Genomic DNA, 139,280 nt, shown 5'->3' on the forward strand with positions numbered 1-139,280 from the left:
TGCAGAGACAAGGGCTGGTTCTGCACTGACAATGAAATATACACACAGCTGGGCAGTGTAATACAGAGACACGTGCACTGCCTTGTGCTTCACCTGCATGCACTTCTCCAGTCTCATTTCAATACTGGAAGCCTTTGGTAACAGAAGAGGCAAGATCCTGAAGTTCTCTTCATTGAGAAGACCACAGCCCCTCAGCCATCTCTACATGGCACATACATGTGCCTCACATCCTGAAGCTTGAGTCAGGAGTAAATACCAAGTTCTTCCTCACAAGTCTCTTACGACCTGTGCTGCAAAACGTAACACTTAGTTGTAGTGACAGCAGCAAGCATGAGGTTTCCCTCGTGCCTCCTGAGGTGTCAGCGCCAGAAGGGCTCTTAGAGGTGGAGCAGCCACATCCCAATTGTCTCACTCGAGTGCTTCCATTTGAGTGGGGAGGTGGCAGTAGGGAAGAGAGACAGACATTTAGCACAGGCAGCTGGGCTCATGCCCCAGAAGCCTGACCTTCCTAGCATAACTCACTGCTTCCAGGTACTTTACCTTCGTGCCGGACTGGACCTTGATGAAGCCTTATTCATATTTCTTCTTTCCGCTGCTTTATTAATATCTGTAAAGAATAATCAACCCATCTGTTCAATGCTATGGAACAAAAAAAAGATCATCAGCACAATTCAAATGAAAGCAACTTAAGCTTAACAACATCCAGATGGTGCAAGAAAATTCATTCAGCAGAGAGACATCGTCACTTTGAGAGTTTTCTTTTATTAAGTTTAGATAGTACAATGCAATGAGATTTTCATGGATTTCTCTGATTTCAAAATAGGGCGGACAGCTCAGGTGAACTTCTAACGCTTTATGTTCAGGTCTACATCCAGACTCTTCATTCCATAAGAGGACCTCTTTCTTCTGCAGTCTATGAGCGAACAGATTACAACTCATGGACTCTAGGAGAAAAAGCAGAGTCTGAAGACCTCTGAGAAAGGAAGCTAGTGCCCAACAGTCTTAAGCTCACAGCCAGAGCTGCTCAACAGAGCATGCTGCTACCCCTGTAGGTAGTAATGCAAGGGCTCTCAAATGCCACATGCAACTGCCTTCTGAGGGACTGCTGCAGCATTACATTGCACGGCGTCCTGCAGGAGGAAGCAGGATGCAAGGAGCCTGAAGCACGAGCTCCTCAAGAAGTCAACACAGTGCACTCAGAGCACCACTGTTACTGAGATGCAGAGAGAAGCAACAGATCAGAAACTTGAAAACTGGTTGGCTTCTGAGCATCTCCACGAAAAATGCCATGAAGTGAAATACAAAAGAGAGCTGAAGAAACAGCGTTCTGTCCTTAAACCAAACTGAACCAGTGGGAGCCAATACCACCACACTGAAGAAACAGCCCTCTGCAACAGCTGAGTGAAGATGGAATAATACACTAGAGGGGGGCAGGGACAAACAGAAATGATTCCAAGTGTATCTTCAGAGAACTTTTGAAAGAAAAAAGCAAACCTAGATCCTCACAATGACAACTTTAAATTAGGTTTGTATTGTGGTTTTAAACTTCGTTGCCTTGCGAGAACTTTAAAACTAGCGACACATGCCAGACAGCGCCTCATAGACAGACTGAGTTTTAATGCTGGCTGCAACTTCCCAAACTATCCTTCAGTACTTCCAAGAGGGATCACTTCATTGTTATTTATTCTGGTTGGTCCCATCAGAAGGACAGAGGTACAAACGCCATCGGAACGCCGGGCACTCACAGCAGGACAGCACTCACAGGGCTGGAAGCACAACAGGCTGCCACCACAACCTGAACAGTCACATACCCCCACACAGCTCTACGCACTGGAGATACGGAAACGCTTTCAAGCACTTACGGATCTTTCAGCATAATCCAACAAGAGAAACTCTCAAAGCCTTTCACTTGGTGCTATCAGCCACCGGATCTAACAGTTACACTGCATACATAAAGACACTATCTCCCTTGTATTTATTTTTCACTTCACATTTGACTTAAGGGAAAAGTATCCTTGTATTTAAGTAAGACACTACCTGCATTTTCAGTTTAGGGTTTTTATTTTTCCTGTTTAAAAATCATCAAACCCTACTGTGATTTTTCCCACCCGATACCAGAAATAATTCTTTAATTTGGAAGATATTTAGATCTGGATAAAATATTTTCACAGGAGACAAAAACAGCTCTGACAGGGATCCTTCCCTTACACAGTGATTTCATAACATTTTATTTCATGCCAACAGTGTTTACAGATTAAGAACTTGATCTCTGACAAAACTTCTAAGAGGAAAAAAAGGGAAAATGTTGCATCTTGCAGGAGCTGGAGGTGACAGAGCTGCTGCAATCCTACAGCACAGCCCTGTGAACAAACACAGGTGCCAAGGTTCTTCAACTGCACTCCTACCTCAAGTCAAGCTGCGCATTGACCTAGAGTTCATCGTTTGGCAAAGCAACCAATTCTGACCAAAGAATCTCCACAGCACAGAAACCACCAAAGATCCAATAAATCAGTCCAATTATCATTTATTTTGCAGTTAGAAAAAAAACTCTTTATTTCCATTTATGGACTCATCGTATCTACATCTATTAGACCGCAACTTGCTTATCTCCAGGTCTGCCTGGAACACAGATCACATCACCCTGAGCCTCTCTCTAGGGCACGTTCTTCACAGTCTTTAACCTTCAGACTCTTCTGAGGCTTCTCCAATCTAGCATTTTCCCTCTGAACAAGGCGGACCAGAACACAGCCTTCCAGCAGCAAAATCCCCCACGTACCAACCCCCCTCCCCCCCCCCCAAATCCCAGACCTCTGTGGTAGAGGGAAGGATGACAAAGGCACTCTTGCTGGGTGCAGATCTTCACATTTGCCTTTATTAAAAGCTCAGTTCTGCCTACATTCAGCTTCGGAAGAAATCCACATCATTTCACCATCAGTGACTCAAGCTCCATTATTTTATTCCCTCTTTTAAACCATGAAAATGTGTTTTCTTTCCAAGACACTTACAAAAACACAGCATGGCCAGGAACCAACTCTTCCAAAACACTACTCAAAACACTGAGCAATTTCATCCGTGCTGCACCAAAATTCATTTCAACTCCATTTAATGCTACGTTGCTTTTAATTGCGCTAGCTTCTTAATCAAACCAAACATCTTACAAAAGTACTTTACATCAACACTGCTACTTTAACCCAGCAAACTCACACTACAGGAATATGAGTTTGACAGACTTGGATTGGGGCCATTCTCTCACTTGGCACTGAGTAAGAAGGGATCACACCCCACTTACTGCTGGCAGGCTGGCTATCCTCAGCACTCCATCAGGCCCCAGAACTTCCCCAAATAGCCAAAGCTTGGAGGAAAACATCAAGAGCTTCAAGAGGTCACTGAATCTCAGATGTCAGATTTCATCTTTTTGGAGGACCAGTTTTAGTAGCTGCCATTTTTAATCTTTTTTTCTTTTAAGCTTGCTACTGAAGCGGAAACTGTATGAAAAACACCTGACTTCAAAAAGAGCACCAAGAAACAGTAAGTGCAGACATGGTGGTCTTTCCTAAGACTATCTCCAAATAATTACGTATCAGCATTTGAAACTGTTGCAGCTGTTCCTGTAACAACTTTTGGACTGCACAGCACCAGCCCTGATGCCTCCCTGTAGCCTTCTCCCCTCCCTGTAGCCTTCTCCCCTCCCTGTCCATTGGCCACCACCTCCACCTTAAGGCTTAGTGCTGGTTACTTCCTCTGCTTCCTATTTACTGCTTTAATTCCTCCCTGCATCAGTTTTTCTTTAAGTTATCATGGAAATGACGTTTCTCTTGCATTTAACAGATCAGGCTCAGGCTTCCAACCACTCATTTCTGTTTCAGTTTGTTCCCAGCAGATTCAGAAGGGTTACTTTCATCTTTCTGAAAAGGCCTTTTAAAAGCGCCTTGTATTTAATAGGGCTACTCAGATTATTCCCCACATGCAAGAAAATCCAAGTTAAGTGTGTTTATCTAACAGGCCACTGAATTCTGTGACCAGTTCCTCCGAATCCATCAAGATGCAGCCCAGAAATGGTTTACAAACCAATTTTAGCACTAAGCAGGTGAAGTTTCAACCAACACTTCCCAGGGCTTACATGTTGATCAATGATGGATCCCTTCAAATGCTAACAACAAATTCAGAGCAGGACCCGGCTACAGACGAACCACACAGCACTTAACAGCAAATAACTCAGAAAGAAAATACATACCTGGTAAAAGTGACTTTAGACTAATGCCAGGCAAGTTTCACATAATGATCTTTCCAGAGAGCTTTTGAAGTAAAGCCCCCTCTCTACCACAACGCATGCTAAGGTAGGAGAGCAGGGATCAATTTTCCTTACCTAATCTATACCCTTTATAAAGGCGGCCCTTCTCACCGTCCAGAGCGGCCTGGACATCTTCTAGACGGTCATACTGCACGAACCCATAGCCATGGTACATGCTGAGGGCTGGAAAAGTTAACAGCAGGGCAAGACCAGTTACAAGAACAGGACAGCAAGGATCCCACACCCAGGCCTCACATCACCCCAGCAGTTGGAACAAGCAAAGGGGCTGTGCCTAGAAAAGTCTAGGCAGGTTTTATGGGAAATCCAAATCTACCCGGATCAAAACACAGAGCTTAAGGACTCTGAAATTTATTTCTTAAACAGTTCCACAAAAACTGATCAACTTCCTTCTGACAAGGCAGTGACCAAAAAGAGCAGCCCACAAAGTGACCAAGACTTGATTAAGAGACTACGCAGTCACTTGAAAGAGCGGATTTGCTTGCTATAACATCACACCGCAGCCCCCAAAGATAAAGCATGCTTGTATAAACGCACTGGGTTTCAGCTGTACTCAAAGAATTACTTTTTCAGAAAGTGCAGGCAGATAAAGTTATCATTAAAAGGTCACTTTTGAGGGAAAGCATTAGTCACTCCTCTCATCAGCAGCAAGCAGCATTTGACAAGCACGACAGTTATATTGCTGACTGAATTCCCAGCCACGGAGAGCCATAAGATAAAATACTAACCCCTGATTTTGCCATATTTTGAAAATATCTCTTCCATTTCTTCACGAGTCATGTGGTCTGTGGGCAAATTGCCGACAAAAAGTCTTCTCTCTAAATCCTGAGGGTTGGTGCTGTTAGTGAAGTCGCTCTGTTTGATGCTATTGCTCTTGCGTCCTCGGGCCATTTTGCTTTCGTTCCAAATCCAACTCTTCGCAAAAAAGAGAAATGGCCACGCATATCATTTCAATCCATGACATTAAAATTAAACTGGAACAAGATTAAACTTAACAGCTTTGCAGACTAGAAGCCAACCGGGTCTGTTTTGACGCAAGCTTTGCTCCAGAGAAACCTTAACACAACTGACACAGAAGGCGGGCAAAGAACGTGCACTGCAGCATTTGGGGTGAGCTTTCTGTAATACCGAGAGGTAGGAAGCCTAATCTATTTCATGGATGTGTTTTAGTGATTTATCTCCAAGCTAAAATAGAATTCAAACTCATTTCTCACTGAAGGAAACGCAGCTTTCTGATACACCCGTTGTCTTATCTTTTTTCTCCTGTTCACTGGTAAGAAGTGCTGAGGTTTAAGCGGTATGTTAATAAGCAGAAAGGAAACGCTCATCTCAACATTGCACAACAGGATCCAATTATTTCTCGATGGGCTTTAAATGAGATGTCACAGAGTACTATTAAATGTGCTTAAGTGACCACACTTGGATCTCATTCCCATAGGGGAAAAGCAGTTTCTCATTCATTCTGCTTCTGAGCAGCCCCCCCACCACACCACCTCCCACTGAAGGCGGGTCCACAGCTGGGAACATCACCACCCCTACAGCCAGCTGGAGCATTCAGCAACACCCACTGCACCGACAGCTCCAGCACACCGCTGGGAAGGAAACAAACCCACCCACAACGGCCAGACCGAACCCAGTCACCCAAACAAAGGAACCACCCCCCCCAGGATTCACCATTAAAAGATGAACCTGCAAGGTATGAAAACTATTCGAAGAGTGAAGTGCAATCCCTTCATTGCAGAAACACTTGATAGGAAGGAACTCGAGTTAAAACCATAAAATACTGTGAAGCTGAGTAAATCAATAGAGACTTCTGGTATCTGCCATGAGATGCCTCCAACCAACACAGCCCCTAACGACAACCTGCATTCACTGCAATCGAAAAGCATTACCTACATCAACGTGCCAAACACCTGAGAGCATAAGATGGTTTCACAAGAGTCTTTCTACCACGCTTCAGTTGGCGTGAGAAATGAGCATGTTCAGGATGTGAGGCATACCGTTCTGATGATGATTTTTTGTTTTTATTTTAAAAGACCATTCAATTTCCATTTGTATCACTTGTCCTTCCCATAACCCTGCAGAACAGGAAGGCGGAGATCATCACCCACTGCAACGCTTTGTTTCAATACGAACTGAACTTCTAGAACAGGAAGGGAGCAGAAACACCTCCAAAACCAATAGGAAACGTCGGTGCTTACACACCTTATTCACTTCAGTCCTCCTCTAAGTTTGCTTCCCTGCTACACACACAGCTTTACGCACTCCATAAGAGCAGCAGCTCCCACCCCATCTCTCTTTACACAGCCATTAGATCTGGATCCTACAGTCACAGCTGGGGGGGCAGAAACCTAATGCTCCCCAAGGTCGGGAGGGAAGCACAGCGCAGGGAGCAGCCCGGCTGTGCCGGTCAGGACAGGATGGGGGGACACAGGTGGGCACTGCCCAGGATGGGCTCAAGGCCCCGACAGCACAGTAGGGCCGCACAGACACCCACAGCGCCCCACCTGCGGCGGGCACGTTTATTTCGTGCATAGGAACTCTCAAGCAACACTCCCGTCCTTTTCCTCGAGGTGGGGATGGCAGGAACCCCCCCCCTCAATGTCCGGCCGCTCCCTTCCCAAGCAAAGCGCCCCGCGGACCCACGCCGAGGTAACGCACAGCAGTCGGGGCCAACCGCCGCAGGGCCCGCTCGGAGACAGCAGCACTGCACGGGGCCCTGCGGCTCGCTCACTCCATACGGACCAGACCCAAACAACGAAACCCCCACCGGCGGGGAACGGGCGGCGCCCGGAACCCGAACCGCACCGCGAGGGCTGCGAACCGCCCGGCCCGGCCCTTCCCAGGCGGCCGCGGGGCCGCTCCGGAGCCTCCGGTGCCGCCCGCCGCCTTCCCGCGACCCCGGGAAGGCCGGAGCTCCGCGCTCCGTTACGCTTCCTTACGCTCCGGTAACGCTTCCTTACGCTCCGGTAACGCTTCCTTACGCTCCGGTAACGCTTCCTTACGCTCCGGTAACGCTTCCTTACGCTCCGGTAACGCTTCCTTACGCTCCGGTAACGCTTCCTTGCGGCCCGCCGCGCACTTACCGCCGGGCCCGCTCCGCCTCAGGCCGCCGCCCGCCAGGACAAAGGCGCCAACCGCCGCTGCCGCACGGCGCCGCCGCAAAGCGCGGAGGTGAGAGCCGCCGGAAGGGCGCGGACTCGCGCTTTACGGCGCGGCGCGACGCGATGACGTAACGCGCGCCGCCATGGCTGCCCACGAGCGAGGCCGAGCTCCCAGCGTGCCCCGCCGCAAAGCACTGTGGGGTTTGTAGTCCGGCGGGGCGCGGCCGCGGGGTGGCGCTGTCCAGGTCCCCGCCGCGCTCCGTGTGACGGGCCGTACCGGGAGCTGGGCCGGGAGCGGCAGTGCGGAGTGAAAGCGGTGCCGCAGGGCCGGGGGGGCACACGCTGCTCGTCCCAATGTGCCGCAGCGCCCAGATGTGTTCGGGGTTTCCCAGGCCGGGCCCAGAAATCCCCATCTCTGCCTTTGGCTCCGGCCATCACAGCTCCCGTGGGGCTCCGTGTGCACCGGGTGCATCAGAGCACCGGCAGCACGGCGGGCTGTGCGTGCTGCGGGACGGAGCCGGGAGCACCGGGAGCAGCACCGGGAGCAGCGGCGTTGCTGGGTGCTGCCCTCGAGGCCGGGCTGTGTCTGCAGCGCTGGGATGGCGCCCTGTGAAGCCCCGCAGCTCACACCGCACGGCTGCGAACGGGGACGTGTCCATGACGGGATGGGAACTTCCACGGGGATCGCTGCGGGCTGCGGGGCGCTGGGCAGCATCGTGGCCCCGCTGTGCTTTTGCCTCTTCCCGTATCGAGCTGATGTGATTCTGGGAACTCTGAGCAGCTGCCGGAGCGCGCAGGGAACACCGAAGGGCTGTGCGGACTTTCTAAAAGTGAAGTGAAACCTCCCGCTTCTGCCCGAGGAAGGAGCTGCTGGGGACGGATCAAAGTCCTCCTCTGCTTCCCAGGGCAGATTCCTGCCTGCGGCCGCACCTCCTTCACCCAGGAAGAAGCCGGCGGGCGGCAGCTGCTCGCTGACATCCACCCGTAGCTCGGCCGGGCCGGGCCCGTCGTGCGGAGGAGCTGCGGGAAGAGCCCCGGCCCCGCACGGCTGTCGGCTCCGCTCTGAGGCTCGGGAAAGTCCCGGGGCGGCGGGGGCTGCCGGTGGGGACTTTGCCGCGGGACTGTAAGCCCGGTGACTGCAGGATGGGCGGCCCCTGCGGCCCCTTCCTGGGCGGAAACGGGTCGAGGCGTTAATATCGGCTGCCCGGCTCCGCACGGCTCGGTTCGACTCGGGACGGGACGGGCGGCTCGGCTCGCCTCGGCTCGGATGGGCGCGGCTCGGGCCATGGGGCGGCTCGGGCTGCTGGGGCTGCTCTGCGCGCTGCTGCTGAGCGTAAGTGCGGCGTCCCGCGGGGCTGGGGAGCGGGGCCGGGCCGGAGCTGCAGCGCTGCGCTCCGTGCCGCAGGCCCGCAACCGGGACGGGCTGCGGCGGCGCTTTCCGGGGGGGGGGAGCGCCCGGCGCTGTCGGGCCGCTGAGCTCCAGTCCCGTTGGGAGCGGCCCGGGGCCGCCGTCCAGCGCTGTGCCGGGAAGGGTTCGGGCAGCCCCTGGCCGGGTGCCCTGAGCCCGGTTCCTGCTCCCGGGCGCAGAGCTCCGTCGTTCCTCGTTCTCGTGGCTGAGATTCCCCCAGCGGGGGCTCAGCGTTCCCTGTGCTTCCCGCTCCATCTTGCCTCCCCTTGCCCCAGGATCCCCATCAATGGTGTTTGGGGCGCAGCTGTGAATTTGAGGTGCGGAGAGGGCGATGTGGTCCCTGTCAGCGGGAATCCCAGCCTGTGTCGAGGCAAGGCATGGGACAGCCATGGGGCGTGTTGTCCTTGCTGGAGGGGCTGTGGCGGCCTGTGGCTGAGCTCTGCTATGGGGTCTTGTGGGTTCGATGCAAGGCCGGGCCCTGGGGGAAGCAGGGGCAGGGTGGGGTGTCTGAGCTCACTTTTGGTTCCCCTTCCTGCCTGAAGTCACAGACACATGGTTGGGGGGGGTGTCAGTTCCCCTCTACAGTCAGGCATCCTAAGCTAGGCCTTGCGGTGCCCCTTCACACCAGGACTGCCCACAGGACCGCGTTGGGGCTGACCAAGAGAAGACCCAGCAGTCTGTGTGGGTTTGATGTTCCTGCCCAGGGAAGGGTCTGGTGGCACAGCTGGCACCGCTCCCCCTGCCCAGCACTGGCAGACGCCCAAAGTGAAGAGCAATCAGCACCCAGGAGGAAACCTGGGAAAGCACGGGGCCACCCTACAGGAGCCACTGCCATCCCACTTCAAAGAGAGAGCTGGCAGTGCCAGGCAGCGTAGGCAGATCCGCTGCGGTCTGTGGTTAGCCCAGGCATGGGAAGTGTGGTGCAAGGAAAACCTCACCTTGGGGCACGACTCGGAGGATGTGCAGCTGTGCAGGAGTGTGGCAGAGCAACATCTCTTCATGGGTCTCGTCTCTTCCAGTGTGGGCAGCCTGGTGATGCTGTGAATTGCTCTGACAAGCAGTACGAGCACAAGGGCAGATGCTGCAACCGATGCCAGCCAGGTACAGAAATGCCTTCTCCTCCCTGGGGCCCTGTACCATGGGCTGCATTTGGCAATTGAGCAGCATGCCACAGTGGCCTCAGCAGCTACAGCCCTCAGTGCTCCCACGTCCTGCTGGCAGATCCAGCTCCCTTATCCCCCCTCACCAGCCCGTCTTGCAGGGAAGAAGCTGACCTCTGAATGCAACGACACGGAAAACTCTGTCTGCACACCCTGTGAGAACGGTCACTACCAGCAGGGCTGGACTAAGGAGAGGCACTGCACACCCCATGACATCTGTGAGGACAGTAAGTGCTCCATGTCCCCAGCGTGTGGGGCTGCAGGGGCTGCACTCCACTCAGGCTCACTCTCACTTTGTCCCTACTCCCTTTGACAGATGCCGGCCTCGTCGTGAAGAGACATGGAAACGCGACGCACAACACCGTGTGCCAGTGCCGGGCTGGCATGCACTGCTCTGATGCCAGCTGCCAGACCTGTGTGGAGAATGAGCCCTGCAAGCAGGGCTTTGGCTTTGTGGCAGGTAAGGCCCAGCCACTCCTATCCCTGCCATGGGCCCCATGTGCTGGCGGCATCAACCTCAGGTGCTCTCAGAGATGGAGGCTTCCTCTGCATGGGGCTCTACCAGAGCTTTGTGAGGGCTGCATTGCTGCTGACCTTCCTGCAACCTTCACTCCATTCCAGCCATGGCCGAAGCCCAGATGACCTCACCGTGTGAGCCCTGTGCAGAAGGCACCTTCTCCAACGTATCTTCTAAAACCGAGCCATGCCACCTCTGGACAAGGTCAGTGTCAGCCATTCCCTGTGCCCCATCCCTGTTCCTCTCTGCACATTCCCTGCTGCCACCTCCCGTGGCACTGGGACGAGGCACTGGGACGGCCTTTGCAGGGCATAGCACCAGAGTGGTGCAGGGCAGGAGGGAGGGCAGCAGGGTGCAGTGAGGGTGGCTGAGCTGGTGGCAGCTGTTGTGGTGTTCCCTCGGTGTGTGCAGACTGCCAGACCCCGGGGGGGATTTCCAGGCCCAGCTCACTCCCGTCTGTAAAAAGCGGCTGAGAAGTTACTCATGTTCCCTGGTAGAAATGTGAGCATCACCACTGGACTGCATTAGTCTCGCCTCAGCTGCCAGCCATTGGATTTCACTTTGCTCCTATCTATGGCCAGAAATTACCTCCCCACTGAGCCACTTGTGGCATGTTATCGAGCCATCTCTGAGCTGTTCTGCAGCAGCTGAAGTGCCCCAGCCCCAGTATCCCCCTCCTGTGCCCCAACCCAAGGCACATTCCCACCTCTGGCAGTTCCAATAGCTTCGGACAGGGCCCTGGCATCTCTGTCCCCATCCCACCCCAGGAGCCCCGTTGCTGTGCCCTGACCATGCACACCCAGGGCCCAGGTGCTGCAGACTGCATGCAATTGGCTCCCAGCCCCACGGCTGTGGGATTCCCACCATGATGACACAGTCTCATTCTTTGCCTGCAGCTGCGAGGAAAAGGGGCTCGTGGTGAAGGTGAAAGGGACGAACACTTCAGATGTGATCTGTGGTAAGTGCTCCATCCCCTGCATGGTGTGGAGTTGGTATGGGCTGGAGTTCTGTGCAGCCCATTGAGTCCCCATCCCCTGGCAGAGTCGAGCCGGCGCTCATCGCTGTCAGTGCTGATCCCCATCACAGCTGCTGTTGTCACCTGCCTGGTGGGCATCTGCATCTACTGCCTGGTGCACACAGGTGAGGAGCCAAGTGGGGAAAGGCAGCAGCAGTTCTACCAAAAACAGGGAGGCCCCTCAGGGGGTGTCACTTTGGCACCCAGCCCTTCCAGCTCCGAGCTCAGAGCTTGTTGCAGGGCTGGGGGCCAGGCAGGGCAGGACCTCCCCCAACGGCGGCCTTCTCTCCTTTCCCTGCAGACCTGAGGCGCCGTGGGCCGAAACAGGTGAGTTGGTTCCAGCCATGGGTTGGGGTCCCTGCTGGCATGGTAGGGATGTGTGGGTTGCACAACGGGGACTATCCTAGGGCTGCTCAATGGGGACGGGGCCACCAGGAACCCACACAGGGAACCCACATGGGGTGAGGCTCCTGTGCTGCAGTGGGAGCGAGTGCAGGAGGATGCCGTGGAGGGAAGTGGCTGCGGGCAGGGGCTGTGACTGCTGCTCCTGGCCCCAAGCCTGCTCCTGGCCCTGACCTCCTGCCCCCACGCAGACTGAGGCCGAGGTGCCCAGAGAGCTGGAGATGCAGCAGCCCGAGGAGGTGGACTTCCCAGTGCAGGAGACTCTGCTGGGAGGGCAGCCCGTGACACAGGAGGACGGCAAGGAGAGCCGCATCGCAGAGCAGGAGCAGCTGTGAGAGTGTGGGAGCTGCCCTCAACGGGAGCAGCGGGCAGGGACAGCGCTGACCCCCCTGCAGTCGGGGTGGGAGGTGAGCACAGAGCCCGGCCCACAGCACGGCGATGCCACGAGGCACGGCCGCCCGCACGTGGTCAGTGCAGCCTGGCCGGGGCTGGGCACCCAGCGGAGTGCTGAGCTGGAGCCGGGCAGAGCCACAGGTGGGCAGAGTCCGTGGCTGGACCGATGTAGCTCCCAGCGGGGTGCCGTGCAGGGGCCGACCCGAAGCGTAGCTCTGCCCGGGGCACCCTCGGTGGCCCAACACGCAGCCGCCGCGGCGGGACCCCGCGGTTCGGTGTCAGGCCGTGACGGTGCCGGCCCGGCGCGGACGGGATACGTGGGAGACAACAAACAAACCCACTCAGAGACCCACGCGTGTCCGCAGCGCGGCTCCGCGCGAGGCGGTGCGCGGCCGTTCCGGCGCCAGGAGGGGGCGCTGCGGTGCCGCCGGCGGTGCGAAGCGGGCGGAGCGCTCCCGCACAGCCCCGCGCGGGCGGCGGAGGGGTCGCGGCCCGATCCAGGCGCTCAGCCGAGACCCCAGGCCCGGTATCCCGAAGGCTCTACCAGGGGCGGCCCGGCTCAGCACCGCTCCCCTCGGCCGCCCCCGGCCCTGCCCGGCCCCGCGTTGTCGCCCCCGCAGCCCCACGTACCGCACCGAGCTGCGGTGCTGCCGGCTGCTGACATTTCCGCGGTTATTGCTCCGCTCCGAGCTGTACCATCGCCGTTACAATGGGAACAATTACACTCAATTATTCTCCTCCACACCGTTGACAAAAAAGATGGCATTTAAACTTTAATTATTCTCTGGGTGTGCGTGAGCAGCATGGCCTGCTGCCCGGGCAGCCCCAACCCGCTGCTCCATCTGCACCAAACGGTGACCCCGGGGTCGTGCTCCCACCGGGGAGGGATGGAAGGAACCCGGCACCCACCCTGAGCCCAGCGGGGGCTGCAGGGAGCAGTCTGAGCCCACCGCCCACCATCCGCACACGTGCAACGTGGCATCAGGAAGGCAGTAAATCCCAGAGCCTGGAGCAGCTGCAACTCGGAGCAGCTTTTTCCATAAAGGCAGAGGCACGTTATTTAAGGCTGCTCTTAAAACCTAATGTTAGGTTTAATAAGGGAGATAAAAGCATGCCAGCAGCTGTCCTGCACAGGGCTGCGCGCTGCCTGCAGTGCTGGTGGATGGGCCCTACATCCTGTTGGCACAGCCCCACCAATACCCACTATGGGGATGCAGTGACCCCACTCCTGGTGGCACTGCCAGCAGGGGGCTGGCACCGTGTGGGCACAGAGCCCTCGGATCCAAATAGAGCTTTTGGCCCCAAACAGCCTCCCCAGCTGCGTGTCCCCCCTCCCCATACTGACCTCTCCCCACCTGGCCCCGTATGCAGGGTGTGTGCCATCTCATTAGCTTGTCCGTCCCCCAAAGTGAGAAGGGAGAGAGCGTGAGACCTAATTGAATGTAACTAATTATTCACTCCGCAAACGCTGTTTAAATGGGATTGTGAGGGACAAAATTACTCATTCTGAAAAGGGGAGAGAAAGAGAGAAAGACAGAGAGAAAACAAATAGAGGCGGGTGCTGGAGCTGCAGCTCCCTCTCTCCCCAGAATACCAATTACCGGATGAAGTGATTGTATAAATCTTTACCGAGTGAACGAACTGTAGTAGTCACTTACTTCTGTCCTCTTATTACACGGAAGCAATGAAAAATTGTCCCTCTCTGCAGTCCAGTTAAGGGCTCCCAAGTGCTGTGTGATGCTCTCTGCATGGCAGTGCAGCTTCAGCCCCGGCGTGCATCGGGGTGATGACCTTACAGACGTGGAGCCAAGCATTTGGCACTGGGCTGGGCTCACTGCTCATGGCCCACATGGATGCAGCATCAGGATGCACAGGGCTGGGGGATCCCAAGCCCTGCATGGCACACATCAGCCTGATTCCACATGGGGTGCTGTGGGTGGGCTGTGGTCACACCAGTGCTGTGCCACCAGCAGCCCCAGCCCCCCCCCAGCCCTCCATCTCCATGCCCACATGGCTGAGGCACATGTTGAAGATGCGCCGGAGGAGTTATGATGTTGGGCCTCTGTGGGGCAAAGCAGCCCCATGGCCAGACAGCGGAGGGGCGGGGGGCTGAGGGAACCCACAGGCTGTCTTGCCTTGTGCTGGATGGGATCTGGCTGCTGCCAACAGCAAGCTCCCATGCACTGCGTGGGTGTGAGGGAGTGATAACATCATCATCATCGTAACAAATGCAGCTGTGCAGCTCCATTCTGTGCTTATTGGCTTTCTTCTGTTTATCTATAAATAATTGCGGGGACACAATAGACTTTTAAGACTGCCAAAGAGTTCGTCTCCCTCCAGGAACCATATTGCCACGGTGCTGCCACCTTATCTGCTCGTAGAAAGATGAGGGTGGGAAAAATATTTACTGTCGGGGATATTTGTCATCTGCAAATTACCTCTGCCTACAGCCTGCAGCAGGAGCAGGGCTGACAGCTCCCAGCTGCACTGCAGGAACACAAGCACTGTGTTCTCCATGCAGCCCCAGCCCCACCCGAGCCCCCCCATGGGGCCAGCACTGTGTACACAGGTGCACCCCTAGCAGTGCACCCTGCCTGCTGCCCCCAGCCCTGATCCTGCTGCATCCCACCCGTCTGCAGCGCAGCGTTTCCACGCAGCACTTATCACTGCGGTATCCAAGAACAGATCTAATTGATGTGACACCAATTATTCAAGTATCACTAAATGCAGAACTAATGCATCTCTGTGTACAAACCTCCTAGCCCCTGACCATGAAGTTATAACTCTGATGTGGAAGGAGCCAGCATGGGAGAGCCAGCTCTGGGCCAGTGCTGCCAGGATACTGTCAGCTGCAGCCCCTCTCACTGCAGGGGAGCAGAGCCTTGCTGGCTGGGCAGCGCCAAACCTGGGCAGCATCAGCCTGGTGGTGCATGGATGGCACGTGGAGCTGCGTGCACTGCAGGCAGCACAAGAGCTGTTTCTGGACTGCTCAGCAGCTAGCAAAGCTCTTGGCTTGGATGCGGACTGGTGCTGGGAAAGGCCATTTGTGGCATCTGAAACCTCACTGTGAAATTAAGCTATGCCTGGACACACACAGCTCGCCATAGCAGCAGTTTGCATTTTGTGAGTTGCTTTTTGCATTAAACTAAAGGGGTGGCTGATAGCCCCATCGGGGCAGGGCCCTGCATCCCTGTGTCACACCACAGCCCCCAGCATCCCTGGGGCAGCACCCCCAGCTCTCCTACCTGTACTGGGAGACACGGCACGGGGCAAAGCTCTGCCTCCTCAGGGCACATCTGGATGTGCTGCTCGGATGGCCAAGGGCTCGCCCCTCTTCTGCTTCGCTCAGTGTTTTCATTAAAGACCCGGGTGACGGAATAGAGAAAGCGCTTATTAAATTTGCAGATGACACGAAGCTGGGAGGGACTACAAGTATCTTGGAGGACAGGATTAGAATTCAAAATGATCTTGACAAATTGGAGAAATGGACTGGAAAGAATAGGATGAAATTCAACAGGGACGAGTGCGAGGTACTGCGCACTGACAGGAGTCGGCAGCAGAGCAACCAGCCTGGGGACAGCAGGGGGACTGCGGGGCACCCCGCCATCCTGAGGCCATGCCCAGGGACCCCCCGCTGCCTTCCCATCACTCCAGCAATTAAAGCTCCCGCCAGCGCCCTCCGCCTGTGCAAACACCCGAGACTCATTTAAATAAATTAAGAAGACATAATAAATCAAAGGGAAACGAGGGGCTGTGCCTGGGGGCAGGGGAGTCACTCGAGTTTAATTACATTGGCAAAGCCGCTGCAACCGGCGTCCCATGCACAGCTCTGCACAGGGGGGAGGGCAGGCAGGTGCACACCCAGCACCCAGCACCCAGCACTCAGCACCCGGCCCAGCACAGCACCCTGCAGCCACCTGGAGATGGACGGCGCATCCCTCGCCGCTCAGCCGCTCTCATTGGTGTCTTCGGAAAGAGCTCCGCGTAGAGGCAGCAAATTTATGAGACTGGCTCTGAATCCCCCCGTCACATCAGAGGCCAATTCGTCTTCCCAGGGCTGAGGATGAAATTAAATTATTGTAAAATAAATCTGTAAAAATGATGAAAAGAGCATCGCCCGGCAGCTGGGGCGGGACGTGGGAACACACGCACGGCCGTGACGGATGGGGCTCACCGGGTGATAAAGTGCCCGGGATCCGGCAGCTCAGGGATTTCTGCTGTAATCTCACTAAAGAGATGTTGTTTACAGGAAAAAAGGGTATTTTGGGGGAGGAAATTGCATTTCAAGGTTAAAGGGAAAAAAAATGGAGCGAGTCTCCCAAGGAACCCACTTATGTGCAAGACGGCGGCAGCGACAGACGAGCACGTGGGTGCCAGGCAGTGGGGCTGGGGCATGGAACGCACCTTGCACACACACGTGCAAAGGGCCAAGGGCGGGCAAGCTGGGATTTGCCGCTTCCCAGTTTCAGGTTCATCCTACAAGAAAGATGCCGGACAGATTATTTTTTGCTGGTACGACTGGAAAAAAGAAGAATGATTTCATATTACTCTGCATTGGCTGGCCACTTAACAATAGGCCATTAGCACAGCTCAGCATGGGGAAGGGATTTATTTAGGACACACGGTCGCAAAGACAACCCGGCACCAGGTGCTTAATAGTGTTTTGGAGGTATCAGAGTGTTGCAGCGCTCAGAAAATGCAGCTGTAGGGAGTTCAGAGACTTTATTCTTCACTCCTGCGAAATCCCACAATACCAGCAGAGATTTCTCAGCTCTGCCCTAAGCACAAAAGCACCGTGGAGAAAGCAGCAGCTTTTTGGGAATGAAGTGCCAACCTGCTCCTAGCCACAGCGTGTCCCATCCGCTCAGCACTGCCCTATTGCTCACAGCCCCCACAGGCCCCAGTTGTCCCGATGCCACCCACACCCCCTCCATGGCTCCTTGAGGCAGCCAGCTCCTGGTGCTCCCCATCCCACTGGGGACAGGATGAAGGATGGGAGCAGAGACAGGGGAACGCGCTGCGGGGCAGTGGGATGTGGAGCTGTGGGGCAGAGTGCAGAAGGATGGGGGCAGCAGGAAGTGAGGAGATGGGATGGAGTCTGCAGTGTTGGGGGCAGCAGGATGGGAAGCAATGGGATGGGATCTGCAGGATGGGAGGCAGCAAGACAGGGCACAGTGCAGAGAAGAGGAATGGGATGGGGGCAGTGGGACAGGGCACACAGGGCAGGGAGCAGCGGGACGGGGGGCAGTGGGATGGGGGCAGCAGATTTTCCAGGCTGGGAGCAGTGCTGGCGGCCGTCCTGTGCAGCTGCGAGGCTGCAGTGTGCCGAGGTGGAAGTAAAGAGTTACTGAACGAGCAGACATTCAATAATTCATGGTCACTGAACTGCAACAGGAACAACGACAAATAATAATACAGGAAAATGGGGAAAAAACGTGAAATCGTTAGGCCAGTGGTTCAAGCATGAAGAGAGCGTGTCTGGGCTGCGGGGCGCAGTCACGCCACGTGGGGATGGAGGGGTCAGCACCAGCAGCCCCATGGCACCCCATGGGCCTGGCGCCCTGTGGAGCTGTGCCTGCTGCCCCATCAACTCTGCCTGCAGTGCTGTGCAGCCCCCAGCGCCCTCTGAGCCCAGTCAGCACGCAGGGAACTTGTTCACGTCTCCAGGAGGCACGGAAGGCAGTGCTGCTCTCCCTAATTTTAATTAGCAGTACTTACCACGGGAGTTGGCAAACATGGTTTAATTAGAACAGTTGGGCTCCCTCCATGTGCTGCACCTTCCCCAGGGTCAAGGGCAGAGCAGAGCAAGAGATACAGGAGCTGGGGAGGCTGGTGCTGAGCTCTGCCCCAAAGCTGTGGTCCTGCACAGGGCAGGGATGTCCCCAAGGCCTGCACAGAGCCTCTCCCCCTGGGCCGGGGATGGGGCATACACTCAGATATAGTGGCTCAGCCCGTGGCCAGCAGGCACTGAACAAGGAAATTTAATCTGCAGCTACAAGAAAGGCCGTAGAGTTTCTAGATGCATGAGCCTGCTTCTTCTGTCAAGAAGAAAAATAGGAGAGGGGCACAGGGAATTAGACGAAAGCCATGAAGCGGAGTGGGAGGGTGGAAGGGAGTCAGGAGAGCAGCAGTGTGGGCACTGCAGGTGGGGCAGGACAACCCCTCCTGGGATCCAGACCCTTCTGCTGCTAACCCTGACCCTCGCCCTCACCCTGAGCCTCACCCGACACCTGAGCTGCACACCCACGTGCTGCAGAGATGGAGCTGCTCACGCCGAGCCGGGTTCAGTGGTTTGGTGACAGGTTTACAAATCACCAGCGCCGTGTGAAGAGGGAGCTTGGCTGCCTCGGCATTCATCCCCGCGCTAATTACTGCCTCCCTGAGGAACCCGATCCATCTTGCTGTAATTGACAAAAGGCAATTAAAAAGCAGTTGTGAATAAAGGGGGACATCTCTGGAGGGACAGGCAGGGGAGATTTAGGTGCACCGCTCCCCGGCGCCTGGCCGTGCTCCAGCACCGTGAATGGGATCGAGCTGCATCATCCCGCGCCGTTCCCAGCGCCCCGCAGGAGCCCAACCCGGACACGGCCCCGCACCCCCGGGAACCCCCAGCCCCGCTCCCCGCCGGGATCCGCAGGGATGCGGGGAGAGGAGGGCAGAGCCGCGCCGGGAGCAGCGCAGCGCGAGGCCTTGCGGGAGACAAAGGGCAATCAGCAGCGAGTGGCGCGGAGCTGGGCGTGAAGAGCCGCTGATTGAGGAAGAGCCGCGTCAGTGCCTCTTGTGCGAGCATCTCCTGATTGCGCGGAGCAGCAGGTGCGGAGCTGCCGGCTCACCTGCCGAGCTCGGGGAGAGGAGCGGGGCTGCGCACGGGGATGTGCGGGCAATGCCTGCTGCGCGGCTCGGCCCGGCTCGTTCTCAACGCACGTGGGATCCCCCCGGCCGCGTCCCCGGGCAGTGCTGTGGGTCTCCGTTTTGGGGTCGCTGCGGTGTGTGGCTCGGGCTGGGCCGTCCCGCTCTCCTGCGGCGGCAGATGGCACAATGTGCTGATGCCGGGATGTTCTCCGCCATCTGTTGGGTCTAATTGACTTCCTGCAGAAGTTCTTTAAAAAAAAAAAAAAAAATTAAAAAATTAAAAAAAAAATTAAACCAGTCGCAAGAACAAAATTGTTAATTAAAAGGCCTTTTGATTAGCTAGACAAATATTTACCAATTATGACTGACCCCGACCACTGCGTTGGGTTTTTTTTGTCCACAAACTCCACCGTCAGCACTTATCTCCACAATTAGGATCGTGCTGATGATCCCCTGCGTAACCCTTCCCCTGCGGTGCCCCTGAGGCCCTGGGAGCTCTGAGCAGAGCTCTGAGCAGTGCACGGCTCCCACCAGCCCTCAGAGCCACCCCAGCACATCCCTGCTTCCCCAGTGAGCAAACCAGCACTATGCAGCCTGCAGCCCCAGCAAGGTGCAGCTTTCAGCCCACAGGCTGCATTCCGGGGAGAGCATGTGAGCAGGGGCTGAAGCATCCTGGAGCAGTGCTTGGCATTGGGGTCAGCCCGCCCTGAGCCCCCACCCACCCCATGCTCCTGGTGAGGGGGTACTCACCGCACTGCTCCCATCCCTCTATAGCAGCAGTACCCATCTGTACACACAGCCCTTCCATACCTGCAGGCCCCAGGGGCAGCCCTGCCCCATTCATATCCTTGTGGGACCTCAGCCCCATCCCCACAGTGGAGCTTTGAGATCTGACTTAAAGCAGAACCCGGGGAGGGACGCGGGGTGCAGCACCAGGCAGGCACTCCCAGAGCGGGTTGTCGATTTTAATGTGGTAAGAAATTGATGGATGATTCTGAGCGAGCGAATGTTCAGTGTAAATTACCCATGTTAGGCTCCAATCCGTGGCTAATTCATTAGACACACATTTCTACACAAAAATAAAAAGCCTTCTGCATGCATTGTTCACCAAAGGCACAGAAAGAAAAGACGTGGGGAGGCGAGGCCGGTTCCTGACCCACTCCTGTGCTTCTTTCCCAGCATCCCTGCTCCTGTGGGCAGCGCTCAGGCCACGTGCAGCCATGGGGCCCTGCTCCTGTCAGGTGTTATGGTTTTATAATTTGGTTGGTGTTGGTATTCCACATCAAAACATCATGTAGGATAATGGGAGTTAAGGGGACAAGTTTTTTTTTCTGTGGGCTGCCTTAAATGGGCATGTGGGGAGCGGCACCGGAGGGGAGGTCGGGAAGGGGACGGGCTCTCTCTCTCTCTCTCTCTCTCTCTCTCTCTCTCTCTCTCCCCGGCGCCCGGCGAGGAGACAGCGTGGTCGGAGTTTCCCGCCTCCCACAGCCCGTCGGTGAGATTAGGATTTGGTTTTCTCATTGTTGAAACTCTCTCGTTGTTGTTTAGTGTTACTGGGTTTATTAAACTCCCGTTCGTTCTCAGATCATCCTTTCTTCGTTTTTTTTCCTCCCAGACCCATTCGCGGTCTCCCTTCCCGTCCCCTCTCCCGGAGCGCACGTGGCCGGGCCGCGCCGCGCCGTGCCGCGCCGCACCGCGCTGTTAGGGAAGAGAGGTACTTTTGTTCCTGCTCCCCTGGGTTTGTTCCCTTGTCACGAGGGAGCTCTAGAGAGAACCCCGTGACATTTTTGGTGGAGAATGCGGGCAGCGTTCTGGGCAATGTTTTGGGCAGTAGTGAAGTTGCTTATTTCAGCAGCCCTGTATGTAGGACTGCAGGTCCTTATGTTCCTGTGGTCCCGGCTTCAGAGCATAGTGATGTGGGGGTTAGTTGTACAATCATTCTACCTATGGAAGCCAGTGATAGGGATACCTGACTGGCTCCCTTTCAGCCTAACAAACATCACAGACACTGTGCTCGGACTGGCTTATGAATGCTCTGAGTTCCTTAAGTATGACTGGGGTGTCAAATGGGATATGGTGTTGTTAGTCTCTCTGATTATAACAAATATAGTATCTTCCTATAAAACACAGAGAGACTGGCAAACAGTAGTGAGAGACTTAGGAAAAAGGCTAGAAGCATCGGGACCCCCGGTGTCAGGTAATCTTACCCCTGAACACCAGAGGGACCTTGAGAAAGGGTGTAGCTCAGGGGGATCTCAGAACGAACGGATTATGATGGAGATAGAGAGTCTCAAAAATGAGATCCAAACCCTAAAGGAAAACCTCCAAGTCAATCCCAGCAAACCACAGGAAGCACCAGCATCAGTGTCAGTCGCCCCAGTGGAAGGCCAGAGATGGGAACGTGGATCTTCACGTCTGGAACGGAAGGAGGAAGTAGAGGAAGATCCCGGCGAGGGGCCCTCCCCAAAACCACCAAAGAAGGCAACTCAGAAGACTAACAGACATGGAGAGGATAGTGATGATGAGGGGGAAGTCACCATTTCCTCTACTCGTAAACCTATGAAAATTACTGAAATCCAAGGCATGAGAAAGGAGTTCACCCGAGTCCCAGGTGAAAGCGTCGTCACTTGGCTGCTTCGATGTTGGGACAGTGGGGCCGGCAGTGTGTCCCTAAGCTGCAACGAGGCTCGTCAATTAGGAAACATCTCTCGAAACCCATCTGTTGATAGAGGGATCAGCAGATGTCTGGATGGAGTCGCCACTCTCTGGGACAGAATACTATCAGCTGTAAAGACAACTTTTCTTCTCAGAAGTGACTTGGAGCCTGTACTGAAAAAATGGAATACGGCTGAGGAAGGCATTCAGTGCTTGAGAGAAATGGCTGTGGCAGAGATGCTGTATGATCCCATGTTTGTCCCTGAGGACCCACATGATGGCCATGACCCGGAGAAGGTGAGCACTACTCCTGAAATATGGAAGAAGCTCATACGGTCAGCACCGGACAGATATGCCAGTGTACTCTTAGCAGCCGCTAACCGGTATGAAGAAATGGATAGAAGACCTCAAATCTTTGAGCTTATCCTTGCACTCCAAAATACGGAGAGCACACTAGCGCCAACCCGTGCCTCCATTGCAGCCATCTGCCAAGTGGGGAACAGACTGGACCAAGTAGAGAGAATACTAGACGGCTTGCTGAAGAACTGGTCCGCGGCAAGGAATAATAGTGAACCTGTGGCAGTCTCAGCCATCAGACGCAAACGCCCACCTGCTCGAGTGAATGACCGCAGTGAGCCTATGTCACGTGGTGCCCTGTGGAATTACCTGCGTGAGCATGGAGAGGACATGAGGAAGTGGCACGACGAACCCACTTATGCACTACGAGCACGAGTGAAAGAATTACAAAAGAGGTCAGCCAATACTGAAATTGCCTCTGCTGCTGCAGGTAACCAATAGAGGGGCCCTGCCCTCAGCCAGGGGGGGGAGAGGGATAATAGAGTGTATTGGACTGTGTGGATTCGGTGGCCTGGCACATCCGAACCACAGAGATATAAGGCACTGGTGGATACCGGTGCACAGTGCACTCTGATACCCTCAGGCTACAAAGGGACAGAACTGATACATATACATGGAGTGACTGGGGGTTCGCAGGAACTATCTGTGTTGGAGGCCGAGATAAGCCTCACCGGTAAAGACTGGCAGAAGCATCGTATAGTGACTGGCCAGGGGGCTCCCTGCATACTTGGAATAGATTACCTAAAAAGGGGACATTTCAAGGACCCCAAGGGATACCGATGGGCTTTTGGAATAGCTGCTATAGAAACAGACAACATTAAGCAGCTGTCTGATTTGCCTGGCCTATCAGGGGACCCGTCTGCTGTGGGCTTATTACAGGTGGAAGAACAAAGGGTACCAATTGCCATGAGAACGGTACACAGACGACAGTACCGTACTAATAGGGATTCCTTGCTCCCCATCCATAGACTAATTCAACAACTAGAAAGTCAGGGAGTAATTTGTAAAACCCATTCACCCTTCAACAGCCCCATATGGCCAGTGCGTAAAGCCAGTGGAGAATGGAGGTTGACAGTGGACTATCGTGGCCTTAATGAGGTCACACCCCCATTGAGCGCTGCTGTGCCAGACATGTTGGAACTCCAGTATGAACTGGAATCGAAAGAGGCAAAATGGTATGCCACCATTGATATTGCCAATGCGTTCTTTTCTGTCCCTTTGGCCACAGAGTGCAGGCCACAGTTTGCCTTTACTTGGAGGGGTGTTCAGTACACCTGGAACCGTTTGCCCCAGGGGTGGAAACACAGCCCGACCATTTGCCATGGGCTGATCCAAGCCACGTTGGAACAGGGCGGTGCTCCAGAGCACTTGCAGTATATTGATGATATCGTTGTGTGGGGTGATACAGCAATGGAGGTTTTTAAAAAAGGAGAGCGGATAATCCAAATCCTCCTGTCTGCTGGTTTCGCTATTAAGAGAGACAAAGTGAAAGGACCTGCCCAAGAAATTCAGTTTCTAGGGGTGAAATGGCAAGATGGGCGTCGTCACATCCCAACAGATGTGATTGACAAAATTACTGCTATGTCTGCACCCACTGACAAAAAAGAGACACAGTCCTTTCTGGGTGTGGTGGGCTTTTGGAGGATGCACATCCCAAATTATAGCCTCATTGTGAGCCCCCTCTATCAGGTGACCCGAAAGAAGAATAACTTCGCGTGGGGTCCTGAACAGCAGCAGGCCTTTGAGCAAATTAAGCAAGAGATAGCCCGTGCTGTGGCCCTAGGGCCAGTACGAATGGGACAGGATGTGAAGAACATCCTTTACACTGCTGCTGGGGAGAAAGGTCCCACTTGGAGTTTGTGGCAGAGAACCTCAGATGAGACCCGAGGCCGACCCCTGGGATTTTGGAGTAGAGCATATAGGGGGTCGGAAGAGAGCTACACTCCAACTGAGAAGGAGATCTTAGCCGCATATGAAGGGGTCCGGGCTGCCTCTGAGGTAATTGGCACCGAAACACAGCTTCTCCTGGCACCTCGACTGCCGGTGCTGAATTGGATGTTTAAAGGGCAGGTTCCCTCCACCCACCATGCCACAGATGCCACATGGAGTAAGTGGGTTGCATTAATCACACAGCGGGCCCGGATGGGAAACCTCAGCCGTCCAGGAATCCTAGAGGTGATCATGGACTGGCCTGAAGGTAAAAAGTTTGGAACACCACCGGCAGAAGAGGTGTCACGCGCCAAAGAAGCCCCACCATACAACGAACTTCCGGAAGATGAAAAGAAGTTTGCCCTTTTCACTGATGGATCGTGCCGCCTTGTTGGGAAACATCACAGATGGAAGGCTGCTGTGTGGAGCCCCACACGACAAGTTGCAGAGGCCACGGAAGGAAGAGGAGAATCGAGCCAATTTGCAGAGGTAAAGGCTGTCCAGCTGGCCCTAGACATTGCTGAGCGGGAGAGATGGCCAGTGCTTTACCTCTATACTGACTCATGGATGGTGGCCAATGCATTATGGGGGTGGCTGCAGCAATGGGAAGAAAACAACTGGCAGCGGAAGGGTAAACCTGTTTGGGCCGCTGAACTATGGAAGGACATCTCTGCCCGAACAAAGAATATGGCCCTAAAGGTGCGTCATGTAGACGCCCATGTGCCCAAGAGTCGAGCGACAGAGGAGCAACAAAATAACCACCAAGTAGATCGAGCTGCCAGAATTGAGGTGGCCCAGATAGACCTGGACTGGCAGAATAAGGGAGAGTTATTCCTAGCTCGGTGGGCCCATGAAACCTCAGGCCATCAAGGCAGAGATGCAACACATAAGTGGGCTAGAGACCGAGGGGTGGACATAACTATGGACGCTATTGCGCACATTATCCATGACTGTGACACCTGTGCCATGATCAAACAGGCCAAGAGGATGAGACCTCTCTGGGGGGAAGGGCGATGGGAAAAGTATAAATATGGGGAGGCATGGCAGATTGATTACATCACCCTGCCAAAGACTCGTAATGGTAAGCATTATGTACTCACCATGGTGGAGGTAACCACTGGGTGGCTCGAGACATATGCGGTACCCCATGCCACTGCCAGAAACACCATACTAGGTCTGGAAACACAAATCCTGTGGCGACATGGCACCCCAGAGAGGATCGAATCAGACAACGGGTCTCACTTCAAAAATTCACTGGTGAGCACTTGGGCCAAAGAACATGGCATAGAGTGGATCTATCACATCCCCTACCATGCACCGGCTGCTGGTAAGATCGAGCGCCACAACGGTTTGCTGAAAACCACGCTGAAAGCGATGGGTGGTGGAACATTTAAGAACTGGGAGAAACATCTAGCAGAAGCCACCTGGCTGGTGAACACCCGAGGATCAGCCAACCGAGACGGCCCTACGCAGTCCAACTCCCTGCATACCGTGGAGGGAGACAAGGTCCCTGTGGTGCATGTAAAGAGTATACTGGGAAAAGCGGTTTGGGTTCTCCCAGCCTCTGGAAAGGGGAGACCCCTCCGCGGAACTGTTTTTGCACAGGGACCTGGGTGCACTTGGTGGGTGATGCAGAAGGATGGGGATGTTCAGTGTGTGCCACAGGAAAATCTGATGCTGGGGGAGTGCAGCCTGTGATTCCATGTGTGTATATATATCTATGTATGTACATATGTAATGCATGTTAACTACTGTTCTGTTTATATGTTGATTAAGCATGATGTAGTGATGTGGAATAAGGGGTGGAATGTTATGGTTTTATAATTTGGTTGGTGTTGGTATTCCACATCAAAACATCATGTAGGATAATGGGAGTTAAGGGGACAAGTTTTTTTTCTGTGGGCTGCCTTAAATGGGCATGTGGGGAGCGGCACCGGAGGGGAGGTCGGGAAGGGGACGGGCTCTCTCTCTCTCTCTCTCTCTCTCTCTCTCTCTCTCTCCCCGGCGCCCGGCGAGGAGACAGCGTGGTCGGAGTTTCCCGCCTCCCACAGCCCGTCGGTGAGATTAGGATTTGGTTTTCTCATTGTTGAAACTCTCTCGTTGTTGTTTAGTGTTACTGGGTTTATTAAACTCCCGTTCGTTCTCAGATCATCCTTTCTTCGTTTTTTTTCCTCCCAGACCCATTCGCGGTCTCCCTTCCCGTCCCCTCTCCCGGAGCGCACGTGGCCGGGCCGCGCCGCGCCGTGCCGCGCCGCACCGCGCTGTTAGGGAAGAGAGGTACTTTTGTTCCTGCTCCCCTGGGTTTGTTCCCTTGTCACGAGGGAGCTCTAGAGAGAACCCCGTGACATCAGGGTGCAGGTAAAGGAGCCCTTTGCAACTGGGATGCTTCAACAGCACATCCCCACCATCCCACAACCCAGAGCTGTTTGGAGCTGTACAAACAGAGTGGGAAAGCAAACTGCGATTGAAGTAACGATGGTGCTGAGCGGAGATGATTCCGCACCGAAGGGCGACGTGGATCTTTAAAAAGCGAATGAAGATGGAGAAGAACAGAGCGACTGCTCTTTAAAAATACAGAGATCAGCCAGCGAGGATTCACTTTTTCAATAAAAAGATGGGGAATCTCGGGGGAGGAGTGAATCCACGTCCCCAGCGCCGGAGCTGCACAGCTCCTCACACACAGCACCAGCGCTGCCTGCCTTATTGCCATGGCTACTGCACTCCGCTTCCATGGAAAACTAAATATTGAACAAAGAATGGTGCGTGGGGGATCCCACACCACCCCGCAGGCAGCCCACGGCCCCGCAGCAATGGGACCCACAGACAGGTGACAGCAGGGCTCAGAGTGTCCACTTTGGAGAGATGGGGTGGGGGAGATCCATCTTGGGGCGGCTGGGACCCTGATGCTCTCCCATCCTCGCTGTGCATTTTGATTCGCCCCTCTAAATGTTCCAATACTGTAAAAGATCCATCAGAAACCTTCCACTCCAGAGGGATATATATTATCTAAATTTGATAAGACAACTTAATTTCTCTCCGTGTCTGTTACTGGCGATAAAACTGGGAGACTTTTATGACCCGGAGTCCTCTGTAAGATTGTCAGGAACTTATTATACAAGGTATAACTGGATTTCTCTCCACAGATGGCTCGCAGCCATGAGCTGTAACGCAATTCTGCAGCACATTTGGTGGAATAAATGCAAAGAGCTTGTTACAGTGAGTTAGATAAGGGAGACGGGAACACGGCTCTTGCAGGCTAATTCGGAATCTGATCTGCCTTTTCCCTTGCTGTGAAGGACAACTTGGGAAAGTGCATTTCACGCCAAGGAAGGAGCCAAGCACTTCCCAGGACCAGCAGCCAGTGCAGCACAGGAGAGGGAGAGCCACCACTGTGGTGTTGGTGTGCAGCTACAACTCACGGCACAGAGATTCCATGGCACAGCGCTTCTGTGCCACAGGGATTCCATGGCGAAGAAATTCCATGGCAAAGCAATTCCATGGCACAGCTGTTCTATGGCATAATGGTTCCATGGCACAGAGGTTCCATGGCACAGAGGTTTTATGGCACCAGGGTTTTATGCAACAGTGGTTCTATGGAGCAGCATTTCCATGGCACAGTGGGGCTGGGCACAGTGGTACATTGGTTCCTCACACAGCAGTTCCACTGCTCAGCCATTCTACGGCCCAGCAATTCCATGACACAGCAGTTCCTGACACAGCAGTTCCCTGGCAGTGCAGCCCCATATGGTGCAGGAGGACATCAGGTTCCTCCCTGAATCCCTGCGGCGTTCCTCATCCTTCACCATTATCACACGGCCCATTCAGGCTCTGACCAGATAAAGACAGGTGATTTTTTATTTACTGATTTTTTTATCCCAGCATCCCGTGGGCAGGTTGCCACGCGGCGCACTCATTTATCTCCATTTGCTCCCTCCCACCTCCCTTCCCTAATTCCTCAGCAGAGCTTTGGAGGTGAGAGCCTTATCTGTGCCATTCTCCTGCACGCAGAGAGCAGCCTCAGCATCTCCTTGTAGGGCCCACAGTGGGGCTATTGGCTGCAAGAGCAGTGGCCACAAGTGGCCACAAGGGCTGGGAATGGCGTTGGTCCTCATGCAGCTCCATGCAGCTCATTGCTCCCGTGGGGATGGGAGCCTTGCTCCGACCCGAGCTGGCAGCACAATGTGGCCACATTAATTCTGGGTGAAATGCGTCGTTACGTGCATCAGGTTTTGTGATGGAACATGTTTAAAATTCAATAGAAAGAAAGATTAAAAAATAAGTTTCTTATCTGAAGGAGCCATAGAGCCAGTGAGGAAATTATGAATGTCTCGTTGTCCAAGGTTAAAGAGTGAGAGCTGAGGCATGAAAAGGCAGGAGATAAGATGAAATGTTTTCTGTTCAAATGAATGGGCTCCACTCTGCTTCGTAATAAATGATCAGTGTCAATATGACAAATTAATTCTGCATTGAGCTCCATTCAGCAAGGAGGGGCCGGTGGGAGTGGCTGAGCCCCATTTGCAGCCTCCAGCGGCCGCTCAACACAATGGGGCCAAGTGGAGATGTGCAATGTGATGTATGGGAACAGCCCCCCCCTCACCCAGCCCCAGAGCACCTGCCTTCAGTGGCTGCACAGCAGGAGCCCACTGGCACCCCTGTGCCCCATTGCTCCTCCATCCCTGTGCACTGCAGGGAGAGTGTGGGGGACCCAAGGACGAGGATGACACATACAGGGCTGGCAGCTGCGCTCCTGCAGCAGAGCTGTGCCAGCACGAGGAGCTGCTGGCAGAGCTGCCAGGTGACCCTGCGGAGGAGATCGGACCTTTTAAAGGAGACAGTGACAAATGATGCTCCTCTCCGGCTCGCTGAGACACAGCAGGAAGGGGCAGTGAGTGGCTGCCAGGAGCTGCAGCTGAAGGTCACCGGGAGCCCGGCAATGTGAGGGGACCCCAGGAGGTGGCATGGCCCCCAGCAGCCACTAAGCCCAAGGCTGTCCCTGCAGCGCCAAGGACACAGCCATGCACTGGAAGCCACAAGGAGCCGATCCCACTGCAGTGCCATGCTGCACCCAGATGCATTTTGAGGCCGAGCTGCTGCACTGCTGGTGCCCCCCCAGGCTGCATGCCCACTCATGGCAGAGCTAACAGTGTTCCTTGTCTTGTTCTGAGAATGCTCAGCTCACACCAGAGCCAGAATGGAAGCAGCATCTCAGCAGCCGAGATTAAACAAGAAAATGAGTGTAGAAACAATGTTTGTTAAAGGGAAATTGCTAACATAATCCTCAAAGGATTTTTCCTTTTGACTTAAAAAAAAAAAAGTAAAAAAAAATCTAATATCTTCATTTCCATACCTTTTTAAAGCTAATTTGTGGAAAATTAAAATGGTGAGCCCACAAAGGCTGTGGTTTAATTGAATCTTGCATCAGCCCTTGGTGAGCAGTCTCTCTTGGATTCCTTGATTAGTTCCCTCCATTAAATCATTTTTGCATCGTTTAGCTGAGATACTGTCTTCTGGCGGGTCTGGGACTCGGGGACCTGGAGAACTCTGTCTCCATCTGAGCAGATGTAGAGCGACGTGCCGTGCTCTGGAGAGCTGCTGTGGTTGGGTTGGCGTGGCGCTGGGACTCACCCGGGTGCCCGCCAGCCACAGGAGCAGATCCATGCAGAGCAGTGGCGCTGCACAGCTGGGGGAAGGCATGGGATGCTGCAGGGACACAGCCTCATTGGGGGCCCTGCTCCTCACCCCACACACAGCAGCCAGACAGCAGCACATGGAGCCGTGCAGATCTCCGCTCTGCTCCTCCGGCTGAGCATCCTTCTGTGAGCACCAATAAATCACACCCAGTGGGGATGGATCGTAACTTAGTGGGAGAACATTTACAGCATCCCTGTCCTGCAGCACTCCAACCCTGCGGGGACAGCAGCACTAAATCTCTCTGAAGGCAGCACAGGTCCAGCAGCACCGTGTGCTCCTCCCAGCCCCAGCACTGCCCGCAGCCCCCTGCCTGCCCCGGTGGCTCTGACAGGCTATCATGTCCTGTAGATTAAAACAGATTTATATAAAGTCCTTTTCACCCCATTAGATTACTCTGGATTAACCTTGATCTCAGTAATAGATGCTATAAATGTAAGTCCCGCTCAGGGGGATTTTATCCATATGTTCTTGGAAGGCAGAAAGTAGATAAATTCTTAGAGAAGGTCTTACGGAGTGATTAGGAAGATTTAACCTCTTCGCTTCCAGCCAGAGCCTCGTACCCCATCCAGCATCCCCTCCTGCAGCACAGCCCCCGGCACGGCCTCAGGGTGCCCAGCTCTGCTGTAAGGCCGTGGGTTTGCACCACAGCAGCTCCTTCTGAGCGCTTCAGGACTGGGAGTGCCCAGGAGGAGGATTACCATCAGCACCTCGCACTGCCTGCAAGCCCTGCAGAGCCAGGAGGCTGCCGCTGCCCTTGATTTATAGCTCTGGCTTTCACGAGATTGTCATGCTTTTTCCAAAAGGCTGTTGGGCAGAGTGAATTGCAGCTCCTTCAGTGTTTGAAGGCTGAGAAAGGGTTGATGCAATGAGTGATGAAGGCAGGGTGAGGAAATTCAAACGGCTGCATTTGAGGGAGAAGGTTTTCCCTCTGCGCTGCCCCAGTGCTTCGCTGCGTGGCACTGGGCACACCAAAGCTGTGCTCAAGAGGGCTGTGCCCAGAAAGGGTGGCAGCAGCCAATATTGATCCTCCACCCCCTTCTGCTGCTGTTAAATTGCTCTGAGTGGGGGCTGGAACTGGCTGGGAGCAGTCTGCCTGCCCCAGCACATCGCTGCAGTACTTGCAGGAGGCAGCGTGTGCCATCGGGTCCTCCTCAGCTCGAGGGCAAAGCGGCTGTGACTGCTCCCACGCAGCACTCAGCAGGGTCGGGGCTGCTGCCAGCAGCTCTGAAAGGAGAATCTCTCTGACAACCTGCTCCTTGCTGGTCCCGAGCAGCCCCACCGACTGCGCAGCACCGCAGTAGTGCCGACTGCCGCATGATGCAGCTGCCACCATGAATTTGCAGAGCAGCTGTCTGCGCCCTGGCGGGTGGATGGCACAGCTTCAAAGGCTCTGCATGCAGGTTGCTCTGTGCTGCACCAGCCCCGTGCCCCAGCTCTGGAGCCCTCCTTGGGACAGGGCTGCCACAGCAGCATTGCTGGGCTTGGGTGTGCCAAACTGCTGAGTGGTGCTGCAAGATTCCCCTGTGTCCTAAAGGCACGCTCAGTTGGATGGTGACCATGAAATGGGGCAGCATAGGGGCTGCAAGGGGGCTGTACCCAGGGGAAGGCCAGGCCCCGCACCAGCCTCGTGCCTGCACAGCTGAGGAGCACAGAGAGCCCCATCCCTGCATCCCGGGCTGCGCTGTCCCCAGCCACCCCCTCGGGCACCAGGACTCGTCCTGCCATGCTCCCTTCCCGGGGGAGAGGGAGGTCTCACTGAGATGCACAGAAATTCTGCCTGCTGCCATCAGCTGTCACCTCCGATTCTGCTGAATATTTAAAAACTGCTTGAATCCGAAGTGACAAATCCATCATTGACCATCTGCCACTCTGCACGGTCACCCTGCAGCGGTCCCTGACATTTCCAGTTCTGCCCTGACACGAGCCAGTAACTTGGAGATGAAAGGCATCAGCTTCAGCAGGCTGACAGGGTACTGCCTGCTGCCAGCCTCTGGCCTGCTTAGCAGCTCAGGCAGAAGGGGCAGCCCGGGTGGGAGAAGCCCTCCCTGCCTGGCACAGGTGGGTGATGAACTGTTGTCTCCTGCCAACCCCCACTCCAAGCTGCCGATGCGGCCCAGCGTGTAGAGCTCCTGTCCTGCTCCCCAAGAAACTGCTGCAGAGCTGAGAACCTCAACCCCACTGTTCTGCTGCAGAGGCTCCCTCCCTCTCACTGGGTGAATGCTGTCCTATTGCCCCCTGGCAGAGCAGCACTGCAGCCTGCACGCCCACGGCTCTCCCTGAGATGGTGAGAGGAAAGAGGCTGTTTGACCCAGAGTCACTCCAAGAAAAGGAACTGGAGTTAATTGCCACTCATCCCTTTAGCACAAAACACTTGTTCTGCTCTGCTTAGCCGCAGCAGCTCCCACAAATCCCACGTGCAGAGCCTCCTCACTCCCTGGCTCCACTGGGGTGGGGTGGGTTGCCCCCAAAGAGCTGCTGCCCAAGCTGGGTGCCAGAGCATTAAGCAGGCACCGCACCACCAGCCAGTGGGACTCCTCACCACCTCTGTGGGTCCTCAGCACCCAATGTGATGGTGCAGTGGGGAAGACCCAGCAGGGGGTGCTTAGGGCTGGGTCTCTCCACCCCGAGTCTGACTCTGGCCTGGGCAGCAACAGGGCTGCAGAAGGGCTCCCGCTTGCAACTCACTCCATACTTATAGCTGGCACAGAGCTGCAATTTACAATCAACCTGCTGTTTGAGCTAATTGTGCTGTAATTGCTGAGCTGTGTTCCCTCCTGTTTCACCGGAGAGCAGCGATTCTCACGCGCCTCGGCAAGCAGACATCCTGCCGTTGGCCCCAGCGCTCAGCCTGCCTGCTCCCAGCCCAGCTGTGCTCTGGGCAGAGGCAGCTCCCTCTCCTCTCCCTCTGCCAGCAAACACCGTCTCCAGTGCTTGGAAGCTGCCAGAGCCCCCGCTGGAAGCAGCTGCTGGAGGGTGACCAGGCACCGCTGTGCTGTGGGATGTGCGGGCGCCAGGGCACTGCTCCAAGAGATGCCCCTGCCTCCCTGGGAAGGCAGCTTGCCAAGGTTTGGTTTGGATAAGATAAATGGTGTGCAAACAGAGGAGCACAGCAGATCTTGTGGGGATGGGCAGGATAGGGCTCGGGATGCCCAATGCCCCACGGCAAGGTGATGCTGAGTGCTGGTGGAGAAATGCCAGGTTATCAATTGTAATTAAAGGACACTGTCGCTGTAGGGGCTGGGCTGGCTCCCGGCAGCTCCCTGTCACCCCCCAGTGCTGACTCCACAAAACCTGGACATCCTCTGTGCTATTTTAAATTCCCATCTTTAATAACATAGAGACGTCGGAACCCATAGGACAGCACCAAGGGGACACGGGACGAGGCGCACAAAGGGAAGCAGCCCCTGGAGGCAGGGGCGGCTGCTCGGGCGCTGCGCTGGGCTGAAGGGGAGGGGGAAGGGGCGGAAGGGATCCCGGAGCCGGCAGCGCTCAGTCCCGTAGGGGCGGGGGGTCGGCAGCCATAGGACGGCGGGGGTGCAATCAGCGCTAATCAGGGAGCGGAGTAATTGCCGGGCTTCCTGCGGGGGCTGCGGCGGGACGACCCGACGGGATGCTGTGCCCAGCTGGCACCATGGCCGTGCTCTGCCATTTACCAGGAGTCTATTTGCAATGTAGCCCTTCTCACAGCACCCACGGTGCCCATACTGTGCCTGGGGCACTGCTGTGTGCATGGAGCTCAGCAGGACACCCCCAGCCCGTCCTCCTTCCATCACACATCTCCTCCTGATGGGCTAGGGCCTATGTAAATTCCCACCGTAATTACACCGAGAGCCATCAAACTATCTAATTTAATTTCTTTGTGAAAATAAATAGCTAAAGTGGCCCTAGGTACGCGCATAAATACTTCAGCTTTATGTTGGGCCCGTTATTACTTCTCCCAGCTTGTGTAGTTGTAATGCACACTTAATAAGTACATATTTATTGCACGTCTCATCCTGGTGGAGTTGTGAGGAGTTTTTGCTGAGTAAGCAGGAAAACAGCTTAGTCCGTAATAAAAAAAAAGGGAGGGAGTTAAAAGAAAATATGCCGGGTAATTAATGATGGGGCTTTGAACAGCCATAATTTTTTATTAAGCAACTATGCAAATATGGCGTAAGCGCCGGTGTTGGTGTTTGAGGCCTTTTGGAGCATTTATGGCTGCTGTGCAGCGAGGCGATCCCTCTTTTTCTTTATGCTTGCGTGCACAGAGACACAAAGGTGAGCAAACAGCAGCATTTCGGAGTGTTTGTCTTTCTGCCTCTGCACACAGAGGAGCATCCCCCGATCCCTCCCTGTGTCCTGAGCCATAAGGAGGGCTGAGGCACCTGTGGCTGGGGAGAGCAGCAGCGCTGTGGCAAAGCATGCAGCCAAACAGCAAGCTGATCTCCTCATTAGCCCTCGTTAGCACGTGGCTGGAAGACAACATGAGTTTAAATTAAGAAGGCGTCGCGACGGTCCCAACTGTGTTACCGCTGTGTTCAGGAAGAGCCCGACAGCTGCTATTTAATATACCTTCATGATCTGTCAGGGCATCCGCATGCTGTGTGGAGCAGTGGCTGTGCTCAGCATGCACGTGGCACGTACCATGGAGCCGCACACCTCTTTACCACCGCTGTGTGGGCAGATGGAACCCATCCTGCACAGTTTGGGGACAGGGCCACAGCTCTACCACTGGGCATGGGTGTGCTGCTCCATCCCCAAACCGCCCTGTGCTGCTCTGCATGAAGGATGGGCTGGGTGGCAGGGGAGAGATGCTGGCACCGCAATTGTACTGCGCCTTCCTTCAGCGTGAGGCTTGATGATGACTCCCACTGACACGGGGCAGCTGGTGACTGTCATGAGAAGGAGGAAAAGAAACAATTTGCTTGTGGCGCAGCAGGAGCCAGCATGGGGATACGGGGGGAGCCCTGTTGCCAGGAACAGCACCTGCCCCCAGGCTGAGTAGCACACCCATGCCCACACTGCTGCCCTGCTTGCCGCTTACCCACCTGCTTGCAACCTGCAGGAGCAATGCCTGCCCTGTGCAGTGTGTGCAGGAGGGCTGAGGCCATCCATCCTGCAAACAGTACTGCATTATCCCACATTGCATCCTGCCTCCAACCACTCTGCTGTAGGTTGCACACCCCCACGGCCTGGGAGCATCCTGGGGTACACTGCAGTGATGTGAGTGTGCACTGTCCCCACGCACCTCCTGAATTCAAAGGTGGTAAATGAGGGATAGAAAGGTCATCTTCATGGCCCCCCTCCATGCAGGAGCAGAGCTGCAACACAGTGCTCAGCACAGACCTGCTGCCTCAATTATTTATAGGTACCATGGGTAGAACATGTTTTAATGACATTTGTGCTGGAGCTCAGCAGTGCGGATCTGCACTGAGCCAAAAGGAATATGTCAGAAGCTTTATGGATGGCAAAAGCAGCATGTCAATCACAGCAGCAGGCTCACCTCAGTCCTGCACCGTGCCTCCCTGCCCTGCCACCCCACAGTCCCGTGATGGATTGATGGGCAAACCCATGGACACATGGTCGTAAGTCACTGGGCTTTTTTATGGGTAAATCACAAGTAATAAGCTTTCCCACTAGAATTAGAATGACATCCTGGGAAATTATGTTTTGGTTTTACAGCAGATGACAGAAAGCAATGGCCTCCTCGGCGCCTGTTCTCCTTTTGGGCTGCCAGGGCTGGGCAAGATCACAGTACTAGGGCAGCCCTGGATGATGGGGAGCTCTGCCACCCTCCACTGATCTGCTGCCTCTCCAACCACCCCACATCAGAGCTCCTCCTGCCCCATATTCAGGCTGGAGCACAGCAGGGGATGGTTGTTAGGCTGTGTGCTGGGAGAGGATGGGGAGAAGAAGGGAAATGTGCCAGCATGCAGGAGACTGAGGGCACAGGGCAGTGCAACACTGACCCACAGCTGGGCCACATGGCTCCACGCATGGTCACCTTTGGTGTTGGCACCTCTGGAGACATCCTGGTGAGGACCCAGCACAGTGAGCTGCTGTGCTGCTCCATCTCTCCCAGGCAGCCGAGAGCAGGGCTTGGTCTGGGATTTGAAACTAATTGGCCCTCATCTCTCTTTGCATTTCTTCTTGCAGAATGTCATTTTCTTCAGAAAACGCTCTTTTGCAATTACTGTGAATTACACATGAAAAGCGAGCGACCACATATTGATTGGAGCCCAGGAAAAGCACCAGAGCCATTTAGACTAGATTAACTTTTTTTTCTGGAAAATGGTTTCACAGTTATTTAAGAGATTAATCAGTTCATTTGAGGTCGTTTACCATTGTTTCCGTGGCCAAGCACCTCCCAGCCCATGCCTGGCTCATTCCCTCTCCAATGTGGGCAGAGCTGAGCCCTTCCCAAGCAGAGGGCAGGGCCCCAAGGCAACTTTTCAAAGCATTTCTTTTCTTTAGGTAGAAAGCAGAGAAGTCAAATGGGTCCTGTGGTGGAATATTTTCCAAATGTCAACACAATCTGTGCTACATTATGGCTAAATGTGATAATCTTAATGCCTGGCTTCTTAATGTCAGTGGCACTGGATTCTGATGGATTGACAGACAGCCGGAATGACACGCAGTCATGGCTGATAAGGGCTCTCTCTGGGGAAATCACAGCTTTTTAAAGATGTTGGCAGCTACTCGTAAGTACCTTTTTTTATTTAAAAGGATTACAAGCATTGATTGCACTTCCTGTTTTCTTTTTATCACGTTTCTGCACCAAGTGAAGCTTGAGCAGCGAGCTGAGCCTTTCTGACAATTATTTTGGAATAATGAAGGCGTGTCATATTGGCTGTAATGAGCATTTTCAATGCCTAATTTGCATGCGGTGTGAAGGGATTTCAGCAGCTGCCCATTCCTGGCTGCAGGTGAGTGGCCTCTGACCGCATGGAGCTCCCGGGGCTGCAATGGCCATGGATGGCTTTGTTAGCAGTGCTTTCCTCAGCAGAGGAGGGATTAAAACCTCTCCCATTACCATGGTTAAATCAGTTGCTACAGGGATGCATCCTGCTCAGGTTGGCTGGTACCATTGGCAGACAAAGCTCAGGCTCACCTGAGCAGCCCCTGTATGGCAGCAGCTCAGGCAGATGGAAAACGCATCCACAGCAGCACAATGTGGCTACAGCCCTGTGCTGCAAACACTCGCTGTCCCTGGCAAGAAATGAGGGATGTCTAAGAACAAGTGCTTGGCATCCCACCACCACCACCTGGCAGAGGCAGCAGCAGAGAGGCACTGGCAGTGCGCTGAGTGGCACAAAACAGGAGCAAATGCTGGTGACTCAGCTCCTGCTGTTGCTTTGCCCCTTTTTCTGCCCACCTGCAACATGAAAGCTGTCCTGCAGCTGGGGCAGTGAGCCCTCTTTCTTTCTTCTTTGCTGTTTTGGTACAGTGGCTGCATCTCCTGATTGCAACAGATCTTGCCCAACTGTATGGGATCCCGCTCTGCACAGTCCAAAGTCTTTCCCTGAGAACTGGAAGGGTAGTCATTGAACCCACATTGCTATGGAGGAGGATCACCAGGCTCATCCTACACTTGGGCTTCTCTCCAACACCTGGCTGGGGGCTTGGGCAGCTTGGGACACTTTGCAGCTGTTGGGGTGAGCAGAGAGCCCAACAGGGTCTGCAGGGGCAATGTTCACATTGCAGAGCAGGTGCTTGCAGTGAGCATAGCTTTTTGTCCAGCTGCAGCCCCTCTGCTCTCTGCTGTGAGGAGAAACCCCAAACAAGGCACAGCTGCTGTCTGCACCAAGCAGGAAGTGCAGAGATCCCAAACTGAGATTATTCCAAGCAGTGAGAATCTGATACCTGCCCTAGAGGAAGCTGAGGGCTTGGTAAGCAGCAGGATGTGGGAAGCCGTGCTATTGACTGCGGCAGAAGTGGTTAAAGCAGCCACTTGCAGGTGATGGAGCGGCTGCTTGGAGGATTTTGGGGAAGGCTGATCATTTTCACAAGCAGCGAATTACCCAGGCAAGAGGGAGGCAGAGCCTTTGAGGCCTTGCTTGCTCTTGGGTACAAGAGATGTATTTTTCTCCCGGGGGTGTAGATATCACTACCTTTCTCATTCCCCCTAAATAATCCCAGCAGACAACATCCATCTTTTGCAAGTGGCTCCCAGAGGAGGCTCTAACACCTCGTCTGCTGGAGCAAAGGCGTTAAAAGTAACATTGCTCAGCACTGCCACAGCCAGTAGACATAGTGCTCAGTGCCACAGTGGTGTGCAAGCACAGGGGCACAAACTTTGCAGGACATGCTCAGAACAAAGCTGTGGCAAACACTGCTATCCCCAGGAGCAGAGCTACTGCTCTTTGGCAAAAGCAGCAGACACAGCAGCACAGCAGAGCTGCCACGGTCCTGCAGAGCAGCTGAGCAGAACTGACTTCCTCCAGGCAAAGAAGTGCCAAAACATGCAGGTGGTGGTGAGCACTGAGGTGCCCCATGAGAAGCCAGGGGCAGCCAGGCAACTGCTGAAGAAAGAGGAGTGCCTATAGAAAGAGGAGTGCCTATGGAAAGAGGAGTGCCTATGGAAAGAGGAGTGCCTATGGAAAGATTCCTTCAAAAGGGGCTGTGCTGAGAGGGCATTGCACGGAGCTCTCAAAACATCTTCATAGGTGCTTCTGCAATCAGCGCTCTCAATAATCCTCCTCTTGTAGTGAAGGGTCTGATTCTGGCTGGCAATGCGTTGCTTTGAGTTCTCTCAATTCCTCCACAATATCAGGACACAAATCCTCCTACGTGGCCCAGACCCAGCACACACCCAGTATTAGGCACTCATTACCCCTTTGTTAGGAGCACACCAACTGCAGGGTGCTCCCTCTGTCAGTGGGAGCTGCTGGGACAGCCCAGCCCCCTGAGCCCCAGGATGTCCCACAGTAACTGCACTGCTTGTCCTGGTGCCTGATGGTGGGCAGCAGGACTCAGGGACTCCATCTCTGCTTGTTGCAGGTGAACAGGAGAGCTCTGGGCTCAAAACCCAAGGCGCAAATGCACAGCAACTGTCAATAGCTCTCTGCGAACAGCCATTGGGGCCAATGTGTCCAAAGCTGTGAAGCACACAGCTGGGAGTGCAGCGCTGACACACTTGCTGTGTGTAGGCAATTAACGACAATGTTTGCAAAAAGGCCTCCTCAATTTTGGCAGCTACCAAAGCACTCACTGCAACTGTGAAAAGAGAAACAGATGTACATCAGGAGCAGGCAGTGCACCTTGCCTGTCCAAGCCCCCGTGCTCTCTTCTGGTACAGCATCTCACTGATGGCCACTATCAAAGGTCACCAGTGCCCCTTGCTTGCTATGAAGTGAATGCTCAGGGGAGCAGGATGGGAGCAGAGGGACCGGGATGGCAGTGGATATGGAAAACTTCAAGACCTTGGGTATCAACGGCCTCTTCCAGAGCAGGACTGCAAGATGCTACTTAAATGACTGTTGCTTTATGGAGAAGTTCACTTTCTCCCCATGTTATCTACTGACCTACACCACCAAGCTGCACATCCCCCTGCACCCAGAGCCTGGCAGCACTCTGGGCCAGGGCAGCTCACGTCGTTGGCCAATGACACGTTGCTCATTTCCTAGTCTCTTTCCATCAAGAAAACCACCAGCAATTGTTTTGTCTGCGGTCAGGATAGAGTGTCACTTATTTACATCACTTCAGTATTAAAACTGGGTTTGAAGGAGGTTTTTTTTTTTCTTCTCTTTTCTGCAGCTGACGACTGAAGGATGCAGCAATACACATGAATATGGATCACGGTGACGGAACCTGCTAGCAATCGATGCCCGGTGCTGGTGACGATGGGAAGAATGCGATCAGCACCCGCTTGCACAGCTCCAGGGCGTCGGGCTGCAGCGGCAGAACTGCACTAAGGGCTGGAGCTCTGCAAACACTCGGGAATGCTGTTGCCTAAGGAAGGATGACATTGAGGATGCTCTATCAGGGTTTCTTCTGTTGTCTGCCATGCAGTTTGCTTCGGGGATGGTGCTGAGTGGGTCCTGGGTAGGTCCTGGTGGGAGCAGGGCAGTGTTCTCCTGTCCAAAAGATGGAGAAAGCCAAGCGTGTTTTGGTTTTTCAACATTTTCTGTCAGAAAAACAGACCTTTCTCATGAAGATGCTTTTTATGATGAGCATTTCTTTGAAAAACAGGAAGAGGTGGAAAAGTAGAGCTCACCCTTGGCCCTCTGGGACCATGGTGGAAGCTCAGTACCAGGAAACAGAACCAGGCAAAGAAGGAAATAAGACTCAGGCTAGACGACAAGGAAATAATTTATTTCCAGGTCCATGAAAGACCTTGAAAAAAATAACAAGGGTGAGAAAATCAACCTCCTAATTTAGTTTGGGTAGAGAACTGTGGCAGCTCCTCCTGCAGTCACGAGAGGGCCGAGCGCAGGCGGTGCAGCGGAGCAGTGCTTTGCTGGGCCCTGCTCTCCCCGTGTATTTACATGGGGGATGGAAATGAAGACGCAAGCGTGCGTGCATGCGTGTGGGAGGACAGGCTGGTTGAGGATGGGGGAAAACCCAAGGGGAAGGTGGCTAAACACGTACCCTGTCAGACCCCATCTCCTACAGACAGAGCCCTACTATTGCACAACACTTTTGCTAAAGGAAAGGCTGGCTCTGGAGAGGCTTGGACACAGCTCTTTAGCCCAGAAGGAAAACACATACACATTCCTGAGGAAAAAGAGGGCTTTCTCCATTCTCCTGCTCCAGGATCAGGGCATCACATCCCATCAGCCCTGCTGCCTCTCCAGCATCGTCACAGTGAACCAGTGGCACGCCGAGTTGCGGGTGCCCGCAGCCTCCTTAGCAGGGACTGGAGGACCCTGAGCAGTGAGCAGCTCCCAGCCCTGCAGGAAGCTGAGCGCAGCAGCCACAGGAGGAGCAGTGAGGAGGGGGGCTGTGGGGAAGGGGCACCCCTGCACCTCTCCACTGCTGGGAGTTACGCTGAGGCCAGAGGACTGACACCAGCGTCCGGGAAGCAAAACAGCATAAAACAAACACGCACCTACATTTACGTTTAAACCCCCTCCAAGGATAGAAAACACTGTCCGTGGCTAAACTAAAAGGACAAACCCAATGACAAGCCCAGGATGCGTCAGACCTTGGGAGACCTTATCAGTTACCTATCTATTATATCATTGATTGTTTTCACCATGAACAGATAAGGAGCCACAGATTGCACTTTCCTCCAGCAACATCTGCAGCTGAGGAGCAATGGCACATCCCTCCTGCCTCCCCCCGATGCACCTGTCAGAACCAGAGGGTTCGTGCAAAGCAGCTGTACTGCAGGGGCCCACGTGAGTCACTCACAGGGCACCACTGGGACAGCACCGTGTCCCCGCAGCAGGACGTCCCCATCTGTCACCAAGACCTTGGGGCATACCGGCATGTTGCAGCCAGTGCCTACAGTGCAGGAAGGCAGGAAAGACCCATCCAGGCACCGCCGATCGGTCAACCACAGGAAAGGTGTAAGAGCTGAGAGGAGAAGCAATTGCAGCTCAGCAGAGAAGCGCGCTTTGGAGCGAGCTCCCGAGCAGCAGTCGCTCAGCGCAGGATGTGCCCGTGGAGCCACAGCGTGAGCATCCCCTGCGCACAGAGAGGACTCCAAAAAGTGAGCAAACGTAAGCGAAAAAAAGCAGAACAGAATTAAAAGCTTGTTTCCTTCTGCAAGGAAAGCTCTTAAAGGAATCAAAGCGCTCCAAATGCTCTGAGACTCAAGTGACAAAAACAATTTAAACAACAAAAGGCTCCCGGTTTGCTCTTCTCCTCCTGAATGGGGCTCACTGAACAGATCTATTTAAATGACAATTTGTGGGGGACAACCCCCCCTCCAAATGCTCTCGAATTAGATTTTTTTCCCTTTCTTAAATTAATGTGCAGTGCTTTAACGGAGATCAGCATTAAGGAGATTATGACGGTCACAGCGCTCCCGCGGGCACCCGGCGCGGTTGTTGTGGCACAGCTCTGACCGGGAGCACCGCCAAGGAGCGCCCACACCGACCCCCGGCCTCACGGCACCGCCGCAGCCCCCCGACCCATTGCCCCCGGCGGGTCCGGCGGTGCCGTTAGGACTCCTCGCTGTCCTCCTCACCGCGGCGCCCCCCGTAGAGCGCTGCCAGCTGCCGGAATCGCGGTCCCCAGCCCCCCAGGTAGGAGAAGTCCTGCTCCGAGCCGCTGGACCACGTGTTGATGGAGCTGAGCGAGGGCACCGGCGAGTCGGAACCCTCGAAGGCGTAGGTCTGGAACGAGTCATAGGGCGGCACGGAGAGATCCTCGTCCGCCTGCTCCACCTTCCTGCAGATGTAGTCTCTGAATACGGTGAAGTCCAGGTCCGGGCTCTGCACCCACTGCGGGAGGGCATGGCGCTCAGAGGCCGGGTTTCCCCCCTCTCCCGGCCCCCCGCCCCCGTCCCCGCCTTTGATCTCACTGAAGTCGTAGAGGCTGCGCAGGGCGGACATGTCGTAAGCCTCCGTGTCCTGCTCGCCCCCTCCTTCGTCGTTGTATTTGATGACATTGTCCCTCATGTCCTCGTCGTCCTCCGACGTCAGGTGGCTCTTGTGGTGTCGCTTCAGCGTGAGGATCAGAAGCACCAGCACTGGGGGAGGAAGCACAGAGGCGGTCAAAGCAGGCAACGTGCTGTGCAGCAGCACCACACTCACAATGCACCAGAGCACAAAAGCAGAACACCTCTGGCCCGGGGTGCACCAGCAGCACAGAACACAGAGCACAGCCTCAGCGGCTCCCACCAGTCAGAGAGCAACAGTTGTGCCACATCACCACCTGTGAGAGATGCTGGCTCAGTGCAGATCGGGAGATCCCTTTTCCATGCTGCACAGCCACGGAGATGAGAGGGACAGATGGATGAGCACACGGCTGGACAGACAAACTGATGGAGTCTGGGGAAGATGCATTGGAAAGGGGGGGTGCATGAATCACGGCGGCAGCCAAATGTTGTGAGGGCAATTGTGGAGCAGATGGCACGGAGCCTGAGCAGCGAGCCACAGATGTGTCCTGGATCATCATCCATTCAGCCCATCACCTTTTGAGCACCGATGTGCACTTTATTCTTTTGGGCAATTAGGCAGAAATTTGTTTGCATTGCATTGGAAAATGAAACCAGTGTAAAGTGCATCCAATGGGAAAGGGTTTTCTAAATGGAGATGTGACAGGAGATGGGAAACCATGCCATGCCAAGGAGAGGGGACTTCCCTGAGCCCTGGCAGCCCTTAGCAGCCAGCTGCAGGCCAGAGCCAGTGCTGAAGGGCTCTCAGCTCTCCAGCTGCCCTGTGCTGGCTGAGGGCACTGCAGCATTATCTCATCATCCCCATCACATTCCCACACACAGACAAGCCCACACTTCTCTGCTTCCCCATGCTTTACCCTGGTGCTCCAGCACAAGCAGTGCCAGAGCCAGTGCAGGATCCCATGTGCCCAGGGGCAGCACTCACCGATCAGGATGAGGATGCACACCAGCAGTGCGATGAGGGCACCAGGGCTCAGCGTTGCTGACATGGCATAGGCTGTGCTGTTGCAGGACTGGATGGCCCCGGTGCTGTCACAGCCACAGACACGGATGGTCAGGGTTCCTGTGCTGCTGAGGGCCGGGGGGCCGCTGTCCACCACCAAAATGGGCAGCAGGTACACATCCTGCTCCTGGCGATTGAAGCCCACTCTCTGTGTGTGCACCGCAGCTGTGTTGTCTGCAGGGAAGAAGTCAAACACAGCAAAGTCATTCCCATTGGAGAAACAGCAGGATCAGCACGAGCCGGTCTGCTCATAGGGCAAAGCCTCGGGGTGCAGAGAGGCACATGTTCTTGTCTGGACACCAACTTCAGCACTCACAGCTCAGCCAAGTGGGGGCTGTGCACCTCTTATTGCCCCCAAACCCAAGAGCCACAAGGGAAGAGCCCAGCCCAGCACAAACTGGGTCCTTTGTAACTTCTGCAGGAGCACGCCATGCTCCTTGGAGCTGGCAGCCTCATCTGTTCAAACCTGGCTCCTTCAGGGGCTCAGTAGCACCACTTGGTACCATAACACAGCCACTGCATAACACACCAGGGCTCCAGGGCCAGGGATGAGCCTGGGCAGCCATGCATCACCCAGAGCATGGAGGATAGGAGAAGGGCCTGGGATGAGCTCTGCTCCCTGCTCACATGTGCTGGTTGCAGCCGGCCAGCAGTAGAACCAGGTGGATGGCAAAGGACTGAATAGTGTCTGAACAATTGTGGCCACATGTCAGAAAGTGCTGCCGACTGCCTGCAGACTTTATCTAATAAAACGTAGATTGGCCTGTTTGCAGTAAGGTGCTGCTGTCTGCAGCCTCTCTCCTCATTGCTCCTGATTTATGTTGGACTGGCCCCTTTCTGTATCAATCAGCAATTCGATCGGAAAAGACATCTATTTTAATCGTGGCTCTCGGGCCGACTGCCACCACGGAAATTGCTGTATGGATCGGTACAGCCTGGGAGCACCGGGGCACAGAGGGACAGGAGCCACATGTAGGGCAATGGGGTAGGCAGGATGCAGGCAGCTCCCAGGGCACTGCACTGCAGCCAGGGAAGAGCAGAGCATGGAGCTCAGCTGCCATGGCTGCGTTGCCAGGGATGGCTGGGATTTGGGCATAAGGGAGACAGGAAAACATCATCTCTCTTCCAGTTCACATGAGAATGCAAGGTCTGCCCTGAAGAGCTCAGCTCACCTTCCTGCTGGGGAGAGGCATGGACCACACCAACAAACATTCAGAGCTGCACTGAATGGCACACAGCCAGGATTAAAACCAAACCTTGTCCCTCCATGCAGAGCTGTGCTGCGGTTTTCACTAGCAGAATTCTTCCTTTGGATGTAGCATCTTTCATCCACCAACCGAATTTTCCAGGTAACCTCATTCATCCCTGCTCACAAAGCATGCTTCAGAAAGGCAGCCACCCCAGAGCCCAGATCACAGGGTGTAGCAATAAGGCAATATTGCACTCAGATATTGCAGGGCTGCAGCACACAACGCTGGCTCATGCTTCCCAAACCAGACAGGATCCAATGCTGCAGTGTGGGCAGCCTGCACAGGGCAGGGGACTGCCTGCAGAGGAGTGTGCTCCTTCTATGCCTGCAGACTGCCTGTGGTCCCTGCCCACGGGCTGCAGCACGGCTGTGACTCCAGGCACAGCACAGACCAGTGCAGAAGTGAGTGGGAGGGAGGAGCAGAGCAGATTCCTATTCCCTACCAAGGCTAAGCTGGGAAAAATTGAATTGTTATGCTAATCGTTTGCACAAAGGTAACACGATCTCATTCGGTGCAGCTCCCTCAGCTTGCTGCAGCGTAGCAGGGAGATATAAATAACATTAATGGCGCTATCTCAGTGAGAGGCTAGGACTGGCTCCCAGCTGTCCATGCTGATCGCAAGCACTGGGCACCCAGAGATGGTAGAGATGCAGTTATGGCAGCTCAGACAAGGCATCACTCCTAGACCATGGCCAGATCTGGCCCAGCAGTCCTCTGTCCTGCCATGGGACCGAGCAGCCCCAGAGCGCATCTCCAAATCTCATAGCAGAGGACCAGGGAGTCCCCTTCAGTCTGCAGCCTGCTGTGACCATGGCCTGCCATGTAGCACTGCATGCTGTGTCCTTAGAAACGGTCTGTGGAAATGAAGGGGAAATAGACATGCAAGTTGCAGAGGCAGCTGCCACCCTCAGCTTGCTCTGACAGTGCTGCACCATCGAGCTCTGCATCACCCAGTGCAGGAAGGAGAAGTATTTTCATTGCTGAACCCACAACGTAAAAATAAAGCAGCAGTGCAGCCATCTCTGTGTGAGAAACCTCTGCTCAGGAAGGGGCTGTGCAACTCAAAATGGTGCATGGGAGAGACAAAAATCACAAGCACCGAACTATTTCAGTCATCACAAAGCAACATTTTTCTTCTCTAAAGGGGGAATGTGAGCATGTCCTACTGGAGGAAGGTGCTGCTCACCATGGGCAGACCCCTGTCAGGCCCCAGCAGTGCCTGAATCCAGCTACTATCCATGTGCTCCTCTCGAGCACCTCCTGCATCTCTGTTGCTTGCACAACCCTCCCAGCTGCTGACAGGAGAAAGGCAGAGCAGAGTCCAGGAACATGCAGAGATTTTACTCCATGCCACATCACATCACCTCATGCAATGGTCAGGAAGCAGCACCTCTGCCTGCTGGAGGAGCAGTCACAAAAGGCACAACGTGAGCAGAGCACAGGGACAAGTCAGTGCACAGAGAGAGGAGCACTTAGGAATGCTATATACACTGGCGGGGGCATAACATGACTAGGAATAATGAAATAATTATGTCTCTCAGAGTCCCTCTCCAAAGAGGCTCTTGGCAGCTTCAAAGACAGAGCTAATAAATCCTTCTCATAACTCAATCTTGATCAGCACCAGCACCAGCACAGCAGAAGACAGCGATCAGCTCTGGCCTGGGTGCTGCTACCTGCATTCTCTTCCACATCCTGGTGGGTGCCCAACTTTCCCTTCTCTGTTTCTGCTCTGCTGCCTCCATATCCCATTCTCAGGGATGCAGAGCCCCTGCCGGGACTCCCTCCAGCCCCAGAGGGTGCAGCCACTATGAGAAGGATCCCCTTTTCCCCTTTGCCTGTGTCTGCTCCCCAGTTCTCTGAATGCCAGGCCACAGCACCACTGCTGCTCCCTTGCCTTTGGCTCAGTCCTCGCAGAGGTTCAGTGCTCTTTTTCACCCCAAATCCGATCAGCATCTGAGCTGCTCATGTTGAGAGAGGCATCCCTGCAGGGCTGGAGGAAGCTTTGTCTATCCTGAGGCAATCCCCAAATCCTAACATTTTGCTTTTGATTGCAATGATTTTTAGATCTTCTATCAGCCATTACAAGCTCTTAATGAGACCTGCAGAGAGTTCTGACATCTGCTTGCCTAGCCCTTGAGCTCTGGAGTCAATAGCTCCATGTGTCGCTCCATATTATCTACCACCCTTCCAGGTTGCTGGGCTTAGATGCTCTCTACTGTCCCTTCCAACACAATTAGCATTTCTTGGAGAACATGATTTCAGGCTTTAATTGCCTTTGATCCTTTTGTAATCAATTTTCTAGAAAGGCCCAGCAAAAGGTGAGTTAGGAGTCACAAGATAGTGACTGCCTTTGGAAAGGCAGTTGTTGGACATGGGCAAGGTCAGCTTTCCCAGCACTATCTCCTCTTTTGGACACTAATTGCAAAGCATCTGCATTCCAGATTGGGTTCACAGTTATCGCAAACGACTTTTCATTCACATCTGATGAATTAGCAAGCGCTCAAGCACTCACTTGGATGGGTCAAGAGCAGAGAAAAAGAGATGCCAGTAGGAAACAGCACTGTTTCTAAAAGCCCAAACCCTGCATGTTGCTCCAGCGGTAATTCAGCTAATGCAGAACATCCTGCAGGGTCACCTTTCGCTCTTACATCCCTGACCTGGCACCAAGGCAGCTCTTGGCAGCACAGGCAGGACTGCGTGCTGCTGGGCACTGATGAGTGGGGCTGCAGGCAGTAACTACAGGCACTCTGCAAGATGGACTGCAACGAGAGTGTTCCCAAGAGGACGCCGGTCCCTGGGGACACCACCCTCCTGAGATGGCTTTCTGCTGCCTGGTGGGAGCCGAGGGAAGTAGGTGCAAAGCAAAAAAAAAAGAGAAGGATTTAAGCAAGAGCTTAGCGGATCCATCTGTGCTGACATCCATCAGTGTCACTCTTTGGCTGCAAAAGCAATATTTATAAATCACGTTTCAAAACTGGCTACAAATTTGTACAAAGAAACAGATGGGCTGGTGGTAGCAGTTTGTCACCACCGATATTTATATGGAGGAGGAGAGATAAGTGGAAGAGGGGTAAGGCAAGGGCGGGGGGCAACGAGGAGTGCAGCGGGGGAACCAGGGAGAGGAGGGGCACGACCAGAGCACGCTATGGATCAGAGGAGTCAGGGCAGAGGGAAACCAAAGGGAGACGACAGCAAAGCACACACAGCAGAAGTGAGGAATGCCTCCATCTGCACAGGCAGCCACCGCCTCCTGCTGTGGCAGAAAGCACCGCTTGGCAACTGGGAGGGTCTCCAAACACCCTGGGAATAACCCTGCAGCAACAGCATTTGTTTACCGAGAGCAGAAGGCGGGAGGTGACGCCAGCTTTTACTCATTTTATGCAGTGTTGCACCACACGCAGGTTTGTGGGATCATTTAGCACGGAGGATTACCCCGCGTGATGAGCGCGTCGTCCCACTCATGAGAGCAGCAGATCTGGGAGGGGGGCACATCCTGGGCCCTCCTGCAGCTCTGCCCTGCAGCACTGGCTTTGGGGTCCTTGCCCACGAGCCCCACTGCACAAGCAGGGCTAACCCCGATGCTGCTGGCAGTGGAGCAGCCCCTGCTGAGCCCCAGGTTGCCCCCAACAGTGATCCTTGCAGGACCTCAGCCTGGGTCCAGAATAGCCCAGCTCAGAACAGGCACTGCAGCCCCAGAGCTGACATTAGGGTGCGGGAAGGGATGGACCCAGTGTGGAACAGAGCTCCCATATGTTTTCCTAAGGTCAGGAAAGGAAGTTAATCACTGGGCGTGGGGCAAAAATCTTGTGCAAGATTAAAGCTTGCTTACATGCTAAGAAGCAAAAGTCTGGTGACCAGCTGCCCCATGAGTGCAGGGGGGGTCGTGGGTCAGAGATGGCTGTGCTTTTCAGGACACAGAGCGAGATCTGTTCTTCCACAATTATGTTGGAAGTTTTGCTGCAAATTCTGTTTGAACAACCCTAGTAATGCCACAGAAGGAGAAAGTCTTGCAGCACAATCTGCTGGTCCCGACCTGGGCTGGTCCCTGTGGCAAACATACACATCTGGCTGGAGAAGACCCCAATAGCTGCAAGGGGCTTAGCTGTCCTTACCTGAAATCAGCACCTAAACTCACCAAGAACACACACTAAAGACATGGAGCAGCCTGATAATTGCCTTCCAGGACTTCCACTATCCACACAAACACAGCCTGACTGCTGCCCCCTCCAGCATCCCTGGGGCTTCTCCCATGGCCACTGCCCACCTGCAGGCCACTGCTCATCCACCTGCACAGCAGTGTGGGGCTGACCCACGCTCCGGGGCATGCTTTGCAGAGAGATAAATGATAATGCTGCAAACAGGTGCATGTTCATCTGTAAGCCTACATCATCTCCTTGCCTGCAGGCAGGTCGGAGATCTCGCATCAAAGAAGGGACCACAAGCCCTGAAAACACAGTGGGCTGAGCAGACAGTGCTCTGCAGCAAAGCAGGAACCAAGTGGAGCCACTATAAGGAAATGCAAACACTCAGAGGGCCCATCTCAGAACCAGGAACTGTGGGGGTACCTGAGAGCTCCTGAGCTGCACCCAGCATAGCCCCAGCCCCTCACACCCACCAGCAGGGCTTACCCTTAACATCCAGCAGAGAAAAGTGGTGGTTGTTGGTGGCTTCGGGTGCCAGTGTGAAGTAGAAACGATGACCACCCTGAGGCTCATCACGGTCCACAACGCTGATAGTCTGGATCAGCTGTGGGGAGAGAGCAGAGGTGAGCACCAGAGCTACCCTGCAGCCCCAGTGGAGTCCTGTTTGAGGGTGTGAACCAGGGGAGCACCACAGGACCAAACCAGCCCCGGCCCTGGTGGCAGAGAGCTGGCAGAGCCGTGGGAGAAGGACCGGGGGCTGCTCACTACCTGGCCTGGCTTGGCATCCTCACACACCGCAGCCTCATAAGGGGTGGCAAGCTCGGGTGGGTTGTCATTCACGTCCAGGATGCGGATGCGCAGAGAGGCTCTCGACACCTGCGAATGATTATCTGAAACAAAGGAGAACCAAGCTGCAGTGGGAAGTGCCATCTGCTGCTGGCGGGGAGCAAGCCCTTCTCATCCCATCTGCCCGTGGCCATGGGTGGGCTGTGCAGCAGCTACCAGTGCCGAGGTCGTGCCCGGTGACCACCTCTGCGGGTTGGCTGCTCTTGCAGAGCAGCACTTGGCCTCACTGCCTGTGTTTCCCAGTAAATGAGCCCAATGGCTGGGCTGTGTGCCCAGGACTCCCAGCACAACGCTGTTAGCCCATTCTGCTCAGCTGGGAGCAAGGCCCCATGGTCAGGTCAGAGCCATCAGCACCGCAGCTGCTCTGAGCCACACAGTCTGGAGCCACACATGCAGCACATCATTGTGGAGGGCCTGCCATTTCCTGAAGCTCTTCACGTGATTCCAGAAAGGAGGAATCCCTCATTCTCCATCTCTTTTGTTCCACCCAGAGGTTACAGATCAGACAGACCCAACGCCTCTCCCCTCATGGGCAGGAGCTCTGCTGTCTGTTTGTCTACAAAATTAATGCTGTCCCCCATGTATCAATAGAGGAGGACCCAAGGGAGGGGAGATTTAACACTGCTCCATAATTAGCCAGGAACCTGAGCCCCCCTCCTGGAGCTGCCTTCACCTCACTCCTGCATTATCACTCCCTCTCACCCAGAGCAGCTGCTCTGGTGATTAGATGGTTGTTTTCGGGGGAGGGAGGCAGAAGTCGTGACTAAAAGCCTGGAACGTCGTGTTATTTTAAAAAGCATGTTGGTGCAGTGAAACAAACTGCCATCACTTCCAGGGGGAGAGGCAGCGGGAGGCAATGGGGCGGGAGGGAATGGGGACCCAGGGGCAGCACTCTGTATCTGCAGGGACTGCAAAGGAGCTGGGGGGAAATCAGTTCAGCTCCTGCAAGAAGAGGGGTGACAGCACCGCTTCACCACCCTCAGCTCACTGTAGGAAGATGAAGACCCTTATTTCAGTGCTATGGTGCAAGAAATCTGGCACTGCCCCACTGAGAGAAGGAGGAGAGGAGACAGAAAGAGAAGGGAGGAGGCAGAGCGCAGCAGGAGCAGCCCAGGTCATAGTATCATCATAGTATCATAGTATCATAGTATTGTGCAAGTTGGAAGGGACCTTAGAGATCATCGAGTCCAACTCCCGGGATTCGAACCCTCTGTGTAGCAGAGCGGCACTTCTACCCCCTGCTCCACAGGAGGGGATTCGAACCCGGGCCCCCTGGTGTTGCAAACGGGAATTCCACCGCTGCGTCCCCCTCTTTCCCTCCTGAGTCACATTTCCCCAGTGCAGGAGCTGATCACAACGCTGCCAAGTGCTCCCAGACCCCTTTCATGCAGCCACTTCCAAGAGCACAGAGCTCAGCAGCGCAACCCGCTCCTCTTTACTCCGGTGGAACCATGATCTATGTGAAGGCTCCTCAGACGCTTTCCTTATAAACCTCCCCTTCCTTTCAGCCAGCACCTGAATTTATGGGCATAACATACGAAAAATATTTGGATGCGTTCGATAAAAATATCTCCAAACCATCGTTGAAACACCCTTCCTGCAGCTCGCAGGGCGTTAAGTGGATTTACGACGGCCAGAAGCGTGATGAGGAGCGCACGGCAGTGATGGAAGGTGCACAGCACACTGCAGTCCTGCCAGCATCACCACTGCAGCCCCAAAGCGCAGCCGTGCAGCACCTCCACGTGCACAGAAACGCTCCCAGCTCTCACATGAACGCTCCCATTCACCAGCACCAGGCAGAGCACAACGGGGCACTGTGTGCCGCGCGGGGACTGAGTGCGACCGCAAAGGAAAAAAGTCATTTTCCATGGCAGTGTCTCTCCCAGCCCAGCTGACTGACATGCAAATTAGTTTAATTATTTCTTCTTCTAAAATAAATTATATTTTGCAGTGGCTGCAATATGTTGTGTCAGGCAAAATTACATTCAATATTTTTAAACTAATTGATGTCAGCCTTGAGAAAACCTGATTGACAGCAGCGAGGAAACCAGGCTGCTACCTAAACGGTTCCCTAAATTAAAATTAAACATGTCGGGTTCCTGCATTTCCTCCAGGAGTTGGAATGCTATTAATCTGAAAAGACTGAGGAAAGAGACATGGAAAACACGCGGAGCACAGGGGAGATGCTGGGAACGCAGCGGGCGGATGGCTGGCAGCTGCCTCTGCCAACCTGGGCCTGATGGTGTCGGAGATGCTGCATCACGAGCTGTGCTATGCAGCTCCATGCTGCAGCACCTCCCCAGCAGCTCTGCTCCCTGTGCATGCCATAAGCACCGGGAGCTGTGTGGCTAAAGCTGGCAGTGATGGGAAGAGGCTGTGGAGATGCTCGTCCATTCCCTCCCCAGCAGGGAAGGAGGACAGTGATGGTTAAACCATGCTGGGATCCAGCTGGTGCCTCTCCAGATCCTCATGCAAACTCATGATAAAGCACTTCACACTTTCACAACCAAACCTCTGTTGTGCAGCCCCAAACCCAGCTGTGCTGAAGCAGCCATATCATTTGTGCTCATCTTCTGCATGGCCACACCACAGAGAGTTGCTCTGCAGCATTCTTAGAGCCCAAAGCCCAGCTCCAGGAAAGCCCCCTGGGCCACAGGCCGTGGTTGTGGCTGCAGCACTCCTCAGGGTGTCTGCACTGGGCACAGCACACAAACCATCCCCTTCTGCATCAAGACCAAATTGGTACAATACCGAATTCAGAATTTTTACATCAGTGGAGAAACCAGGAGAGTCAGGGGTGGAATTTTAATCCTCACTATCTCAGCAAATTGGAAGGATAAAATGCAGACTGGGATGGACCGCTGCTTTCCAGCTGTGAAGCACAGGGCAGCTCTACAGCTGTCAGCAGAGCTGTGGACTGTGGAATGGAGCACAGATAGCAGAGACCCTGCAGGGGTTTGGCCAGGGCACAGCTCCTCAGACACAGGGCCAACACCAGCAGCTGGGGCTGACGACGCAGCTCCAGGGAAGCAAAGTGGAAACAACAGAGCAGCCAAGTAACATACAAATGGCTCTCACCTCTCCCGAGCCCTGCCCAGACTCAGCAGCATGAGAGTCATTAAATCGCATCCAAACACAATGCTCTGATTAAAGCCAGTCTCCAGCAGGAAGATTTATCATCTCAATTACCAGCAGTGGACACAGCAGTCAAGGCCTCATCATTTTACATGAGCAAAGAGGAAAACAGGAAGAGAATCACTAATATTAGCCCAAGGAAGGTAAACAGCTTGTGAGTGAGATGAAGATTTATCTCCAGGAGTGCTTGGCCTGGTCCCAGCCCAGATTTGCTGAACGGTTCCCATGTTTCCCGCTGGCTGCACTGCTGCAAGGCCAAATACTGTGCTCAGCAGCAGCCGGCACGGGCATGCCAGGAGCCTTCAGCTGCTTCTCTTATTGCTCCTCAGATGCAAACACAGTCTCTCAAGTTATCTACAGGTGGTGTATAGATCCTAGATGTGGTCTTTCTTGCAGAAGCACCCGCTGCTTGGTCTTGTGCAGAGCTAAGCAGCCAGCTTGACCACAGGAGCTTGTGCTGCCAGCTGGCACGTTCCCAGCAGCTGCTGCTTGTTAAACCCCTGCAGGGCAGCGCTGCCAGGGATGGGAAAGCAAGATTCAGGACACTGTGCCCCACCTGATCGCAAGGGCACAGCTTCCCACCAGCCCTAGGATGATCCAGAGCTGGGCACCTGGCTCTATAAGCCTCGCATCTTCACTAAAGCTGGCACTGTACCTCAGTTGTGAATGGACACCTGCTGCAGAGAATAGCCACGCACCCCTGGGAAGTGCCATGCCAACCTCAGGATGGGCATCCACGCCCCGCTGAGCACACACTGGGCAGCACTGCTGCAAAGCTGTGGGGCACACACCACCAGCACAGAGCCCCCAGCTGCCCCGGGGCAGTGCCATGATGCCCTGCTCATGAGTCCCCCCCCCCCGTCACTCCAAAGGCCTTACCTTTACAACTGCCCTTTCTGCCTGAGGATTCAGACATAAATTGCGCTTTAAATTCAATATCAGTCATTAATATTTCATGATTACAAAACGTTAAGGATAATGTCACGGGGAGGAATGTCTGGGCAGTTAAAATGGATGAGTCAGAGCCTGCTGATGGGAGAAGTCGAAGCGCTGGAGTCTCCCTGGCTTTGAAGCGATGCAGCCTGACAGTCGCTCCTGCCCGAGGGGAGCTGCAGCATTTACTGACTTGCTCTGAAATCTTAGATGCCGCGTATAAATATTTTCCTTCTGATTCTTGTCACCTCACGTTTCCTCTGGATGCTGAGCACCGTCAGCCCTCCTCCCCCAGCAGCGGGGCAGTGCCGTGCAGAGCTCACCCTCCCATGGGCACAGAGCATCCCATGGGGCTGCGGAGCCACTGAAGTCCCAACCCGGGGCAGTGGGGTCTGCGGGGTCACTGACCACCCTCACTGGGGCAGCCTTAAATGAGTGGATCATTGCCACTGCGGCAGTGACCATTCTGCAGCCAGAAGGAACTGCTGGGCCCTCAGCCAAAGCCCTGGTGCCGTTTCTTGAATCTGAATGGCATTTTCCTATTCAGAATGAGCGAAGAAAAGGGAACCAGGAACCCTGTGAGGTGTGTCAGGGTGAAGCCCAGGAAAGGCTCCATCCCACAAGAAGGTCCTGGCAAACGTCCACGGGAACTAGGAAGTGTTGTGCATCCAAAGCACAAAACCTGGCAATGCATTTCTGCTTCCCAGCCTTGGATGGAAGTCTGTCTCCATCTTAAGGCTCAGAAAAAGGAACACACGGAGAATCTGAGTGCTCCCTGGGGTCCACGGGGACCCAACACAGCCCCTGCACCAAAGCCCTGTGCAAACATTACAGGAGCAGCAGGACGCCCAGGGCAGTTCCACCATCTTCCTACCCACAGCACAGCATCTGCAGGGAATCAAAGCCTTCCCTTTGCTTCTATTATTTTCTTTTCATTCCTCAAGAGGAGTTTATTCAAAGCTCCTTTGAGCAGCAGGACCCAGGTTTGTTCTTTCCTTTCTTTACCAGAATAGAAAAGACAAACAGAACTTCTGCTGGAAACATCCAAGCTGGGCTCTGTTGCCTCAGCATCACGCAGAGGGAGGGAAGATCAACCAACAAAACCCTCACAGCTGCTCAGCTCCTCCTGCCTCTCCCAGCCGGGTGTGAGCAGATCCTGCACTTACTGAGAGTGCAGGCCCTGTGGTGGCACAGCCATAGGGAAGATGACCATAGGAGACGGCTGTCACACTCTGGTCCAGCCCAGACAGCTGCTCCTCCTCTCACCTGCTTCCATTGCCAGGACGGTGATGTTGTGCCACCCCGCCGTCTCCCGGTCCAGGACCTTTCCTGTCACAATGGCACCTGTGTTGGCATCGATGTCAAAGATCCTCTCCGTGTCTGTGCTGCGGTCAATGGCGTACCTGGGAGCAGGCAAGAGGGGAAAACATGAAGAACAGGACCTGCCAAAGAGAGCCTTGGTGCCCCGTTTGGAGGCAGGGCTGGAAGGGAAGCCCAACCCAACTGTGGCCATCAGGTGCAGCTGTAACACAAATAACCACCACTGCCGCTGCGATCGGAATTAGAAATCCAGAAGGCCTACAAATCACAACAATGCAGCATAATGCCATTGTGTACGGCATCTTTCATACGCGCTGCATCCCAGAGCGCTTTGCAGAATTAAATAATACAAGACAGCAAAGAGCACAAAGGATAAATTACCGAGAGGAGGGCTGGGAATAAATTAAAGCCTTCGGTCACATGTCCAACAACAGGAGGAAGATAAACGTAGGGACAAAGCAAGCTGGAGAGCTGACAGACAGGGCAGGACTCAGGGCAGCCCCAGGCACACTGCGTGGTGGCTGCTCCAAGTGCCTGTGGCTCACAGTGTGCAGCTCATGTGCCTGGCACTCCAGGCATGGCCATGGCCACGCTGTACAGAGCCATGGGCAGCCCCGTGCCTCCCATCCCCATATCTAGGAGGGAGCCAGATGAGGGGTAGGTCACATCCCAGGTCACTGATGGAGGCACCTACCTGATGGAGGCACCCAAACAGCACAACAATGGCTCCGTGCCTAAGAGCCCTCCCTGTTACACAGCGCCAGATTGCATTCCTCAACTCCCTCCTTCTCAGGCAGACGGGGGTGAGAATATACAACAGCACTTGCTTGTAGTTAAGGGAAAATTGCTATCTGAATCTCACTGGTGCACGTGCACAAACGACTGTGTTCCACACCTGCATGGCTGTCTTCCCCTGGAGGTAACAGTGATCTGTCATAAAAAGCCCAGGCATTTCCAAACCACATCCCAGGGACTTCCCAGCCCTCCTGCATTTCTTGCCCCATCTCCAGGCTGGAAATGGAGCATCTATGAACATGAAGCCAAGGGACAGTGACACCAGCACACACTGCAGCCTCTCATCCACTCCTCACTCACCCACTGTGAAGGGACAGGAAGGGTCTGGCAACTCCTGCAGATCCAACACTGTGCTAGAAGGAGGAACAGAAACTGGGATGGCAAAATCTGCTATCCTTCCAATAGCGTAATTGATATGTTTGTGTAATTGCTGCGATTGTTCTCCCACAGCTGCTGACCCCTAACTCGTCCTGTTCTGTGATCACATCTGGCAGCAGCTGCCTGCAAAGCCAGAGAGCAGGAGGGTGCAGGGAGCACCGTGGTGTCACTGGTAACCACTTCTTGTGCTTCTAATTGCTTCACTGCTGAGCTTGTCTTCTGTCATTTCAGAGCTGGCTGGGAAGGACTGACTGCCCACATCCTACAGCAGGACACAAACCAGACCAGGAACCTGATCCCTTTGTCATTGCTGCTGCACATCTTCTCAGTGCAATGCTGTCAGAAGGAGACAGAGCTCTGGGTGCTGCCTGCATTTATCACTGATGTGGGGCTGAGATCTGAAAGTGGCCAATCCAGGTGGACCTGCAGCGCTCCATTTGCTCCATAGACTTTCCTTTCTCAAGGAGTTATGGCCAACCCCATGGAGACCAGCGGGAAGGAATCCAGTTCTGCTCCGTTGATGTCATGTTGCACAGTAGGACCTTTATTAACCAAAGCCTGTGCTGCCCTCCTCGAGCCTCTCTCCTCCAGCAGTCCCACTTCCCCTTCATTGTCTCACTGATGTTCTGCCCAGGGAGGGACACCATCATTCCCATGTCCTCCCTGTGCTCGGATGGAGGATGTCACTGCGTTCCTGCTCAGCTGCTGCTGCTCCATATCTGGAACCGCAGTGCCCAGCTCTGATTGGGATGCAGACCTTGTAAACCATTTTCTTCTCCTCCTGCTGGCACTGCCTGTTGGTCTGGATGTTACAAGTGACTGTTTAATTTAGACAGCTTTCTCGGTGCTCATCTTTCTCATGAATGCATTTCTCGAGCAGTTTGTTTCACTTCTCCCCCTGAACGCAACGAGGAGCACATTTTATGCCATGTGTTTTGCTAATAGCGAGCTTTTCAACCACTGGGTGAAAAGCTTTTTGTTATGTTTGTTTTTCCTCCTCTCCCTTTTGTATTGAAGCGGGTTGTAGTTCTCGCTGTGCTGCTGGAGTCTGCGAAATGCCCATGTCCAACACGTGCCTCTGGATTTGGTGAATGCCAAACGAGAATATCTCTGAGAACCTTAAATCCCAAGCAACGTTTTCCCAGTGCTGATAAAGCCTGGGATGCATGCAATCAGAGCACAGGCTCACTGCAGAGAGAGAAACAAAAGGCTTCCATCCAAACAGCCTCACACACACACACAGCACATCGCTGTGTTACCTAATACAATGGTTTGGGTGAGAAACAGTGCTACGCTCAGGAAATACACAGCTAACTCCAAAAAGGCAAATGGGAACTGAATGCTTTCTGAAAAAGAGCGCTTCCAGCTTTTGTCAGGCAACAAATAAGGATGGAATAAAAGCAAGAGCACTGTTCTTTCACATGGTGCCGCCCCTGCTGGGTTCCTGAGCTCCCCAGAGGACACACAGCCCATGCTGAGCTCCAGATCCACCTGGCAGAACTGTGGCCCTTCTGTGAGGCCACACTGTATCCTCATGCAGCCGGGATGTGGCACAGCCCTCTGCGTCACCTGGGGATGGATGCAGAGAGTCAAGGGCACCTCCTGTCCCACTTGGCTTAAAATACTTCCCAAACCTCGTTACCAGCAGCCTGGTGTCAGCAGGGTTGGAATGCTGATGGTGCTGATTTTTGCTGGGCTGTCTCCGGCGGTCCTTTTTCTCTCCTACCTCAAGGAGATGCTGCACAGCAGAAGGTGTTGGCCCTCTCTGTACAGAGCAGAGCCGATGGAGCAGAGCCCAGGAGCCGCATTCCAGCTCCCACCTCCAGCAGACAAGGATCAGGAAGTTAAAGGGATCCACTGAACTGCACCAACTTGAAAAGCTTCGCACTGACTTCAAGGGGCTGAGGATCAAATGCTGGTCACGCTGTCAGGACCAGCTGCTCTCTCATGTAGGAGAGGTGAAGTACAAGTGCTGGCTCCTTGTGACTGCACTTTGAGCTGCACACTTGAGACACGAGGTGATGTGCTGCTGTCTCTCACTGATGGGCTGTTGGCCCGCCCTGGCAGGATGCTTGCCTTCATCTTCGGGTGCCGCTTTGAAGCTGCAAGCGTGGCAAAGCCTTTTATTAAGCCACACTGCAATTCTCTGCCTGGAGTCCTTGCTGGCTGTGCCCTGTCCAGCACGTGCCATTGCCCCACCTGGCACAGAGCTCACTGTATGGTAACGTTTGGGTTCTAACTCTCCTGCTGATCAGCTGGATCTGCTTCTACCTGCTCCAAGTCCTCAGCACCTTCTGCGCAGCAGTAGGAAGCCTCTCCTCTGCTTCCTTTTGTTCTGTCTGCAAATATTGCTACAAGCTCCATGGGGAAGGGCACAGAGAACAAGAGAAAATAAGGAGGAGAGTTCTGTCCCCAAGACACCTTCCTCACAGCTGCAGATCACAAAATCAAATCTCTGCTCTGTAGCACTGCTAGAAACGTGCCAGTGCAAAGCACAGGTACTTGTGTATGCACACACTGAGGTCTCTACCCACCATCCCAATGCTCTGCCCCAGTTTATTGCCGGCAGGGATGGGCTCTGTAGAGAACCCTCACTGCAGAACCGATGCTGCTCACTTGACGTGAGGCTGTGCACAAGGTGCCTGCAGCCCCGCTGTCACCTGGCACAAGAACACACATTTCAAGGAAATTCTCCACACGCTGAGGATGTTTTCAGAACACCAGCTTTTCATCCCGACTGCTCATGACTCAGGCCAGTTGGCAGAGCCAGAAGGCTGCTCTGTGCCTTAGGTAATAACAATTTAACAAGGTAACAATCTCTTTAGCCACAAATTAAATGGAAATGGGAAATGTCCTGTGCAGATAAGCTGCTGCCTGGATTATGTCCCCTGCCCAAATATAACTCCTCTGATCTTTGATCCCCATGCATGCACGCAGGCGCACACACAGCTGAGCTCTGGCTCCGCACTTCCCAAGCCTCGCCTCATTTATCATTCCCCATCACTGCCCGCTTGTCACTCCTGCTCACTCTCCTGGCCCGTGTCAGGCTCCACTGCGGCTGCCTGGCTGTCAGCACAAGGACATGCAGGCATCACCCAGCCACCTTCTCCAGCACTCCCCTGCCATTCACAAGCCTGTCACTTGCCCACGACACGTCTGTCACCTGTGAGATGGTGGCTCTAGCTTGCCGGTACCCATGTGCAGACTGCTGCTCACTGCCTGCTGCCAGCCCTGCAGCACACACGTGAAGCACTCATCACCTGCACCACCTCTCCACCCCCACTCTGTCACACATGGCGGCCAAGAAAACCCCACTCTGTGACCCCGTGCCCACCGTCAGAAGGGAAGGAAGGGGACACAAAGTTGGAGCAGTGCTTTACCGCACAGGGTGGTTCGCTGTGTCCGGATCGAGAGCGGTGACCACCCCCACAATAGAGCCAATGTGCGCATCCTCCTGGACCTCCATTGTGTTGGAGGGGGGCCAGAACTCAGGGGGCTCATCGACGTCCAGCACAGATACCCGCACGATGGTCTGGTCCCGAAAGGTGCCCAGGTCCACAAACCGTGGGTCCACAAACTTGTTCAGGGCTTCCACCACCACGGTGTGCACTTTTTTTGACTCGTAGTCCAGAGGCTGAGATAACAGGAGAGAATTAGCCACACTTGGCCCACAACCCCCCAACAGCCTCACCCAGCCCCAGGACCCCCCATTAGCCACACCTGGTGCTGCTGATCAGGTGTGGGAATTAGGTGAATTAGTTTCTGCTCCTAACAGGTGCTATCAATAAGAGCTGTAAGCACTGCTCTCCATCGCTTTGTGCACCACTTCATCTGTACACTGCTCACTCCCAGGAGCCGTGCAGGCAGCAGAAGGCACTGCACTGCTGCTCCTTTTCAGCTTTTCCTCCCCAAAACAGGTCTGTGCTGTGCTATCCAGACAGAACAGGCATCTGCAAGCACAGAAATGCTACTGCTAGAGCTGCGCTCAGAGGAGTGTTTATTTCAACTCAGATGCAGTAGAAGCCCCCAAAGGAAAGATCTCTCCCGGAGATGCCTGCCCTCCCTGCAGCCAGCTTTCCTCCTCACCTTCTGAATGGTGATGACAGCCTCCTGGGTATTGCTGTCTGTGGTGACTTTGAACATCTCCACCCCTTCCTCATCCTTCATCTGATAGGTCATGTCAGTGTTCTCCCCGACGTCAGAGTCCTCTGCCTTCACTCTCCCAATGGCAGTGCCCACAGGGGCAGTTTCAATGATGCTGAACTGATACATTTCTGGAGGAGAGAAAGGCACCGGGGTCACAGCTCTGCTCACCTTCCCCAGCCTGATGCACACCTTTATGTTCCTCCTTGGGATCACTCTTGGGCCGCAAGTACTGTCCAAACTCTGCCCATCTCTGTAGTTCACAATGTCCTGAGAAAAACAAACCCCAGCCAAAAACAGGCTGCAAGAAGAGAGCTGGGGAAAGCTCATGTTTCAAAGAGCTAGGTAAAGAAAGGGGTGATTTTTCTCCCTTGCACAGCAGCGTTGACCAATTCTTGGCAAACATTGCCATTTCTAATTTCTAGGAGAAGCAGCTAAAGAGCTGAGCCACCTCCAGCTGCAACACCCTCAGCTGAGGGAGTCCCCCCATGGGGCCGCTGGGCCAGGACACACTCAGAGCCAGGCACACTGCTGTGCATTCTGCAGTGCTGTGCTGCTGCCCTGCAAACATCCCGAGCTGCAGGGCTGGCTCTGCCTGCAGCCACACACCAGGCTGTGCCAGGAGCCCAACAACACGAGCAGGACTTACTCTGTGGGAAGCGTGGTGGGTTGTCATTGACATCAGTGACCACGATGGTGACCGTGGTGGAGCCGGACAGCCCGCCCAGCTGTCCTGCCATGTCTGTCGCACGGATCACCACCTCGTACCGGTCCTGTGTCTCACGGTCCAGGTCAGCCACAGCTGTCCGGATCACACCTGGAAATGGGCAGTAGAGTGAGTGCAGGCACATGGCAGAGCATCTGCAGAGTCACAGAACAGGTGAAGCTGGGAGAGGTTGCTGGGGGGTACCTAGAGCAAGCTGGATCTCCAAATGGGACCAGCTAGATCTCCCAGCCTCTGCTCATACAGCAGGCACTCCAATACTTAGCTAACCTTCATAGCCCCAAATGTGGAGGTCTCTTTCCCTCTGGGGAAGCCAGGAGCAGGGTGAAGGATTAGTGGGGGCCAGCTGCACGCTGTGTGGAGGAACGCTGTGTAAAAGCCCCTGCTGAGTCACAAAGCCCCTTTGGCACCGATCTGCAGCAGTCCACTTATCGTTATCTGCTCCGACAGGAGCCATAGGAGGATGAGCACAGCTTGCAGCCATGGGAGGAGCGGCTGCTGCAGAGCATTGCAGGAGGGATGTGGGGCAGAGCCGTCCACCTGCCTGACCTCTGCCCCCCCTCACACAGTGGATGTTTCCGTTGGTACACAGACCCCCCCCATTTCCAAATATGTGTTTAAAAAGTGTCTCTATGTTGGAGACCAGGGAAGCTGCCAGTGTCAGGGGACTGAGAGCGCACTTGAGGCAAAGCCAAACAAAATGCTTCTTTTTTCAGGTTTTCTGTAATCTGAGCATGGAGAAATGACCTGGACTAAAACATACAGCGATGTAAAGCAAGAAGGAAAGAGTAGCGGAGCCCAAAAAACACCATGAAAGCAGAAGTTATGACTTTCTATGTCAGCCTACATGTTTCATTTACATGGAAACAAAGCACAGAGAAACATTTTGAGAATGAAAGAAAGAAAGAACCGACTCTTGCCCTGGGGTGGCACCAGGGGCACACAAGCATGTGTACATGAGTACAAGGTCATTAGCGGCGCATTCCCAGCCCCACTATCCCAGCAGCAGCCCCGAGCAGCTTAAAATCCCCTCCAGCTCAGTTTCGTAACATTCCACAGATTTAGACACTGCTTTCTGTTTTTGTAATTGCTCTCTTCCAGGCTTTTCTGATTAACTATTGGCTTTACCTCCCATTACTGCCAGCCCTGCACATCCTCCTTTGCTCAGGTTTACCCAAGCCCGAATGGCAGATGCCCAGCCATGCACTGTGCTGCTTGCAGCTATAGGGCCCGACCTCCTGACAGCAGTGGACAGGTCACAAAAGGAGCTGCCGGTGGTGTGACACAATGGCAGTCAAATGGCACCGAGCTGAAAGGAAGAAAGGATCTATTTTTCTCCTCTGCATGACATGATGGGTGCAGCAGTAGCTGGCAACGCTGTTCTGTAGACGTTTCTCTCTCCTTGCTTTCTCAAACTAGCAATTATTCCAACAATTATCGTTGTTAGGATTTATTATAAAGGCATCACTGCCATTTCAGATGCTTGCAGCTCCCCGGCTCTCACGGACAGGCACAATCTCACTCAGTTCTCCCTAGTCCCTCTGTCATTTCAGTTCTGCCATTGCCTGAACCGTCACCATCTTCAGCCCTGTGAAAAAGAGGGGGCTCTGCCTTGTCCCCTATTCCTTGGGCACTTCCAGCTTCTGCCTACTACCACACAGGGGTAAGCCTCAGCCCTCCTGTCGTTTGCTCACCAAGGCCCATTCTCCATAGGAGCACATAGGTCAGTAGCACAGAGCACAGCTCCTGGCAGGATACATCCCAGCTCTTCTGCACAGGGCTGGCCTCAGCTGGTCATGTTTATGGGTCTTCCCTGTCTTTGCAATGAATATAAAGCCATTATTTCTGGGCAAGCGCTATCTCACTGAAATTTAAGCAATTCTGTTAATTAACGGGGTCTGAAGCATTTTATAATGAAAATGATTCATGTCAGCACAAAGGTGATAAATTGGGATGAGAGAGAAAAAGCTCATGTATTCACCAAGGCGGTAATGACTTAACCGAGCCGCTTGTAATGACACAGCCCAGAGTACCCCGTGTAAGATGGGAGGAAAGTGCTCAGGCTTCCCAGAACACCGCCAAGGTCGCTCGTTCCAGTGGGGAACGAGTCCGGGCTGCCTGCCATGCACACAGTAGCACTAAGAGACAGCAGCACAGCCCTTCTCTGGGTGCACGGACAGCAGAGAAAGGGACCTCTGCTGCTGCAGACAGAACATGGAAAAGCCTCGTCGTCATCTCCTAAGATCCACAAATTCACCTTCTTTCCAGCCAGAGAAACTGCCAAACGTTCTCCTTCCCAAACTCTGCCAACACAGCAAGAACAACCTCCAGCTCGCTTCATCTCCCCAGTTCTTGTCAGCATCTGTTATAGTTGAATAATACAGACACATGGTGGCATACCCTCTGGTACAAGGCACATGTGGCTTTCCAGCATGATCCAGATTAATCAGTGTAATTACAAAGCAAGGGGACACTTGCAGCATCGCATAAATTGCACCAAATCTGCTCAATAGCAGACACTATTTGGGTGATAGAAACAAAGCAGGACAAAGCACTCAGCAGGTGAAGTGTCTTCCAGGAATCCCACCGTTACGGGCTTTTCTCTGCTCCCAAACACTTTTAGCTCAGATGTTCACATTCCCAGACAAGGAGAAAACTTTCAGCTTTATAGAATCATAGAACTGATTGGGTCAGGGGGTATCTGCCAACCTCCCACCATGGGCAGGGACACCTCCCACTAGCTCAGTTTGCTCACATTAGTGAGGCCCTGCAGAGAGCTCTGACAGATGGGCTCAGCGCTCTCATTCTTCCTTTAGCAGCTAAATTCCCCTGGTCATTTAAAATTCATTCCCACTGCACATTAGTGAATACACCCTGGTTTCCCTAAAACCAAACATTTGTCCCAAACCAATGGAAGTTCCTTGAAGCAGGACTGCCAACATTCAGTCTCACTAATGGTAGCAATTGACTTTAACTAAGCCCACAGGTGGCTCTTCTGCAGACCCCACCACCAGAGTTATAGGATGGTTTGAGTTGGAAGGGACCCTTAAAGGCCATCAGGCCCAACCCCCCACAGTGTGCAGGGACACCCACAGCTCCATCAGTGCTCAGACCCCCCCAGCCTGACCCTGAGTGCCTGCAGGGATGGGGCACTGACCTCATCTCTGGGCAGCCTGTGCTACTGCCTCACCACTTCTATCATACAAACCTGTTCCTCTTCCCTGTGCACAGCTGCAGTGTATAATCTTCTGGGATTGAGGCATGAACCTGCTAAAACCCACGAGAGCACAGAGACAGGCGCATCCTGGTATCTGTGTTCCCAGGCACCAAGAAGCATTGTTAACAAACTGGCAAGAGCAGCAGAGAAACACATTCTGCCTCCCACCGCCGCATCACAGTGACAGCTCATCAGAACAGCTCCCCATGCTCCCAGCAGCTCAGCTCCTATCCCACCAGCACTACCCCAGGACCAAGCCTGTGGTCTCCAGAGGTCTCCAAGCAACAGTGCTGGCAGCTAAGGATGAAACAACTCATGACTACATGCAATAAAACAAACTTCCTCCCAGCAGGACAGTATTTCTCTTCCTGTTCTCCCTGGCTCGAGGACCTCTGAGCCCTCCCTGGCTGAGCCTCCAAATCAGGAGACAGGCTCTAACTCAGGAGTTGTTTTAAGTAATAAGAAATGCCAGACTGCATTCCAATTAGCCTTCAGAGTCCTTCTGTTTTTTCTCTGTGTGCAGCAGAACGACAGATTTTAAGAACGGCTTCTTACTTCCAATAAAGAACAAGATGCACATACACTCTCCTAAGCTGAGCTTTTAGGGAAGCAACAAACACCACAAGGCCAGGGATGTCACCCAGAGCATCGTTGTATGACAGCCAATATCCCTGCAAAGTCTGCAGCATGCTGAGAGCCAACGCCCTCAGTGTAACAGCAGAAGTGACCATGTCCCAAGAGCAGCAGCAGAGCACAGAGTGTGCATTGACTGCAGCCTCCTCCAAGAGGAACACCGCCGCCACAAAGCAGTGCAATGCAGCTCGGAGTGATAAAGAGCACGTGAAGATCAGCTGCACCCTACTGGCACACTGAGGGTGAATAGGGAAGGCAGCACAAAGCCTAAATATAACAAACACCTGCAGGCTCCTGCTTGTCTCCCTCCAAAAAGGCTTCCAACACAAGACACAGGATTTCAGGCCTTACTGAGCTGTAGGGCTGAGCATAGCATGCTCTGCTGGCATACTGGCAGGTTAGGTCCTGCCTTTGAAAGCTCTGTCAAGTCCAAAACACCAGCAGAATGCTAATGCTGGTAACACCCAGGAACAGGAGACAAACCGAACAACATACACACAGTTTGCATCCTGTATCCAAGTGAGCAAATCACACCCATACACACGACACCCCCAGTGTGAAGTACAATGCAAAGACAAAGAAGAAAAGCAGAAGTGGAGCTGGAAAGAGTCATAGAATGGCTTAGGTTGGAGGGGACTTTAAAGACTGCCCAGCTCCAAGCCCCTGCTGTGGGCTGGTTGATCCCTGTCCCCTGGATCACCCATAGCTACCCAGGCAGCGGTGCCAGCACCATAGTCTTAAGCAGGGCATGAGGGAGCACAGGTGTGTGTGGAACTGCAAGGAAAGGTGGAGAAGGAGGTCGAAACCAAACAGGGAAAACAAATTGCTCTTCATTATCGTATATTATGAGAAATGTAACATTCCAGGTTTTTATGGTTCTTTTTATGGCCATTAATAACAATGGTGGCTTTGAAGAGTGATGCTTCTGCTACGGATAATTAAATCTTATGCTCAGGGAAGAAGCCTGGCCACCCATAGCGGGCAGGGCAGGACTCCCATTGGAGCAATAAAACCTTTCCAAGTTCAGAGCGGGAGCAGGATGGGGTTCACCAGAAGGATGTTCCAGCTCCTGGCTGGTGCCAAAGGCAGATGCAGAGATCACGCCCTGCTCAGCACGGCCAGCCCTGCCCCTGCCTCCTCCAGCAGCACAGCCACACGTGGCACTGCTGGCAGAGGGACACACGGCTGCACCGCCATAGAGCTGAGGAAGGCTGCTGAAGGCTGTCAGCAGTTTTGCTCTTATGAATCTCAGGCAGAACCGTAAATCAACCCTGCCGGTGTATGAAACAGCCAGTGTATGAACAGCCAGCTTGAGAATTAAGACACGAAAAGTCAAGGAATCCAGAAGCTTGGACTCCTGGAGTGACATTAATTCTCACCACAGTCCCACAGGGCACATTTTACTTTATGCCTTAATACGGCAGCATTAATGTTGTTGCAGGGAGCTGAGCCTCTGCACGTCCTGGCTTGTGTGTTTTGCTCCCAGTGGTCCCTTTCTATTCCAGCAGTCCCATTCTCAGCCTCCACTCACACAAAGCTGTCTCAGACTAGCAGGATCCCACACACACTTGAGTTTTCAGTGTTTAGCTCGTTGTCTCCTCACAAATAAAAGGAAAACCAAGAAAATGTGGGAGAGAAGGCAGCCAGGGTGGGGGCACTTTGCAGCCCAGCTTTCCACCTGGAGCTGCAGCTGCTCAGTGCTCTCATCTTTTGACAATTTTTCATTAAACTGAAGGTTCTTTACTGCATGCTTTGTACCTTAAATATCTCTTATTAGCATTTGAGTGTCTTCCCTCCTTAGAAAGCTTGCAAGGTTCCCATTAAGGGTAATGAGAGTCACACTCCTGGGAGGCAAGGAGAATATATACCCCAACATCTCCTGGTTATGGTCTACTCTAACCAGTATGTCAGAGCATCATCTGCTAGGGATTTATTAGAGATGCATTTTACAACGGGCTCTATTATAAGTTATTAAGGAACGGAGCAGCTTCCACTGTTCTTTCATTAAATATTAATAGAGCATTTATAAACCGCTCCTTAATTTGAAGTGTTACCTTTAATCAAAGCCCCAGCGATAACAACGTGGCCTTTGGGAAGGCCCCTCTGGTAGTACTTAAACCTTTCCCAGCTTTTACGTGCCCACGGGTGCACTCACTCTGCGGTTGGTGCAGGCTGGGGGGGAGGTGTTGCAGTTGCAGTTTCCCCCCAGCACTGCTGCCCATACCAATGCTCAGCCAGCTGCTCACAGTGCAGACACGCATTGAATGTGAGGTTCCCTGCAGCTCCCTGGGTGCTGCTCACCTGTTTTGCTGTCCACGGTGAAGTGCTGCTCGCCCTCCAGCACGCTGTAGACGATGCGGGCACTGCTCCCGTATGTGGGGTCATCAGCATCAGAGGCCATCACCTGCATCACAGAGGTGCCTGCAACAGGGATAAGAACAAGAACTGGAGAGATGTGGATCTCTTAGAGCGTGTCCAGAGGACAGCAGAAATACTGCCCCTCTTGTCCCACAGAGTGAGAGGTGGATGGGACCATGGGCCACCTTAGGGCAGGACATGCTCTCCAGATCAGCAAGCAGCTTTGCTCCCAGCAGTCATCTCACATTGCAGGGGAGGAAGAGCTATTGCCTGCCCAGAGCCAGGCATTGTGCTATGTCGTCATGCTCCACACGTAGCAGGGCAGAAGGACCATAAATTGGATAAAAGTCCATCAAATGTCTGCAATTAAGTTATTGATTTCCAGCACTGTCTCACTAAACTGGGTGCTTCACTCCAGCTGTCCCTGAGATGGCTTTAATTTGACATCATGTTCAATTTGACAGAAGCAGGACCCAGGACATGAGAATGGCCTTGGGAACAAAGAATCTGAGGTCCTCAAAGGTGACAGAAATGAGGAACAAGCTGCTAATCTCACCTACAGACAGCCCTGAGGGAGGAGATCCGTGAAGGTCCACCTCCAGCAGCACCCAACCCTGCCCTCCAGGCACAGCACTGCCCACAGCACTGCTCTGTATATGATACCAGATTTCTGACCCTGTGCTAAGCACCTCATCCTATAGAGCCATGCACCCTGGATGGATGCCAGGGGGCAGCAGTTCCATCTGAGTGACCTGGAGGCTACAGAATGGGAAACCTTGATTCTACCGACAATACTATTCACAGCTTCCAGGGCAGTGCAATCCTCAGCACATGCTCACTTGCTGCCCCAGCCACCGCCAGATGCACAAAAGCGTTTTGAGCATTTTCTATTAAGAAAAACCCATCAGACTGCCTGCAAGTGTTCTGGCTGCACGTTAAACAAAGTCTTTCCCTCTGCCTCTAGTGTGGAGATTAAACAATTTCTCTTCACAGTAATCAGTTTTGCATTCAGCCAGCTTTGCGATGGAGCCAGGGTTTGACCCCGAGTTCCTGTCTGCACAGCCAAATCATCTCTAATCTTGGCGCTACACAGAGAAATGAAAGCAAAATGCATTGACGGAGGAGAGCTGTTCGGATGGAAGCATCCACATTTACCACCATGCCATCTAACCAGCCCAAAAGCCAGCTCTGGGCTACGCCACCCGCTCTGTGCAGCAGAGATGTCTTGCAGGAGGCAGTATGGATTTGGGCTCGTACCTGTGTGCGGCAGACAGCTGTTAAGCAGACCCCAGGGAGCTCAGGGAGAACACAGCTAATTTTAGCATCTCCTGTTACAAGGTGAAACTCCTGCCTCTCCCCAGCAGTCAGTTGGGTCCATCCTACCTCCTCTGCAGCTCCTTCAAGACTGACTCGGCTCAGCTCAGCCCTTTGGGGGGCGATGGGCACTGCGGGGGGTAGGGGGTGCCCAGCAGGGGATGCAGCCTCAGGGCTGAGCTCTGTGCAGGAACAGAGCACGGGGCCAATGTGAGTGCTCCAAGGCACCGCGCGGGAGTTTGTGCAATTCCCCCCTTATTCGTTATTCCCTCTTAGGCACCGGGAAGTCAAATGACTTTCCCTCCCAATTAGTACTCCTTCATTATGCAAATAATGTCCTTTGATCTGTTCCTGCTGTCACAGAGCGGATCTGACCGTATTTGTTTTACTTCTCTTTATGCTTCAGGAAGGGACCCACCTCTGGGAGCTGGGACTGTGCTTCTGGCAGGGAGCTGCAGCTGATTGCTGCCGCTGGTAAGAGCAAAGCCACCCACGTGGCCAGCTGAAGCATGAGCCCCAGGGAGGTCCAGGAGAGCAAGAAGGGGACGCCCTTCAGTTCTCAGGTTGGGCTGCAGAGTGGCAGAGATGGGGAATGAAAAGCAGCTCCCTGCAAACCACACCTGAGATGAAGAGCAGCCCTGCTCCCTGGGGCTGACTCATCTTAGCAGAGTGCAGCTGAATTAGGGACACAGGTCATCCAGGAAAACAGAACAATGGACAAGCACTGCCAGCAGGTCTCCAGCCTTTGACCTTGATGTCACAGCCAGTTCCAGCCACCCAGCCTTCCTGACCCTGCTTTGCCACTACAGGGGGTTGCCTTCATCCACACACAGAACAGCAGCAAAGCTCCATGCCCAGTGGAGGAACTTGCAGCAGCACCACAAGAAGATGCTGCGTGAAGCACCCCCTGCTTGTTCACTGGGCTGCTGCAAAGGAGCCCTTCCACCTCCTGGGCTGGCAGGCTGCAGAGGGCTCAGAGGCTACCACAGGCAGACAGACTTCAGCCCAATAAGCTCTCCGTCTCCAGCTCCCCCTGCTCTGAGCATGCAGCTTGGAAGCACATCCCACGCCGTTCACAGCACTTCTCTTTACTTTTAACTTCTGAGTATTTTAATTTGCAGGAATCGCCTCCTTTCATGTTGTGAAACCGTGATTCTTTCTTGCTCTGATCTCCAATTTCGCATAGAAACTGTCTCCTTTGATATGTCTTGTTCACATCAGTCTGTGATCAGGCAGCTCCGTAATTGTTAGCGTTTTTTTTACAGAATTGGGATCCTTGTCTAATACTCAGAGTTGAGGATTCTTTGCTTTTTAAAAGTAGTTCAAGCAAAATAGATTAATTTATTTCTTCCCCTTGGGAATGGGATGCCTCCTGCTCTCATGCTGCCTTTCATTGCTCCAGGAGCACATGGCTGCGGTTCAAGGGGTCACCATCTGACTCAGAAGAGGATTAGTGCAGGTAAATGGAAGAGGATGGAGAGCCCAGGGTGCTTCAGGAGTGTCTGTTCCCCATTCACCAACAGTAAACCAGGCAGCAGCTCCTACACATCTACAGCCACCCCCAGCTCAAACAGTGCTGCATCCTCTCCCCATATCCCTCCCAGCACTCAGGAGAGCGCAGCTCACTGCCCTGCTGCCATCTCTGATGATGGATGCTCATGGCACACATCCCACCTGCAGCTGAGCACAGCACCAAGCTGACAGGCAGTGGGGAACTGGGGGAGCAGGCCAGTGGTAGTGTGGAGAAAACCACCTCTATTACATTGGGCATGAATTCCCTGACTTCAGCAATGCTGGGCCTCTTGGAGAGAAACCAGAAAGTGGGCGAGAGGGTGCAGCAGCAATGCCCAGGGATGCTGAAGGGGATGGAGAGGCAGTCACAGGGCAGTGAGGGCAGCAGGAGACAGCAAGAGCAGCTGCTGAGGCACAGCAGGATAAGATGGCACTTGGGCTAATCCAGAGCACAGGTAGCCATGGGTTCCTTGGCTCCTAAGGGCTCATTCCTACCCCTGCCCACAGCACCCAGGATCTGAGGGCTGAACAAAACCAGGGCATCTGGCATCTCCCTGGCCCATCCCCAGGGCACAGCTTAGGGCTGGGGCTGAGCGCCCAGCCACAGGCTGGCAATCAGCTCAGAGGATTTATTCACTTGTTTTTCCTTAAGCTACCTTATTTATTTGTCCCTCTCGGCTTCTCAGCTCTGCTCTCAGTGGGAATCCTTGTGATTTGCAGCCTGGTTTGTGGGGTACGGCAGGCTCAAGGTTCAGTGGCAGAGATGGAGGATTCTCACCCATCAGGACACTTACCAATGGGGGACAGCTCAGCCACGCTGCCGATGTAGGGCCCCTCCAGGAAGCGTGGCTCGCTGTCGTTGATGTCCTGCACCTTGATGATGAACTCAGACTCGGGTTCCAGCAGCTGGTCAGTCTGCCTGTCACGGGCCTGAGCCCGCAGTGTGTAGAAGGTTTTCTGCTCCCGGTCCAGGCGTTCGGTGGCGTGGATGTCACCTGTGATCTCATCGATGAGGAAGATGGTCCCCGCGCCCTCCCCAGAGATGGTGTACTTGATGGAGCCGTCCCCCTCATCCGAGTCCGAATGGATCTGCCAGGGAAAGAGCAGAGGGTAGAAGCAGGCTGGGATGAGGAGCCCTGTGTCTGCTCCCCTCTGCCACCACCAGAATGCAGAGCACGGGGGATGCTGCACATGGGAGGGCACAACACACAGCACCATCAGTTCCACCTCACAGCCACTGTGAGCTCAGCAGGACCCAAACACTGCCGGTACCCATCCACACCACAGACCAAGTGGCAGACCTTGCCACGGCGAGGCCAGGAGATGTATGGGAAGGAGAACTCACCAGCAGCCCCCTAAAAAGAGGTTACCCCATGGCAAGGACTCAGGATCCAACACGGGGCCATTTCAACCAGGCTGTGCAGCAAACGGGGTAGGAATGCAGCTCAGGTTGGAGTTAGGGAGCCCCATGGCAGAGCTGACGCTGCCAGACATTCAAAGCCTGCAGTGAAATGAGGCGAGACGGGCTGTGCTGAATGAAAAACAGACCCTGGGGAAGGTGCTTTTTGTAGCCAGTCTCCGTTTCATTTTCTAATTAAGACAACGTTTGAAATTAGGTAAAGAAAGGGTAAACAGAAGCTCCTCCTGGACCGGGAGCTGACTGGAATCCAGGCCAGACGTCCAGAGATAATTTTATTGGTGGCATTAAGCTGAGTTATGAGGTTTTTACAATCCAGCCACTTATGAGAAATCTATTAACAGTAACTGGACAGGCAGAATGCATCTTGACAGAGAGCAGCACGGGCGTTAATTGGGACAATCCATAACAGGACAGGGACCCGCAAGGTTTCATCAGCCGTCTTCATTTGCTCCCTGCAATTTCTGCTTAGAATCAGCAAAGTTCTCCCACCAACTCAAAAAAGGAAGAAAAAAAAAGAAAAAGAAAAAAAAAAAAGAAGAAAAAAAGCTGTCCATTAATCGGCTAATGAAATATGAAAATGTTTATGGGCCATTCAATCTTCCAAACTGCAGTTCTATAATCCACCTTTCAGACACACAGCTCTACCAGCAAGAATTTATACCGGAGCTGCCTCTTTTTTCTTTTCGTTTTTTTTTATGATGCCTTCATTATATTTGTCTTGTTAGATACAGTTTCTATATTTATTTCATGAGTGAGATGCCTGCGCATTGGACAACTCAATGCATTTCATACATTACTGTATTGCTTCTTATCTGAAGGAGCTCCCCAGGCACCCCCAGCACTCAGACCTTTGCTTAAAGCATGGCTCTGAGCCCTGTAGTGTCAATGGGAGTCCCACAGTACCATTGGGGGTCTTCCAGTGCCAATAGGGGTCTTCCAGCACCAATGGAAATCCCATAGTACCAACAGAGGTTTCCAATGCCACTGGGGGTCCCACATTGCCAATAGGGGTCTTCCAATGCCAAAGGGGATCCCACAGTACCAACAGAGGTCTTCCAATGCCAGTGCGGATCCCAGAGTACCAATAGGGAACTTCCACTGCCAATGGGGATCCCACAGCACCAAAAAATATCTTCCATTGCCAGTGGGGGTCCTACAGCACCAATGGGAACCCCACAACTTCCAATCACAGCTCCATGGCACCCTTAGGGTTGGTGTGCAGAGCATCCTTTCCTAGAAACCCACACACCCCTCTGGCTGTGGGGCATTCATTAACCCCTCCATGTTATTCATATCCTTGAAGTTCATTATTACCCCGTTAGCAATTGAGCCTTTCTGACAAAGTTGCACCTGTTCTGCTCAGTGCAGGTAGCAGAAAGCTGCTCTTTCCTGCTGAACACCAGGCTGGTGATTAATAATTAGGGCAGAGATCAACCACCCAGCACCATGCTGAGCTCCCAGCACATCCTCTTTACATATTTGCTCACCGCTGAGTGCTTGGAGCAGACACCAGCATCCCCGCAAACAGGAGAGCAAGGAAGAAAAATGGAGCTCGGGCTCAAGGGGCCATACAGATTGATTTACAAGGGAAGATTAAAAGACCTAAATCTGTGCTGCTTGGCTAAACAACAACTAATGGGGGAGGGCTGGAAAACTGACTACAGACATCAGGGGGAATGCAGCAGAGCAGATCCCACAGCAGCACTGCACCTCTCCTGGGAGCTCTGGGCTGCACTGTGTGCCATGGGCACCCTCTTGGGGGTGCCCCCCTGCTCAGTGTAGGGACAGCAGTGCCACAGCCACCGCTGCACCCATGGGCCCCATTGCTCCCGTTTGTTCTATGGGAAAACAGTTCCCTCATCCCAAAGAGCCAAACCCAGGAATTTCACAGAGCCATTAATTACTTGCTAATAATTAAATCGAAATTAAATGTGAACAGAGGTGCACATTCCTTATTAAAAGCGATTAAACAGAAAGCACAGATACACAAATAAAAAATGACTCTGGGGCTGGAAAAGAAAGAAAATCAAATAAAAACTAGCCCGTAATAAAGGCGCACTTTGTTTGCTCCAACTCATAAAGCCCGAGTTCATCAATTTTCTTTAAATATTAGCAACTTAATTAAATCTGCTTTTTTTCCCCCCTTTAATCCTCTCCTCTATCTAAAATAGATCTGTCCACACGCAGAAGTTTGTAACTAGTGCTGACCCCATAATTCTATTTAAAAAAAAAAAAAAATAATAATAATAAAACAAAGAAATCCACATCAAACTGACAGCAGCCTCGGGGGAAATTACAGTTCAGAGGAAGGATTAGCTGGAGAACCCAGATTTCAGGGAAATGGGATCGGCCTTTGGAAGAGCACACGGAGGTGTGCGAGGAGCATCCATGGAGGGTGCATCCCGTGGGCACTGTGAGCCCCCAGCACAGCCTTCTCAGTGGGCATCGGTGTCTCCCATCTGTGGGCTCTGGCTGCTTTCGGCCCCAGGGAGCATCACCAAAAGGGAATTGTTCCCAGCGCAGCCCGGCTGCTCGTTCTAAGCAGGACGGGTGATGCATTGAATGATGTGAAAGGGGCTGTAAAATGGGTTAGTTTTAGGTTCCCGGGTTCATTTTGGAGATGAGGCCGTTGCTAGGCTACCTCTGGAGTTTGACAGGGCCTGATGCTTCGAGTCACCTCCCAGGGGAGCTGTGAATTAACTGTAACCGCATCGAGCGTCGCGGCGGAGGAGTGCGGCTTTCGAGTGTCTGCTGAAATGGACACAAATCATGGCTGAAATTCCACCTGGCCTCCAGCCAAAAAGCCCATTTTCAAGCCTCCTCCAGACTCATAACCTGACAGCCAAAGCCATCAGACAGCCCTGCTGCAGGAGCTCTTGCTTGGGTGTTTTCCTTTGGGGAGATCCCATACCCCCATAGGAGCAGCTCTACCCTGGGCTGAGCCCAGCAGCCAGTGCTGCTCTTTCATCAAAACACAGATGACATCCTTCCAGCTCCTGGGAACCACAAGGCATCCTCTGCACAGCTCTGAGAAGGACAAGGCACAGCAATCCCAAGGCAGATGACCTCAGGGCCACTGCATGCACCCATCCCAGCAGGAATGGCACTGGGGTCAGTGGGGTGGCACAGTGCAGATCCCAGACTGCCCCACAGCACCAGCACTCTGCACACCTCTGGCAAGCTCTGTCCCCGCTGCACTGAGCACCTTCTGGACCACACTATGCAGATCAGCTTGAGATGCCTCAGCCACCAACCTCATCCTGGCCCCAGGATTTCCATGCCATGACCACAGCAGGGCACCCACTCTGCCAGCCTCAGTCTGCTCAGATGATTAGCATGGAAACAGCTGCAGCTCACAGATCCAACAGCACAGTCCTTCCAGGACCAGAAGGGAGCCCCAGGGAGGGGTGAGGAAACACACCCAGCAAACCATCCCCATGCTGAAAGGGCTACAGGACAAGGAACTGACCACCCTGAGCTGTGCTGTTTGCAGCAGCCTCTGGGGCAGGAAGACCCTGGTGCTCCATCAGTGCTGCAGCATGCAGACAAAGCAGAGCAGAGTAAGCAGGTGCTTACCCCACTGGCCTGACTTCCCAGAGATAGGGCTGAGCTTTCTCAGCTGCCTTTGTGATGCCCAGCACTTCATCCCTCCTCACACACATGGGAACTTTGTGTACAAGTGAGAGATGACAGATGTGGATTTGGGTGTGCTCCTGCCCTAGATCCATGGGAGAACATTAAAACCATCCAGGAAAGAGCCAGGCTCCTGCCATCCTAGTCCATGCCCCGGCTACTGCTCTAACAGTGCCCGTTCATCTCACCAGGCTCAGCCATGCTATAGCACACCCTGCTCTGCACAGTCTCGGCCAGCCCCAGGGAGATGCAGGGTTGCCTTACCTTCCCCACATAGAGTGGCTCCGTGCCTGTGTACTCCTCCACCACAAAGAACTGGTTCCAGACCCAGCCGCGCTTCACTCGCCCGCTGGCCAGCAGTGTGGGATCCCCCGGCTGCCCCAGGCCAGGACCCTCCGCCGTGGTGTGCATGGCCCAGGTCCCCAGCTCCTGGATGGCACAAAGCAGCAACAGCATGGTCCAGCAGCAGCCCTGCAGACCCTTTGCCATCGCACTCTAGGAGGCTGCATGAGCTGCAGATTTCGGACAGGCAACTGGCATCTTTATGGGAAGAGGAGGAGTAAAGTCAACATTAGCAGTGTGGGACTCACTGGTCACTGCAGTGTGCCCATCCCTGCAGCATGCCACATCCTGCAGCTGGACACCTCCTGTTCCAGCTGGCTGCGATCTTGTCTGCAACTACAGGTGTCCTGGGCCGCCTGCTGCTAGCTCAAGAGCAGTCAGCACTGGTGCCTTGCAGACTGCTCCTGCGTCTCCAGAGAAGAGTCTGGCAGCTTGCATTTGTTCCCAGGGACAGAGTTGCACGGCTCTGGGATCAGCTGCAACAGCCGTGCCCAAGAGTGGGGTCACAAATAGCTTGGTGCCCTCCCTGCAGGCAGGCAGCTCCACGGCCACGCACAACACACTGCTGCTCTGGACCAGCATCCGCAGGGAGCACAGCACAGCTTCTCCATGGAAAGGTTCACAGAGGATTTAAGTGGACGAGGTGCTGCAGGCAGCCTCTGTTTGTCCCACGGCAGTCCCGCAGCACTGCATGAAGGGTCCAGCAGCACAGGGGCCTGTGTTGCACACGCTGCTCACGAGCCCATTTGTAAATCCCGTCTTCAGGGAGGTGATATCCCAGCACCTGGCGAAGGATCCTTGGCCCAGCTGATGTCAGTCGCTTCCATCCTCTGCTGTCTCATGCAGAGCGGTGTAGGGCAGCCAGCAGCATCCCTGGGAGCCTGGAAAAGGCCAAGTGTCAGTGCTTGTGCAAGAGTGGGGCTCTGTGCCTCCCGCTGCCCCATGCCCTCAGTTGGTACCTCCCCCACCCTGCCTTGGGTGTCCCATTGCAGTGCCCGACCCCACTGGTCCTGCTGGAGGGAAGCTGGCAGAGCTCTGCCAGTGTGAGCTGCTGGTTCTCCAGCCCCTGCCACCAGTCCTGTGTTCCTGGCACCTCACTTCTCTGCCAGTGGGTTTGGAGAAAGGCAGCTGTTCAAGGGTTCATCAGCTGGATGATGTTAAAGCAAATTAAAAAAGAAAAGAAAAAAGAAAAAAAAGAAAAAGGAAAAGGAAAAATCTCTGGAGTAAGATTCAAGCCACAAATGAGGTGGTAAGGATAAAAACAGAAGAGCACTCAGTGAGAGGGTGAGCCTGATAAGGGTCAGGGATAGGCATGCTGCACCCGTCCCTCCCTCCACCAACACCCTGAGCTTCCACCAGAGCTCCTCAACACCCGCCATGCACAAATCATGCTCATCTTCACTGGTTGGAGGAGTTAATCTCTTGCCATCTGTTACTCTAAATAGCAGAGGGAAAGTAGATGGACAGAAAGGGGGGTCCATTCTGGACCACATGCGAGGCACCAGGTGTAGCTATCTGCTCCCCAGGGAAGGGCATTGAGCAGCTGCCTGGACCCATGCCCTGCACATCCCCCTGCAGGACACCAAACAGCCCGAGCAGCTCAGAGAAGGGGCAGCCAGCAAATATCACCATAGCCGTTCCTTACCCTTGCCATTTCCCTACTGTGACTGCACCTACAGAGCAGGTTCCCTACAGCATCCAAGGAGGCACACTGTCAGTTCTGCAGTTCCCTGTCCAGACAAGCACTGAGAAGCACAGGGCTGCTGACCCAAGGAAGTGCCAGGCATCATTCAACGCTGCCTACTCCTGGTTCGTGCACAGCACATCAGGCAATGCACATCAGGCAATGCATACGAACACATTTGCACACAAGGGCTCACTCATATTTCACACACACAGCTAAGAGTCCTCAAGCCATCACTCTTCTCTATCCACATTTGTGCCTCATTTGGGTCTACACGTGCCAGGTTTCCCTCAATGTACACATGCCATATTCCGTGCACACATGCACATAGCAGCTCTCCCACGTGCAAGCCCTGTGCACTTCATGCTCCAAGAAGCACAGAGTCCCCAGTGTATTTTTTTGTTAGGAGCCACGGTGCAGAAACACTAACATTCCTCCCTGCCGCTCTGCCCTGCCAGCCTGTTTGTTATTCAGACATATTCACAGTGGCCACATAAGGTTGTCAGAGATGGCAAAGCTCCCTCTCGCAGCCGTTGCCCCACGAGGTCAGGTTATTCCTGCCAATGTAAAGGGCAGGAATCCCTATAAACAAACACCACGAAGCATTGTACAAGGCAGGCTACATCCAGGGGAGTAGGATGATCTGTGGATGGGTGATGGGCTGACTTGTTCCCTCCCACTGGTAGGAGTCTGACAGCATAAAGCGACTGCTCCCTTCCTGGGCCAAACACAGATGTGAAGGAGCTGGCCCACCTGCAGCAGGCTTCAAGAACAGAGATTCACAAAGTAACAGGCTGCGTACAAATCTGTTTTTATCATTCCTGCGTGGATACAGAGGAGATACAAATAACAAGATACAGAGTGTCGCTGCCACAAACAGCGTCTCTCCAATTCCTTGTACCTGGGAAATCCGCAGCTATTTTTGAGTGAGTTCCCCCGACAGTGAGAGATGTCAGCAGACTGAAGTTGTGCCAGAGCAACAGCTTCAGGTCAGCACCCGGTACATGCAATATGCATGGGAAGAACACCCTATCCAGCATCTCTCCTCTTGCTACTCTGCAGGCAATGCCTCCAGATGTGCCCAGAATCCTCTTACAAACAGACTGTACCTGATCAACAGAGCTGCTTGAAGCAGAACTACAGTATATGTACATGTTCTCAAGGACTGCCACATAAGCAGAGCGTTAGGGAGAGGCCATCACCAGCTGCAGCCATCTCCCCCCATGCCCTGAGGCCATTCAGGCTGCCCCGTGTGATTCATAACGCCCTGCAGAAGCCTTACCAGGCAGCAACAGCACTACAAACATAACAGTTCTGAAGACCTCCTGAGCAACTAAATCAAAATCGGCATCAACAAAGCAGTAAAAGAACAAGCTAAATGCACACACTGAAGCAAGGCAGAGTATGCAAGGGTAAGAGATGCTGCAGTGGGCCAGCATGGCTCCGGCAGAGCTGGCCCACAGTTCCCAAGGCAACTTGCTCAGCCCTGTTGCATCTGAGCACTCCGTAGAGCAGCTCTGGCTCAGCGAAGAGAGTCCCGCTGGGCGCGCATGGGCTGGGCTGCCGTTGCTGTGGGAACCACAACACTGTGCTCCGAGTCCCAGCCATTATGCTGCGTTTTACATTTAACAGATTTCTCATCTTACAGCTATGCCTGAACTACTGTGGTTTGCCAGTGGCTATCTCACACTGACGAAGTTCAGCTCCATTCAGCTGAGCTGTTTGCAGGTGGTAGCAGAGCACATCCCAGTCCCAGCGCACCTCCCAGACACTCAGGTCCCAGATTTGATACACCCCACTGTGAGCTCCAGACCTCAGAGCAGTGAGGTGCTGGCACAGCTTCCCAGGGAAGCCCTGGCTGGAATGTCCCATTCCTGGAGGCATTCAAGGCCAGGTTAGATGGGGCCCCGAGCAGCCTGATGTGGTGGGAGGCAACCAGTTCATGATGGGGATTGAAACTGCGTGATCTTCAAGGTCCCATCCAACCTCAGCCATTCTGTGATCCTATGATCTTGGTACCCAGAGCCACCTAAGAATACATACCCAGAGACACATCACTGGCAAAGTTCATTGCCACAGACAAGATTTTCACACCCTACCCAAAAATTTTCATCTGTTCCTCTTCTGTCACAGCTCCAGGCCATGCCTATGGCCAGCATTGTGTCAGTGCACATTCTTCCTTCTGGCTGTCACACCACAGAGCTCTTCCAGGAGCAAAGTACCTGAGAGCCCCACACTGCAGAGTCATAGAATGGTCTGAGCTGGAAAGGACCCTTAAAGGGCATCTGATCCAATCCCCTTGCAGTGATCAGGGACACCCCTCCAGCCTGGCCCTGAGTGCTTGCACAGACACGGCATCCACCTCATCTCTGGGTAACCTGTACCACTGCCTCCACAAAGCGGGAGGTACCTCTCCTTCCTGCCACAAACAGCAAAGTGGGAGCTGCTACTTTCTGCAGCCACTCAGCCCCAGCACAGCATCCCAAGCAGCCTGCAGATGCACAGAAGTACATGCACTCACGTGGCTTTGTGCCCAGGTCCTGCTCTGCCAGGCAGACTCTCACATCACCCCAACATGCCCCCTCTCCTATTGATGCTCCGTCATCTCCACTTCCCAATTATCAGCACAGCTCCCCCTCTCCTCCCTGCAAGAGCTTGTGCCGTTTGTCGGTGTATATTTGGCACAGCCGTACTGTACATCATGTTGACAGTAGAAATTACATCCTGAGCTTATGTTTTACACTCTGCTCTGTCAGGACTCACTGCAGCCCAGTGATCAGGACAAATTGAATAGCATCCCGTCCGTGTCAATATTTATTTCATTTTACAAATGCAGCCCGGTGCAAGAGAAAGCAGGCAGGGAAGGAGGAAGGCATGGACAGACAACAACAGGCAGAGGCAGCACCGCCTGCTCCATCACAGCTCTGCAGCAGTGCCACACCAGAGCAGAGTGTGCCAACCCAGCCAGCACCAGGTAAACACACAGGGAGCTCTAAGCACTGCCGCTGCCCACAGCTGTGTCAGAAGGACTGCCACACCAGCACCACTCCTGAGATGAGCCCTTATGATTAGCAGAAAACACACAGCTGACCGTCAGCTACAAAGGATGCAACAAGGCAGGAAAGTCTCCCTTCCCCCCAGCTCTCTGCCAGAGTGATGTGTAACCAGCAGCACTCTGCTCCTCACCCCCCACGGCAAAGCATCGCCCACTGCACCAGTACTGCACCTGCTGTGCCACGGCTGCAGCTCCACTGCATGGGCAGACATTGCTCGTGCCACCCTTGGAAGGCAGAGTTGCCAGGCACAGGGCAGGAGCTCTCTACAGCCTGAGCCTTCTGTCTCTTCCCAACCCAGAGGAAAACAGACAGCAACAGCTCCAGCAGGAAGGCAGCCGGTCAGCAAGCACAGCTCAGCCTCAGCCCCCGGGGCTTGATTAGCTTTGGCACCACATAGCTGTCACACAGGGAAGGTGGAGAGAAGAGCATTGGAAGGTGCACCAAGAGGTGGCTGCATATGGACACGGAGCACAGACACAGCTCACAGTGCTGCTTCTGGCAGGCAGGACAGCAGAGACAAAGGCTCCTGCAGGGTTCCCAGTGCACAGCCAGACATGCAGCAGCACTGCAGCGACAGTGGAGCATGGCTGGAAGTCCTCTCCAACAACGGGCAAACCTCCAGCAACATGCAGAGCTCTCCACTCTCTGCCCAAACGTGCCCTTACCCAGGAGCTCGGTGGGACAGCTCTGCCAGCTCTTGCGTGCAGCAATGACAACAGAGAACAGGAGCCCAGCATGGGGCCCAGCACCACCTACACTCACCAGCTGCCTCAGTCACAAGAGAATAGCTGAGGCCATGTGCAAGCAGAAGCACAGCAGCTCTGAGGACCACACTCGTGCCAGCTCAGAGCGAGGCAGCATCCCGGAGCACAAGCAGGCAGCATGCTGGTCCAGCCACACTTCTCTGGGAGATGGAGCAGCAAAAAGTCTGCAGTTATTTACCATCAAATTCTTGTCTCGTACTGCCTGCAGCTCCGCACATGCCATGTAACCACAGCTCCTCCTGTTAAACAGGATACAAAGCCACTTAACACTCCCCTTCCTGGGACACAGGACCAGCTAGCACTGCTGTCTGGAATATGAAGGCAACACAAGAACGGCAAGCTTGCTGCAAAGCTTTAAGAAGGTTCATAATCTCTAGGCCTAGGGCTAAGATATGAACTCAGGCTCTCTGGAGCTCACTTCCTCTACTGGATATTGTAAGACAAAATGAGGCAAATAGTGTTTTTGTGGGTTCTTTTTTTTTCCCCTTTATGAACTTCTCAAAATCCAGAGAAGAGGGAGGAGGAAACCTCACCAGATATGAGATAGTGCCAACTCCAAAGCAGACCAAAGGCAACGACCTCCCATACCAGCATCCCACGTACTGCCTCTGACAACCCATCTCAGTGCCACACCAACCACAACCAGCGTTCCAGACCCAAGCACCCACCAACATGCCCACATCTTCCCATGGTTTCTCCCTGGCTTCCAGAGATACTAAAAGCATCTCCATGGGCTGGACATGGAGCCATAGCACAGCCAGGGCACTCACCAGCTTCAGCCCTATGGGGAACAAATGCTTTGCACATTGAGCACAATGGGGACCACCATTCCCTCTGTACCACTACTGTACCACTACTGTACCTCTGCCACAATCAGCAAGTGTCTTTGGCTGGAATATATTACTTGCATTGCAGAGTCCATAAGGAACATCATCACAGGTCAGAGCAAAAGTGGGGGATGCTAAACCACACCGAGAGTGGCCATGGTCATAGCCACTGCACTGCAAGTCCCCATTCCATACCAGATCCCATTCAAGGTCCAGCATGCTGGTGAAACAAAGCTGGACATTATATGTCTGAATGATGTGGTGCCACAGAAAGCAACAGCAGGCTAGAGAGGCTGTCAGCAGTGCAAGCTCAGGAATGCCCTATAGCATCCCTCTGCTGGAATACATTCATGCATGAGGCGCACTCTAATCTGGTGCCCTTTCCAGAATCTCAATGCATTTTACCAATCAAGTAATAGAGAAAAGGCTGGAGATATTGATCTGGGTGGCACACAGCATAAATGTGCGTAAAAATGCCGGAGATAAGTGGCCAAGGGATTCAAAACCAGAGAAGCCTTTTCACTTACGCAGTGAAAGGCCTTTGTAAAGCAGATGAACTGATCCCAAATGCAGGCGAGTGCAAAGCAATGTGGTTTGGCAAGGTGCCTTTATGCACATCTTCTGTCCCGAGCCTCTGCTTTTCTTCTGAGGTGAACCTGCACACACACAGCTCAGGTGAAGCTGTTTTTCTGAAGGAATTTCTACTTGAACAATGTCTGGGCCGTGTGACTAAGCGTCCATTTTCTCCCTCCTTTTTAAGTTCAGTTTAATTATTGTCCCCTTTGATGCTGCCTTGAGAAATTCCAATAAAAGAGTGCAGCAACTGTCAGAGCAGGAGCTATTCACAACCTCTTGGCTTCTCATGCTCAGCCACTTTCTGCTATCAGACACACTGGGAGGAACAGTTATTTGTTCAAGCTCTCACGCAAGCAGTGTTTGGAAAAACGTATTTTCAAAGTTCGGGATTTTTTTTTTTTATTTTATTTTATATATTTTTTTCCTTCCTATTTTTCTTTTCCTCCAAATCATCTTTGGTCCAAGTTTCAAAGAAATTTTAATTGCAAAGAAAATCTCAAAGTCTGCCTTAGGGAAGAGGCTTTTACAGCCAGAACGGTTTCGCTCTGCAGCAATTCTTTTCCAAAACGGAATTTTCATGCCTTGTCTACGTGAATACAATACTTTTAATTTGCCTTCAAAAACAAACTCAGAGGAGGTGAAAGCAAAGGCAGCTTCCCGCCGCCCTGACTACATACACAATCTCTGCCCACGTCTGAAGGGAACCGACGCCAAGCCAGAAGGAGAGGAAAGCACAGAGTGGCTCCGTGCATGGAGCAGAGCACAACTGGCTGCTCTGTGCCCCCCCAGCGCCCCACAGGCGAGCAGTCAGCAGCAGCACTGCCCAACTGGGCAAGCCGTGCACCTGGACAGACTCCGGCCCAGCTGGGCACACACATCCCTGCAATGAATGCCAAAGTCAGATGGGAGAAACCACGGCCCCAGTGAGGATTCTTATGCATATCCAGACTGTTCTCCCCATTCAGCACAGCACCTGCAAGCGCTGCCCAACCTGTTGGTCACAGCTCCGATAGCCCCTGGTTGCTCTTTCCTGTGAAGCTGACAAATTGCCTGAAGCGCCAACAAAAAGCAGAACAAGGCACCGGTGCACTCAGATAGGACAGGGCACGGCTGGTTTTCCCCTCACATAGGCAAGCTGTCTGCTAGGACCCACCAACTGCTTTGGCAGAGGGAAAATCACAGAACCATTAGAGTTGGAAAAGACCTCCAAAGGCCACCAAGTCCAACTGCCCACCTACCACCAACGTTGCCCACTAACCACATCCCTCAGTCCCACATCCACCCTTTCCTTAAGCACCCCCAGGGATGGGGACCCCACCACTCCCTGGGCAGCCCATTCCAATACATCACTGCTCTTTCTGAGAAGAAATTCTTCTTGACATCCAACCTGCACCTCCCCTGGCACATACTGAGGCTATTCCCTTCTTTCCCATTGCAGGTCCCCAAAGGCTGTGGAGCAGAAGAATCAGCTCTTAGCAGCAGATGGGAGATAAAACCAAGATGGCAAACAAAAACAATGAAAGACAAAAAAAAAAAACAACCCTAAAAAGATACATCCCATTGCCACAAATCCAAATCTGACAAAGATCTGACAAATCTGACAAAGAAAGGGAAAAAAACAAGCAGTGAATTCAATCATGACCTGCCAGAAAATGCCAAGGGGGCTCACGTAGGAAGAAAAATCCATAAAGGAAAGGAGATTATCCCAGTCAAGGCTATCGCAAGGAACTTCTGAAGGGTCGGACTGAGCCAAGGGACTGGCCAAACTGCAACTGAAAGGCGGTGCCAAATTGGTTTTAATGCAGAGGTAAAGCTGAAAGAAAGCACATGAAGGAGATGCTTGTCTCTAGCTGGGAAGGCAAACAAGGTGACATTGCTGTTCCTTGCTGTAGCACTGGACATTAACCCAGCACCTCTCTGCCCACTGCCCCTCCATCCCCTGCAAACCAGCAGAGAGGAGAAAGGAACAGCCCCAGCACTGGGATGCCCAGAGTAGGGTGAGATGAATCAAGGCTGACAGCCCCGACAAGTGGGGACCTGGATAGGAGTTAAAGGACAGATTAAAATAAAAGACACAAAATGGAATTCCTAGACTTTGACAAATGTGGAGGGAATTGGGTACTTTTAATCAAATGTTTGGCAGATGCATGAATTATTTATCACTCAATATCGTGTGGTTAAATAGAAGATGTTCGCAGCTTTCCTACCTACAACTCTCTACCTCATATTTCTACAGAAACTTGTGGGCATCACTGAGCCAGAAGCGCTCCAAGCAGTTTCCTTCTGTTTACTGCTCAGGGTTTGAGGGCAGGTTCAGTTCCCTGGTTAAATAAACGCTATGGCAGGCACACGTCACTCTTGGGAAGGTCTTGCTGCTGCCAACTCTTCTTTCCTATATGTTTTTTGTTCCACAATAAGGGCGGTGAGGCAGTGGCACGGAGATGAGGTGAGTGCCCCATCTCTGAAGGCACTTAGGGTCAGGCTGGGGGGCTCTGAGCACTGGTAGAGCTGTGGGTGTCCCTGCGCACTGCCTGAGCACGGACTACGTGGCTTTTTAGGGTCCATTCCAACTCAAACCATTCTATGATTCTCTTTGATGTTCTTGGCAATTTTGTCCCTTGGAAACCTCTCTGTCCTATGTAGGATGCACGTCACCTCCTTCCAGCACATGACACCAGGGAAGTCTCTTCCCAGTCCAACACGGTGCCATTTTGAGATGGTGAGACCAAAGGCAGCACAGGGTCATACTGACTGAAGCCAGGAGGACATAAGGGAGAAAAAGAGAGCAGAGAAAAGCAGGACAAGACTTGGGGGAGCTGCACCACAGGGCTCACGCCTGCAGCTGTGACAGTGCTTTCCGCCCATGTAATAGGATGATCAGCTGCACGCAGCCCAGATCAGAAGCAGGCATTGACTTTGTTGCTGGCACCTCAGGCCGAAAGCAGCCTGTGAAGATGTAAGTGACTTCCTCAGCACCTCAGGACAAGCTCTGCAGCAGTAAACAGCTGTCAGGAAGATGGAAGAATGAGAGTAATTAGTCTCTTTAACGCCAATTTCAGCCTGATCTTTCACACTTAAGAAAACTGTTCCAATGCTTTTCTTATTTTCAGAGGAGCTCATTAAATAAGAATTAGAAGCAAGATAGTATAACAGATAAGAACATTATTTCTGCAACAATAAACCTGCCAAAATCCACTTCTTTGCAGCTGCACTGCTCAGCCTCCAGGCTGCCCCTGGAATGTCCATCCGTGTGACTCACCAGGCTGGTGCCATCACTATCACATTGCTACCTGGGAAGTACCACCTCAGAACAGAACATGCTGGTATGGGGAAGGGGCTCAGGCCCAAACCTTTCTGCTCTCCAGAAACAAACTGAGCAACCACAGAGAGGAAAGGGATCTCAGCACCGTACCCGTTCAGGAATCGGGAGGTGACTGAATATCGTGCAGCCTCACTCCTCGAAGGGGAAGAAAAGATGTTTAGTTAAGATGCGGCATTGCTCAGAAAAATCCAGAACTGGCAGGAATCCCTGGAGGCTGAGTCACCTCCTCGGGAAGAACTTCTCGGCCATCAGGACTGCAGAAGTCTACCTGAAAGCTGCATCCTCCAGAAAGAGCACAGTGGGGCTGAGCCACCACCACACCTCTCACCCCCACCCTGCAGGCTGAAGGCAGAGGTACCCCAGAAACACCACTGTCCAAGTAGAAGCCAAGCAACAAGCACAAAGCCCTTTCCTTGGAAGGGATGGGTCCCTCAGATATGGGGCTGAGTCAGGGAAATGACACAGTCCTACCACAGACCATTAAAAAAATCATACTAACGCAAAACTCAGAAGCTTTTGGCATCTTGTCTGATGGAATCAACTTTTTATATCCTTCCATGCCCAATAAATTCTGTTCACAAAGAACAAGAAGAAAAAAAGAAGAAGTAAAAGCCTTAATAAATGCTGGAAGAGCAGGGAGCTCACACTGACTCCCAGCCCGGCGTAGCTCCTGGATAATCTAGGCAATAGTTTATTTTTCTCTCCAGTATCATTTTCCCAGCTTGATCTCTACTGTCGCAGTATGATGGTTTCACCCCATTAGCCTTGCTTAAAAAAGTGATCCCAGGACTGTGAGTGTTATTGCCCACATAAATCAGGAGGCTTTGAATACGGAGCACCTTTAAATAAACAGCTGATGGAAGTGAAGTTCCGGGATCATTATTAATAGCTTTTCATTTCTGTGTCCGCTGTGCTGTGACATTCTTTCCCAGCAGAAAGCCTCCGCTTCCTATCCCCAGTACATCTGATCCCATGAGTCCTCCAGTCGGAATGAATGACTGTACCTTTGTGTTAATTGCATAGCCCATTCCACAAACTGAATACTAATATTAACTAGCAATAGGAGGAGGCTTTGCGGAGCGGGAGCAAGAGGATGGTTTGAAGGCAGGCATGCCAGCCCCACTGCCTTCCTGTGTATGCACAGGGGGGAGAAGCGCTTGTCCTCGCTTCCCCATAAGCAGGGGCAGATACTAGACACAGGCGAGGCTCACAACAGGTCGCGAGAGCCCACTCCATTCCCAGACCACTTGCCCAAGGAGCGTGCCTTGGGCTGGTGGACAGACACAGCGTCCCCCTGCCCTGCCACACTTCTCACGTGCACCCCCAGACAGAACGATGCCTGTCACTCCACTCATTGCACACAGTTCCTGGCCAAGACCAAAGGTACGCAGACCCACAGAGGGGCAGCCATCCAGAACAGCCCTGCTGGTGCTTACGGGTACTTCTCAAAAGCTTCACCTGGCCAGATCCAGTGTTTTTCACTAGCACACCTCGTCCAGGGGGGGAACGCTCTCCTCCCTCCACTTCTGGCAATGAGGAATTGTTCTGACAGCTGCAGGCAGGTGCACTGCAGTGCAGAGCAGATGGGAGCTCCAATTGCCATGGGCAGATCTAATGTCAGCAACTGGAGGAAGGCAAATCACCACCGTGCTCCTTCTCTGGGGGTGATGAGCCCAGGATGAGACCTCACCAAGAGGGACCTTGGGCACCTGTTCTGGGAGCAAACTTACTCCTGGAGAAAGTGGATGGTAAGCAAATCTGCCAAGGCAACCTGCAGCTTCAGCAACCTTTGCAGACAACCACAAACCCTGGGGCCAGGTGGGGGCTCTTGGTTTTACTGCCTATTGCTCTCTCTTCTCCAGATCCAGGTGTCGGCAAGGAGGTTCAGGACACAGAAACTGACACAGGCACAGCAAAAGGCTCCTCTGTCAGATCCAGAACAGAAAGAAGCACCTGAAAACTGTAAAGCGTGGCTGAACAAAGCTGAAAGAGACCACTACAGACAGAATGCGCATTTCTCAGAGGGCTGTAAGAGTGTTAAATCTCTTTTCTGACTTCAGAATCCTTTCCTAGTTCAAACCTGAATCATTGACACATCACGATGGACGGGCACGGCAGAGCCGCATCTCTCTGACAAATCAAAAAGAATACCTTGGCTTGCTGGATCCGATTTAGCAAGCTGGAGACAGTACCCACCTTCCCTCCGTGAGGAACTCTGACCGCTTTGTCAGGTGAAAAATAAAACCGGATTATTCCTCCTCCCCCATCTCCAGTGCTGTGCTTGCAGAACATGGCCCAGCACCCAGCAGTCACACAGGACTGCCAGCACAGGAGGGGCAGCAGGCACTGAGAGCACAGTGTGTCACTGGGAGCTCTGCTCTCCTTCAGCATCCCACTGAAGTTCATCAGCTCTCAGCAGAGGACAAACGTGCAAAAAAGCAGTTGGAAAGGAGAACATTCCTGAAAGCTGAGCACATTTGAATGGCATCCACAAGTAGCTTCAGTTGTGTTCCTACCAGTCCAGCGTCATACTGAGAAAGGGACAGACTGGGAGCTCTGGGGACAGGCACTGGGCTCAACACAAGTAATGAAAGGAGACAAACTGGCCAATCCATCAATCAGGCCTAAGGGTTCAGGGCTTTGGTGCTGAACTCCATCAAACAGGAGACTCACATCTCCCCTTCCAAAATCCCAGTATGGACACGAGACACACACAGGGCTTTGCACAGGTCTCGTGTCACTACTGAGCCCTTCGCCTCCGTCAGTCCTGGCAACGGGGAGACTGTGGGAATCTGCTCTCTCCAACGCACAAGCTTTGAAGGGTCTTTCCTGATGTATCTGCACAAAGCAGGGACCTTGAGGCCTCGCGTGTACGTTCTAATGTTATTATTATCAAAAGAAATAAAGAGGGACATGGTGAGGTGAGAGGCAACAAAGCAGCCCAGGCAACAAAGGGAGACAGAGAGAGAGATTACAGTAGCAACAGGGAAGACAGAAAAGCAAATGGACAAAGTGCATGTGAAAGAATAGAGCCAAGGAGAGATATGCATACACGTGAGCAAGCAGGATCGTGTTGGAACACGTGAGCACATAATGCACACAGGAGGGGGCACAGAAACTCACACAAGCAGGTGTGGTCCTGCACAGCCCTGAGCCCTTCAGACCCTCTGTGGGTTCACAGACTGTCCCTTGCATACATAGGATGCTGTGACCCGCTTCACTCCATCCAGCACAGACCCTCACAGCCATCCTGTGGCAGTGACAATCCTCAAAGCCAAACCAAAGCTGTAACTCAGGCTCCAAGTGCTCTTAGCAGTGCCTGAACCCCTCCTCCCCAGAGCTCCATGCTGGAAATGGGGAGAACTGGCAGCACACAGACACTTCTCATTGCCTACATGCAAACATGGCTCTCTCCAGCTTTGTCATCCTCACACGTTGCATCTTCGCTTCCTGCTGTCTTTATCATTACATCGCAGACCTTTGCTCCCTCTCCCCTTATTCCTTGGGCTGTTTCACTTCCCCCTCCTTCTCCACAGTTCTCTTTAGCTTTTTTTTTTCCCCAACGATGATCATGTCAGAACTCACGCACAAAGCCCCAGAGCCCCTCGTGCCTGCCTAAAACAGGGGTAGGGACACCCAGAGCCCAGCATCCTCGTGCAAAGCACTGGAATCCCCACGTGCTCCATCAGCCCCTCACCAGCAGGGCAGTGTGAGAAGCAGAAAAGTCCTTGACTTGGCATAAGCACCGATCGGCAACAACTGAAAACATCAGTGTTACTGCCATCATTTTCATCAAAAATCCAAAGCACAGCATCAGAGAAGGCTCTACAAAGAGAATTAACTCTCTCCCAGCCAAAAGCACGAGCTTGGGAACACAAAGCAGAGCAGCGTGCAGACAAAAAGCCATTCTCCCCCGTGATGCACATGGAGCTGTAGCCACCTCCTGCCCCCAACCATCACAGAACTGACACCAAAACTCACACCTGAATACATAACGTGATTCAAAAGCAGAATAATGAGTCCCAGCTGCCTGGAGTGATGAGAGTGAACCTTCAAGAGGCTCAAGAGTGAACTAGACACAGGCATTGGATCTGCCCAGGCCTCAGCCCATGGCAGGTACACCAAACGCTCAGGAGGCAGCTGCTGGTCTTGGTGCACAGATAGACCTCACACACACAAAAACACCTCACCCACCAGATACAAAAGGAGAAAGAAAAGCTGGCATTTCTATTTCTAAATATACTTGGGAGGCACCAGATAGCACAGCGATGGAGCAGATAGGGAAAAATGAAAGATAGAGATGAGACTCAGTGCCATCCTTTGAGTGCTCACAAGGGAAACGCACGTGCTACCTTATGGCAGCCAGGACCAGGCAGCGTGCTCCCAGCCCTGAGCCCAGCTCAGCTATGCTTCAAAGCAAGGGCCTTCCAGCCTGCTGCTTCACAGCCCCTCCCTCTCATTGCTGTTTTGCAGCAGACAGCTTTTCACAACCAGGACAGCACTTGGCAGGAGCAATACAGACCCAGCTGCAGATTTTCTGGTTCTTGGACAGCAAAAGGCTCAAAAAAGGCCTTCCCAGCAGCACTGAGCTGGACTGAAGTCTGTACCCAGGAACCAAAGAGGGACATTCAGCAGTGTCTGCAGACCCCTGAGAGCAGTCACAGGTCAGATCCTGCCTGTCCAACTCAACCACAGCAATAAACCAAGGCTAATTTGCAACAGCTGAGGTAGCTCAGTGCCCTGCTCTGAGGCTTGTTTTTTGGCACTCAGTTTCTCCCTGCCTTATCAAAACAGATATGTGATTGGCAGCATCACAGGCAGTCCCAGACATGTCTCTGCCATCAGACCCACAGAGTACAGGCCAAGTGTCCCACTGTGCTAACCAGGTTAACAAGGGCTCTTTGGCAAAAGGCACCAAGCAACTTCCCACAGCGCAGGCACTCTGCAAAGGCACGCAGTAAGGAGTGTTCAGAAGTCCCAAAACACATGGCAGCATCACCACTGGCCGCATGCACAGCCAGAGTGGAAGAAGACATATCAATCCTTTTCCTAGCCTGTTAACCAGAAAGCAGCAGCCCCAGCATAGCAAGAAGCCACTGCAGTGCTTGCACCATCCTTTGAGCCTCTCAGCACTGTGGTATGAGCTCACATCTGTTGTGGAGCAGCCCAAAAGCACCAGCTCATCTAGATGGGGTCACCTCCCAGAGCAGCACCCACCACCCATCTGTAACTCATGGAAGTGTGTGGGCACCCAGGATGCAATACCAGGTGTAGCCTAACCCAGTGGTACCAGCACCTTTCACAGACACAAATCCTCCATTGCACAGAAACGCCAACAGCTTTTCCAAAGCCTGTAAATACTCACCTGCAGTTGCTTCTCTACCCAGGGATGGCCCAGTGCTTGCAATTCATACCTCCATCACGTGGCAGTACCAAGGAAGGAAGCAGCACCAGCTGCCAGCACAGCACGCAGGACAAGGCAGGTGTCACAGTGTCAGACCCCACAGCCCTGACCCACAAGCTCCTGTCTGCCCCAGCTAAGCCATTGTCTAGCTCTGGGTGAGGATCAACTGCAGCCCCTGCAGCCCTGGTTGCTGGGTACTTTGCCTACAGCACTGACACCAGCTGCATCTACTCAGAGCTCTCTGTGCCCAGCACAGCTGCCCAAAGCCCAGCCAGATCAAGCCCACCTGAGGGTTTGTCTGATCCAAACTCAGGCAGCAACACAGAGACATTTGGGAAGGGTGTGGTCATTTCTCAGCCCCCGACAAGCCTACCTCAGCCATTGCCCACTGGAGGATCCTGCTTCTAATCTCATCTCTCAGAGCACCTTTCAAATTAATTCGTTAATTGGCGTGTCAGGCTGCGCATAGGAATGGAGGATGCATGGCTCCCTCTGCCGGTACGAGGCCCGAGGAGCCCCACGCCCTCCCTTCCCCAAAAACATTGGGACCCCAACGCTGCTCTGCCCACAGCACCTCGGGGGGCACAGCCCGAATCCCTCCCGAGGAAGCACCCTGTCACTGCTGCAGCTCTGCTGGGGAAAAGAGCACACCCGTGGGGAACAGGCTGGGTTGGGGGCATTGCAAACAGGTGCTCAGCCGACTTTTAGAAGTTTTGAGCTGGGATGTCGCTTCCTAAGGGCTGTGCTGGTGCTCATCCGCTATCCAAAGGCTCTGCTGTATCGCCACCGGCTGAGCTTTGAACACTCCTCAAGGAACTGCTCACTTCATGTCCTTCACCTTCCAGACTCAGCAGGAGGGGGAGGCAGCTGCCCCTCACACACAGCACAGCCTCTGGCAGCCCCACTGGCCGTGGCTGTGGGAGCAGCAGGGGGGAGAGCATCTCTGTACTGTTCAGAAACAGAACAGTGAAAAATCCAGAAGAGCCCATGGCCTGGGGTGACTCCAGAGTGGGCTCCTGGTGCTGAGGGGTGGCAGTGTCCTGTCTCTGATTTCTCTGCTTATCAATCTACTTTGCTCACACTGAGCATGTGGCCACCTCAGACTGCATCTCTCTTGAAAGGATGCTGAGGTGCCGGCTGGGGAGAGGAGGTGCTCGGAGTTTAGGAGCCACCGTTAGCAGCAAGGATTACCAGAGAAACAGCATTCTGAGGATTGCAAATTCCAGGAAGCAGCTGCAGTAGGAGCAGAGGGAGATAATCCCAGTGTGACAGAGAGGGAAGGAAGTGGGACCAGGAAACAGAGCACAGCATCCTCAGGCACGTACAGAAATCACTGCTCCGCTCTCTATGAGCCACAGCCTCCCCACAGCTCACCTTCTATCAGTTGCAGGCTACCAACCCATACCTTTCCCCATTCCTACACACAGCAATGTGTATCTGTGCCCCTACTTGTGCATGGGCTTCTGCCAAAAGAAACACAGTGCTTTTGAAGCTCTATTTATTGCCCAGGATGTTTCTATGGAGACTCCCATCATTGGCTGCAAAAGGCTTCTGGCCATCAGCATCTTCAGGTGGGCTGAGGGCTTCAAGCTGCAAATCACCAGCATTTCTTATTGCTATCAGCCACAGTTAATTAGGAAAAAAATTAGCAAAACCTACTTGAAGTGGTGAAGGTGAGTGAAGCAATGTTGCAAGTAAAAAGGAGTGGTCCTGCAGCCTTTTTCCCTCAGTGTCCTCTGGAGTGCTGTAGCACGGCAGAGCAGGAAAAAGGGGTAGAGGCATCTGTAAAAGGGAACTGAACAGAGTTCTGCTGTGATGATTCCCTGGGTGGGAAGGCTTAGCAAGGCTCGCACAGCTGTACCCTTGCAGCACAGGGATGCTTACCCTGTGCAATAGCTGGCCCTAGCACGCTGCTTCCCAAAGGAAGGCCGGGATGCTCTCAGCTCTGCTCAGCGAACACCTGACCAAATGCTGCAGCCGCAGACTCGTGGCTGTTGCTGACAAGCACCAGGTCCAGCATCACCTCCATCACACCCACAGCTTTCTTCCACTGTCAGCCTCTCAGTGCCAAAATCAGCACAGGAGAGAGGTGAGGCAGTTCTCTGCACAGCAGACCCCACACACAACAGTTTGCTAACAGTGTTAATAGGCATCAGTCCTGCAGCGTGTGAACTAAACCGCGGGTCCCTTACAGTGGAGCCCGAATTAGAAGGCGCAGCACAGAGCACAGTCACTTTCTGGAAAGCACCTTGATTTTCAGCACAGCTCCTGGAGCAGCAGGGAACGATCCAGCCAGAACCTCACCCTTGGGCTGCAGGTGGATGGGCCGGCTGCTTACTGTGCAGCCTCAGCCTTAGCAGGGTCTGTCCTTTATGTTTTGTTCAAATAAGTCTTATGGGATCTTTCAGCCTCCACAGGAAAAGAAGGACCCCACACCCCCTGCAGGCATGCCAGACAGCCTCAAGGGTTGGAAAAAGCAGCAAGTGCTGAAAAAGACATCTGCTTTTGCTATGCAGACATTGCACCACAGAACCAGCAGTACAGTGTCAACCAACAGAGCTGCCCCAACAACACGGCACAAAACTGTCTCCTCCCAGAGTAGCACAAAATAAACACAAACCAAAACCTGAAACAAACAAAAAAGAAACAGAAGTGAAAGAAATATAGGGCTAACGTAAGGTGAAGTCTTCATTATGGAGTCATAGAATGGTTTGAGTTGGAAAGAACCCTTAAAGGCTATCCGGCCCAACCCCCTGCAGTGCACAGGGACACCCACAGCTCCATCAGTGCTCACAGCCCCCCAGCTTGACCTGATTGCCTGCAGGGATGGAGCACCCACCTCATGTCTGTGCTGCTGCCTCACCGCCCTCACTGTAAAACCTTCTTCCTTTACATTCAATCCAAATCCCCTTTCTTTCAGTTTAAAACCATTTCCCTTGTCCCTGCTCAAGAGTCCATCCCTTCCCTTACAGCCCTTCCAGGCACTGTCAGGCCACTCTCAGCTCTCCCCATTGCCCTCTTTCTCCCTTCTGGGCTGCACAGCCCCAGCTCTCCCCGCCTGTCATTGCAAGGGATCAAGCTGAAAATAACTGGGGTGTGCTGTGTTCCCTTTACAAGCTTTGCAAATAATACAGTGTCATCAGTGACTGCAAAAAGAATTGTGATCAGGGAGGAAAGATCTCTGCAATGGCAACTGGTGGGGTCAGAGCAACTCCCACTGTCCCTCCACAGTTCTCTGAAGTGGAATCCAATGCTCAAACTGGATGCAGCTGCAGGCACTGATGACCCGTGGGCACCCAACTGCAGATCCACAGCCCTAAATGAGCTCCCCTTTGGTCCTACAAGGGCAGGGGAAACTAATGGGCAGCATTTTGCTGGCCAAACCCAATTCCTACATGCAGTTCATCAAAAATCAGATCCTCGCCTTAGGATGTGTGGACTTATCCACAGAGAAATGTCACTCCTTGTAAACTCAAAGACAGCTGCATAACAGCATGGTTAAAAGATATCCACGCAAACCCGCGCGTGGTTGTATTCTTCTGTACAAATGCTGTTTGTTGATCTGATGGCAAAAGAAAACAAATGGCACCACGCTACTTCATCTTCAATGTGGTTTGCTTTAGTTTTCAAACATGGGCTCTCAGGATGATTGGTTTCAGTTGCCACTTGTCTGTCCTAGGTATGAAATGACCGTGTCGTATCACAGGCAATGCACCACAAAGCAAAGGACTTGTATTATTTTAAGGAAAAAAGCTGCTTCTTTTTTACCTATGAAACAGCACCCACTTTTTTTTTTTTTCCTTTCACAAGCCCATCAGTTTCAATGCCATATCACCACCATTTCATACAGAGACCAAGTTTCACCTGCTCCAGCCCCCACTTAGCTGGAGCAGAGATGTACGCAGTACCGAGGTCGGTACAGACTCTGGGCCATCTTATCCCATTTCAGTGGGTTCTCCCCTGTGCAGCTCTCAGGGTCCTGTCAGCATTTCCAGGGATTTCATCAATAAGCAGCAGAACCACCTTTTGGCCTCGAACACAAATAAACGGAGTATCAGTACAGCAAAACCATTTCAGGCTCTTGTTTCCATTTTCCCCTGCTATGCGATACCCAAAACCAGACAAGCAATTTATTTCCAGCCTTTGAAAACTGATGTGCCAGGATCACAATCTTCAACCCTGATAAGTGTTTGCTGTACATACTCCTTAACCGGTGCTCATGAGAAAGGTGGAGAGCATCCACCGGTCTCTGGGAAAATAAAGTGCAGCCGGGGCTCTGAGCTGGACATCAGGTCTACAGGAGCACGTTGTACAGGAGCACATTCTGTAGGCTTCAGCAGAAACATAAGTCCTCTGAACAGGTCCCAAAGAAACCGTCATCACCCGGGGTTTCCTTACCTGGGATTTCCTCAGTGGCATGAAAGACTACAGGACCGGCTGCCGCTGCAACACACACGTAACAGCACAGCACCAAGCCAGCAGCAGACAGGGAGAGGCACATCTCCCTGATTCTCTGCAAGCTCTGGAGAAGCAGAGCTCTGATGGAGCGTCCTTCTTACCCCTCTTAGATGCAAAGCTTTCCCTGAAATGCACTGTGCTGTCTTAGGAAGTTACCCCTGAACTCTGCGCCTGCTTCTCCTTGGTGCTACCCGCACCACCATGCCTGTAACTGTTCTTGCTCATGTATAAAATGAGGTTAGGAGAAAAGACAGCACAGATCTCCGCATACAGTACAACTGAATGTTACAACGATCAGAAATCACACAAAAGAAGAACGGATGCATCAACCACATCCCTCCTTGCCCTGCTGGCACGGCAAGCAGCAGTGGGAGCCTGGCTGCCACGGGATGAGCTCCCAGGGCACTCAGCACACGGCGCTGGTGTGAGTGCTGTGGCTGTGCACGCAGGAGGGGCAGGCGCAGCTGCAGCCCTTGCCCTCATCAGGGCCCTGCGCAGCCATTGGGGAACCACGTTTTCAATTAGGAAAGTGCCAGTTTTAGCACCGTTATTTTTTTTTAGCACGGTTATTTATAGTTTGTTGTTAGAAAAAAAACAAACAAACAAAGAAAAAACAACAACAAACACCACAAACGTGGCTCCACGCAGAGAGATGCTGCCCTGCCTGCTGAAGGGACGCGGGCAGGACTCCTAGGGCAGCTCAGACTCACGTTCACACACGTCCCCGAGCATGCAGCTGGCAGGGAGGGCTCCGGTCTCACTAAGAAAAATGAGATTGTTTTTGGGCAGGAAGGAGCTCGAAGAAGCTGCTTGAAGGTTGCACCGGTTTAAAAAGAGCCGCAGCTCCGTGAGAACCCGAGCCCTTTATTGAAGGGTACGCCGAACCACGCAGCTGCCAGAGCCGTGGGTACCACCAGCGATGCCCAACGGCGCATAAATCCAAGTCCTCACCCGCCCTGCGGAGCTGAAGCGCTCAACGCTACGGCCGCGGCGCGTTGAAGGGGCGGCGGGGTGCGGTGCTGCGGCGGTCCCGGGCCGGTTGGGGTAGGGCCAAACCCGCACAGCCCCGCGGGGAGCGCCCGCCGCAGCCTCTCCGAGCGGCACCAAAGTTTGCGGCGCGGCGATGGACGGGGAAGTTGGGCTCCCCCCGCGGTGCGCCGCCCGCCCCGCCGCCCGCAGCGCCTCTTACCTGGGGCGGCGGCCGCGGCGGTCCCCCCGCGCGGGTCTCCCGGCCTCCCGCGGCATCCTGCGCCGCTCCCCGGCACCGAAAGGCTCCCGGCGGCCCCGAGCGGAGCGGAGCGCAGCGGCTGCTGGCACCGGGCGGGCACGGCGCGAGGCGGGGCGCGGGCGGCGGGGTGTGTGGCTGGGGATGCATGTGCGGCGAGAGCCGCCTTCCTCCCCCTCGCTTCCTTCGCTCCCTTCCTTCCCTCCTTCCCCGCCAGCCCTGCCCAGCCCAGCCTCTGCTGGAGACTCTGAGAATGCAGCGCCGGGTCCCCGCCCGGGACCGGCCCTGGGGTCCCGCCCCGGGGACCGGCGCGCTCCTCGCTCCTGGTACGGGCTGAGGGGACCTGCTCCACGCCTGCCCCCGGAGCGGCCCGAGCCCGGCCTTACGGACCAACCGTCCCCTCGCCTCCTATTCCCTCAGCATCCAGATACCGAGCCGCCTAGGATTCGCTGAGAGAGACTGGGGCCATCCCGGAGTTAGGGGGCGAGTCACGGCGCTGTGGGCACGGGGCGCACATCACCGCCCGGCGCCACGGAGCGCTGATGGTGCCGGGAGTCACCCATGGCTGAGAACGCACAAACACAGCGCGTGGCAGCACAGAGCCGGATTGAGCATCCATAGGGTGGGGTGACCCCAGCCTGCCCTCCCTCATTCCCATGGCCCAGTGGAAGCTTGACAGGGGCTTCAAAATGGGCACGGACTTTGCACACTGGCGGACCCCCCTCTGCATGTGCTTGGAGCATCCTCAGCTCAGGTTACAGGTGCCTCCCCCAGAGCTGCACAGTAGGCATCATCCAGGCCCAGCAGCACACTGCGGTCACAGGGACAGCTGTGCAGCACAGTGAGGGCGGTGGAGAGTCATGTGCCAGTGGGATCCACAATGGGGTGACAAGTTTACAGATTGCTGTGGGCGTTATTAGGGCAGGGGGAAGGTGGAAGCAGGGAAGAAAAGACGATCAAGGCTGGTGTGGCTGCAGTATCGTTTTAGGACTGATAAATTTGGTCATATGTGTCAAGGTTTAGCCACAACTCAAGCAAACAGCTCCAGAGGGATGTTTTCCAGTCTCCACTGTTTTCACGGTGATCTCTATCTAGTAATGGGCCTTGGAATCTGGCCCTGGAAAGAGTAAGACAGAGCAGCAGAGAAGGGAATGCCCTGCTGCTCCGTGTGTGCAGTGCCTTGTACACATCTTGTGCTCAGCCAATAGGGGCAAGAAACGATGGTAACACAGCAGCAGGGTTTCTCATCCACATATCACTTGGGTATGGTGCTTCCCGCACTGGCAGGTTGTCTGCAGGTCAGAGAGTAAAGGATGTAAAGCCGAAAAGCGTGGCTTATGACAGCATGAATCCAGGGGAAATGACTTCTTTTCCAGACCATGAGCTGAGCGAGGCAGCAGCTCAGGCACCCCATCCAGCTTGAGCACAGCACAAGGCATCCAAACCTCATACAACTGCATGACTCCCACCCTTGAAGGCCAAAAGCTCCTCACGTGTGTGAGCACTGAGGGCAGCCCCCACAGCCCTGTTCCACAGCAAACACCAGCACATCCCTTCCGTGTCTTGTCTTGCATCCTCAGTGATGCAAGGATGGATCGGTCATCCTTTAACTTTGCTGACTTCCCCTGTATCTCCACAATAATTTAGTCCTTATCTGGCTTCTCCTTTCCTCCTATTCCTATCTTTCTTTGCCCCAGCATTCAAATAGCCCTTTTGTACCTGCAACACACTCCCCTTATCCTGCTGCACTCTCCCCATCTCATGGGGTTCTAGGCCCCTTTGCTTTGTTCTCTCACTTCTTTCCTGCTACTGGCTTGTTCCATCTCCCATGTTGTGATTTGTCTTCTCTGCTCTGCCCCTTTCACTCATCTTTTCTCCTCTTTTCCCACTCTTTGCACTAACCAACCCCCCGCCCCCCCCCCACCAGCTCCCATGTGCCTTTGTCTGTAGGAGCTGAAAATGAAAAGCTTTCCCAACTTGATCCCGAGCAGCTTTCCCTGGTGCTTTCATCTCCACAGCACATTTGTAAAACTGCTCGGACCAAAGAGTCATCACTGAAGAAATACTAAAGAAATATCGGAAAGAACAAATAAATAAAAACACAACACAGAACAAAGCACCGGGACTCCCAGCATCACATGGACATTTGTCTTCTCCACGCAAGACTCCCTCGTTCCCTGCCACTGAGATAATCTCTCTCCACTGTTCCCATAAACACCTCACACAGCGAGGCTTGTCAGCACCCCTCTTGGCTGCATGGAGTTCTTACCCCTTTCTTGTGTGCTCTATGCAGGATCCAGCACTGTCTGGGGGCAGTGAAGCTGCAGACAACGACCCCAGGGAAAGCTCTGTGACGAAGTGCTTTCAGACCTCTGCTCTCATGGTGCTTCGGTGCAGGCTGAGCTTTGCAGGACAAGGACAGCCAACCTGAGCTGTGACCAGCAGCAGGGATTTCCAAGGTTCCCAAGTATGGATCTATGCTCCACACAGAGCTGTCTGCTCACATGGAAATTTGTTGCTGAGGAGCTCCTGAATGCTGGCTATTCTCACAATGCTGTGAGGGATTAATCTTGCTAAATCCTCCTACTTCTTCCCTATTGGAGAGCAGATTCAGCACAGGACAAGCTCTGTGACTCACCTCTATGTTGGCAGAGCCAGCTCCCATTAATCTAACTCCCTATCTAATGTCCATATCTTAGTGGCAGGCAATCCATCTCCAGTCCCGCTCTCTGTCCAGGACCCAGCTCCCTGTCACTCACAACCTGCCTAATTCTGCTGCCCTGCGGAGCTTCCCCTGAGCAGGATGGTGGGACACCTTCATCCCCACTACTCAGAATGACAGTAAGGGACAGAATCTGGGATGGAGAGGTCCTTGCTGGGCAAAGCAAAATCGGGCTGTGGTGAGAGCTGTGCTCAGCATCGGCCCAAAGGCCTTTATAAATTCTCAGCTCTCACCTGGCACCATCTCAGGAACAGAAATTCCCCCCTACAGCTCGAGGATGGCACAAGGCCTCCAAACCTCATACAACTGCATGACTCCCAGCCTTGAAGGCCAAGAGGAACACAGCTCCTCACGTGTGTGAGCACTGAGGGCAGCCCCCACAGCTCTGCTCCACAGCAAACACCAGCACATCCCTTCCACATCATGCCTTGCATTCTCAGTGCTGCAAGGATGGACGTGACATCAGAGCCAACGGGAGGCAGTTAGGATGGGTACAGCTGCACGCTGCCCTACGTTTGCTGAGCATACACAGAGCACCTCATCTCCCTCAGCCTGTTCCTCAGAGCAGTTCTCACATGCTGCTCCACTCCAGCTGCCCGAGCAGCACTGCCTTGCTTTGGCCAATGGTGGCTTCCAGCCCTTTTCTGGGAGCCTTTCCACTGTCCCACGCATTTAGGCACTCTCTCCCTATCTTTATTCTCCCCAAGTACTGTGTCATTTGCAGCCTCTGCGGTGTCAGCCTTGTGATTAAATTCCAATGCCTTTATGAATAATTTGTTGCGCAATTATAAAGCAAATATTTAATTGAACTTTATGTAAAATTGCTTCTGCCTGTGAGCACTGAACCACTGGTTCGGGATAGGGAGTCACGCAACTTCCCATCAGACAGCAGGAGCCCAGCTAAGAACCCCAAAGCAAATGGGCTGACCCCCTCCCTGGAGCCTGAATTCATTAGCGGAGCTTTGGCACCGTGGTGATAATCTCAGGAGAGGCTCCTCAGCCCACAGCGGGGCCAGCAATCCACACAGAAATAGTCTGCACAACATGACGTCACCTGGAAGAGTTGGCGTGGAGGGGTCTGAGCACACCTCAGATTGGCCATGGCTTTGCCTCTGTAGGGAAAAACATCTCCATCAGCAAAACCAACAGAACTGGACAAAATCTTAATTTACTACGGTCTGTAAAAGAGGCTGAAGTGCCTATTTCCAGCAAGGGGAATTTGAAATCGAGAGAGGAAAACGAGTGCATTGAAGAGATCAGAAGCTCCTTTCCAAGCGCGTATCTGGTGCAGGTAATTGCTAACTGACCTGAGGGGCTCTTGAAATCGACCTAATGCAGCAGATTCTGCTGCACGGAGCAACTTGGAGGCTGGGGACGGGCACACACACGTGGCACTCCCTGCAGGCCGGGACAGTGAAGGGCAGGGTTCCCTGCAGGAGCCCAGGGATATCCCCTTCCCCACCTGCACCTCGCTGCCTCTCGGCTCCCTTTGGGTGGCACCTACGGCCAGCAGTACGACAGCCCTCATTCGCTTTGCTTTTATGGCTACAGAGGAAGCAGCACAAAGTACCCCTTGGCTCTCGGCCACACGTTCCCTGCTGCCAGCTCACCCCAGGACCAGGGCCATTAGCTGCTGCCTCTGGCAGCTCCCTGTGCTCCGCAGCCCTTTGCTGCTCTTTGCTCACAGGTGTTAAAGGTTCCTTTCAAGGCGCACCCCTCTGCTTCCTCTGCAATCCAGGCATTTTTTTAATAAATAGCACTTGCGCTGGCTCTGTGATGCCTATTTGGCTTCAAGCTTTCATCTCTGCCGCTGGTTGTGCCCAGCATGAAATGCTGCCACTCAGACTACAGAAATTAATGGTTGGGGCAGTCATTTGTAGCAGTGACTCAGCGCTTGCCCTGCCGGCCCAGTCCCAGACTGTGGCTTGAAGAAAGCCCGACAGCAAGAGTTTGGAGCTGCTGGTAGGCAGGCGGCAGAGAGGTGATGGGGAGAGGACGACCCGCTGCTATGGGATGCGCTCACACAGTGCCCTTCTGCAGTCAGCACAGACATTCTGTTCCAGGCGGTGTTTACTCCAAGAACTACACTTAGGCTCACCACTTAGGCAGAGTGAGACAGAAGCCATCCCCTGGATGTATAGTTATACATCACCCTGCAAAGAAAACACAGGAAAGGCAGAGATCTGGGCTGCACGCAAGGATCCCAGCTGAATGAAAGCTTAGAACAGGGCTCACAGGAAGGAGGAGCACCACACAGCCTCCTCCCGTGATTCTCTCCCTAGTAAATACACATGCATGCACACACACTCACACGTGCTTTTCTGTGCCCTTTCTCCATCTGAGCGAGGGGAGAAACAGGGCTCAGAGCAGCTGTAATCTTCCCATAAAGACAGGAGAGCTGCGGTGCAGTCACATGCAGCGAAAGCCCCAATTTTGCTGCAAAAAGCTGTGGAGAGCAGGTAAGTTGGAAAATAGCAGTAGTTTATTTCTGGTACTAGGATGGTCTTTGGACTCATATCCCAGCAAGGCACAGCAATGTGACCACTTCTGGAGTATGCTGGTGCTGTAATGGCCGAGCCCATCACGCTGAAAATAACACATCTGAGAGGGAGCAGCAAAACCCCAGCACTGCTGGTGAAGGAGCCCCTGTCCAGTGCCTGCATCTGGAGGTACAGCACAAGAGCCCCATCCTTTTCCATGCCCAATCCCCTCCTATGCAAACCCTGCCCAGCCATCACCACCAGATCCACCATCTTTTAACACACATCTTTGTGAGTCCGGTGAATCCCCTGCTTCCTACAGCCCCGCTTATAGAGAGTTCCCCTTGAAATACACTTTCCTTGTGCCATGTGTTGTTCTTCTGTCTCTGCGAGCAGGTTTCCCTGTGTATCATTTTGAATGAGTGTGTACAGCTGCAGGAACCCAAGGCTCCCCAAAGGCACAGCACAAGTGCACCACGACGAGCTCACTCAGTTACCAGGATCCAGGGAATAACCCTAACCTTGTAACAAACATTAGTATTTCCAAATGGCAAAGCTGTGTCTTCTCTCTTACTTCCCAAGCGTAGGACCTACCAATGTAGGTACTTTTAGAACACACTGAAATGTAGCCCAGCATGCCCCTTGCCCACAGAATGAAGTTCAGCTGCTGTGTATTCCTTCCTTTCCTTTTTTCCAGGGCTGTCATCCTACCAACCTCCCCCCCATCCCCTCTGAAGCCAACCTCCCCTCTGCATTTCATACACCACAGCATTAAGTCCACGATATGCTTTTACCCACAGAGTCCTCCATGAGACAGCCTCAAAGAACACATTCCAAGCCCCATTTTTCAGGTTGTACTTTAAGGCCACATTTGCCATGACCTGGGATTTTCCTGGGTAATACTCCTGCTTTCTGTAGCTGCTCCATATCTCTTACCAGAGGTGATTTCTCCTTGCCAAAGCACGGTCCTCTCATCCAGGCTTCTGCTGCTGCAGCTTCTGGCTCTCGTTCATTGGATGCTTGCCTTTCCTTTCATACCACACACAGAATTCCAATCCCGTCAGCTCCGTGGTTTTACTGCAGGTCTTCAATCATGTTGCAGACTGATTGGCTTCTGCTGGCATGAACAAAGTTAAAAGGAGTCGTTGTTTCATGGGATACATAACCACATTTTGTCACGTTTATATTTTCCCTTCCATGTTTTTCTCCTCCTCTGACCCTGTGTACAGAGACTGACACTTTCACGTTAGCGTTTCTTTCATCTACACTAATTGCTGTTAAATGGATCTCAAACTGCCGGATAGTTTCCGTTCTCAACTGCATCCCAGCAGGGAAGGGTTTAATGCTGGACCCTGTGATATGCTTGTTAGTTCTTCCAAGAGCTCACAGAAGCCATCACAGATCATACTTACATTTTGTGAGAGCCACCTTGCAAAAAGAAGTGTATATATGAGGGAAAGATTGCCTCCACTGCGGCTGCTATGAACCAGCCCTGACAAATGTGACATCTTTCTGAACAGTAAATTGCAGGAGGTTAAAAATAATTTCCCAGCCTATCTTTCTGTGTCCCTCGTCTCAAGAAGCAGCAACACCTGGCGTTGTGCAAACACAGGTTGTGGAGAGCACTGATGGGAGCACACATCCCCTGGATGCAGTGAAGGAAGTCAGCTCTGCTTCCTGACCCCGCGGGGTTGGAGAGCTGAGCAGGGACGTGCCCTGTGCTCAGCAAAGATGAGCACCTCGGCCAAACGCTCTGTGCTCTCCATCCCTCAGTGCACTGCAAACCCCTTCCTCCTCCAGCCACACTTGCAGCCCACAGCCTGAGGATCACAGGTGCCTCTCGTAGCCTGCAGCAGCAAACCTAAAGTCAGCCCTTCCCACTGAAGTTCAGCAGCAGAGGAATGCACACCAAGTGATCTTCCCAGAGCAGCATGAAGCCACTGGCTGGATAGCAGCTCCCACTGCTTCATTGCTCCTGGTTCTGCCACCAAGTGCCATAGCAGTTTCAATGGAGACAGGCGATCCATGAGTGCTGTTTGAAAAGAGCAGTGTCTGAGCAGTGGTGCAGTGGGGTAGGAAAGCACTGCCTCATCTAGGACACGCTCCCAGAGGCATTTCCTAGCAACAGGGACCCCTTGAGACAAAGCATAGTCCCTCTGTGATCATCACCATCCCTCCAAAGATCCCTAGGAGCCTTTCTGAAATTCTAAGCAAAGCTTTTTGCTATCCATCCCTCTCCCTTTCCTAACACAGACTTCTGCTTACGGAAACCTCTCTGAAGGCCATCTGAGAACGAGCTGCCAAACATGAGTGCCCAAGGATGTGGCTCCCACCATCTTTGTCACGGAAGAACACCCAGCTTCTGATGGCCATTCAGCTTTTGATTTACGTTCAGTTGTAAATTTGTTTACAGCAGGTCATGTTTGTCCATTGCCTTCTTCTCTATGCTTCAATGCAGCTGGAACAGACACAGTAGTCTGGCATTTAACCCCTCCTGGACCTGGGCTGGCAAGCAGGACGCTGTGCTTCATTCCACAGCACTCTCAAGCCTTGCAGCAATCCTCTGGTGCTGGGGAGCTGCCCCTGTGCAGAGCTGCAGCCTGTACAAACAGCCTCAGTCCAGGCTGCCAGGAGCTGGGAAGGCAACATCCACGCAGAGATGTTCAGAGTGTGGCTCCTCAGGGTGTTCTTGAGATTGTCTTTGGAGCAGCGTGGCCCTGGGACAGGTGTGGGGAACAGGCTTCACATGCCACTTCCTTCCCTGAAACTTCAAACAGCATCGAACCTGAATTATTCACTTGTAATCCCTTGGAGCTGGCAGCAGCTCAGAGAGGATCCAGTTCAGGTGCTAAGAAGCAAGCAAGAAAAAAAAAAGAACCCATTAAATTTAAAAACCTCTGAGTCATAACATGTAAAAATATATTCAGGACAGGAGCCAGGCCAGGATGGGGATGCTGGGTGCAAGCAGGCACCTCTCTGCACGCTGGCAGCTCTCTGAGCATGAGCAGGTAGTACAAAGATGAGGGAACCTGGGGCTGAGGGAGGTCCTGGGCTTGGTGGGCCTGGATGATCAGCACTGACACCTCTTCCGACTCCTTGCAGCCCCTTGTCTTCTCTCTGTGATGTTGTGGTAAGGAAAGAGCCAAAGACAGGTATAGAGAGAGCAGAGCTGGGCTAAGAAAGGCGGAAAAGCATAGTCCTGTTCCATAGGAAACAGAAACTGCCCTCTCCAGAACCCCAGCACAGCCTCTCCAGAGGTGCTAGGGATCCCCAAAGCAAGGTGCAGAGTATCTCTTCCCAGGGATACATTCAAGGAGCCCAGAGCTGCTCTTGCAGCAGCATACTCTGAAAGCTCCTGTTTGCTGAGACCATAGAATCACAGCACAACTCTGGTTGGAAGGGACCTTCAGGATCACCTAGTTCCATCCCCCTGCTGTGCAGAAAGCAGCTCCGGAGAGACACAAGCTACAGAGAGCTGTAATGGAAAGCATTTAAAAAGTCATGCTCCAGCAGCTTGGCTGCCCAGCAGCCTCAACCCACTCCTGCTGTGTGTGCTCCATCACCCCTGAACCAAACTGGACTGATGAGAGAGAAACACTCCATCTCAGGGCTGGATACATACTGTGCAGCTGCCAGGAGCTGGCCACTGGGGACAGGGTGAGCAGCAGGCACCCAAGGGCACTGCTACTGTGCCCTGGGCCGTACAGAAATGCCTTCAGACAGTGGCATAGAGTCTCAAGAGCTTTGTGCATCATCCTCTTGCTATAGCGCTTTAGCTTTCCATCTCCAGGGCTCTGGATCCTGACCCAGACTGAGCTCTATGTCTGTGAGCACCGATGAGTGCCCACTGGCACCTGCGGGCAGTGTGGCAATTCCAGTTTGTTCACCCCCTCAAAGGCATCTCAGCAAGCAAAGCAGCTCTGTGCTTCTTCACCCAATGAACCAACAGAGCACCCAGAGCAAGGTTAGGGTGCTAAGCAAACTAGTGCAAGTAAGCAATGGTGATGGTTTTTTGCTGGGTATGGAATGGAGACGAAGGCCAGGAGAAGGTCTCTGGCTGGTCAGAGATCTAGAAAGACCAGAGCAAGCAGGAAGGTCATGCATCCAGCAACATTTTGTGCTTGTCTCTTCATCAGAACTTACTGCCTCCACCTGAGCACTCTTACCATCTAGATGGAGGAATATCCCACCCTACCTTCAGGAACCCTTCCCACCTCTTTCCTGTCAAGAGCTGACTACAGCCCCTTACTGCCATCGCACCCCAATATCCATTTCTTTGCTTGGCTCCGAGGTAGTGCTGATCCCACCGCCCCATCACACCCCAGCTGCTCACTGCAGCAGAGCAGAGCCAGGCAAACAGCTCTTCAAGAACAAAGCTCTTTCCTGAGTGGGTTTGGCTGCCTCGCCTGCAACTAAATATTCAGAGGCACTGTGTGCTAGCCCTTTGATCAGCAATTTATCTCTCCACGCCACAAGTTTCCTGCAGCCTGGCGTTTCCTCCCCATGCTCAGCCCAGCTCCCAGGAGCCTGGGAGACAGGTGTGAGAAATTAGCTATAGGGACTAACGCTCTGACAGGAACCAGCACCAAAAGCAGAGGACAGAGCGTAATGTTTATTACACTTGAAGCAAAGCAAACATGTGGCCTACTTATGTATCTACAGAGAATTAATTGGGGAGCTCCACAAAGCAGCAGATTATAAATTAGAATCATTTTCACCAACTTCAGCCCATTCATCTTATTTCACACCAGGGCTGTCAACGCTGCCTGATGCAGCCCCGGACCAATGGCTGCTGCCACAGAGGGTCTGCCAGCAGAGAGCCCATAGGCACAGCATGTCTGATCCCATAGGATGGGGTCAAGCCAAGGTGTTTCCTTGAACAGAAAGCAAAGTCAGAGCCTTGAGAGCTGCTGCAGAGGTGCCGAGTGCCACAGCTCTCACCTGCAGGGCCGTGCTGTGCAGCACTCTGCACCCCGTTAGCATTAGCCCTGGTTGGACCAAGGCCCAGTAAGAGCCCCACAGGCGTTACAGGCATTCTGGTTTGGATTCAAAACACCCAGAGCAGCCCCTGACCTCCAGACGGTGACACCTTGCCAGCACATCACAAAACAAAGGATTAGAATAACTCAGATTTGGCCTATAAATACTTACCGATTCCCAAGGGGACAGCATGCAAAATATCACATTGATGCTGGGATCATTTCTCTCCAAAAGGTCACCTGCTGCCTGGCTGGAAGGAGCAGCAGAACAGCCAATAGGGAGGGTTGCACAAGGTCTGAAGATCTGCTCCTGAAGGTGCCGTTTGGGTCAGACAAATGGGCCACACTCTTTGATCTCAACTCTCCTGCCCTTCGCAGCAACCAGAGGTGACCAGAACCAAAGATGGGGCTGGATACTCACAGCATCCACCTGTCCCAACAAAACCACTCCCTGGAAGGTGTCTGCAGGGCTCTGGTTTCCTCAGGCACCAAATGGTTTCCACTAGGAGAGTCTTTTCAATCTGTGTCATGTCTTCACAGCAGCCAGAAGCAATAAGCAGGAGCAGGATGGGGATGGGTATGCAGGCATTGCTCTTCCTGACTACAGTTTTCAGCTCTGGGAACACCTGCCTGTTTGTAAATCAGCCCTTTCCACCAAGCTTCCAGGAAGCAGGATGCCCCAGGAGCCAGTGTGCTGCCAAGGGCTTCGGAACTGCAGTACAAGCCTTGCCACTGCTAACAGGGCCAGACAAGCTCCTTCCCATGGAGGGGACTCACATCAACCTGTTCTTTCTGCAGCTGTAGCAACTTGCATTGACACACAGGCCATCTGGTTCAGTGATACCACCAGAGCTTGCACCAGGAAGGCTGTGCAATCAGGGCAGAGCCCACCATGCACCCTGGCTCAGATGCGGAGCTCCCGCTGCAGGGATCCTCCTGGTTCTGATAGCACAGAGAAACCCAGGGTCTCATTCTGCTGCCAGGCCCGGTGCCAGAACTTCACACCCCGTAATCTCTGCTCTCCATGCAGCAGCTGCAGCCCTCGCTCCGCGCCTGGCTGGCTGGTAATTTGTATCGTTAAGCGAGAGTTCGTTCAAATGGCATTCCTAATTAGTACAGCAATACTATTAGCATTGCTAACGCATTCCAAACGTTTTCATTAACGCATCCTGACACCGTGTAAAAGCAGTGCTGGGGAAGAGCCTGGGGTGAGGAAGCTGGGTGAAAAGGCAGCATCCCTGCCCCAGCACTGCCGGCCCTGATAAACCACAACCAGCAGAAGCTGAACTGGGTCAGATCCGTGGCACTGCGCGTGCACAAGCACACACACGTGCGTGGCAGGGAATCACAGTGACAGAAGTGACCCAGCGAGGGAATTTCAGGACAAAAGAAGGAAACCAGTAGAAGAGAGCAGAGGGGGGCAGGGGCAACAAAGCAAAATGTAAGCTGGATAAATTATTTACGGCAAGAAACAATGTGAAGTTACTTACTCTGGCTCTTTGCATCCTAAATGGGATCTACAGCGTTTCTCACATCTCCCCTGTGTGCCGAGTGATTTTTTTGTTACAATTGGATGCATGAGGCTGGGGCAATCTTATAAAGGACTCCAGGAGATCGGTTTAGCATTGATCATGTGCTGAATTTAAAGGCTTTTCACATCCATCTGCTGTTGCTCTTTGAGTGATAGGTCAGCTGGGACCTGGGCGCTCACTGCACCCTGCGGCTGGGCTGCTGTGGGAGCCTTCTGTATGAGGAATGTCCCGACTTCATGAAATAGCAGGGGAACAGAATAGAAAAAAACAACTTCCAAGTCTATATTTACTCAGCAGACCTGGAAAAGCGCTCTCTGGATGGCAGCAACCTCGGCATCCACATGGTCTGGTCTGACAGAGGTACGGACAGACAGACACCTCTGTATTCTTGGCAAGCAAAAGAACAGCTCATAGTCTGGGAAATGAGTAGTTCCAAGCTGGGAGGCACTGGCTGTCCTGAGCCTGTGGCTCTGCCAGCAGCTGATGCACACACTCTGCATCCCAAGCTTTCAGATGGAATACAACGAGTTACAGCAAGGAGCAGCAGAGTAATTGTGAGTTAATATCGTCCCATGTTTTTTATTACACTCAGAGTATTAAATTGATAGCTTGGTACCAGAGGCCAGAAGTGCCATCTCTCAGCATGATGAAATCTATGAAGCCCATGAACAGGAGAAAACGGCGAGATTTATAAAGGCATCCGTAAAATTAACGTTTGGGTGAGAATGTGGGAGAGCAGAGAGCATGAAATGCAGCAGCAGGCTGTCAAGAACCGGTACCTCTCTGCACCTACAGAGCTGTCAGATCAGCAGACCGTTGCCTGGGTGCATCCTCCTGCACTGGTGCTCAGCTGGATGGGGCCCCAGGGCCTCACTATTGCCAGGAAGAAGGGTCACTTACCCAGACCAGCTGCCGCTGCATTGCACAGCACACACTTCTGCATGCAGACACCGTGGCACGTCCTACCTGTATGCGCTCAGCCACGTGCCATACGTGCCCTGTTCTCTCCAATGCTCAGTGTAAATGGAGGCACTGCCACCACTGCCTGCAGTATGACTGGTTTGCAATTAAAGCAATGAAATGTTGATACAGGAATAAATCTATGTTAATGAGGAGAATTCTGTTCCTGCCCCGGCAGACTAGGAACTTGGGGAGGATGGATATCTGATGTGCACTGCTTCCAGACAGCAGCTAGGCTTGGGAAGGGGAGCAGAGAGGCAAAGGGGAGTAACTCAGGCAGGTGGTTAGTTGTGCTCAGGAGACACCAACAGTTTGATTTCCATCTGGTTTCCCCTACAAAGGGGTTAGCAGGAGAGACCAGAACAGTGCCAGGCTTGCTTGTGCTTGGAGGCTGGTTGAGCTGGTTTAGTCCCTGGAAAGTGAATGGCACCTGGCTCAAAGAATTAGGAAGAGAACATGAAATTCAGGCAGCAACTCTTCCAAAGATTAAGGACATGCTGCTCCCAGCCATTCCACCTCAACAGCCTGTTTAAAAAGTCCTTTGCTAGCAGCAGGGGTTATGCGGGAGGAAATCCCCATACAGGTCATCCTCAACTCTCCTCTGTTCCTCAGAAACACTGCACTAATCCCCGTTGCCTGCCTACATGGGAAACCACGGAGACACAGAATCCAATTAGCTTGAAACCCTGCTCTGGCTCCCACACAGCATCTTCCTTCTAATAGAGCTGTGAAGCTGCAGAGATAAATGGTGCATTAGGATTCCAGTGGGATATGACATGCAAGGATGGTTCTGGAGCTGCAGCAGCAGCCCAGGGAATGAGTGAGGCTCCAATGCACCTCTACTGAGCACCTCTCTCTACCTCTGCATCACACCAGCTCTTCCTCACTTGTCCTGCAGCATCACATCAGCTGAACCCAGGTGCATGTGGTGAAAGCTGAGGACAGAGGCCATGGCCATGCCTGCAGCACTCACTCTCTCCTTTGCACCCAGAGTAAATTACCTGCTTTGTAGTTTGCAGCAACAACTTAACAGTATTAATTTATTGTGTCCTGTCTTTAACAAACACCATTATCATATCACCAGCCAGGATTATGCAAATCCGAGGAAAGGAATTACTTCTCTCCCCAAAGTCACCTTGATTTATCAGCTTTAGCCCAAAATGAAACAGAAGTTGTTTGAATAGTTGTTAAACACATGACCACACCCAAGGGGCTCTGAGAGCCCCAGGTGACAAAATGCACATCCAGGCCAGGCACAGCCCAGCTGGGAGACCCTCAGTATCCACAGCTGACACAGGGACAGCTCTGTGCTGGCTCCCATAATGTCTGCTCCATCATTTTTCCTTCGCAAGCTCTACAGGTGGCAGAGGAAGATATAAGGGCAGTGAGCAAACCCAGGTGCAGCACCATGGCTGCAGGTTGGTGTGCTCAACAGCTGTGCTGTGTGGGTTTGCCTGAGAGCATCACAGAGCTGTGTAAAAACTGACTGTTGCTTGTGGGCATGTGTGTTTCACACCACAGACAAGCTGCAAGGAGGAAAGAGGAGGAATGGCCACTGCAGTCACAGCCAGCGATGTGGGATGCCACACCTCTGCATGTCACAGCAAAGCCCTGGGATCAAGGCTGCTTCTTGTCTCACGAGAAGTCAGTCTCTTTCCTGCTGCACATTCAGACTGGTTTCTCCCCCAGCTCCTCACCACTAATCCTCCTTTCCAGTTGTGCCTGATATCCTCTGATCATTCCAAGCTTCCTCGTGTGCTGCCCCATATCAGGCTCTGCCTCTGCTGTCCTTGCAGGGTTGGAAGGAAGCTTGGAAAGAGGGTCTGCATCCTGGCAATGGGAGTCCCATGAACGAAGCCCTCCCAATGCAGCCAGCCCTGCCCACAGCCCGCTGCAGCATCGTCCCTCTCCACAGACATGAATGCCTTGCTGACGTTGCTGAGCACGGGGACAAGGGAGACCAGAGGCAGGAAAGCAAGTGCAAAGCTACAGCACAGGAGGGATGCAATGGCAGAGGCAGAAACAGGGAAAGCAATTCAATTTTCAGAGGCTGTCCCACCATTTCAACACAGAGAGACGATAAGAAACCCATTTCCAGCGATAGGCACCCTAATCCCCAGCCATCCTGCATTTCCATTTCTGAGAGGCACCGTTTCCAACAGGGAGGCATTTTCCCATCTAGGTTTGCTAGAAGGGACAGTGCTGGATTAAATACCAATTTTCCCAGCACTGTTTTAACTCCTTCTGCACCTACTCCTGCCACTTATGTGAGCACTGGATGTAGGTGGCAGTGGGACAGCTGCTGCAGTCCCCTGGGTGCCTCTCATGGGCTTCTACCAGAGCACTGCAGCCTGCAGAGACAGAGCAAAGGGTGAGCAGCGCAGCTTAGGTCAATTTGTTACTGCTCAAGGTATGGTTCTCAGACAGAACTGTGGGACAGGAGTCCTGTAGTGAAGCCTACAAAGGCCTTGCTTCCCCCATGGAGCAGGACTCCTCCTCACCACCTGGGATCCACCAGGCTGCTGCACTCCTGAGATGCCAGCACAGTTTATCCCCAGGTGCTTGCGGCCAACCCTCTGTGCTTCCATCACACAGCCTAGGGCTCCTACCCACAATCTAAATCAGTCCCTCACTGTACTGTTATTTATTGGATCAGAAATGACGAATGGCAACAGAAGGGGGCTGGGCCCAGTGCACAGGGAGTGCTGATGCAGCAGGAGCCAGGGGAGCTGTATGCCAGGGGGAGAGCCCCCACAACTGGTGATGCATAGGGCTAAGGGAACAACCAAGGACCAAATCCCTCTCATGCCTTCACTAGTCAAGGTAAGATTTTTAGCAGAAGCTTCTGTAAGAAACATCCACGTGACAAAGAACAGAGATGAGCACTGCGTGAGCTGCTCTTGTTCTCTATGCTCCAGAGAAGCACACAGCTATGCTTCCCATGGAGCCCTGGCTGGTGCTACTGCAGATTTAAGGCACAAGAAACAAACACCAAAAATGCTTCAGCCCTGAGGGAAGAGGAGCACCTGCTGGAAAGACAGGGTAAACATGAGCATTACCACTCCTCCCCCACGTAATCTCCCAGCTGTGGAGAGTCTGATCTGCATTCAGCAGTAATCTAAAGCAGGCTCCTTAGCACAGGTGCCCATTACTGCCTGTTAATGGAAGCAGCTCTGATAAAGCAATCACTCAGTCTTGCAAAGCTGAGAAGTTTAAGAGCAATTAAGGTAGCAGGGATACTTATGCTAAAGGGGAGGGGAGGGTCTTGTAGGACAGTTCTGTGTCCCACCAAAGCCCTTTCAGTGCCAGACAGAATGAGTTCTTGCATTCATGCCCTCCAGCTGCATCTCTCACCATTCTCATCCCTTGTTTTCTGTGCCCTTTTCTGGTCAGGTGTCTTCTCCTCTTTTCTGTTTAAAGCCTCCCTTTGCTTTTCCATGGAAGATGTAGCTGTGGGGAAGGCAACTAAGGGTCACGAACCAATGATGGGAACAACAGTAATGCAATTCCTGGTAAAGACTCACTGCTCTTTGTTTTCTTATCCTCCAGGACCTGCCAACCTGGTGGGGCAGCCCCTTCCAAGAGGACTTCCAACCCCAGTGGGCAATGACAATGAGACTGACCCACCTGGGCTAATAACAGCCATCCACGGGACCACAGAGTCCTCTTTGCTCTACACAGAGCACTCCCTGTCTCCTGCACATGCTCTCAGTGGGGAAAGCAGTGGCAGCAAGCTCAGAGATGCGGATGGTTGCGATGAGTGGGATGGAGCTGACAATCCGTTCTGGTGCCCACATTTCTAAAGGGATTTGAAAAAAATAAATAAATAAAAAATTAAATAAAATGTAGGATGTACAGAAGAATGACAAATGTGATTTGGAGGCTGGAGAAAACACTTGCCAGAGACGGAATGAAAGAGTTCAGTCTGTTATCTCACCAAAAAGGGAGCCTGAGAGGTGATTTGATTGTAAGCACTTCACAGAGAGAATATACTTGGTGTGAAAGAGCTCTTTAACTTTGTGAAGAAAAGAGGATGGAGCCTGTAGTCAAGCAAGTGCAAATAAGAAACACGGCACTGGGCCACGCTACCAGGGAAGTGCCATCTGCTCTGCCTCCTAGCATCCTCCATCCTGTCATGGAAAATACATCAGCTGAGAGATACTGAGTTCATTACAGGCTAAAGAAGATAATGGCATTTCTCACTTGGAGCTACACAGGGCCCCCGGATAGCTGAACAGTCACTTCAGGCCTTAAAATCTATGAAGCTGGCAGCACGAGGTACAGCCGGCACCGTGCGAGGAGGCACTGCAGCACCTGCAGGGAGCTCTCTGAGCCACTGGTCTCACCTGCCACCTGGGGATGGAGCCAGGATCAGTGCCTACCTCTACCCAAACCTACAATGGACAGCACTGCTACATGGGATGGCTACAGGGATGGCCAGGGTCACCCCTGGTGGGAATAAGGCTTCCTTTCCCTCTGAGGCTGCTGCAAGGACAGGTAACAAGAACATTCGTTCCTCCAGGCCCTCTCCCCACACATGCTCCTTTCTCATCGCACTGCTCCTACCACCCACACTGAAGCCCATCAGACTGCAGTGCAGAACTGCCTCCCCTCCCCGTGCCAACAGCAGGGGAGTGCAGCTGTGGGCTCTGATAAGAGTGTTAACAGGAAGGGCGATGCTGCCGAACATCAAAGAATAGAGATGTAGGGAAGAATCAGAGCTTCAAGGGGAATCCTGCAGGCTGCATCCTGCACAGGTAGGCGGTCAGATGCTGAGGGACACTGGCAGATTGAGGACAACTGCCTGGAGGGAAAGTGGGGAGAATGTTAGCAGTGCACTTGTGTCAAGAAAGCCAAAGACCTGTCCTAGGGAAAAAGCTATGCTGGGTTTGCATTTTTCTCTCACAAGAAACGACTTCGGAAGAGAGTGTTGGGCAGAAGGAGCATCCATCTCCATAGAATATGCAGAGGACGAGAAAAGGTTGAGGATCTGCATGCTTTAGAGACCTGGGAGCAGACCCTGCCTGCAGAGCTTATTAGCAAGGCCAACCTGCTCCTGTCTCAGAATCTGGACAACTGTCAGCCATGCCAGTGCAGAGGCAGCAGTACGCCACGTGGTCTTGCCCAGCTCCTCTTTCAGGCCTGCAAGTCAAGTCCTCCAAAACCACACTGTTCTTAAACTCACACTAGCAAAGGGAATGTCCCTGTGGTATCTGTGCCACGACAGCAGCCTTAAATACCTACCAGGGCAGCCTAGGGCTCTGCTCAAGTGCCTCCAGGACCACCCCTGGCTCTCCAGCTCCTCTTATGAAGAGAACCGGGACATCTCAGTAAACAAGACATTAAACATGAGCCAGTAGCATGCAATGGCATCCTAACTGCTAGCTACACAGCAGGCAATAGGTCAAGGGAAGCGATTATCCATCTGTACCCATATTTTGTAAACTCTATGAAGAATACTGTATCTAGCTTCCCCCCAGTACAGGAAAAGACATGGACAAACTGGATTGAGTTCAGTAGAGAACCAGCAAGGTAATACAGGGATTGGAATATTTGCTCTTGGAAGGAAAAGCAGAGGGAGCTGGGTTTGTTCAGCCTGGGGAAGAGATGGCTTCGGGGCATCCAGTACCCACACAGAAGCTACCTGAGAAAACAGAACCAGGCTCCTGGCAGTGGTGCCCAATGAGAGAGTCCACGAGGTTCCTGCTTGGCCTGGGCTGATCCATCTCATCTCACAGATGAAGAATGCAAGGCTGCAATACCCGGCACCAACACCTTCTCCACAGAGCTTTCAACATCTAAAAACAAAGGAGCAGATCTACACCAGCTTCCACACTGATGATGTCCCCCAGGCAGGTGGCTCTGCCTCACACAGGAGATGCTGAAACACGACACAAGAAGAATTACTAGGCTGAGATCAGGAGAATGGCTCTTGGCACATTCATAAGGATGCCACCAATTAGTGCAATTACAGGCCTTGGCTACAACTTCCTGCCTGTGATTTTCATTAACAATTGCACAGTCAATTCTGCTACTTTTCACTGGGCAAGTTGCCACACAACAGCAGCAGCTCTGCTCCTGGCAAGGTCCTGAGCAGGGCAGGCACTGGGTGCTGCCCCAAGGCCAGGTGGGCAGCACAGCTCCAGCCAGGCACTCAGACATCCCTTCTCCTGACACAAAGACCATCTGCGAGAGGGAAGCAAAAGCCACCACCACTTTCTTAACTCCCCCCTGAGACATAACCCTATTTTGTCTACATCACCTTTCCTAATGCAGAGCAAGACAAACAATTCTGCCCCTAAGGCCATTCCCAAATCTCCACAGACAGCTTCAACACACAGAATCTCTCAGGTAAGCACAACCGCATGAAAAGGTGTCATTTCCCTGCACGGGGTGCAAAGCAGGAGCAAAGGTCCTTCACCACCCTTGGAGTACAGAGACTTAAGGCTGTGAACATCAAAACCTCAACACCACAGCGCCGAAAGGGAGAAGCAGGGGTAAGAATTTGCCACGGCAAAAATTACAAATGCATGTGAATTCTGACAGTAAACTTGCTGATGAGACCTTGTTTTCTGGGCAGAGAACTGGAGAGTGCAGAGGGGTTTTTGCAGGGCCAATTTCTCCTTGCCCTCAGGGTGTTTGCTGTGTTGAAATCCCAGCAGGAAGGCAAGCAGCTGTTGCACAAGTAAAGAGACCTCCTTTGGGGGGTGGGGGTAGGGAACAAAAATCAGTGTCCATGTAAACACCTGGCCTTACAGGCAAGGACAGAGCTTGTGGAAAGAGTGCAGCACCTCTGAGATTCATTCAGCTTTGCTTCCACTCGTTAATTAGTTCCAACGTCATCAATATTCAGTTTCCTGTGCCTGGCTGTGTGTCAGCGGGTGTGCAGACCTTCACAGTCCTCCCCAGCAGGAACACGTGTGCATGTTCTCCCCACATGTGCACGTTCTTCCCACGTAAGGTGCTGCCACACACATGCAGGTCTCCTCAGCGCTGCAGTGCTCAACTGTTCCAGCATGACCAACCTTCACATTCTTCCATCGGGAAATAAAGGCAAACCAAACCATGCCATACAATGGCACAGAAGACGATGACCTCCCATCCTCTCAAGCAGCTCCTGACGTAGGGCTGCGGGTCTGCACGACCACCTCATTCCTCTCACTGCACTGACCCACATCTGCAACAGCTTCAGTGACAACAGGAGATCCTGGCTACCCTCAAAAGGTATTAGCAGCACATAGAGCTGGAGTAAATGTCAGTGGTGTATTTGTTACCAAGAGGTTGTACCTAGATCAGAAAGACAGAATGTTGGACACCAGGCTGTAGGGCATCAGCTCCTTTGCCTTAAAGAAGAAACAACTCTGGAAGCAACAGACTACAGAGCCCTGTGGCTCCCAAGAACCTGCACAGGCACAATTCAATTTGATCTTTCAGCACCATATGGGATGCAAATCTTTGTGAACAAAGTCACCCTTGCCTCGGATTTGCAGGGACCTGAAATCCCAGCCCAAGAGCTACGCAGTAGAAAGAAGCCCAAAGTTCAATCCAAGGTGAGTGAAAAGTGAAAGGCAAAGAGCAGCTGCAACACTGCTAACAGCTCAAGTGCAGAAAGCACCACTGCCCCCCAGTATGTAAAAACAGTATTCAGTGCTTCACAAAAGAAGATGGTGCTCACACCTCTCAGTAGGGCAAATGGTAAACCCCAGTGGGAGCACCACAAGCTCCAGCTATTGAAAAACCCAGCCAGGGAGAGAACAAACCATTCTCACTCCAGGACTCGTCCCGCTTGGCACACAGGATCCCCTGGGGGTGCTGCTGGGCCACCAGCACTGCACCAGCAGCTTTACATGAGGCAGCTGCTCCACCTGCTGTCTGCTCTAAAGCAAAGCACCAGGCTCCTTTAGAACACGATGAAAAATGATCATTAACAAAAGTTTTCCTCAGAACCAGCTGGTTTATCGGCTTTGACAAATCCTCCAAATAGGACCCCCCAATCCTAAAGGTCAAGCAACCTCGAGGTTGAGCAAGTATTAGTCCAAATCAATAGGGCATGCAGTAGCAAGGACGCCATGGGTCTAAGAGAAAGTTTAAAAGGGAAATGGTCTCTGCTTGCTGAAGCACAGCTACATAACGTGCAGACAGTAGGGAATCAGAAAACTGGTTTATTGAAAATAAGAAACCAAGCCACCAAAACCAACCAACCATAAAAAATACCCACACACTTTCTGGTAAGCTCACTGCTCAAGCTGGGTGTCCTGTGCCCTCTCCCCACTCGGCTGTTGGGCCGGCAGGACTCCCTGCACCCTCATTCTTTCTCTGCCCAACATCATTTGGCCCTGTTTAATTGATCCCAAATACCAGCAAGTAGATAAGTACTCCCCTCCTTACATACACACATGGATATCACCAGGCACAAAGGCTCCTTCTCACTGGGAATTACATGCAATTATCTGCACCCACAAAGACAGGAGCTCCCATTCGGCAGAACCACACAACAAGCACAGGAAGATGCACCTACCTTCCTCTTTGCAGCTAAAGCCTAAACACCACTAAAACCATCCTGGAACCACTCAGCCTGCAGTCCAGACATGTCCATACTTGATCCACAGCTCATGGTCTGCAATCTCAATATAAAGCCTTCAGGATTCCCTAGAACGTTTTCCCAGTCTCACCATTTTACTTGTGCTGAACTGAGATTCACCTTCCAAGTTTGCTCTCCAGCAAAGGATATTGCTTGTTTGCTGTGCAGCATCTATGGATCCACACTACAGTAGAACAGCAGGACTCTCACTGGACCCTCATTCTCCTTTGGAAAGTCAGACAGAGAATCTCGGACCTTCTTCTTAGGCAGTTGTCAGACCTGGCAAGCACAGAGCAGGGGACTCTGTTTCACGGTCATTCAGTGCTGTTGTAGGCTTCCAACATCTTCCTCCTCCTCCTCTCTGTGTTCAGTGTGGTGCAGCAGCAGCTCCAGGTCAGGCTCAGAGCATGTCTCTTTGTGTAGATTCAGTGTTTTCTCACCTGTGTGCAGACAGCTCATTTACTAACAAGCCAGCTCACTGGAGCACCCATCAAACCTGCTGCTGGCAAACAGCTGGAATCAGGTGCAGCTCCTGGTGAAACAGCAAGAACGCCTACAGCGAAACACAAAGGCGTTTAAAACAGAATCACCTTTGGAATTTACAGCTTTGAGAATGACGTGAAGGGAGATTCCTGACAGACAGACAGCAAAGCCAAGCCAGTTCAAGAGACTGAGGCGGTCTCCCAGCAGGTGCGTGGCAAGGAATAAAACGCAGATTTCCTGTGGAAAGAAAAAACATGACAAGTGGCAGCAAAGCACCGGACGAGACGTGCATAAGTTATTTTGCAGCTCGAGCCTAAATCAAGATGTCAGGCTGCTGACTTCCACCAGCGTGTTCTTCCATGTGTAAGAAGTTCCAACAATAGATTCCAGAATCAGATCAACCTGTCAAACTGGGATCAGGGATTTTACATCCCCTGATTGAACCATTCATCTAATATGGAAGTTATAGGATTCCTACAAAGCTAACTTTCACATGTCACCAACCAGTTGAGCAGTACATGCACTGTACTCGTCAATGAAGGACAGAACATGCCACACCAGGTTAATGAGTTACCTCTACCCAGAGGTTTATCCTTATCCAGGTCTGATGCAAGAAAGCATTCTCAACTCTCCTCCCTCCCACACCAACCAATGGTCACAAGGCCCACGTGTTCTTGCTTCTCCCAGATCCCACCAAGCTTTGGACCTTAACAGTATTTAATGCCTCTGCTCTTTGTCATCAGAGCACCAGGGATGAGCCCTCACTGCAGAGACAGCAAGTCAAAACATCAAGCTTTTGTGTCAGGAGAATAAAAAACACAGGAGATGACTTCTGAGGCTGTAAGGAAGTTCCCACTACATTAGGCCCATTAGGGTTGCCTCAGTACTTGCCCTTTAGTATTAGCACAGGAACCATGTCTTACCTTAAAAATGCCAGCAATAGAAAGGGTGAGGCTAGATGTTCTGGAAACCAAGAGGAACTCAGAAAAGCCTAGACCAAAGGCAAGAATTCCACCCAACAACAGCTTTCCTACCATACAGAACATCACTCCTGCTTCACGGACATGGAAGAGCCTCTCTGATACGGACAAAGGCAGGCCTAGGAACAAGAAAGTGAGTAGCAGAGGACCCTTCCCAACCCCCAGAATCCCCCACAAGACTCAGTTGAGCTGCTCACATTCTAGTATCAGGAGGACGTAAAGCCAGGTCTTTAATCCCCTTATTTCCACAAGTGTGGCAAGCTACAACTCTTATGTACCCTGTGATGTTCTATTTAAGTTATATCTTGGTCCTTGTAACTCGAGGACTGCTTTGTAAAGTTCACAGGTGTTCACTACATGAATCATCTTAAGCCAGCTAAGCAAACTCCCAACCACTCTCTTAGGCTTCCCTCGCTTTTCCTAATTAACTCACGCACCCTCAAACACTGCAAACAGAGGGAAGAGCACCAGGAACATGAGTGGCTGCAGATGAAACATGATATCAATGGGGTTCTGGAGCCCTGCAAGAAGAGAATCAATAATGGATCAGGTAACAACAAGCCAGGGAGTAGTAAATTCCTTGAGCTATTAGTACTACATGTAGATAGAAACCTTACAGTGCCCAGGCTGCTGCTGCTGCTGCAGAGGCCAAGATATCTTTATTACCCACCAACAGACGATCCCAACCCAGGTTTCAAATGATGTCCCATACTCGGGAGGTTCTGTTTCTGCACTAAGTTACATCCTCCTTATTCCCCACCCTTTGCCAGCACCACCTCCCAGTTCCTGCTCTTTACATACCCAGTTCAGCCTTCTGCATCAGTATCTGTGTGAGAGTCCAGCGAACACCCCCAAGGAAAGAGGCACAGAGCACCAGCATGAACCCCTGTGTGTTGAACTGCGTGGACTTGTAGGTGAACATGAAGAGCCCCCCAGCGATCAGCACAACCACCAGCACCAACTGCACCCTCTGGGTGAGAGCAAACACAAAATCACTACGAAGACTCCTGGAGCTGGACAGACAGTTAACTCTTTCAGATATCCACGCAATTGCATTCCTCCCCTACTTAAGTTTCTCATGCATGTATCTCCTGCCTCCCTGTGCCTGAGCTTCAGCCTCCTCAGAGCACCGCACTGAACCCTTACCATTTCCTCCAGCTTGAAGAGCAGTGAAAACAGCAGGATGAAGAGAATGGCGGAGGATTTGGTCATCGTGTAGCTGTAAGGACCAAAATATGTTATCGTTATCTTCCAATGCAGTCTATTACCAGAGAAGCACTAGTAGGAAGGAGATATTAGGAAGGCAGCCCAACACAGCCCCTGCATGCCAACCCCACCAGGCCATGTGCTGCTCCAGATGCTGACCCCAACACAGCACTTTCCAAACCCCACCAGAGGACTCCCAAGGAAGATGAGATTTGTACTCACAGGGAGACAGTGACATACAGGAAGCTCCAGTTACTCAGCCCAATATCCAAGGAAGTTGACAGAGCTGAAGAATCAAAGAAAACGTCCTGAAATTAACTGTCCTCCAGCCCACAAAAGAAACCCCCGCTAACTGAGCGCAAACACAGAGCAGAGCCAGGAAAAAATAATGGTGTTTCTCTCACTAACTTTTCAATACTAACACAGCTTGGATATGCTCAGCTTTGTTTCTATTCTGGAGCCAAAGACCAAATTACAACCAGAGAAAGCTGTTAGTGTAATGGAAACACCAGGCTGGAAAGAAGACTGGGAGGAGCAGCTCATTTACTGGGGGGCCACACAGCTGTCCAGAGGGATCCTGTCAGGCTGGAGAGGTTTGCTAACAACCTCATGAAGTTCAATGAGGATGAGGGCAGGGAGCTGCACCTGGGAAGGAACAACTCCTGATACACAATGGACAGCAAAAGGCTGAGATTCCCAGGGAAGGTCATGGAACAGCTGTCTTTAAAAACCATTTCCAGGTATGTGAAGGAGAAGAAAGTCATTGGCAGTCGTCAGTAGGGATTCAGCAAGGGGAAATCCTGCTTGTCCAATCTGATATGCTTCTATAATGAAACCACTGTCCTGATGGACGAGAGGGGAGCAGCAGATACTGCCTTCCCAGAAAATACTCATTGCAAAGCCCTTAGAGGCTGGGAAGCAGTAATGAGCAGTAATGGGAGGCAGTAATGAGCAGGGTACCCCAGGGGTCAACACTGCGTGCAGCCCTGCTCAGTATCTTCATTACAGATTTGGATGGTGGGGCAAAGTGCACTCTCAGTAACTCCAAGGATGATGTGAACCTGATGCACCAGAGGGCCGGGAAGGCAGAGACCTTTGCTCACAAAACCCTAATAAAGCGGCCCACGGATAGGGGCAGATAATCACACTTGGGAAGGAACAACCCCAGGCAGCAGCAGGTGCTGGGACTGGCCAGGTGGAGGAAGGCTTCCCATAAGAGGAGCTTGGAGACCCAGTTAGCACCACATCGAACACAAGTGAGCAGCGTGCACTCATGCTGCTAAGGAAGCCATCCCCGGCACCTGCAGGTCAACAGAGGCGATCCTTCCCTCTACTCAGCACTGTGGGACCACAGCCCGACACCGGGCCCCCAGCACAGGGGAAACACACCGTCGGGAGCACGGCATAGGCAGATCAGGGAGCAGCACGACTGCTACGAGAGGCCGAGGGCCGGGACCGCTCAGTGGAGGCTCGGGGCGACGCTATGGATGTCTCACACCCTCCTCCCCGGCCGGAGAGCCGCCGTCAGCCCGCAGCCAACGCAACCACGGCCAAAGCCGCGGGCAGCCCCGCCGCCCCATCCCGGCCGTACCTGCGGGCGCGGCCCGGCGGAGCCACTCGGCCCAGGACAGCGTCGGCGGCGGCCGCCCGGAGCGGAATCGCAGCACGGCGCGGGACAGCGCCGACAGCGCGAAGATGAGCAGGAGGTGCAGCAGCGTGGCGAGCAGCGGGAACGGGAAGCTCTGCGGGACCGACAGCCGCCGTCACTGCCGCCGCCCGGCCGCCCGCCGCCCCTCCGCCCGCCGCCCCGCACCTTCATCAGCCACTTGTTGTAGAAGGTGATGCCGATGGAGAAGCCGTAGTACAGCAGCACCAGCGCCGCCACCAGCGCCGCCCGGCCCAGCGCCGCCGCGCCCGTCCCCATGCGCCCGACCGGGGCCCCGCGGAGCGCCGCGAGGAGCAGCGCCGGGCCGCGGAACCGAGGAGCCGGTGACGACGCGGCGGAAGGCGGGGCCTGAGGCGGGCGGAAGGAAGGAGGCCCGGGAGCCACTGCCGTGCTATTGGTTATTATTACAACTCGTACAAAAGTCGCACGGCGGACAAACGGCGGCGTAGGAGCCCGCCGCCCCGGAACGGCCCCCCCCGGGCCGGGCCGCAGCCCCCGTCAGCCGTAGTGGTACACGAAGTCGTAGCTGCTCGGCTCCTTGGGGATGGGCGGCGGCGCCTCGGGGATCTGGATGTTCTCCAAGTCCAGCAGCCGCAGCTTCATCTCCATGCTCAGCAGCGTGTCCAGGTCGCTCCGCGTCAGCTCGCTGGACATGTCCTTCCCCAAGAGTGCGTTAAGCCCATCGATCCAGATACAGTACTGCGGACAACAGGACAGCTGACAACTCCGGGCATCAGTGCTTCCCCTACACAGCTCCAAAACAGGCAACCCGTGGGGCAAACAACTGCAAAACCCAACACCGAACAAGAAACCAGGCTGCACTGATTCCCAACATAAGTCAGAAACCCAGAGGTGATAAGCGTGAGCCCAAGGCTCCAGGGGGAGTGACAAGAGCTTCTAGTAGGGCCCAAACAGCACAAAAAGCAAACAGTAACGAGGGAACAAGTGACTGAATGGAAGCGGTCGTGGCCGCACGGCTGCCAGAGTTCAACAGGTTTGGACAACACTCGGGCAAAGGGTTTGAATTTTGCTTTTTCCTGTGTTAGATGGGTGATCCTTGTGGGTCCCTTTCAGCTCCAGAACTTGTATGATTCTATAGTTAATCACTGCGCTTCTTACCTCATATTTATTAGGTGCGATGAAGTTCAACGTCTCATCGGGATCATACAGTATCGAGAAGGCCAATTCTAACACTTCCTGAATAGAAAAAGAATCTCTTACTCATCGATGGAACAAAACACCACGTTGCTTTCAGCCTGTTAACACGAGAACAGCAGCCTTGCTGCAGCTCAGTGCACTATCCCAGAACAGCATTAGCAGCCCTACAATATACCCAGCCCAAAAGCTCACAGAATGCTGCAATCGTATGGAAAAAGCCCTGATAGTAGACTTTTCTTTTTGAAACAAGGCAATGAAAAGTTGCCAATTTGGAAGACCAATTGCTCTTCTTGTTTGCTCCCAGCCTTCATATCTCCATAGCTTTAGGTATTACTTATAGGCAAAAAACAGAGCAGTTACCTTGTTCTGTTTCAGTGCACTTTTCTCCTTCATGTGTGGACAGTCCTTCCCTGTGACAATGGCTTTGATATCTGCGACTGGAACTAACAGTGGAAAAGTAAAACTCACACACAGGAAATACTTATCGGGAAGAGACAGCGCTTTCTGTTTTGCCTTTGCAGTTGGGCATTTTTTCCTGCTTTCTAACTCATTACTGCAGTTTTCCAAACCAAATTACAAGCAGCACATCCCTACAGTTGTCTGTCCTAAGAAAAGCCAAGCAGTTGATGGTGCTAAAAGGATTTGTGCAAGGGTCAAACATTCATCTTGTGGCTGTTAGGAGCTTCAGCCACAGCCGTCCCTCTTTTCTCTGGGATGATACTCATTAGAGCCACTAGACAGCAACGCACAGAGCGCTCATTGTGTTCAGAGAGCAGCAACTGGGACTTACTTTTTTCCTGCAGTGATTCAAAGGTCACTTCCCCCTGGGCATTATCTTCCAGATCTCCATAGTGCAGCACTTTGTGGTTCAGAGCAAGGCGACAATACCAAAATCTTTCTGGAACTCGGAAAAAGTAGAGCAAGCTGAGCAGGATCATTCACCTGAGGCCTCACAACCACTGACCAACCCCTCTGCCCCTCCATTCCTCAGCATTACTTGCTGTTCATGAGGATACGGCTGTACTTGTAGAAATGCACATCTCTTCCATCCCAAACCACTGGTTGCTACAGACAGATCAGGTTGCCAGCTTCCCTTTCTGGCAACACGTTGCTGACAAGTAAACCCACCAGGTATCTTTTGCCTACAGTTCACGTGAAGAGATGCAGTGCACAAAGTCACCTCACCTTGTCTTCTGCGATTTCCAATCTTCCGAAAGCTGCTCCCCTCACAGAGCCTGTTCAGGCGCTGTTGCTTTATCAGCTCCAAGATCTCAGGCTGGATTTTCTCTCTCAGCTCCCTGGCAATCAAACACGGAAGAGTGAGCGGGAACCAGTGACAACAAGAAGCACAAGCAATTGTTCTTGTTAGGCACCTACACAATAGGTGGTGACTGGAAGTCATCCTGGCTCATTCGCTCAGACTGGCGTAGTCGCAGAATCTCAGAGTAGCTCAGGCTGCGCAGTTTACTCTTGAACTGGTCCAAAGAGTTGGGTTTGGAGGGGAGAGCCCGTGTGATCTGTTCCCTCACAACCTGCATAACCTGAAGTAGGCAGAGTGGGAAGCAAGTATCATTTTTGCTGTTTAATGGCAGAAAAGAACTAGGGCTCAGCTCAATGGCATCAAAAAACACAGTCACGGCCAAGAGCGTCAGTGTACCAGTGGCTTTGATGATCCAAAACATAGAATGATCTCAGGTCACACCAAATAAAGATTGGACCATCCTCCCTTACAGTCCACATCAAGGCCCTGACGTACTCTCCACCCCCATCTCTTTAACCAAGCATACTTGTCACGCAACCAAGGCTGAGCGAACACACTGTTCTGCAAACAATTCTACAAGAGCTCCTCACTCTGACAGACCTTATTAAAATCTTCTGCTGTTGCCCTCATTTCTTTCCAGGTCTTGTTCAAAAGCTGGATGCAAATGGCAAACAACTCCTCAAATGCACGGTCATGAGTGAAAAACATGGGGTGATAGTCATTGCGGCCTTCATTAGCTTCAGGAATAAACAGAAACAGTTTGGTTGGTTTCTTTTGAGACCATCACAGCTACTTGACTTTTAAGTTTATGATAGTTTCTAGAATGGTTTTTGTACAGCGTCCTAATGAAGCTTCAGGAAGCTGGAGTCTTCCACTTGCTTCTGTTTTTAAGAAGAACCAGAGCACATACAACAATTTTTCCTTGTTTAAATTCAATATTGGTATTATGGGGAAACTGACAATACAATTCCAAGCTACCCCATCCTTACAAGGCAGAAAAGAGACCAAAGTACAAATGCTTGAGAATCTTCACCAATCTGTATGTTAACCCAGGACAGTCACTCAGGAGACTGCAGGGCAATGTTACTCACGGAGCTCCCCAACTTGTAGGATCTCACAGAGCATCCTGGTAAGCTCAATGGCACTGCGTCCAAAGGGACACTCATGCTTATCTTCTCGACTGCTGTTCTCCAGGACAATCTAAAGGAAGAGGTCAGAAGAAATAGCCAGAAGTTGTTGCTGACGTGCTGCTACTTGCAAAGAACAGCAGCTTCGCTTACCCTGATATAGGTGTCCTGATGAAACTTGGCCAAGTACAGCATGTTATCCAATGCCAGCATCCCTGGAGGGGTCTGAGTAAAATCCATAGCTGGATTGATGTGATTCTGCAAAGTGTGCAGAAATAAGCCACATAAATTAGCCCAAAGAAATGCTATGAGAATCTTTCCCAATTTCCTTTTACATCTACCCAACAGGTAACCTAAGACACCCACTGACAATGCTATCCAAACTTTCTAGAAGAGAGGCTGAATCTGAGTTTGTCAAGAATAAGTCAGTATCTTCAGAGGACGTGCCTAATGAGCCCTTGCACTTGGCCAAACAGTAAGTTCATAATAATCTGTCTTGGAAGTCTGAGTTTAGCTGAGTTTCTAGAAGTCAGATATAGAAACATGGTGAAGCAAACAGCTGTTTCCATTCCTCCCCCCCACCCCGCCCTCTAAGTGCATACAGTGAATCCCAGCATCTTGTAGTCCTTGGTATACATGGCTTTGCGTTTTTCTGTTCCACTGCCAGGGATGGTGTTGCTGTCAGACTCTGCATCAAATGCAATTCTTCTCAACTCAAATATGATGTCTCTCTGTGCCTGAGGGACAGAAAGGGAGGAAACAGTAACATATGAGCAATCAGCAGGGCAATGTTTTCCCATAACACACAAACCCACCTTTCTCCAGAGCTCACGCAGTGAACACAAGGAGGTGCCAAAGGTCATTGACATTACATAAAATGAGGCAACCCAGTTCAAAATGGTGAGTTTCAGCAATCTTTATGCATTCAGATAACGCTAAGGTATTTCTTGTTTAAGACTGCAACATATTTAATAATTAAGTAACAGAATTCTTAATAACTGTCCAGCTTCCATGCACATTGCAAGGAAAAGTATCAAAAAGGACATTGAGGCAGAGAAATCAGCTTGACAACTTCACATCACACTGGTAAGGAAAATACATGTCTTTTAGCAACCAATTGTGTCTGTGAAAGCACCACAGCATACAGCAGGTTAGTCATGAGCATACGAGAAGCTCAAAGACCACAATGTGATGTGAGCAGCAGTTTCACTTTACGTACAGTCTACTGCAAATTCAGTAGAGTAAAGCATCTAAACACCCCTTCTACTTTCTATCAGCTCTAATAGAGACCTGATCATTGGGATCCATCTTGGTCATCATTCTCTCTTCCAGAAGATTAAACGTCAGGACCTGCAGCACATACAGCTGATGTGCCATTTCTGTTTTAATTGGGCGGTTTCCTCTGATCACATGCTGCAAAGAAAAAAAAAAGAAGAGAATATAATGAATATAATACAAATGGACAGTGAGGTATTAGCTGCAGGCAACATGCCAGGCTGCATCTACATCTCTGCATATGAAGGTTCAACTCTTTAACCTCCATATTCCATCAGAAGTGTAACGATAATGCTCTCTAACAGCAGGAAGAAGCATGCTGATAACTCCCTTTTGAACAGGTCGATTCTATTTCACTTTTCTGAAGTGCTGTGAGGGCAGCAGACTTTAAACTGTGCACAAGCGAGATTTTTATTAAGAAAACATTTAGAACGTGTTCAGCCATTTCAGACATACTCACATTCAGGATTATAGACCTCAGGTGCTTCTGGGCAAATGAATTAGCCATTTCCTGTAGGAGATTGGGAGATTAAACAAAAATGAGTGAAACATAAGCAAGAAGTCCACATCATGCAGAAAGGAGAAAGAGAAGGAAGCCTATGCATTGGAGACAGCATTGACAAATGACAAAGTGCTTTCACCACAGACTGTCAATTTAGCATGGGGTCTCACCACAAAGCAAGCAGTTAAGTTGGGATGCAATAGTCATCTTTACCATGGCACAATTCATGGATGGCTCCCATACATAACATTAACGTGGAGGAAGGTGCTAAGGCAAACCAAGAATAGAAGAAAATTTAGCTTAACACTCAACATCTAATGACACATATCAGGAGATACGGCTGCAGGGAGCATACTGTGGATTGGCCAGAGAACCTGTGATCTACAAGAGGTTCCTTCAATAGGTATAGAAAGCTACAGAATACTTAAGTTCACACCCAAAATAACAAGGACCAGAGGACACAGTGTTCAGTTCTCATCCATTTCAAAACTTGCCCTCTAAAATGTACACTGCCTTCTGTTTTCGTTCCTAAAAAGATGCTTAGAAGTCAATTTAAAGACGATACTGGCAATCTCCTTTCACCTGCTAGGAGAGCAACACGAGTGCTAATGTCAAGGTGGAATACTATCAGAAGCTTGCTGATACAAGCAACATCTCTGAGTGAGGAAAAATCCATTGGATGCTACGTTATCTGGTCCAAAAGGACTACCAGTCTCACATCTCTTCACAGCCCTGTGCAATTCATATGGAGAACTGGAAGCAGACGTGCAGTTTTAGTCAAATGCATTCCATCAATAGTACATTCTGAGCAACAAGACTCTCCCAACTGCTCATATCAACCTTGTTGACAGGTTGTAGAAGTAGTATGGTAAAATACATGTAGTAGCCTCATTCTTAGTCCCTATTATCACTTCTGCTCCAAGCAGAAGCCTGCTAAAACAAGGGTGCTATGCTGACTGACAGACAATCTGTAGCAGCTCCAAGTCAAGCAGCACTCACATTATAACGAAAATAAGCCAGTGCTTTTGTTGAGGGTATCTTAAGAAGCAACTCAGTGAGGTAGGAAGTGGTTTCAGACTGCCCTCCGAGTCATTATTTTTAACCATGACTCATAAGAGGTATTATTCTACTAGAATAAGGCTTGCTGCTAGAATTTCTTCATGCACACAACACAAAGAATTCTTACTCAAAAGGAATTAGTTTGCACATGGGAGAAAGTAAGAGGTGACTGAAGCACAGGAAACAGTGGGAAGGACAAAGACAATTAAATGACTCTGAACAGTATAGTAAGAAGCATGAGCACGCACACAGCCTAACCACTGCCAAAGGATCTGTGTTTAGCACAGAGTCCAAAAATACCCACTTCACTGCCTGATGGGGTCATGGCATCACAAAATCACTCCGGTTGGAAGTGACCTCTTGAGGTCATCTAGTCCAATCTGTCCAGTTCAAATAGTATCAGCTAAATGAAGCTGCTCAGAACAGTGACCAGTCATGTTTTTAGTATCTCCATGGACTACACAATCTCTGGGGAACTTGTTCTGGTGTTTAACCACCCTCCACAGATAAGCTTTTCCCCCCCAGTTTGTGTTCAGACAGAATTTTCTGGGTTTTAAACCGTGCGTAGCATTGCTTGTCAGCAATGTAGGCACTACGGAGAAGAGTTGGTCTCCATCTTCTTTACTCCCTTCCATCAGACATTTATACATGTATTGAGAAGATCCACCTGAGCCTCCTCTTCTTCAAGCTGAGCAACAGCAGGTCTCTCAGCCTCTACATGAAAGATGCTCCAGTCTCTTAATCATCCTCATAGCCCTTCATGGCTTTGTGTATTGTGTTCAAGGGAAGAAAAAAAAGCAATACATATCTTGGAATTTGGTTTGCTATGAAATGTATTATCCAAGCTAAATTGTCTATAGAGGAATATGATCCCCCTCATTTCCACATGTTAATCATATTGATTAATTTCAGATTGTTATGCCAAATTTACTGAGGTCACTGTTTTCCTTCTGAAGGGGCTACATCTTCAGCAAAAAAAATGAATTATTTAGGTTTAAGGTGACCCAGATTTCTATGGAACTGTTTCCAGTTTTAAATTTGTTCCACCTGATTAGTTTTACAGTATAGTACCAGTTCTCAAAGCAAGTCTTTTAAGATCATTAATGTCTCGTGCACACACTAAGTCATGCAGTTCTCTCATGCTACTGAGTCTTTTCTCCCCTTCATTATCTGAGTACATTCCCAGGAGGGCGCCCATCTTTTTCCCTAGGCTCATCCACTATCTGAATCTTGTATGCATTGTCTCTAAGATACAAGGAGGCACAACTGGAGAAGAGCTACATGCCTACAGTTCTGCATGACCAGCCCCCAGCCTTGAGTTACTTACAGTGATGGGCAGGTCTAGCGGGTTAAGCAGCTTGTCCTGATGGCAGAAAGCAAAAAAAATAAAAAAAGGCACAAAGAGAAGCAGACAAGATTTAGCTCTGAGTCCAGAAAAATAAAAACACAAACAGGGCACTGGAGAAGAAAGGCTTAACACAGCAAAGCTACACAATACAGACACACACACATTTTGCACGTAGCTGAGATGTCACAGGGTTTCTCAGATCAGGGGCTTCATTCCTCATATTTACCATCAGAAACATCCCCATATGACTTCAAAAATGTATTGTTGTAGCTGTTGTTGGCTTTTTTGTGTATGTGTGTGTTAAATAAGCATATCCAACATCAAGGACACTACCCACAACCTCCCTCCGTCATCCACTGGTCTCCCATATAAAGTGCAGTTCCTTAAAAAAAAAATCATGCTGTACAGATTGTTTTCTGTCTCTCAAGGTCTTTCAAACTCATTTCTGAGAATCTTCTATATGCAGACGTGTCTCCAGAACAAATTATTATATAGGTCAGCATTTTTTCCTCTATAAGCAGCTGTTTCAGAATGGCATTAAGTTCTTGGCAAGGTCTGAGGTCTGCCATAGCCAAACAACGCAATTCCTAAAGCACAACAGTAAACCAGTAAATCTGAAGTAACTCAGTAAGCATTATTTGGGTTTAACTAAGCAACTACAAACCTGTCTCTTGTCCTCAGGTGCCTTCAGGAAGAGGGCATTGATCAGGGCAATGGCATATGTCTGAATCTCTTGGTTTGAGCTGCAGAAACAGTAACGGGAAGATCATAAGAAGAGAACAGGCTCTTTGCCTGTGTGTAACAACATTTACTGCAGCTCTTCTGCATTTCAGTGTACAAGCAGCATTCAGGTAATCTACTTTGATGTCATCGAATCTTTCCTGCGGAGCTGCAAAATCTGACACAAATTACCAGTAAAACAAAACAGGACAAGTCAGTTGGGAGGAACCTACAAAGATCAAGTCTAACTGCCTGATCAGTTCAGGGTTCATAAAAAGTTCATGTATGTTACTGAGGGAATTATCCCAATGCCTCTTGAACGCTGACAGGCACAGGGCATCAACCAGCACCAACCACCTCACTAGGAAACCTATTCCAGTGTCTGACCACCCACATGGTATATAATTTTTTCCTAATTTCTGTATAGCTCCATTATTAAGAAGGTTGTGTGGGCTGCAGCATAGCAGACCTCAGAGCATGACAGTTTCAGCAGAGAAACACATCACTCTAAAGCCTAGTGATAATGCAGTCTGTTATATGGCTACAGCTAGAAACCTTACTGGAGAAGTCCTTTTTCTCTTCATGTCAATGGAAGCCACTGAACACTTTCATCTTTGCCAAAGGAACTAATGGGGAAGGAAACATATGGCACTGTCTTCTAACCTCAGCAGTTTGGCTCAACCTTTTTCTTATTTTCACTGAGTTTCACTAAATTTAAACATCAGAAGTCTTCAATTTCAAGTAAGATATCAGAAGTACTTCAAAGACAGTATCTTTATGTGTTTCAAAGATAAATGTATATATTTTCAAATTAACAGAGATTCACAAAATTGATTTAGATCACACCACTGTTTGGTGGGTACTCACACTTGCAGATGAGAAATGAGCTGCCCCACAGTGATCTCTTCTGCTATCTTCTGATACAGAGTCTGACTGTTCAACACCATACTTTCTAGAATGGCTAGGGATCGTTGGAGGATGGAGACATCTACCATAGGCTGACTGACATATCCTGCAATCTAAAACCAGATGAACCATCAGGTCAACAACAGATGCCCATCCAGTAAACCTTGTGGTGAATGAGACAAGGTAAGGGAAATATGACTCAGAAAGCTGAGATGAAACCATAATATCATCACTGAGATGTCAGTTCATATTCAGCTTCTAAGAGTCATTGTGCTGGTCCTGGAAGCAGTGTTAAAGCACAAAAAGAAATAGTATCCACTCACCCCTTTTACCCAAACTTGCCTGCTTAATGAAGGTTATTGAGACCATGTCCCAGGAGACGATACCATGGTCCATGAGCTCCAAGAAGGCAGTCAAGGTGAAGGCCAGCATCTCACTGTAACTAAAAAACAAAAAGAAATCAAAAGGGAATGCAGTGACAAGCAAGTTGGTAGCAAGGAAGAATTCAGCTCAGACAGACTAAGCAGAAAAATGTCACAGAAAAGTACGATTTTGTCTCAGTTATTATACTAGCATTTGCTATAAGGTTAGCTTCTTAATGCCACTACTTCAATAAGCAAGATTTGCCTCTACTTGAAGCCCTGTTATATTAAGTCAATACCCTTGTTCCAGAGTTACAGAATACAGAAAGCTTACTGGGACAGAAGCTTGGTCCCACTCTCCACGAGCCGTGTCAGCACTGTAATCCCTTCCATGTTGATGAACTCTGTGGCAAAGGTCACATCTGCTGAAAGTTTAGCCAGTTCCTTCATGGCATCGAGTCGGACTTCCATACTGTGTGACTGGATCCTCTCCATTAGCTGGCGAGCTGCCCTAGACTGGGAAGGAGGGATGATGCCATTACAGACTGGAGACTGAGTCCTGTCAGTATCAGCAGCATTCTTTGAGATATCCACAGACAGGAAAAAGCAAGAGAGGTGCAAGCATTTGACAGAGGAAATAGAAGCAATCACCCATTGTAAGACAGACTTAAAAAAAAAACTGCTTCTGGTGACAGGCAGGCTTTCTGATAGGTACCAACTGCACTCGAATTGGGAAAATAAGAGTCAGGCGCCTTCCAACACACAGATCTAGGATATGCACTAAAAACGCCAGTTGGATTTATCCACAGAAAGGTAAAGGCTCTACAGTTCTGGGGGAAAGAAGCAGAAAAGCTGAGAGGCAAAGAAGAGCCTATCACACTAGGAGAAAAAGGAACGCGAGGAGTACTTACTGGGGAGACCGCCAGCTGCAGGATCGTTCCATTCTTGATGTCACAGCGAGTCTGAAAGACAAAAGAAACAGAAACTACAGGGAAGTGTCTGAAAATGAATGCAACTGAACCGACAGTGCACATTCGCATGCAAAACTAAAGGGGTTCCTATACTATACAACCCTGCTAAAGTTTTTGAAATCAAACCATTGAGTCCTTGCACCAACAGGCACGCAAGTGGAGAAGCACAAGGCTTTTCACTGGAATGATACCTACTCAGTGAGTAGGTATTTGATAGCAGAGATACTGACTAATGGATTAGTAACAGTATTGCTCCGTGATGTTAGTTCAGGACATCAACATGTAGCTATCTCTCAGACTGACCTGCTCTGTGATGTACAGCTGAGGACCATCGGCATACCGTAATGTGTAGTATTCAGGGTTTGGCAGAGACCACCTGGAAGAGGAAGAATATGTGAGCCTCTTCCTCTCAATTAGGAACAGCAGCTTGATCACAGGTAGGTGGAAAAGAACTTTCAAGCAAGACATTAGAACGGGTACCTAAGTCTCCCAAAAGTGAAAGACTTCTCCTTAGCATGAAAGATTTCAGCCAATTCTATCTGTGGAATTTCTTAAGATGCTTATGCTTCCAGTACAGCAAGAAGATTGCCAGTCCTCAGAGTTGCTGAGTGGCTTTAACTGACATATGCTCAGAAGCAAAATAAAGATGCAAAGCCTTTATTTTCTAGAGTTTCTCTTCTTCCCTTACATAAATGCAGGCCCATTCTGTGTCTGGAACTGCAACAGGCAACATGAATGATGCTACTGTGCACTGACAATCAGAAGACATTCCAAGGTACCTCAGCAGCACCTATCAGGGCGACAGACTCTCTGCACAACAGAAACTAGACTTACCCATCACAGACCTCCTTGATGATGGATGCAAGAGGCCTTTTCTAAAATAGAGAGAGAGAGTTCTCAGTAGCCATTTTACTCTCAAACACAAATAAACCATTTCTGTGTTTTCTACTGCAGCAATAGGACAGATAGATACAATGGGAAAGGCAAATATATAAAGGAAGGGAAGAAGATTGCACACCTGTATCAGAAGATTCCAGGTTCAAAGAGGAAACTTCAGCAGAAAAGGATCTCTAGAAAGAGATCCTTCCCCAGTGGCAGTCAGCCCTTAAATGAGCTCTAAGAGGTGCAGCCAGGCTGCACCCCTTCTAATCACACAGCTGAATTGTCTTCACCTGTGCTCCCAGTGCTGAGCTGGTCTTTTCCTCAGGCACTCAACCACTGGTTTAGGCCAGGACTCAGCACATCCCATACATCTACATTCCAGCATGAAAGTTATATTGCATGGAAGAAATACTCTTCTACTCCATTTAGTCATGAAATCTCACCTGATCTATTTCCAGCAGCTGGGCATTGGCACCTGGCCACTCTACGGCTACTTTCACAATGTCTGAAGGGGGTGGCATTGCTCCAGACTCCTGCAGGTGCTTTCACAACAGCATGCAACCCCCGCACCTGTTAGGAGAAAAAACAGTGAGATTTGAATTATTACATTTCATTTGACATCAAGCTTCAAAAGGCTACAGACCAGCCTTGCAGTCTGCTGGGCATGCTCAACATAAACCAAACATTTGGTATGCCAGGGACCAAGGCAGCATACTAAAACAACACCTTGTGAAGTTTTCTGCCTAACATTAATCCCTAAGGTTCCTCTCTTCTGAGAGCTTGTTAGGATACTCACACAGAAAGATTAACTCTCTCATTTAACATCCACTCTGCGCTGTAAGGTCAATTTTCAGGACTAGTAAAACAAAAGTTCCCTAGACTTGGCTACTACCAGAATGTGAGAGCAGGGGTATATTGACCAGACAGCCTGCCTCCCTCCCGTGGGCCAGTGTTTACAGATGCTGTTATCACACTTCAGATATCTCAGTGTATTCAAGACACTCCTACACAAAGTAGCAGCAGTTGGCTTTATTCCTCTCCCTTTTTCCTAACACTCTTATTTCAAAATATGAGCACTCATTGCAAAAGAAAAGACAACTCTACATCTGCTCTGGAAGTCTACCTTTCACTCCTTTATCTACCTTAGAGCATAAGCTTGTGTTCAGGGTTTGGTCCCAGACAGCTGTCAGACACGGTGATTTGTGCTTCATCTGGTAGTAAGAGGCTGTAAAGAAATGTACTTGTTCAGTTCCTTTTCAGTCCTCCCCCATGTGGAGAGACTTGCCCTACTCACTCCCATAGAAACATGGGGAGAAAGTCACGTTGAAGACTAACACCCTCCCACCAACAGCTCTCAGATACAATAGCTTCATGCTAACAGACATGAGATCTGACATGCCACAAAAGTCCCACCCTTAAGGACTCTTCTTTACACTCAACTTCCAGATAATCCAGAAGGAAATAAGCATATAAATTACAATTCCCAGCTCATACGGCACCTCCTGCTGGGGCGACCTGATTCAGCTTTCCCAGAGCGAAAGAACAGAGGTGAGATGATGCAGAGCAGGGACAGTGCTTCAAGATTAGCATACTTGCCCAACTTCTTTGATCAACCAGGAAAGAGATGCTACAACAGGCTAAGACCTGAAAGGAAAGCAGCCACCTCAGGAGCTTTCCTGATGCAAAGAGAATGACTACTAAAAGGAAGAACAGATGAAAGACTTCTCCATGGATCAGCAAAGACCAAGCAGCTGCAGAGGTACTTGGCACAGGAAGCTGGTCTGCATGACTGGACTGCCCTTGGATGCAGTACAGTATGAAATCTGCTGAGTCTACCACAGAATGTGTGAGTGCCAGGCCTGTATAAGACGTTGGCCTAAAGAACCACAAATGATCTCAAGAAATAAAGTTTACATGTCCCTTCCTTCTCAAGCAAGGACTGGAAAGACCTCACGGACACAGAACACCTCAGGCACACTTTCTGAACCCAGAAGGTGACTGGGACCAAGCAGAAGCCATGCAGAAAAACTGGATTCAAGTCAAGTTATCCAGAACCCATTCAAGTCAGGTTCAGCTTTGCCAGTTTCTCAAAATGATGTCTCCAGCCTCTTAGAAAAGCAGCACTGGATTAGTTTGGAATAAAATCCCAAAAGAGCTGCCCTTCAAAAAGCAACAGACTCAGCAATCAGGCTAAACACGTCGAGGACAACGAGAGGAAAAACATTTACATAATGATTTCTATTGCTCGTGCAACTGGTTGGCTCTAATATGCAATTTCGTACAACACCTGATACTTGACTTCTTCATCCTGGAGGGAAGACAATCAAGCTACCTGCCTCTTCAAGATTCACTTTGAATCAATAAATTACCTCTCTTAACAAGTCTGTCCTTCAGAGAATGCACGTCAGGTAAAGAAACCCTCCAACCTGAACAAGGTGAGGTCACAAAGGAAGACTGCTTAATTAGATGAGTACTAGTGACGTATCTGATAAAACAACTGTTTAAAAGCCTTTGTGAAGAAGCAGTTGCTACAATTTCACATCATTGTTCCGATCAGTTACTTGCTGGTCTCTCACAGCACATATATATATTTATATTTAAATCTCACATAAGCAATTCTGAAGGCTTTATGCAGGGAGAGAGCAGTCAAGATGAAATCCATCAGAAGCAAATTCACTCTGTTTCTGCAGAGCGAGGTCCATCATATGAATCAGCAATGCAGGGCTGCAGAGCAAGAAGAAATCAGCAGAGCCGCTTATAACACGCCATTCAAGAGACTTCTGAGGAGCTGCAAGCTAAAACAACTGGAGTATTTTAAACAGAACTTCCCTATTCACAAACTCAACCTTCTTTTCATCACAGATAGAACAAATTGTGCTGCCCGCAGAATAAAAATGAGGAGGATGAAAGAACGTTCAATGAAAAAAAAAGAAAAGCTGCCTGGTAGAGTCCCCCAGTTAACCAGTGCAAGGCTGCACAGCTTCTGAAAACATCACAGCCAATTCCCAGCGAGCCCCCAGCAGCTGGTACGGACAGCCCAGGCCAAACGAGACCCGGGGTCCACGTCCACGTCCAGCCTTCCAGGTTACTTCACACACCGAGCAAAGAGAAACTCAAGCGCTGAGCCAGGCGCTCAGCTCCCTGCCCCGGAGGCCTCCTATGACTGCGCAAAGCGGAGCAGGCTGTGGCACCAGGCTTAACGCTCAGCACGGACTCCCTGGCGAACACAGAAACGTGGTAACAGGCAAAAAGAGAGAAGGCTTTATTATTTTTCATCAGTCAAGCGAGCTGAAAAAGGCTGTAACGCCAGTCAGCGACACCCCGGGGCGGGCCAGACCCCGACCTACGGGATGGAAGATTTGCTTTGGTGAGCCGCCGTCCAAACGTCCAGCTCTGCTCGGCTCCGGTTCGGCCCAGGTTCGGCCCAGCACCGGCGCGACGCGGGCTCGTAGCCCCAGGCCGAAGCCTCGCGGCGGGGCATCCAGATGGGGAAGGAGCACGGACAGAGAGGAAGCGGCGGCGCCGGCAGCCGGTCCGGCCCCGAGCAGCTCCCGGCCCCCGAGCAGCTCCCGGCCCCCCCGCGGCCGCTCCGCACTCCGGCCCTCGCCGGCTCCATCCCCGCGCCGCCGCCCACCGCCGCCTCCGGCCGCCCCTCCGCGCTGCCATAGAGACCGCAGCCCGGGCGGCGCCGCCCTATCGAGCCCCGCAGGTGCGGGTCGGGCCCATCGGCAGCGCTGCCAGGCTCCCCCTGCGGCTCGCGGGCGAACGGAGGCTCGCCGGCCCCGGATCCCTTCCGCCCCCTCGGTGCCGCCCGGCCCGGTCCGCGGACCCCGTGAGTCCCGGCACAGCACAGCACGGCACAGCACAGCCCTCCCTGCGGCGGTTACCGGCCGCTGCCGGCAGGGCCCACAGAAAACGCCCCCACCGCCGCCCGCGCCCTGCGAGCCCCGCGCTCCCGCCGCCGCCCCGCACCTCTTCAGCCGGGCTGCGCCGCCCCCGCCGGCGGCGGAAACGCGTCCATTGCGCGGCGGAAGGGGCGGGGCCGACGGCGGAGGTCCGCGTGCGGGCGGGCGGAAATCGACGGTAGAGTGTAGAGGTGCTTCCGGTAGAGCGGGAGGTGTTTGTGCGACCAGCGGCGGCGGCGGCGGAGAGCGCGGAGAGCCGCAACCATGGTGAGCAGAGCGGGAGCTGCGGGGGGGCCGGCCTGGGTGAGCCTCTGCCCCCGGTAACGCGCGGTGTGACGGCGGTGTCTTACAGACGGTGGGAAAGAGCAGCAAGATGCTGCAGCACATCGATTACCGCATGCGGTGCATCCTGCAGGACGGCCGCGTCTTCATCGGCACCTTCAAGGCCTTCGATAAGCACATGAACCTCATCCTCTGCGACTGCGACGAGTTCCGGAAGATCAAGTGAGTAACAGCACCGAACCGAACCGAACCGCGGGCGGGTCTGCAGGCAGCGCCTCCCGGCCCAGCTGCGGCCCGGCCCGACGGACCACCCGCCTCTTCCAAAGCCTTTAAGTGATGCTACCGCAGCCCGTTAAACGTGATGCTGTTCATCTTCTGTTTGGGCTTCTCATCGTTCTTAGCCTGGCGGTGTGTGTGTGTCTGTTGGTTTTCATAGCACAGACTCTCAGCTCCGTCTGTCTTTCAGTGTTTTAGGAGATTTCTTAAGATTCTTAGAGCAAGGAAGAAGGAGACGTGGACTCTTCAGTAGGGTTTCCATGATAGGACAAGGGGAATGATTTCAAGATGGGAGATTTAGATTGGATGTAAGGAAGGAAGTTGTTACAATAAGGGCGGTGAGGCAGCGGCACAGAGATGAGGTGGCTGCCCCAGCCCTGCAGGCACTCAGGTCTGACTGGGGGGGCTCTGAGCGCTGATGGAGCTGTGGGTGTCTCTGCACACTGCAGGGGTTGCAGTTGGTGACCTGGATGGGTCCCTTCCAACTCAACCGTTCTATGATTCTATATTCAGTGCATGTTCAAACAACAACGTGATTTTCTTTTTTGCTGCCTTGTAACGTTTTCTTTTTCTTTTCTCGTTAGACCTAAGAATTCAAAACAGCCGGAGCGGGAAGAAAAACGAGTCCTTGGTCTTGTGTTGCTGCGAGGAGAAAACCTGGTGTCCATGACAGTTGAAGGGCCACCTCCAAAAGATGTAAGGAGAACGAGTGCAGAACCGAGGAGAAATGGAAGGGATGTTTGGTAGATGTGTCCTTGTTAGAGATGGCTATTATGCCATGTTCTAGGTTTCCAGATGCCACTGTGGCTGTAGGCACAGTAAATTTCAATGCAGGAATTTCACCTGTTCATTGCCTCAGGCACTGACTGGATAGAAGAGGGCTGTGGGGGTCACTAAAACCCGA

The 139,280-nt window shown here is 52.3% G+C and overlaps 6 protein-coding genes across 12 annotated transcripts in view; 2 read left to right on the plus strand and 4 right to left on the minus strand.

The window, feature by feature from the left end:
* Positions 1-7,520, minus strand: part of NCOA5 (nuclear receptor coactivator 5) — a 17,420-nt gene extending 9,900 nt beyond the window's left edge. The window contains exons 1-4 of one of the 2 annotated variants that reach the window (XM_072350320.1): positions 7,396-7,520; positions 5,038-5,224; positions 4,367-4,474; positions 541-607 (exon numbers count right to left, since the gene is read on the minus strand). In XM_072350320.1, coding sequence (XP_072206421.1) covers positions 541-607; positions 4,367-4,474; positions 5,038-5,200 — 338 coding nt within the window. In that variant the 5' untranslated portion in view covers positions 5,201-5,224; positions 7,396-7,520. The remainder of the gene's footprint in view (positions 1-540; positions 608-4,366; positions 4,475-5,037; positions 5,225-7,395) is intronic. The other variant, XM_072350321.1, reaches the window with a different exon arrangement.
* Positions 7,521-8,192: 672 nt separating this feature from the next.
* CD40 (CD40 molecule) lies at positions 8,193-13,999 on the plus strand. 2 transcript variants are annotated; one of them, XM_072350248.1, is made up of 9 exons: positions 8,193-8,746; positions 9,841-9,922; positions 10,083-10,208; positions 10,298-10,441; positions 10,603-10,702; positions 11,395-11,456; positions 11,540-11,638; positions 11,754-11,840; positions 12,107-12,241. In XM_072350248.1, exons 1-9 carry the CDS (start codon positions 8,681-8,683, stop codon positions 12,109-12,111), a joined length of 771 nt encoding a protein of 256 aa, XP_072206349.1. In that variant the 5' UTR covers positions 8,193-8,680; the 3' UTR covers positions 12,112-12,241. The 2 variants fall into 2 exon arrangements, with proteins under 2 accessions (XP_072206349.1, XP_072206348.1); XM_072350247.1 differs by having other exon boundaries at positions 8,196-8,746; positions 11,815-11,840; positions 12,107-13,999.
* Positions 14,000-40,064: 26,065 nt separating this feature from the next.
* CDH22 (cadherin 22) lies at positions 40,065-96,970 on the minus strand. Of its 2 annotated transcripts, none has more exons than XM_072350013.1 (12): positions 96,718-96,970; positions 75,360-76,318; positions 70,837-71,131; positions 67,160-67,279; positions 60,934-61,101; positions 60,228-60,415; positions 59,522-59,775; positions 54,915-55,051; positions 49,503-49,624; positions 49,221-49,338; positions 43,265-43,516; positions 40,065-42,411 (listed from the first exon to the last, which is right to left on the minus strand). In XM_072350013.1, the coding sequence occupies exons 2-12, from the start codon at positions 75,582-75,584 to the stop codon at positions 41,882-41,884; spliced, it is 2,409 nt and encodes an 802-aa protein (XP_072206114.1). In that variant the 5' UTR covers positions 75,585-76,318; positions 96,718-96,970; the 3' UTR covers positions 40,065-41,881. The 2 variants fall into 2 exon arrangements, with proteins under 2 accessions (XP_072206114.1, XP_072206115.1); XM_072350014.1 differs by lacking the exon at positions 96,718-96,970 and adding an exon at positions 91,032-91,226.
* A 20,602-nt stretch (positions 96,971-117,572) lies between these two features.
* Positions 117,573-122,667, minus strand: SLC35C2 (solute carrier family 35 member C2). Its single transcript, XM_072350114.1, has 9 exons — positions 122,490-122,667; positions 122,268-122,418; positions 120,899-120,962; positions 120,617-120,689; positions 120,272-120,440; positions 119,908-119,991; positions 119,414-119,589; positions 118,598-118,727; positions 117,573-118,447 (listed from the first exon to the last, which is right to left on the minus strand). Exons 1-9 carry the CDS (start codon positions 122,598-122,600, stop codon positions 118,326-118,328), a joined length of 1,080 nt encoding a protein of 359 aa, XP_072206215.1. The 5' UTR covers positions 122,601-122,667; the 3' UTR covers positions 117,573-118,325.
* Positions 122,668-122,721: 54 nt separating this feature from the next.
* ELMO2 (engulfment and cell motility 2) lies at positions 122,722-137,956 on the minus strand. 4 transcript variants are annotated; one of them, XM_072349844.1, is made up of 22 exons: positions 137,886-137,956; positions 134,357-134,483; positions 133,866-133,906; positions 133,335-133,407; positions 132,972-133,022; positions 132,395-132,576; positions 132,041-132,140; positions 131,660-131,811; positions 130,737-130,815; positions 130,052-130,087; positions 127,624-127,674; positions 127,179-127,301; positions 126,491-126,625; positions 126,042-126,146; positions 125,853-125,961; positions 125,362-125,498; positions 124,878-125,041; positions 124,686-124,798; positions 124,291-124,398; positions 123,861-123,943; positions 123,462-123,539; positions 122,722-123,041 (listed from the first exon to the last, which is right to left on the minus strand). In XM_072349844.1, the coding sequence occupies exons 2-22, from the start codon at positions 134,432-134,434 to the stop codon at positions 122,841-122,843; spliced, it is 2,199 nt and encodes a 732-aa protein (XP_072205945.1). In that variant the 5' UTR covers positions 134,435-134,483; positions 137,886-137,956; the 3' UTR covers positions 122,722-122,840. The 4 variants fall into 4 exon arrangements, with proteins under 4 accessions (XP_072205945.1, XP_072205947.1, XP_072205948.1 ...); XM_072349846.1 differs by lacking the exon at positions 137,886-137,956 and adding an exon at positions 135,056-135,177; XM_072349847.1 differs by lacking the exon at positions 130,052-130,087.
* SNRPB (small nuclear ribonucleoprotein polypeptides B and B1) overlaps positions 137,952-139,280 on the plus strand; it is a 2,528-nt gene continuing 1,199 nt past the window's right edge. The window contains exons 1-3 of the mRNA XM_072349849.1: positions 137,952-138,085; positions 138,171-138,322; positions 138,961-139,072. Of these exons, the coding sequence (XP_072205950.1) occupies positions 138,083-138,085; positions 138,171-138,322; positions 138,961-139,072 (267 nt within the window). The 5' untranslated portion in view covers positions 137,952-138,082. The remainder of the gene's footprint in view (positions 138,086-138,170; positions 138,323-138,960; positions 139,073-139,280) is intronic.

This window comes from Excalfactoria chinensis, chromosome 15, assembly GCF_039878825.1.
Source record: "Excalfactoria chinensis isolate bCotChi1 chromosome 15, bCotChi1.hap2, whole genome shotgun sequence".
NCBI lineage: Eukaryota > Metazoa > Chordata > Aves > Galliformes > Phasianidae > Excalfactoria > Excalfactoria chinensis.

Excerpts from the sequence above, each read along its gene's own strand:
- ELMO2 (XM_072349844.1), bottom strand. The coding sequence starts at position 134,434 with ATGCCACCCCCTTCAGACATTGTGAAAGTAGCCGTAGAGTGGCCAGGT. Across the intron at positions 130,816-131,659 it reads CTCATTTCTCATCTGCAAGT|CTCAAACCAAGAGATTCAGA; the intron begins GTGAGTACCCAC and ends CTGTTTCTGCAG. Across the intron at positions 124,399-124,685 it reads TGGAAATCGCAGAAGACAAG|AAAGATTTTGGTATTGTCGC; the intron begins GTGAGGTGACTT and ends TCCGAGTTCCAG.
- CD40 (XM_072350247.1), top strand. The coding sequence starts at position 8,681 with ATGGGCGCGGCTCGGGCCATGGGGCGGCTCGGGCTGCTGGGGCTGCTC. Across the intron at positions 10,703-11,394 it reads CCATGCCACCTCTGGACAAG|CTGCGAGGAAAAGGGGCTCG; the intron begins GTCAGTGTCAGC and ends CTTTGCCTGCAG. Across the intron at positions 11,841-12,106 it reads GGCGCCGTGGGCCGAAACAG|ACTGAGGCCGAGGTGCCCAG; the intron begins GTGAGTTGGTTC and ends GCCCCCACGCAG.
- SLC35C2 (XM_072350114.1), bottom strand. The coding sequence starts at position 122,600 with ATGGGGACGGGCGCGGCGGCGCTGGGCCGGGCGGCGCTGGTGGCGGCG. Across the intron at positions 122,419-122,489 it reads ACAACAAGTGGCTGATGAAG|AGCTTCCCGTTCCCGCTGCT; the intron begins GTGCGGGGCGGC and ends TCGGTCCCGCAG. Across the intron at positions 120,690-120,898 it reads CTGTATGTCACTGTCTCCCT|CTACACGATGACCAAATCCT; the intron begins GTGAGTACAAAT and ends TGGTCCTTACAG.
- CDH22 (XM_072350013.1), bottom strand. The coding sequence starts at position 75,584 with ATGGCAAAGGGTCTGCAGGGCTGCTGCTGGACCATGCTGTTGCTGCTT. Across the intron at positions 71,132-75,359 it reads AGCCACTCTATGTGGGGAAG|ATCCATTCGGACTCGGATGA; the intron begins GTAAGGCAACCC and ends TTTCCCTGGCAG. Across the intron at positions 55,052-59,521 it reads ACAGCGAACCACCCTGTGCG|GTACGCCATTGACCGCAGCA; the intron begins GTAAAGCACTGC and ends GCCTGCTCCCAG.